At 42.3% G+C, this 144,179-nt stretch overlaps 3 protein-coding genes and 3 long non-coding RNA genes across 12 annotated transcripts in view; 3 read left to right on the top strand and 3 right to left on the bottom strand.

The window, feature by feature from the left end:
- The window catches only part of Zfp433l (zinc finger protein 433 like), a 14,505-nt gene extending 2,655 nt beyond the window's left edge, over positions 1-11,850 (top strand). The window contains exons 2-4 of the mRNA XM_087559590.1: positions 8,840-8,966; positions 9,168-9,228; positions 9,774-11,850. Coding sequence (XP_087415716.1) covers positions 8,840-8,966; positions 9,168-9,228; positions 9,774-11,301 — 1,716 coding nt within the window. The 3' untranslated portion in view covers positions 11,302-11,850. The remainder of the gene's footprint in view (positions 1-8,839; positions 8,967-9,167; positions 9,229-9,773) is intronic.
- Positions 11,851-34,399: 22,549 nt separating this feature from the next.
- Positions 34,400-38,205, bottom strand: LOC148004442 (uncharacterized). The gene is made up of 2 exons (XR_015625047.1): positions 37,954-38,205; positions 34,400-34,722 (listed from the first exon to the last, which is right to left on the bottom strand). It is a non-coding gene; the product is annotated as an uncharacterized LOC148004442 (long non-coding RNA).
- Positions 38,206-41,752: 3,547 nt separating this feature from the next.
- Positions 41,753-46,137, bottom strand: LOC100360470 (hypothetical protein). Its single transcript, NR_185299.1, has 2 exons — positions 46,034-46,137; positions 41,753-42,881 (listed from the first exon to the last, which is right to left on the bottom strand). It is a non-coding gene; the product is annotated as a hypothetical protein LOC100360470 (long non-coding RNA).
- An 82-nt stretch (positions 46,138-46,219) lies between these two features.
- Positions 46,220-71,130, top strand: Zfp873 (zinc finger protein 873). 5 transcript variants are annotated; one of them, XM_087555293.1, is made up of 7 exons: positions 46,220-46,341; positions 58,200-58,272; positions 58,922-59,102; positions 60,196-60,395; positions 68,050-68,176; positions 68,384-68,444; positions 68,984-71,130. In XM_087555293.1, exons 3-7 carry the CDS (start codon positions 59,051-59,053, stop codon positions 70,854-70,856), a joined length of 2,313 nt encoding a protein of 770 aa, XP_087411419.1. In that variant the 5' UTR covers positions 46,220-46,341; positions 58,200-58,272; positions 58,922-59,050; the 3' UTR covers positions 70,857-71,130.
- A 2,908-nt stretch (positions 71,131-74,038) lies between these two features.
- LOC102551804 (uncharacterized) lies at positions 74,039-99,172 on the bottom strand. The gene is made up of 4 exons (XR_015625048.1): positions 98,889-99,172; positions 92,030-92,183; positions 74,496-74,660; positions 74,039-74,386 (listed from the first exon to the last, which is right to left on the bottom strand). It is a non-coding gene; the product is annotated as an uncharacterized LOC102551804 (long non-coding RNA).
- Positions 98,848-136,449, top strand: Znf624l (zinc finger protein 624 like). Of its 3 annotated transcripts, none has more exon segments than NM_001408870.1 (4): positions 98,848-98,969; positions 133,011-133,137; positions 133,340-133,400; positions 133,955-136,449. In NM_001408870.1, coding segments are annotated over 4 exon segments (2,250 nt in total). In that variant the 5' UTR covers positions 98,848-98,966; the 3' UTR covers positions 136,014-136,449.
- Positions 136,450-144,179: the final 7,730 nt, after the last annotated feature.

Genomic DNA, 144,179 nt, shown 5'->3' with positions numbered 1-144,179 from the left:
ATTCTCTGTCAAGGGGTGCCACGCCTTCCTGACTTAGTATTGAAACCCAGCATGCCCCTAGTCACATACTTCCTCTATGGCCACACTTCCTCCAAGAAGGCCACACCTCCTTATCCTTCTCAAGCAGTGTCACTCCCTGATGACCAAGCCATCAAACACAGGGACCTGTGGGGTCATTCTCATTCAGACCACTGCAGGGTCACTTTTATAATTTCATTTTTGAACATTGATCAGTGCTCTAATCTCTATTTTCTTCTGTTCTCCAATATTATGTTACATTATTAGTATAATTGATATATAATAGCATATATAACATATAATATATAATATATAATTAGTATATATTATTATATTAGTTATTATGAACTAAATTCAATTTTCCTTAAGTGGTTATTCATTCATTTATTTTTAGAACAATGTGTCATGTAGGTGTCTTAGTTTTTCTGTTGCTGTGATGAAACATCATGACCAAAGATCAATTTGGGGAGGAAAAGGTTCATTTGGTTTACACTTCCACAGCACTGTTTAGTATTGAAGGACGGGAACTCAAACAGGGAAAGAACCTGGAGGCAGGAGCTGGTGCAGAGGCCAAGGAAGGTGCTGCTTACTGGCTTGCTTCCCTGTGGTTTGCTCAGCCTGCTTCTTATAGAACCCAGGAGCACCAACCCAGGGATGCACTCTACTCCCAGTGTCTGGGCCCTCCCCATTAATCACTAATTAAAAAAAATGCCTTACAGGTCTGACTACAACCCAGTCTTCTAGAGGCTTTTTCTGAGTTGAGGTTAGACATGTATCTTTAAGTCGTCTGAATAGACGTTAGGTAAGGAGAGACATATTTTCAAGCCAGTGATTCTTGGTGTTTTAATCCTGGAACTCTTTAACATAATTCTTCTTTTATGTTGTTGTGACCGCCACCTTAAAATTAGCATATGACGGTCTGGCAACCCTAGGGGACCCATGCAGAAAGGTCTTTAGAGTCTCAAAGGGTTTCAACCCATAGGTCGAGAAACTGTTTTCTTTATCAGACCACCTAAGGTCATTGCTCTGTTGCCTCATATCAGGAGTTTTCTGGTCTGGTGTTTAGCTTTGGTATTTATTAGTCTTATTTAGCTATCCATCAAGATCATATATTGATAAGGTCATTACAATAAAGTATCTGATGAACCTTAAATTATCCCATAGTCTTTTTTTTTTTTTTTTTTGGTTCCTTTTTTCAGAGCTGGGGACCGAACCCAGGGCCTTGCGCTTCCTAGGCAAGCGCTCTACCACTGAGCTAAATCCCCAACCCCTATTATCCCATAGTCTTATAAATCCAAACATTTGCTGTTTTTAAACTGTTCAGCTTTTAATTTTTTTTGTAAAATTCCTAAACGTTCTTTAAAGAAGTTTAAAATTTCTCAATTGTGTGTTTTGCAGTATTGGAAAAGTACCTGTTTGAAGAGTGAAGTCATAGAGCACAATCATTTTTAGAAGGCAAAACCAGGATTTAACAGTGTAAACATTTCAGTGTTTCCAAAATCAATTCCAAATGGGTGTAACTTTTATGTTATAAAATTTGGTTTCCAGAAAGATTTTTTTTTTGTACATGAATGTATGGAGGTGCAGTTTTAGTACTTTCATTTGCACACACACACACACCCTTGGTTTTTAAAGACAGGATAGAAATTATAAAAATCAATTTAAAAGTATCTTTGGAGACATGTTTTTTTTTTGTTTTGTTTTTTTTTTTGTTAGCTCATGCCATATGTTGCTGCCCAGAATGGCTCCAATCCTGAGTTATGAGTTTTAAGTTAACTTTTTGACACAGATGTTACAGATTTTTAACCATACCTGGTACTTTATAAGTCAATAATCTATAAGCAAGAAAGACATGTAGAACATTGTATACTCATTCATTTAATTTTATGTACATTGGTGATTTGACTGCATATATGTCTATATAATGGGTGTCAGATCCCCTGGAACAGGTGCCATAGCCAATTGTGAGCTGCCATGTGGCTGCTGGGAATTCAACTCAGGACCTCTGGAAGAACAAACAGCCAGTGCTCTTAACGGCCGAGCCATCTCTCCAGTTCTTACTCATACATTTAAGACTAATCAGAAACAAACATGTAGTGGCCACATACATTATACATTTGAAACAGACAGACAAAACTTCCTCCCGCTGCAGTTTCAAGAGAAGAGGACCTTGCTACCTGCTGAGTCCAGTTCTCATGGGCACAGTGGTTCTGTGACTAGCCACTGAATTCCTGCTGTAGAAAGTCGAGGTGCAGGTGCCTTTTAAAGAGTAGCTTGTCCAGATCAGGTGACCTAGGCTTTATTGCCTGGTTCCGCTTCCACTCTCAGGTATCTAGGCCGTGTCATACAGATGCCTGGGGTGACAGGAATGGTGCTTATGCAGCAGGAGTGTATTTGCAGGGTCGTGCCAGCTTGAGTGCAGGGGGGAAAAGCTGTGGAGAGAGTCTCAGTGAAGCAGCTCTCCCTTATTGGTCGTAACGAGGGCTGTATGGCCCTGGGGAGGTGGGTAGTTTTCAGGGTGAGTGTACATCATTGGCTGGAGCTAAGGTGCTGGGAACACTCCTAGCCTGAAGAGGAATTCCAGGTGCTTGCTGGACGTGTCCTCAAAGGGAGAGAGGAAGCTAAACCTGCGCTTTGGCCACCAGGCTACCTGGCTACCTCAAGGGTGGCAGAGGTTGGGGTTGTAGAGTCTCTGTGCACTAGAACATGCAGACTCACAGGGTGGAGGGAACAAACAGTCCTCCCCCTGGTGGGCTCAGGACAAGATTTCAGGGTTTGCACACATCACAACCTCACTCTTGCTCCAGACCAACTCCCCAGGTTGTACAGCTTTCTGGTCTCACAGTGGCTCAAGGGGATGAGAAGGTGAAAAAGAACAGCCTTCTGTGAGTAGAGTATGATGTCACTGGAGGCCATGGTGAGGTCCTGGCCTGTGCAGGCCATGGCTGGGTCAGAGGGCTCGTAGCAGCAGGGATCCGTGTAGATGTCCGTGGCCTGTATTACTGCCAAAAGCCAGGCAGACGTCCCTGGTCTGTGCCGTGGCTTGGAACCATGTTGATATCTGAGGACTGTGCAGAGCTGGCTCTACTCCACACTGGCTTCAGCACTTGGCAGAGCTGGCCCTGCCCCAGCTGTAGCACATGGGACAGTCAGTCCTGCACCTTGACCAGGCATGCAGTACACCTGGCCCAGGCGGTGGGGTCATGGGCAAGCTGACCACGGGTGCATGAGCATGGGAGAGCTGGCCCTGCTCCTCCTTGTTGATTGAAGGGAGAGATGCCCTCCCCCTTCCTCAACTGTTGCCACCCATCAGACAGGCAAGCTGGCCTTGCCCCTCAGTGGCTGCAGCACTGCGGCCTATGCCTTGCCTAGCCCTGGTGGCATGGGTGTAGGTGAACTGGTAGTGTGACCAACTTAGCTATCACTCAGGTCCATATTCCAGGGCTATGAGTTAAGTCAGTCCAACATCTACTTCATCTGTGAACTGCTGGGGCACATAAATAGGCTTCACTTGCAGATCTAAAGTTCCAGGATTTCCATGACACAGAACAGCAGGATATCTGAGAGGAATTCTGGTGAGGTAGCAGAAGCCAGAGGACTCCAACCAGATCAATGACTCATTGCAAAGAGCATTGGCCACTAACCTGTGGACAGACGCTTATACTGTGTGACACACTGTGCTATATAACAGCTTCGTAACAAGATCTTTTTCTGGGGTGGAGGGAGTTAAAAGGGCCTGAGACAGGGGCAGGTAGGTGAGTGATATTGGGGTGCATGATGTGAAATTCACAAAAAAAAAGTGGCTATGGGGCAGTTTCTTAATTAGTGATTGATGGGGAAGGGCCCAGCCCAATGTGGGTTGTGTCACCAATGGGTTGTTGGTCCTGTGTTCTGTACAAAGGCAGACTGAGCAAGCCTTGGGGAACCACCCAGAAAGCAGCAACCTTCTATAGCCTCTGCCTCAGCTTCTGGCTCCAGATTCTTGCCCGGCTTGGATTTCTGCTCTAACTTTTTGATGATGAACTGTGTCTTAGTTAGGGTTGTACTGCTGTGAACAGATACCATGACCAAGGCAACTCTTACAAACATAACATTAAACTGGGGCTGGCTTACAGGTTCAGAGGTTCAGTCCATTATCATCAAAGTGGGAACATGGCAGCATCCAGGCAGGCATGGTGCAGGAGGAGCTACATCTTCATCTGAAGGTTGCTAACAGAATACTCACTTCCAGGCAGCTAGAATGAGGGTCTAAAGCCCATACCCACAGTGACACATCTATTCAAACAAGATCACACCTCGTAATAATGCCACTCCCTGCCAAGCATATACAAACCATCACATTCTACTCCTTGGTCCCATAGGCTTGTCCAAACACACATGTCTAGGGGGCCATACCAAGCCATATCATAATAAAAAGTACATTTAGTCCAAATTCCACAATCTTCATAGTCTATAGCAGTCTCAACAATGTTAAATGTCCAGAGTTCAAAGTTTCTTCTAAGATTTATCGAATCACTCAACTGTAATTCCTAAGGCAAGACAGGAAGCCAGCTGGGCAAACTCCAAACTCTGCGTCTCCATGTCTGATGTCAAGTGGTCTTCAGATCTCCAGCTCCTTTCTCATCTTTGTTGACTGCAACAAACTTCTTTCTCCTGGGCTGGTTCCCTCCCTCTTAGCAGCTTTCCTCAGCAGACAGCCCATGGCTCTGGCATCTCAAACGTTTATCTTGGGGACTCCAAGACAACTTCAACCTTCTAGTTTCTTGTTCCAATGTCTGGGATCCACACATGATCTTCTGGGCTCCTCTAAAGGGGTGGCATCACTTCTCTAACTCTGCCCTCTGCAGCACTCTAAGCTCAGGTTGATCCATTCCACTGCTGCCGCTATTCTTGATGGTCATCCCATGGTACTGGCATTTCTAATATGCTGGGGTCTTCCACTGCAGCCTCTCATAGGCTGGCTTCATGATGCCAAGTCTCAAATCCTTTGCATGCTCCTTCAGTCCTGGGCCATCAACTGCAACTGAGGCTGCACCTTCACCAATGACCTTTCATGGCCTCTCACAGTACCAAGCCTCCACTGCTCTTCATGACCCCTTCACGCCTTCAAAACCAGTACCACCTGGGTGACCCTGGGCAAGTACAGCTGCAGCATGAGGTACAACCTTGGCTGTCTCTGGAACACAGCTTCTTTGTGCTCTCAGAAAACACTTCCCAGAAGATTTCCTCAGTGAGCTTTTCTTAATCACCAATAGTTTCTTAGCTCCAGCTAGCCAGCATCAATTGTCCCAATAGTCCCTTCTAGTTTTCACTAGAAGCCAGAGCCATATGGCCAAAACTGTGAGCTCTGCTGCTTGCTGGGGCTGGAACATGGCTTCCTTGTTTATCACCAGCTTTCTGTTTTCCAACACCTTCACTGCCTAAGTTTGGCTGTCCTGGAACTTGCTCTATAGATTGACTTTGAACTCAGAAATCTGTAGGCCTGTCTCCTAAGCACTGGGATTAAAGGTGTGGGGCACCAAGCCAGGATTTAAGTTTTCTTCACTTAGACCCTGCACTGTCCCAGGCGAGCCTTGGACTCAGATATCTGCTTGGCTTTATCTCCTGGGATTAAAGGGTTGTACCACCATGCCTGGATCTAAACTTAGCTGGGTAGGATCTTGCCCCAAAGCCCCACTCTGCTCACCTGCTATCTCCTAGAGCACAGGATGAGGCTCCATTTTTCACTTCCTGGTATGCCTTTAATTCTTGAACCATATATTTTTTATTTTTCCTTTCTAAACTTGCTACACTTGTTTAAAATCCTCTTCATGCAATTTAACCAGAGAACAAAGTCTATGATGGGCATTTCTGAGACTTACTTTGTCAGTGCAATAATTCGAGTCTCTTCACTTTCGCCTCAGGTGGACTCTTCAGACAAGGGCAAAAAGTAGTCACATTCTTCACCAAAATACCACATCAAGGCAGGAACGTGAAAGCATTCAGGCAGGCTTGGTGCAGGAGGAGCTGAGAGTTCTACATTTTCATCTGAAGCATGCTAACAGAATACTGACCTCCAGCTCACACCTACAGTGACACACCTACTCTAACGGGGTCACACCTTTTAATAGTGCTTCTCCCTGGGCCAAGCATATACAAACCATCATAAACTGTTCTATGAAAATGTGAGTAAAACAAATCCTCTTCTCCCTTACCCCTCCAATTGCAATCGGGGATTAGGTACTCACAGTTTAAGGGCTATAAGGTGCAGAATACACAAAAACATCTTAAATAGTTTAGACGGAAACAATATTGGAATGTTCTTTTTCCATACCTTGTTTATGTCAGACCAACTAAGAAATGAATATAAAACCGCAGGTTCCTAGGATATACTAGTATAAACATAAGAATGGGTACCACAGGTGGAACCGAGGCATCACGAGTGTCTTAGGGAAAAACAGGCATGGAGATTACCAGTGGGGGTGGGAGTGTAAGGTGAGGCATGAGACCCAGCCTCACCTGTATCTGCAGCCTCCAGCTGTCCTAGCTGCTCACTGGCAGTGGTTCATTAGCACCTGCAGCCTAGTTTGGTTCCCCTGGGGTGTGTGCTGACCAAGGTTGGCTCTCTAGGCTGATGCAAACTCATGAGTCTTCTAAGTCTAAGCAGTGTAGATCATTCACAGCTTCCTTTGATAACGGGATAGCTAGGTGTTTGTTGGAGGTTCATGGCTAATAGAATTTCCCACTTGGAAGCTAGTATATACATTAGGTAATTCAATGTGTAAAAATAAAGCAAACACACAGCATGGAAGTCTGATATCTCCTTAGTGTAATGGAGTGACACCAGGAAATTTATGAGTGTTGACCATTTGGTTTATGCCATGTGGTTGCAATATCCTATAAATCACATGGCATTTACCCTTTCTGTGAAATCATGGTGAAGAAGAGAAGTTGCAGAGAAAAAAAGCCAATTAAACTCTTTGAAACTGAGACCCAGAGATGCAAGATTTTGCCAAATCTTCCCTTGGCCCAGTCCGTCCGTCCTCCCTCCCTCCCTCCCTCCCTCCCTCCCTCCCTTCCTTCCTTCCTTCCTTCCTTCCTTCCTTCCTTCCTTCCTTCCTTTTACTTCGTTGGAAAGTGTGTATTCTGTGCCATTTTTGTATTGGGAAACCATAGTTTGTTGTTTGATTTTATAAGATATCACAGTCAAGATCTTGCCTAGAGTGTCAGAAACATCTTTGGACATTGCAACAATGTTGGGACTATTCTGTAATATGGGGATCTTTGAAGTGAAACTAAAATGTTTTGCATAATGGGATGACTGGGATGGGCTCTGCACAGGAGCTTGTCATGGCCTGTGTTGAAATGTGGTGGGTTGAATGAAAACTCGTCCAGGTAGGATGGTGTATGTGAGCATTTGCCTCATGGTTGTGGCTGTCACTGGAGTGCTTACGGAACCTTTAGGAGGAGGATCCTTTCTGGAGGAAGTTAGTCTCTGGGGAAGGGCTTTCAGTGCTTATTCCTCGCCACAGTTCGTCTTCTTTTACGTCTTCTGTTGGTTCAAACTGAGCCCCATGCTTCCTTCTCATACACCCACACCATCTCCACCATTACACACCCCATCCCTGGAAAGTGCAGTATAAAACAGAAGCAGCTGCTTCTCCTCAATAAGCGGATTTTCTAGCCTTATATTGTTATTTTATATTTTGGTTGATGGATTAGGTTTTATACCTGTCGAGCAGTTGCTCTTGTGCTAGACTTGACTCACATCTTTACTTTGGAACTGCGGCAGAGGGTGCTGTTTATCAGCAGGATGGCGCGCATGCATGGCATTAATGCTGAGACTGCAGAATGGTTGCATTGCAGTTCAACAGTCTTGCTACCTTTGTGTATATCTTTGATCTTTAATAAATGTTCATGAGTCTTTTTGTATATGTATGTATATATCATATACATATGTTCATATATACATGTATATAGATGTGAACCACTTGTGTGCTGATGTTCCCTGAAGCGAGAGGAGAGCATTGGATTCTCTTGATCTGGGTTAAGAATGGCTGGGAACCTCCAAGCGAGTGTTAGGATTCGAGTCAGGTTCCCTGCAAAAGCAGCATGTGCTCTTAACTGCTGACCCATCTTTCTAACTTATGGTTTTTGGTTTTGATTTTGGATCAATATTTACTTGGCAATATTTTTGAAAACTCCCGATCTCTAGTCCCTTACTAAAAATGCTTTCTTTGTAGGAATGTCATGTTCCCCTTATGATTTAAACTGGGCCACTAAGTTTTATGAAGACTACTATTGAGCTGAAGTGAATTTTAACTCTTTGCAGGAATTTTGATTGAGCCCCTGAGTGCTTTCTATCTTGTTCTTTTTGTTGCTGTTTGTTTTGAGGGTCTCATGAAGTAGCAGAGGTTGTCATGGAAATCACTACTTAGACTAAGGTGGCCTAGAAATTAGATTCACTCCTCTTTGCCTCCTGAGGTCTGGGGTTAAAGGTGTGTATCACCACATCCATCTTCTTCATCTTTTATTGAAGTTAGTAATTTTGATACAATTTTGCTAAAGTATATTCTGTTGATCAGTTTGAGTGTCTCTCTGTATTGTCAGTTAGTGGTCATTTCTTCTGCAATGCCGTATGGAGTTCCGTGGTCCTGAAAATGAGAGGTGTGATCCTCATTTTCTGTTTACTTGTAACAACTTGCTGAATGCATTTGAAATTCTGTGATAGGCAATAAATGTGCAGAGCACCCAGAACTATGTAAATATTCTCAGCGAGACGTAAATTTACAATACAGTGAGTCTCACCATTTCTATTATGTGCATGTGTGGGATATTTTAGGATGCAGTGACCTATGAGGATGTGCATGTGAACTTCAGTCATGAAGAGTGGGCTTTGCTGGATCCTTCCCAGAAGAGTCTCTATAGAGATGTGATGTTGGAAACCTACTGGAACCTCACTGTTATTGGTAAGAATATTAGTTTTCCTTCACTTTCTAAACAAGGGGACAAGTATTTCTTGGTTATTGATGCACTTCTGTGTTTTCTATTGTGACAGAGGAAGGATGTGTGAATAATCAGACATGATTCTCAGGTTTACCAAAGATACGAACTTAAATTTTGCATACTATCCAATAATATATCATAAATTTTCTGGTACTATATTTTAGGTTACAAATTGGAAGATCACAATGTTGAAGAATACTGTCAGAGGTATAGAAGACATAGAAGGTAAATTTCATGTGCAAGCTGATATAATTGCATCACTGAAGAAAATTTAATTTACCTTTAAGTTTTAAAGAAAAGCAACAGTGTAAATGAGTACAGCATTATGTATTTTGATGATTAATAAATTCCCATAAAACCATGTACTTGAATTTCAGGTAGCTGAGCTGTATTTATAAGGTATTCTTCTTAGAAACAGGATAAGGAAACAATGTTTAACAAATGACACTATTTAGACATAACTCTGAGAGAACCATGTTGTAGAATTGTCAATCTATTTAGTTTCATCTCATTCAAGTATCATAAAAAGCATGCACATGGGTTAGGGGATTACTGTATGTCTATGACTTTATAAGCAAACAGTTCATAGTAAAGCTAGTGTTACTTATATACTTCTAGTGGCTTTCCAAAGTTTAGTGAGAGGAACAGTTTATGGGAGGCAAGAAGGTTGCCGTTGTGGAGAAACCTTAGCACACATCTATGGGGAACAAGAACTTAAATTGAGTGACTGCAGTGTGAAAACCTTTTGTTTGTTATTTCTTCTTTAATAGGTATAACATCTGTCATTGTGGATACAAGCCTTGTGAGCATAGGGGGTATGGAAAGAACCAATATATCTTTGCTTGTAACAATTTTCTTCAAATATATGATAGAATCCAAACTGAAGAGAAACCATATGGATGTAATCAATGCAGTAAAGCTTTTGCAAATTTCCGTAGTCTTCGAAAACATGAACAAAACCATACTAGAGAAAAACCTTATGAGTGTAGTCAATGCAGTAAAGCCTTTCCGAGTCGCAGTTCTCTTCAAATACATGAAAGAACTCATACGGGAGAGAAACCCTATGACTGTAATGAATGTGGTAAAGCCTTTTCAACTCGAAGTCATCTTCAAATACACAAAAGAACTCATACAGGAGAGAAACCATATGATTGCAATGAATGTGGTAAAGCATTTGCACGTAGCAGCAATCTTCAAATACACAAGAGAAGTCATACAGGAGAGAAACCCTATGATTGCAATGAATGTGGTAAAGCCTTTGCATGTCGCAGTCATCTTCAAATACACAAAAGAACTCATACGGGAGAGAAACCTTATGATTGTGATGAATGTGGTAAAGCCTTTGCAACTCGCAGTCATCTTCAAATACATGAAAGAACTCACACTGGAGAGAAACCTTATAAATGTAATCAATGCGGTAAAGCCTTTATAGGTCGCAGTCATCTTCAAATACATAAAAGAGTGCACACTGGAGAGAAACCTTATGAGTGTAATCAGTGTGGTAAAGCTTTTGCATATAATAGTGATCTTCACCGACATGAAATAATTCATACGGGAGAGAAACCCTATGGATGTAATCAGTGTGGTAAAGCCTTTGCAAGTCGTAGTAGTCTTCGAAATCATGAGGAACATCATACTCTTGAAAAACCGTATGAATGCACTCTATGTGGTAAAGCCTTTGCATTTTGCAGTAATCTTTATATCCATGCGAGATGTCATACTGGAGAGAAACCTTATGTATGTACTCAGTGTGGTAAAGCCTTTGCACGTCGCAGTCACCTTCATATACATGAAAGGATTCATGCTGGAGAGAAACCTTATGAGTGTAATCAATGTGGAAAAGCTTTTCTACTTCGCAGTAGTCTTCAAATACATGAAAGAACTCATACTGGAGAGAAACCTTATGTATGTAATCAGTGCGGTAAAGCCTTTGCACGTCAGAGTCTTCTTCAAATACATGAAAGAAGTCACACTGGAGAGAAACCTTATGCGTGTAATCAGTGCAGTAAGGCCTTTGTATGTCGTAGTAGTCTTCAAATGCATGAAAGAACTCATACTGGAGAGAAACCTTATGAATGTAATCAGTGTGGCAAAGCCTTCACACGTCGCAGTCTTCTCCAGAAACATGAAAGAAGTCATAGTGGAGAGAAACCTTATGAGTGTAATCAGTGTGGTAAAGCCTTTGCAAGTCGTAGTAGTCTTCGAAATCATGAAAAACATCATACTATTGAGAAACCTAATGAATATAATCAGTGTGCTAAAGCGTTTACATCTCTCCTGCCATCTTCAAATATATGAAAGAAACCACACTGGAAAGAATTTCTGAGTGTAGTCAATGTAGAAAATCCTTTACAAGTCACAGTTACCTTCAAATACACAAAAGAAATCACAGTGGAGAGAAACTGTATGAATGTACTCAGTGTGGTAAAGACTGCATATTGGAATAGTCTTCATAATTACAGAATAGGTCATACTAGAGAATCCCCATGAATGTAACTGATGCAGTAAAGCTTTGTCACATTAGTGTAATCTTCAGTTCATCACAGAACTCACACTGGAGAGAAACCCTATGATGAAATCAATGGGATAATGCCTCTATATCTTAGAGTCTTCTTTAAAGGCATGAAAGAATTCCTATGGAGAGCAACACCATGAATCTAATACATGCAGTAAGGGCTTGTACAACAGGCATATTTTTCCTACTGAGTCATCTCACTGGTGCTTATGTAAGATTAATAGAAACATTTTATCCTTAAAATCCTTTTCAGATTGTAAACAAATTGTCACCCAAGTGTAGAAGAACACAGAAAAACTTGAATAATAAAACATACTTTCAAGAGAAAATGATATTTATACTGCCATCCACTTTTATGGATTATCTTATTTTATTCTGAGGAACAAATACTTGTTCTTAACACCTTATCAGAACCACAAATTAGTCCAGAGAATTTCCTCAGTGGGTGAAGGTAGCTGCAATTAAGCCTGATGACCTGAGTTCATCACCTGGGAGACCCACAGTACTTATGGGAGTTTGTTTTCCTCTCTGCTTCCTATGTGTACTACTGTTTCTAGTGTGTACCATTGTATATGAAGCTAGTGGTCTCCAACATCAAAAGGCCTGGTGATTCTGTTGTGGGAAATTTTGTCATTTGCAAAGACAGTGTGATCAAGCTGCTAAAAAGGTCTCAGATCTCAAAATGTCTGGTGCATTAGTTATGAGAAATACTGTACTTTGTTCAGAAAGCATTTGTTCAGGGTCAAAGCATCTCTAAGGGTAATGGTTTTTTGTTAATATAAACCAGAAAAACAGCCTAGGCGTCCAGATGTGTGCAGGCAATGTGGCAGGGTTGACATTGGACCACTGAGTGTTAGTCCAGCAGAGATAACTAAGGCAATTTTCTTAGCACTGAGAAATGGCTTTGGATACCTGGTCCTAGGCCTTGCAGCCCAAAAGTACAAGGTGTGTGTCTCTAGTAAGCCATGAAATTACAATCAGGCAGAACATCCTCAATTAATATTGCGAATCTAATGCATGCTACTGCAAATAGTGGTGCTCTAGACTTGGCCATATATAAACATTTTATTCTGTCCCCCAAAATTCAAGGTTACAAAATATCTATAGGGTTTATGGTCCTTTACCTGCTAGGACAGTAGGAGTGATTTTGGAAAGGAGTAGAATGACTTTCCAAAGATTCATTGTGTATCCAGGAATTATAGATGAAGAATTCAAAGAGGAAATTAACATTATGGCCTATGTAAAAAATGAGATGCATTGTAATGCAGGTGATAGGATCGCTCAGCTGCTTCTGTTTTCCTACATCAAAGCCAAAACTGCTGCAGTAGAAAGAACAGGAGGGGTTGGGAGTACTGGAAACTATATGCTCTGGTGAACAGTGGTTTATGATGACAGGTCAAAATTAAAATAGCAGGTAAATGGTATTGAAATAGGTTTGGTGGGTACAGGGGCAGGGTAACTATTATTTCACAAAGGTCTTGGAATTCAGAGTGGCCACTTCTAAAAGTTTACACAGAGTTTCTGGGAATTGGGAAGTTATTAAAAATGAAGTGTGAGATGGGTTAAATGTGTGGGACCAGCAGGTCAAATAGGAATGTTAAGACCTTATGTAGCTGACATACCCATATACTTATGGTGAGTGGCTCTTTTACAACATTTGGGAACTCAGTATAATATTCCTGTATTTCCTGAGACCACCCACAATGAAATGGTAGCTGCTCCTGAGGAAAGTATTAATATATATATATCATGAAAAACAACCCCAGGCTGTGTCAGTTGTCTAAACCCACATCACCACAAGGATACAGTTTCCATTTGTAAGCGAGGCCACTGCTGAAATTATATCAGTGACCCTACCCTTAAAGTGGTTGGCTGACAAGGCTGTGTTGGTAGATAAGTGACCCTTAATTAAAGAAAAATTACAGGCACTAGAGTAGCTGGTACAAGAGCAGCTCAGATTTCAACATAGAGACTACCAGCACATGGAATCCCCTTGTATTTGTTGTGAAAAAGAAATCAGGAAAATGGAGGATGTTGACAGATTTAAGAGCAGTGAAGAGAATAATTCAACCAATGGACCCATTACAGCCTAGAATTCTTTTAACTTCTTTATTACCTAAGCCATGTCCTATGATACTAATTGATTTAAGAGAGTGCTTTCTTTTCATCTCCTTGCAAGAGCAGGATAAGGAAAGTTTTGCTTTCACAGGGCCTACATAAAATAATACTGGTCCAGTAAGATGGTGTCAGTGAATGTTCTTCCATGAAGAATTTGAAAAAGTCTAACTTCATGTCAGTATTTTGTGCTACAACTGTTAGAAATAATTTGTAAGCAATTTCCTCAATTCATCATTTATCATTAAATGTATTATTATTATTATTATTATTATTATTATTATTAATTTTTGGCCAATTCTGATACAGATACTTGAGAGTAAATGTTTAAGGAGCAAAAAGAATTCTGCCATGCCTGTTTTACAGATTGCTCCTGAAAAATTACAGAGAGGAGATTCTGTTAACTATTTGGGTTATGAAATAAGCCAACAGAAAATTCAACCACAAAAGTTACAAATCAGAGCAATCAGTTGCAAACTCTTTTTTTTTTTTTTTTTGCCAGTAAACTTCATTGTATTATAGTAAAGAATGGAATTTCCTTCTAGGTGAAGACATGTCCCTGCTTCCTCCTGTAAGAGTTGGGTAGGTCAATGACCTAAGAGCCCACTCTTAGAAAGATGGTTCCCATTAAGACAACACAGATTTTCTTCCCATAATTCTCACTGTCTAGCACAGGGCCTACCTACAGGCTGCCGTAAAATTGGATGGGTCCATCTGTGTTTCTGAGTTTTTTTTTTTTGTTTGTTTGTTTCTTTTTTTTTTTTAATTTATTTAATACTTAATAATAATTCTTTGGTTTCCGGGCAAACATCCCCCTCCCCCCTCCCCTTCCTTATGGGTGTTCCCCTCCCAAACCTCCCCCCATTGCCGCCCTCCCCCCAACAGTCTAGTTCACTGGGGGTTCAGTCTTAGCAGGACCCAGGGCTTCCCCTTCCACTGGTGCTCTTACTAGGATATTCATTGCTACCTATGAGGTCAGAGTCCAGGGTCAGTCCATGTATAGTCTTTAGGTAGTGGCTTAGTCCCTGGAAGTTCTGGTTGCTTGGGATTGTTGTACATATGGGGTCTCGAGCCCCTTCAAGCTCTTCCAGTTCTTTCTCTGATTCCTTCAACGGGGGTCCTGTTCTCAGTTCAGTGGTTTGCTGCTGGCATTCGCCTCTGTATTTGCTGTATTCTGGCTGTGTCTCTCAGGAGCGATCTACATCCGGCTCCTGTCGGCCTGCACTTCTTTGCTTCATCCATCTTGTCTAATTGGGTGGCTGTATATGTATGGGCCACATGTGGGGCAGGCTCTGAATGGGTGTTCCTTCAGTCTCTGTTTTAATCTTTGCCTCTCTCTTCCCTGCCAAGGGTATTCTTGTTCCCCTTTTAGAGAAGGAGTGAAGCATTCACATTTTGATCATCCGTCTTGAGTTTCATTTGTTCTAGGCATCTAGGGTAATTCAAGCATTTGGGCTAATAGCCACTTATCAGTGAGTGCATACCATGTATGTCTTTCTGTGATTGGGTTACCACACTAAGGATGATATTTTCCAGTTCCAACCATTAGCCTACGAATTTCATAAAGCCGTTGTTTTTGATAGCTGAGTAATATTCCATTGTGTAGATGTACCACATTTTCTGTATCCATTCCTCTGTTGAAGGGCATCTGGGTTCTTTCCAGCTTCTGGCTATTATAAATAAGGCTGCGATGAACATAGTGGAGCACGTGTCTTTTTTATATGTTGGGGCATCTTTTGGGTATATGCCCAAGAGAGGTATAGCTGTATCCTCAGGCAGTTCAATGTCCAATTTTCTGAGGAACCTCCAGACTGATTTCCAGAATGGTTGTACCAGTCTGCAATCCCACCAACAATGGAGGAGTGTTCCTCTTTCTCCGCATCCTCGCCAGCATCTGCTGTCACCTGAGTTTTTGATCTTAGCCATTCTCACTGGTGTGAGGTGAAATCTCAGGGTTGTTTTGATTTGCATTTCCCTTATGACTAAAGATGTTGAACATTTCTTTAGGTGTTTCTCAGCCATTCGGCATTCCTCAGCTGTGAATTATTTGTTTAGCTCTGAACCCCATTTTTTAATAGGGTTATTTGTCTCCCTGCGGTCTAACTTCTTGAGTTCTTTGTATATTTTGGATATAAGGCCTCTATCTGTTGTAGGATTGGTAAAGATCTTTTCCCAATCTGTTGGTTGCCGATTTGTCCTAACCACAGTGTCCTTTGATTACAGAAGCTTTGCAGTTTTATGAGATCCCATTTGTCGATTCTTGATCTTAGAGCATAAGCCATTGGTGTTTTGTTCAGGAAATTTTTTCCAGTGCCCATGTGTTCCAGATGCTTCCCTAGTTTTTCTTCTATTAGTTTGAGTGTATCAGGTTTGATGTGGAGGTCCTTGATCCACTTGGACTTAAGCTTTGTACAGGGTGATAAGCATGGATCAATCTGCATTCTTCTACATGTTGACCTCCAGTTGAACCAGCACCATTTGCTGAAAATGCTATCTTTTTTCCATTGGATGGTTTTGGCTCCTTTGTCAAAAATCAAGTGACCATAGGTGTGTGGGTTCATTTCTGGGTCTTCAATTCTATTCCATTGGTCTATCTGTCTGTCTCTGTACCAATACCATGCAGTTTTTATCACCATTGCTCTGTAATACTGCTTGGGTTCAGGGATAGTGATTCCCCCTGAAGTCCTTTTATTGTTGAGGATAGTTTTAGCTATCCTGGGTTTTTTGTTATTCCAGATGAATTTGCAAATTGTTCTGTCTAACTCTTTGAAGAATTGGATTGGTACTTTGATGGGGATTGCATTGAATCTGTAGATCGCTTTTGGTAAAATGGCCATTTTTACTATATTAATCCTGCCAATCCATGAGCATGGGAGATCTTTCCATCTTCTGAGGTCTTCTTCAATTTCTTTCTTCAGTGTCTTGAAGTTCTTATTGTACAGATCTTTTACTTGCTTGGTTAAAGTCACACCAAGGTACTTTATATTATTTGGGTCTATTATGAAGGGTGTCATTTCCCTAATTTCTTTCTCGGCTTGTTTCTCTTTTGTGTAGAGGAAGGCTACTGATTTATTTGAGTTAATTTTATACCCAGCCACTTTGCTGAAGTTGTTTATCAGCTTTAGTAGTTCTCTGGTGGAACTTTTGGGATCACTTAAATAAACTATCATATCATCTGCAAATAGTGATATTTTGACTTCTTCTTTTCCGATCTGTATCCCCTTGACCTCCTTTTGTTGTCTGATTGCTCTGGCTAGAACTTCAAGAACTATATTGAATAAGTAGGGAGAGAGTGGGCAGCCTTGTCTAGTCCCTGATTTTAGTGGGATTGCTTCAAGTTTCTCTCTATTTAGTTTAATGTTAGCTACTGGTTTGCTGTATATAGCTTTTACTATGTTTAGGTATGGGCCTTGAATTCCTATTCTTTCCAGGACTTTTATCATGAAGGGGTGTTGAATTTTGTCAAATGCTTTCTCAGCATCTAATGAAATGATCATGTGGTTCTGTTCTTTCAGTTTGTTTATATAATGGATCACGTTGATGATTTTCTGTATATTAAATCATCCCTGCATGCCTGGGATGAAGCCTACTTGATCATGGTGGATGATTGTTTTGATGTGCTCTTGGATTCAGGTTGCCAGAATTTTATTGAGTATTTTTGCGTCGATATTCATAAGGGAAATTGGTCTGAAGTTCTCTTTCTTTGTTGGGTCTTTGTGTGGTTTAGGTATAAGAGTAATTGTGGCTTCATAGAAGGAGTTCTGGAGTGATCCATCTGTTTCAATTTTGTGGAATAGTTTGGATAATATTGGTATGAGGTCTTCTATGAAGGTTTGATAGAATTCTGCACTAAACCCGTCTGGACCTGGGCTCTTTTTGGTTGGGAGACCTTTAATGACTGCTTCTATTTCCTTAGGAGTTATGGGGTTGTTTAACTGGTTTATCTGTTCCTGATTTAACTTCGGTACCTGGTATTTGTCTAGGAAATTGTCCATTTCCTGTAGATTTTCAAGTTTTGTTGAATATAGGCTTTTATAGTAAGATCTGATTTTTTGAATTTCCTCTGAATCTGTAGTTATGTCTCCCTTTTCATTTCTGATTTTGTTAATTTGGACACACTCTCTGGATCCTCTCGTTAGTCTGGCTAAGGGTTTATCTATCTTGTTGATTTTCTCAAAGAACCAACTTTTGGTTCTGTTGATTCTTTCTATGGTCCTTTTTGTTTCTACTTGGTTGATTTCAGCTCTGAGTTTGATTATTTCCTGCCTTCTACTCCTCCTGGGTGTATTTGCTTCTTTTTGCTCTAGAGCTTTTAGGTGTGCTGTCAAGCTGCTGACATATGCTCTTTCCTGTTTCTTTCTGCAGGCACACAGCGCTATGAGTTTTCCTCTTAGCACAGCTTTCGTTGTGTCCCATAAGTTTGGGTATGTTGTGCCTTCATTTTCATTAAATTCTAAAAAGTTTTTAATTTCTTTCTTTATTTCTTCCTTGACCAGGTTATCATTGAGTAGAGCATTGTTCAATTTCCACGTATATGTGGGCATTCTTCCCTTATTGTTATTGAAGACCAGTTTTAGGCCGTGGTGGTCTGATAGCACGCATGGGATTATTTCTATCTTTCTGTACCTGTTGAGGCCCGTTTTTTGACCAACTATATGGTCAATTTTGGAGAAAGTACCATGAGGAGCTGAGAAGAAGGTATATCCTTTTGCTTTAGGATAGAATGTTCTATAAATATCCGTTAAGTCCATTTGGCTCATGACTTCTCTTAGTCTGTCTACATCTCTGTTTAATTTCTGTTTCCATGATCTGTCCATTGATGAGAGTGGGGTGTTGAAATCTCCCACTATTATTGTGTGAGGTGCAATGTGTGTTTTGAGCTTTAGTAAGTTTTCTTTTACGTATGTAGGTGCCCTTGTATTTGGGGCATAGATATTTAGGATTGAGAGTTCATCTTGGTGGATTTTTCCTTTGATGAATATGAAGTGTCCTTCCTTATCTTTTTTGATGACTTTTAGTTGAAAATTGATTTTATTTGATATTAGAATGGCTACTCCAGCTTGCTTCTTCTGACCATTTGCTTGGAAAGTTGTTTTCCAGCCTTTCACTCTGAGGTAGTGTCTGTCTTTGTCTCTGAGGTGTGTTTCCTGTAGGCAGCAGAATGCAGGGTCCTCGTTGCGTATCCAGTTTGTTAATCTGTGTCTTTTTATTGGGGAGTTGAGTCCATTGATGTTGAGAGATATTAAGGAGTAGTGGTTATTGCTTCCTGTTATATTCATATTTGGATGTGAGGTTATGTTTGTGTGCTTTTCTTCTCTTTGTTTTGTTGCCAAGACGATTAGTTTCTTGCTTCTTCTAGGGTATAGCTTGCCTCCTTATGTTGGGCTTTACCCTTTATTATCCTTTGTAGTGCTGGATTTGTAGAAAGATATTGTGTAAATTTGGTTTTGTCATGGAATATCTTGGTTTCTCCATCTATGTTAATTGAGAGTTTTGCAGGATACAGTAACCTGGGCTGGCATTTGTGTTCTCTTAGTGTCTGTATGACATCTGTCCAGGATCTTCTGGCCTTCATAGTTTCTGGCGAAAAGTCTGGTGTGATTCTGATACGTCTGCCTTTATATGTTACTTGACCTTTTTCCCTTACTGCTTTTAATATTCTTTCTTTATTTTGTGTTTGGTGTTTTGACTATTATGTGACGGGAGGTGTTTCTTTTCTGGTCCAATCTATTTGGAGTTCTGTAGGCTTCTTGTATGCCTCTGGGTATCTCTTTTTTTAGGTTAGGGAAGTTTTCTTCTATGATTTTGTTGAAGATATTTACTGGTCCTTTGAGCTGGGAGCCTTCACTCTCTTCTATACCTATTATCCTTAGGTTTGATCTTCTCATTGAGTCCTGGATTTCCTGTATGTTTTGGACCAGTAGCTTTTTCTGCTTTACATTATCTTTGACAGTTGAGTCAATGATTTCTATGGTATCTTCTGCTCCCGAGATTCTCTCTTCCATCTCTTGTATTCTGTTGGTGAAGCTTGTATCTACAGCTCCTTGTCTCTTCTTTTGATTTTCTATATCCAGGGTTGTTTCCACGTGTTCTTTCTTGATTGCTTCTATTTCCATTTTTAATTCCTTCAACTGTTTGATTGTGTTTTCCTGGAATTCTTTCTGGGATTTTTGTGTCTCTTCTCTATGGGTTTCTACTTGTTTATTTATGTTTTCCTGGAATTCTTTCAGGCATTTTTGCGATTCCTCTCTGCAGGCTTCTACTTGTTCTCTAAGGGAGTTCTTCACGTCTTTCTTGAAGTCCTCCAGCATCATGATCAAACATGATTTTGAAACTAGATCTTGCTTTTCGGGTGTGTTTGGATATTCCATGTTTATTTTGGTGGGAGAATTGGGCTCCGATGATGCCATGTAGTCTTGGTTTCTGTTGCTTGGGTTCCTGCGCTTGCCTCTCGCCATCAGATTATCTCTAGTGTTACTTTGTTCTGCTATTTCTGACAGTGGCTAGACTGTCCTATAAGCCTGTGTGTCAGGAGTGCTGTAGACCTGTTTTCCTGTTTTCTTTCAGCCAGTTATGGGGACAGAGTGTTCTGCTTTCGGGCGTGTAGTTTTTCCTCTCTACAGGTCTTCAGCTGTTCCTGTGGGCCTGTGTCTTGAGTTCACCAGGCAGGTCACTTGCAGCAGAAAAGTTGGTCTTACCTGTGGTCCCGAGGCTCAAGTTTGCTCGAGGGGTGCTGCCCACGAGCTCTCTGCGGCCAACCAGGAAGATCTGCGCCGCCCTTTCCGGGAGCTTCCGTGCACTAGGGTTCCAGATGGCGTTTGGTGTTTTCCTCTGGCATCCGAGATGTGTGTGCAGAGTGCAGTCTCTTCTGGTTTCCCAGGCTTGTCTGCCTCTCTGAAGGTTTAGCTCTCCCTCCCACGGGATTTGGATGCAGAGAACTGTTTATCCGGTCTGTTTCCTTCAGGTTCCGGCGGTATCTCAGGCGCAGGGGTCCTGCCGCTCCTGGGCCCTCCCCTGTGGTTCCGAGGCTCAAGTTTGCTCGTGGGGTACTGCCTAAGTCCTCTCCGCGGCGGCAGCAACCGGGAAGATCTGCGCTGCTCTTTCCGGGAGCCTCCGTGCACCAGGGTTCCAGATGGTGTTTTCAGTTGCAAACTCTTAATGATTTTCAAAAATTAGTGGTAGATACTATTTGGCTATGACCTATACCATTGGATTAACTACTCAAGAGTTAATCCAATTTGTTTCATATTGTTAAGTAAATTAAATTTGTTAAGTAATTTATTTATTTTTCCATCTTTATTAACTTGAGTATTTCTTATTTACATTTCAACTGTTATTCCCCTTCCCGGTTTCTGGGCCAACATCCCCCTATCCCCTCCCCCTCCCCTTCTACATGGGCTTCCCCTTCCCATGCTCCCCACATTACCACCGTCCCTCCAACAATCACGTTCATTAGCTGTTCAGTCTGGGCAGAACCAAGGGCTTCCCCTTCCACTGGTGCTCTTACTAGGCTATCATTGCTACGTATGCAGTAGGAGTCCAGGTTCAGTCCATGTATAGTCTCTGGGTAGTGGCTTAGTCCCTGGAAGCTCTGGTTGGTTGGCATTGTTGTTCATATGGGGTCTCAAGCCCCTTCAAGCTCTTTCAGTCCTTTCTCTGATTCCTTCAACGGGGGTCCGGTTCTCAGTTCTGTGGTTTAATGGCATTCGCCTATGTATTTGCTGTATTCTGGCAGTGTCTCTCAGGAGAGATCTACATCCGGTTCCTGTCAGCCTACACTTATTTGCTTCATTCATCTTATCTAGTTTGGTAGCTGTATATGTATGGGCCACATGTGGGGCAGGCTCTGAATGGGTGTTCCTTCTGCCTCTGTTCTAAATATTGCCTCCTTATTCCCTGCCAAGGGTATTCTTGTTCTCCTTTTAAAGAAGGAGTGAAGCATTCGCATTTTGGTCATCCTTCTTGAGTTTCATGTGTTCTGTGCATCTAGGGTAATTACAGCATTTCGGCTAATATCCACTTATCAAAGAGTACATACCATGTGTGTTTTTCTGTGATTGGGTTACCTCAGTCAGGATGATATTTTCCAGTTCCATCCATTTGCCTATGAATTTCATAAAGTCGTTGTTTTTGATAGTTGAGTAATATTCCATTGTGTAGATGTACCACATTTTCTGTATCCATTCCTCTGTTGAAGGGCATCTGGGTTCTTTCTAGCTTCTGGCTATTATAAATAAGGCTGCTATGAACATAGTGGAGCATGTGTCTTTGTTATATGTTGGGGCATCTTTTGGGTATATGCCCAAGAGAGGTATAGCTGGATCCTCAGGTAGTTCAATGTCCAATTTTCTGAGGAACCTCCAGACTGATTTCCAGAATGGTTGTACCAGTCTGCAATCCCACCAACAATGGAGGAGTGTTCATCTTGCTCCACATCCTCGCCAGCATCTGCTGTCACCTGAGTTTTTGATCTGAGCCATTCTCACTGGTGTGAGGTGAAATCTCAGGGTTGTTTTGATTTGCATTTCCCTTATGACTAAAGATGTTGAACATTTCTTTAGGTGTTTCTCAGCCATTCGGCATTCCTCAGCTGTGAATTCTCTGTTTAGCTCTGAACCCCATTTTTTACTAGGGTTATTGGTATCCCTGCAGTCTAACGTTTTGAGTTCTTTGTATATTTTGGATATAAGCCCTCTATCTGTTGTAGGATTGGTAAAGATCTTTTCCCAATCTGTTGGTTGTTGTTTTGTCCTAACCACAGTGTCCTTTGCCTTACAGAAGCTTTGCAGTTTTATGAGATCCCATTTGTCGATTCTTGATCTTAGAGTATAAGCCATTGGTGTTTTGTCCTGGAAATTTTCTCCACTGCCCATGTGTTTGAGATTCTTCCCTACTTTTTCTTCTATTAGTTTGAGTGTATCTGGTTTGATGTGGAGGTCCTTGATTCACTTGGACTTAAGCTTTGTACAGGGTGATAAGCATGGATCAATCTGCATTCTTCTACATGCTGACCTCCAGTTGAACCAGCACAATTTGTTGAAAATGCTGTCTTTTTTCCATTGGATGGTTTTGGCTCCTTTGTCAAAAATCAAGTTACCATAGGTGTGTGGGTTCATTTCTGGGTCTTCAATTCTATTCCACTGGTCTATCAGTTCGTCTCTGTACCAATACCATGCAGTTTTTATCACCATTGCTCTGTAATACTGCTTGAGTTCAGGGATAGTGATTCCCCCGGAAGTCCTTTTATTGTTGAGGATAGTTTAAGCTTTCCTGGGTTTTTTGTCATTCCAGATGAACTTGCAAATTGTTCTCTCTGAAGAACTGGATTGGTATTTTGATGGGGGATTGCCTTGAATCTGTAGATCGCTTTTGGTAAAATGGCCATTTTTACTATATTAGTCCTGCCAATCCATGAGCATGGGAGATCTTTCCATCTTCTGAGATCTTCAATTTCTTTCTTCAGAGGCTTGAAGTTCTTATCATACAGATCTTTCACTTGCTTGGTTAAAGTCACATCAAGCTATTTTATATTATTTGTGACTATTATGAAGGGTGTCGTTTCCCTAATTTCTTTCTCAGCTGCTTTCTCTTTTGTGTAGAGGAAGGCTATTGATTTATTTGAGTTAATTTTATACCTAGCCATTTTGCTGAAGGTATTTATCAGGTTTAGTAGTTTTCTGGTGCAACTTTTCGGATCACTTAAATATACTATCATATCATCTGCAAATAGTGATATTTTGACTTCTTCTTTTCCGATCTGTATCCCCTTGACCTCCTTTTGTTGTCTGATTGCTCTGGCTAGAACTTCAAGAACTATATTGAATAAGTAGGGAGAGAGTGGGCAGCCTTGTCTAGTCCCTGATTTTAGTGGGATTGCTTCAAGTTTCTCTCCATTTAGTTTAACGTTAGCTACTGGTTTGCTGTATATTGCTTTTACTATGTTTAGGTATGGGCCTTGAATTCCTATTCTTTCCAGGACTTTTATCATGAAGGGGTGTTGAATTTTGTCAAATGCTTTCTCAGCATCTAATGAAATGATCATGTGGTTTTTATCTTTCCGTTTGTTTATATAGTGGATGACATTGATGGTTTTCTCTATATTGAACCATCCCTGCATGCTTGGGATGAAGCCTACTTGATCATGGCGGAGGATTGTTTTGATGTGCTCTTGGATTCTGTTTGCCAGAATTTTGTTGAGTATTTTTGCATCGATATTCATAAGGGGAATTGGTCTGAGTTCTCTTTCTTTGTTGGGTCTTTGTGTGGTTTAGGTATAAGAGTAATTGTGGCTTCATAGAAGGAATTCGGTAGTGCTCCATCTGTTTCAATTTCGTGGAATAGTTTGGATAGTATTGGTATGAGGTCTTCTATGAAGGTCTGATAGAATTCTGCACTGAACCCATCTGGACCTAGGCTCTTTTTAGTTGGGAGACCTTTAATGACTGCTTCTATTTCTTTAGAAGTTATGGGGTTGTTTAAATGGTTTATCTGTTCCTGATTTAACTTCAGTATCTGATATCTGTCTAGGAAATTGTCCATTTCCTGCAGATTTTCAAGTTTTGTTGAATATAGGCTTTTGTAGTAAGATCTGATGATTTTTTGAATTTCCTCTGATTCTGTAGTTATGTCTCCTTTTTCATTTCTGACTTTGTTAATTTGTACACATTCTGTGTCCTCGAGTTAGTCTGGCTAAGGGTTTATCTATCTTGTTGATTTTCTCAAAGAACCAACTTTAGGTTCTGTTGATTCTTTTTATGGTCCTTTTTGTTTCTACTTGGTTGATTTCAGCTCTGAGTTTGATTATTTCCTACCTTCTACTCCTCTTGGCTGTATTTGCTTCTTTTTATTCTAGAGCTTTTAGGTGTGCTGTCAAGCTGCTGATATATGCTGTCTCCTGTTTCTTTCTGCAGGCACCCAGAGCTATGAGTTTTCCTCTTAGCACAGCTTTCATTGTGTCCCATAAGTTTGGGTATGTTGTACCTTCATTTTCATTAAATTCTAAGAAGTGTTTAATTACTTTCTTTATTTCAGGTTATCGTTGAGTAGAGCATTGTTCAATTTCCATTTATATGTGGGCGTTCTTCCCTTATTGTTGTTGAAGACCAGCTTTAGCCTGTGGTGGTCTGATAGGGTGCATGGGATTATTTCTGTCTTTCTGTATCTGTTGAGGCCTGTTTTATGACCAATTATATGGTCAGTTTTGGAGAAAGTACCATGAGGTGGTGAGAAGAAGGTATATCCTTTTGTTTTAAGCCAGAATGTTCTACAAATATCTGTTAAGTCCATTTGGTTCATGACTTCTCTTAGTCTATGTCTCTGTTTAATTTCTGTTTCCATGATCTGTCCATTGATGAGTGGGGTGTTGAAATCTACTATTATTGTGTGAGTTGCAATGTGTGCTTTGAGCTTTAGTAAGGTTTCTTTTATGTATGTAGGTGCCCTTGTATTTGGAGCATAGATATTTAGGATTGAGAGTTCATCTTGGTGGATTTTTCCTTTGATGAATATGAAGTGTCCTTTCTTATCTTTTTTGATGACTTTCAGTTGAAAATTGATTTTATTCAATATTGGAATGGCTACTCCAGCTTGCTTCTTCAGACCATTTGCTTTTAAAGTTGTTTTCCAGCCTTTCACTCTGAGGTAGTGTCTGTCTTTGTCTCTGAGGTGTGTTTCCTGTAGGCAGCAGAATGCAGGGTCCTCATTGCATATCCAGTTATCTGTGTCTTTTTATTGGGGAGTTGAGTCCATTGATGTTGAGAGATATTAAGGAATAGTGATTATTGCTTCCTGTTATATTCGTATTTGGATGTGAGATTATGTTTGTGTGCTTTTCTTCTCTTTGTTTTGTTGTCAAGACGATTAGTTTCTTGCTTTTTCTAGGGTGTATCTTGCCTCCTTATGTTGGGGTTTACTATTTATTATCCTTTGTAGCGCTGGATTTGTAGAAAGATATTGTGTAAATTTGGCTTTTGTCATGGAATATCTTGGTTTCTCCATCTATGCTAATTCAGAGTTTTGCTTGATACACTAACCTGGGCTGGCATTTGTGTTCTCTTAGGATCTGTATGACATCTGTCCAGGATCTTCTGGCTTTTATAGTCTCTGGTGAGACGTCCGGTGTGATTCTGCTAGGTCTGCGTTTATATGTTACTTGACCTTTTTCCCTTACTGCTTTTCATATTCTTTGTTTTGTGCATGTGGTGTTTTGACTATTATGTGACAGGAGGATTTTCTTTTCTGGTCCAATCTATTTGGAGTTCTGTAGGCTTCTTGTATGTTTATGGGCATCTCTTTCTTTAGGTTAGGGAAATATCTTTTGTTGAAGATATTTACTGGTCCTTTGAGTTGTGAGTCTTCACTCTCTTCTATACCTATTATCCTTAGGTTTGATCTTCTCATGGAGTCTTGGATTTCCTGTATGTTTTGGACCAGTAGCTTTTTCCGTTTTACATTATCTTTGACAAGTGTGTTGATGATTTCTATGGAATCTTCTGCTCCTGAGGTTCTCTCTTCTATCTCTTATATTCTGTTGGTGATTCTTGTATCTATGGCTACTTGTCTCTTCCTTTGGTTTTCTATATTCAGGGTTGTCTCCCATTGTGCTTTCTTCATTGCTTCCATTTCCATTTTTAATTCCTTCAACTGTTTGTGTTTTCTTGGAATTCTTTAAGGGATTTTTGTGATTCCTCTCTATAGGCTTCTACTTGTTTATGTTTTCCTCCGTTTCTCTAAGGGATTTCTTTATGTCTTTATTGAAGTCCTCCATCATCATGATCAAATGTGATTTTAAATCTCGATCTTGCTTTTCTGGTGTGTTTGGATATTGAGTGTTTGCTTTGGTGGGAGAATTGGGCTCCGATGATGCCATGTAGTCTTGGTTTCTGCGCTTGCCTCTCGCCATCAGATTGTCTCTGGTGTTATCTTGTTCTGCTATTTCTGACAGTGGCTAGATTTTCCTATAGGCCTTTGTGTCAGGAGTGCTGTAGACCTGTTTTCCTGTCCTCTTTCAGCCAGTTATGGGAACAGAGTGTTCTGATTTCAGGCGTGTAGTCTTTCCTGTCTGTCTTTCCTGGTCTTCAGCTGTTCCTGTGGGCGCTGAGTCCTGAGTCCACCTGGCAGGTCACTTGGAGCAGAAAAGTTGGTCTTACCTGTGGTCCCGTGGCTGAAGTGGCTCCTGGGGGGCTGCTTTTGAGCTCTCCGTGAGGGCGGCAACCAGGAGGGCCTGTGCCACCTTTCCCCGGGGCCCCTGTGCACCAGGGTCCCAGATGGCGTTTGGTGTTTTCCTCTGGAGTCAGAAATGTGGGCAGAGTGTAGTCTCTTCTGGCTTCCCAGGCATGTCTGCCCCTCTGAAGGTTTAGCTCTCCCTCCCACAGGATTTGGGAGCAGGGAGTTTTTGATCGGGTCCCTTCAGATCCGGGTGGTATCTGGACCGCAGGGGACCTGCTGCTTGGGTGCCCCTATCATCTGGTTCCCAGAGGCCGTATACAGTTTCCTCTTGGGCCAGGGATGTGGGCAGGGGTGGGCAGTATTGGTGGTCTCTCCCGCTCTGCAGTCTCAGGAGTGCCCACCTGTCCGGGTGGTGAGCTCTCTCTCCCATGGGGTTTGGGAGCAGGGAGCTGTGGGCTGGGATCAGCAAGGTTTGGGCTCCAGCTAAAAACTGGAAGTGTCCAGTCCCAGAGGAATTTTGCCTCTGTGTGTCCTGAGTCCACCAGGCAGGTCGCTTGGAGCAGAAAAGTTGGTCTTACCTGTGGTCCCATGGCTGAAGTGGTTCCTGGGCTCTCCGTGAGGGTGGCAACCACGAGGGCCTGTACCGCCTTTTCCCCAAGTAATTTATTTTAAACTTTACAGTATAACTGGTTTTATTATATTAATTATACAGTTTTTTGATATATTGGTATATTTGCATATTGAATGAACAATTAACTAATTGTATAATTAATATAATGATTTAGACTTAAAACAGGCCAAAAAGATTGACAACCACAGCAGAGAGACTTAACTGGGAGAACAGAGACTGCAATGTGTGTGTGTAGAGCACGGCCTTGATGGTTTTTGGTTCTTTTGCCTTCAACGCATTCTTCTACTGGGCTCATCATGCAAAGTCCATAACGAAGGGCTTTAGTGAGGGAGTATGGAGCATAGTCTGAGAGAACACTGAAAAGGAAGATGAACTAGGCTGGAAGGTCCACATTCAATTCCGGGTCACCTGACCATTAATTTGGACTGTTTTCAAAATACTTAAGAAAAATAAGGAGGATATTAATATTAAATTCTTGATGGAATCAAAGCTTGGTAATCAAACCTTAAAATTGGTTATAGAGGAAAAAATAGAAAATAAAAGAATATTTTCCCTGTTGAAGTAAAATTGAGAGTACAGTGCCACCAACTCCCGTCCTGGTGACAGTCCCTGAGCTCCTTTACGGTGGCTTCCTTTAGACGCTTATCCACCGTTGCCTGAAAATCCCCCTGAATCGGGGAAAGGACGTGATCATCAGTCTATTCTATTCTTAAGTTCTCACCATTTCTCGATGAAGACTCAGTCTATATGCAAGCTAACTTTCCAATGCAGGGAAGCCAGGGCACACACGGAAGAGGAATTTGTTTATTAATTCCTTCCCTGCCTCATGTACATTGTAGTTCAAGTAAATTTCAGCAAAATTAAAATGTTTAACTCCTAATTATGCACTAACCAATCTATTTAAAACTCTGGATAGAATTATCTTGAGAAGCAAGGGAAGAGCTAAAGCTATTTAATTCAGACCACAAGAGGTATTTCTGTGTCATTTGGATCCTAGATTGCCTTTAACCTCACTTATTTTACCCACTATAATGTCTCCTACAGGTTATAACACAATACAGTAAACCTTGGGAATGGATTTATTAATACCATAAGGGTTAGAAACTATAACCTGCTTTCCTTAGTCTTCATGCTTAGTTAGCAAAGTGGATGGCCTGATGGCAGCAATTCCATGGGCGATACTTGCTTCTCTCAGACAGGAGCACCATCACCCCTCCACTAATGTCAACAGACTTCTGTTGCCACTTCCCTTTAAGGAAGCATGGCAATTGTCAGGAACATCCCATTCGTGCTTCCTTACACTGTCACAGTCATATAGTTGGCATTAACCTGAGAGGTAAGAATACTAACGAGTTATGGCGGCTGGATGTCATTCACCTGGTCTTGTGCCACAGATGTCATCCCTGTACATTTTCATTAATATTTCTATATTCCTCTGGGTGGTTTTCAGTCCTTAGAGTGGCTCTTCTGTGTGTTCTCTTACACAAACCTCGGCTGTTTTATTTTATGTGAGTCGCTGTCTCAGACACCAGAAGAGGGCATCAAATCTCATCACAGATGGTTGTGAGCCACCATGTGGTTGCTGGGAATTGAACTTAGGACTTCTGGAAGAGCAGTCAGTGCTCTTAGCCACTGAGCCATCTCTCCAGCCCATCCTTGTACATTTTCATTAATAAATTTCCATATTCCTCTCAGTGGTTTCTCAGTCCTTAGAGTGTCTATGCTGTGTGTTCTCTTATACAAACTTTGGCTGTTGTGGGCTGTCTACTTCTATCAAACAGATGATGAACCAGCCTAGAGTAGTAAAAAGTTGAAGGAGCTCTTTGAGGAGTGGAATATTGATCCTATCACAGACATTCCTATCTTCATAGCCAGAGTTTACACTTTCTACTTTATTTATTTTTACACAGGATATTACACTGTAGACTAAACTGGCCTGAATTCACAGTATACCTCTGACTGTGCTGGAACTCATGGAATCCTCCTGCCTCAGCATTCCAAGTGTTGAGATTGCATGAGTGAGCCATTTCCTTAAAAGCCACAGGACTAATAGCCTGAGGGAGGACCACTTTTAGGTGTTATAATTTATGTATTTCCAAAGCAGACCCCAAAATGTCAGTGACAAATTTGTTATGAACCCCTACTTGGCCGAGTGTGGTACAATAACATTGTGTGAGGAACAGAGAGAGTGTGCAGACAGCCATCAAGTCTAAAATGAAAGAATTCAGGAGCTGTATTTTAAGCTCAGTTTGTAGCCTGCTTGCCTAGGATGCTGAGAACCCTGGTTTCCATTGTTAGCACAGCAAATGCCAGGTTTGCTGGTCTGCTCCTGTCGTCCAGCACTCAGGAGGCATGGGCCAGGGGTGGGGGTGGGGAGGCTCAGGAATTTGAGGTCATCCTTGACCACATTGCTGAGTCTGAGGCCACCCTGGGTTATACCAGATCCTGTCTCAGAACAGAGTAAGAAGAAAATCCAGTTGGAAGAGAAAGACTGGAAATCTTTTCCCACCAGGACTCCATGCAACAAACCGCACATTTAAGAAAAGTGCAGGGTAAATGGGACTCAGCAGGTTTTCTGTAAGTAACCTACAAAGGCCAGGAGCTAGAGGAAGATGGCTCACACGGGAAAGCACACATTGTACCAAGCATGAAGCTGTGAGTTCAACATTGTGTCTCATGTATCCTGGCCTGGTCCCATATCTCTTTCCCTTTGTGCCAATAACTCTGTGTCCAACTATGAAGGGCAAGGGGCTCCCAAGGAAAGGAAGCCTCCCCCCCAGCTTCTGGCAAACACACCATTATCCCCCCAAGAGATAGGGGTAGCCTAGGGTCAAGTGGGACTGTACCTCACAGTCAGGATGGCGTAGTTCTAGAGACCTCACCTAACGTAGTGTCCTCTTTTCGGGAGGGGACAGGACAATTTGGATGCTTGTGACCTGTGAGGTCATCCTGTGTCTGAGACAAGAGAAAGAGTAGCTTTTGTAGATTATCAGGGGCCTGAAACAACATGAGGAATGGAGGACAAGGGAGGTTAGGAAGCTTCAGGTCCTGCAATCGTTCCTGCCCCAGTCCACGGCCTTGGTGAGAGGCCCTTGTCTACATGGCAGTGGCATGGCATCTCTGTGGCTGTCACAGAAGCTGTCATGGTGCTTCATTTTTCCAGCTTCATGAGGAACTGCCCCTCAAGAGTTGTCCATGGTGGTGACACCTTTCCTGCCTCAGCTTACTGCCTTCATGAAACACCACTGTGAGAACTGGCCCACGGGAGCTGTCCACAGTGGGCTGGCCCACGGGAGCTGTCCACAGTGGGCTGGCCCACAGGAGCTGTCCACAGTGGGCTGGCCGATGGGAGCTGTCCACAATGGGCTGGCCCACGGGAGCTGTCCACAGTGGGCTGGCCCACAGGAGCTGTCCACAGTGGGCTGGCCCATGGGAGCTGTCCACAGTAGCAGCACCTCCTCTCCAGCTTTCCTCTGCCTGCCCCCCAGCAGCCCCACAGAGATGACCTCAACAAAAGCCAGAAGGATTTCCCACCTTCTCATTGGCAGTATGCTGGGAAAAGGGTTGAAATAACCCCACAAATCCCTGATCATGAAAACCTACCAATCCCTGAACTTTCCACAAAACCCCACCCATCCCTGAGCTCTTCAAGCTCAGGACTTGAAATCCCCCCAATCCCCAATCCAGAAACCTCTCCTGAAAAGCCCTGCCCTTTGTCTAATTCCATGCTTCCCACTCTTGGGAGCAAAGGGCAGCCATCCCTGGATTCATCATCCACTTTTCAGGAAAATAAAGAAGCAACAAAGAGGAGAAGTGAAGGAGGAGCGGGGCTGAGGCCCTCCCCTGGGAGCTGCAATGCTTCTACTGAGGCGGCTTCCTCAGAGCTGTGTGATTCCTGAGCTCCCATGTGTCAGGATGCCTTTCTACTGGGATACCTTTTCCCTTCAGAGCTGTATTTATTGTTCCTGGGCTTCTAAGCTCCAGGATACCCTCCCATCACAGCAGAAACACTTAGAACTATGCCTTCTGGACCTATGAATTGTAATTTTATATAGCACTTTCTTTAATCTGTTGAGGTCTGGTCTTGGTGTTTATTGGAATGCCAAGTGTGGACCCCAAGACCTAGAGTCTACACATAGCCCCAGTGGCCCAGCCCCCAAGTTATTTCTGATTGGTAAATAAAGGTGCCAATAGCAGGACTAAAGAGACGTATGTGGGGTTTAAATGTCCCTGGGCTTGGGGTCAGAGAAGAGCCATGAGGAGAAGAAGGTGCCTGAGGAAGAAAGAGAAGCCGCCATGGGTTAGGTGAGCCATAAAGTCGTGGCCCTGAGGGCTGGCCAATTGGTGTTAAGAACAGCCTGGATGGGGGCTGGGGATTTAGCTCAGTGGTAGAGCGCTTGTCTAGGAAGCGCAAGGCCCTGGGTTCGGTCCCCAGCTCCGAAAAAAAGAACCAAAAAAAAAAAAAAAAAAAAAAAAAAAAGAACAGCCTGGATGAAACACTGTAAGCATTAAGTAATGATTCAGGGTTATCAGTACAAAAGTAGATTCTAATAACAGAGGGCAAGAATCTGCCTAGCTCTTGTGCTGTTTAAGGCTTATTATAAATATAAAGGTTGTTTGTGTCTTTTTCCTGGAAATGAAATGGTCAAAGGCAGGGTAGAAACCCTGAGTTGGGGTTATAAAAGGCTTTTTTCCTTAGGTATAAATTGAATGTAATTATAATTATGTAAATTATAAGGTATAATAGATATTTATAGTGTCTAGTTTATTTGGCAATTTAGATAAAGTATTTTATTATCTACCTTAATGAGTTTATGATTTTATATCTTAATTGTTTTTTATTTTAACTTGTATTATCACCTGCAAATTATCTTTTTAAATCTAGAATTTTTTAATGTTAAATAATTTTTTAATTATGAGATTATAGTCTTTAATCTCATCAGAGATTTGAGAAGGAAATACATATTTGATTATGTAAGAAGTGTAACAGCATAGTTTTTAAAATTTAAATAATTGGCAAAGACAGTTGACTGGACAGCCCTCAATATTTCTTTTTTTTTTTTTTTTTTTTTTGGTTCTTTTTTTCGGAGCTGGGGACCGAACCCAGGGCCTTGTGCTTCCTAGGTAAGCGCTCTACCACTGAGCTAAATCCCCAGCCCCAGCTAAATCCCCAGCCCCTCAATATTTCTGATAATATTGGAGTATCTATGTTCAGTCTTCTGGCCCAGAACATCTGGCAGACCTTGAGTGAAGCAGGTGGTATGAAGAATTACTTGTCCTGTCTTGGCAGAGCTCAGTAGCAGTTTATCTTGTGTTTGTTTATCCCTCTTGGACAGCAGTCTGTGTTCAGATGGAATCAGGGGATTTCTCCCCCAGTGGCTACTTCATAACTGAAGTAACTCCATATAGAGGTATTGATGCTCATCACCTTCTTAAAGATGTCAATACTATCATAAGCAACGGGGTTCTTCAGCCTGGTCTCCATGGGAACACTGGACTGCTTAACCTAGCACATATGTTGTTCTGCAAGTAGACTTACATAGTAAATAGAAGGGAATTTAAACAATATTAAATATAGGGAAGGATATTAATTATAATATAATATAAAATATAAAAATAGATTGGACAAATGTGCCTTACGTTACTGTGAAATCCCATTACTTATAGCTCCTAGTGTTGGTATCAAGAACTGCTTTCACCTCCAGCGGTGATGTCACCTGTGCATCTGTTACCATGGCAATGGCCATACATTCCCAGCATACCTTTGGTTAAGTTCCCACCTTCACCTGAGAGCAGTTAAGTCACATTTCAAATAAAAGGCCGACCTTTCCTCTTCTCTTTCTTCTCTTTTCTCTCTCCCTCTCTTACCTACTCCGCCTTGTCTCCGCCATCCCAACAAACCTCCTCTACTTGAGACCGTGTTGGCCTGGTGTGGTTTGTCTGGATGCGATCCATGATTTCCATCCCAAAATTGGTGACCAGTACGGGGAATAGACCTCTCCCTGCCTGTGCCTGGACTGGTGCCATGTGCTCACTACCGCCAAAGCGGCGTGCAGCAGCCCTTCCCTTCCTGCTGAGCGCTGCCACTCGAATTCAATCCAGGCAGCGCTGTTCAACCACCACCACCTGCTGGCTGCCGCAGGACTCCGACTTCCACCTCGTGAGTTGCTGCTGCAGCTGTGCAGGACACACAGACTTCTACATGAGCTGCTGCCTGCCGTGGTCCACCACATGGTGCTCGCTCTTGCTACGTGGGTCACGTAGTCAGACAGGCCCTCACCAACCATATGGTTTCACGTTTCCTGCTACCAGACCGCTAAAATCCTTGCACAAACACCTGCAGATTGGTAGTTTTTTTCCCTCTGGTTGGCAAGGAGAACCTCTGATTTCCCAAGTAGGGCCTGATTACCCAGCCTTTATGGGTAGGGCGTTGGTCTTCCACAGCCAAGGGCCAAGATAAGACTTCGACCACTGGGCGAATATTCCCCTGGAAGCCGTTCCCTGCCCCCCTCCCCTCTGGGCTCTTGCAGCCGATTAGAAATTCCCAGGCCTGGGAAGGAACACTTTCTGGTGGGTCAGGGACTCCCCGTATATAGCCTCTGGGAGTCTAAGTGACGACTCAGACGCCTGGCCTGGCAGAGTGCTGTTACTGTATTTCTCACGGGGACACCAGTATGAATAATTCAGTAACTCCCTAATGGGTAACTCGTTGTCTTCGAACATGTCTTCTGGAAAATTTCAAATCTCTGAAATGAACGCCCCACTTCAGGGCATCAAAACTGATACACCTTTTCAATGAGGTGTGGACTCAGTACCTACTGGACAATGGCTCCAAATGGCCACTTAATGGCACAGTAGATTCTATAGTCTTACGGGATCTTCATACATACTGCCAGTGGTCTGGTAAATGCAAAGAGGTCCTCTATGCATTTATGTATGTTTGCTCTCTAAAGCAGACTGGGTTCCCATACCTCTAACTCATCCGCCTTTATTAAAGAGTTTCAGCACATTGCTCAGTCTTACAGCTGTGATGTAATATGGTCCTTACTAATAATCTACTTCCTGAGGGACGCCGCTGAGTTTGGGAGCAGGAGAGAACACATGCAGACGAGATCCATCAAACAGATGGATCATACCCAATCGGGTCTGAGGCAGCACCTGACCAAGATCTGGATGGAGTTAGAATCCCACCTGTGATGTTTTAGCCAGAGGTAGACTCATGACCTGTCTCCTGGCCGTCTTTACAGACAGTCTTAAAACCAGTGAATTTTGAAAAACTCCAAGAAGTCACCTAGGAAAAACAGGAAAACCCATCTCAATTTTTAGACCGCCTCACAAAGGCTCTATTGCAATACACTAATCTGGACCCTGAAAACCCAGAAGATAAGCAACTTCTGATGACCTATTTCTTTCCCCAGAGGTACCCCGACATAAAAGACAAACTTAAAAAGTTAGAGGGGGGGGGCCCTAACTTCACAGGCAGAAGTTTTGGTGCTGGCCTTCAAAGTGCACCATGGAAGGGATGAGAAGGCTGGCAGACAAAATACCATATGCTGGCAAAGGCTGTCCTACCATCCCTAGCTATCACCCCATTCTCCTGGTCTTCTAAGGCTAAGAAACCATCAGGCTCCTGCTACAAATGTGGTCAACAAGGTCATTGGGCAAGGGCTTGCCCTAACGTCCACAAGCCAAATGGGCCATGTCCTTGGTGCCATAAAGAGGGACATTGGGCTGTTGATTGCCCTCGTGTTTCACAGGACAGAGGGACATCACTCCCAGATAACCCTCCAACTGATCTCCTAGGCTTGGCTATGGATGACTAACGGGGCCTGAGCTCCCTTGACCCAACCACTGCCATACCAGCAGGGAGCTCTGAGTAGCCATCATGGTATGTGGGCAGCCCATCTCCTTCCTCTTGGACACTGAGGCCACCTACTCAGTCCTAATGGAGTTTGGGGACCCACTTCTCTCCTGTTCCCCTATTGTCAGGGTAGGAGGACAACATTTCTTTCCTCACCAAACCCTACCACTTAGTTGCATTTTTAGGGGTGTACCTCTCACCCATTCCTTTTTGGTAGTGCCAACATGTCCTGTCCCCTTATTGGGAAGTGATCTTCTAGCTAAGTTGGGAGCCTCTATTTCCTTAGCTCCCCCCATTCACCTAAACCCAAGTTTGATGGCTTGCATATGCTTGGCCCAGGGAGTGGCACTATTAGGAGGTGTGGCCTTGTTAGAGGAAGTGTGTCACTGTGGGGGTGGGCTTGGAGACCCTCCTCCTAGCTGCCTGAGGATGCTCAGACTGTTCCTCTGTAGAACTCAGCTCCTCCTGCACCGTGCCTGCCTGGGGGCAGCGACGTTTCCATGCTCCTGCCTTGATGATAATGGGCTGAACCTCTGAACCTGTAAGCAGCCCCAGTTAAATGCTGTCCTTCATAAAACTTACATAGGTCATGGTGTCTGTTCTCAGCAATAAGACCCTACCTAAGACACCAAGCTCACCAGCAGCCCCTCTGCTCCTTCTTCTAACCAGTCAACCGACTAACACAGACATGTTGCTTCCTTTACCAGCTTCTCCGGTAGCCCCCCAAGTCTGGGAGTCCAGAACCCCTCTGTTGCTAAACAAACAGTCTTTCCAAATAGGATCAGGAAACTGTTCCATGGCCAGATGCCAGGAACCGTTCCAAATTGCTGTCATCCTGTACCAGTTATACTATCTAAATATTATGATCTCTTTACTTTCTCTTTGATCAGACAAAAGACAATTGTAAAAAATGGCCAGACAAGAGGGCTGGAGAGATGGCTCAGTGGTTAAGAGCACTGACTGCTCTTCCAGAGGTCCAGAGTTCAATTCCCAGCAACCACATGGTGGCTCACAACCATCTGTAATGGGATCTGATGCCCTCTTCTGGTGCGTCTGAGGACAGCTACAGTAAACTCATACATGATAAATAAATAAATCTTTAAAAAGATGGCCAGACAAATATGGGGGGCTGATTATACTGGCCTTGTCCTTCTATCAACAATGCAAGACTTTTTTTTTCTACATACAAGACTCATGGAATCCCAGGTGGGAGATAGGAGTTCTTGGTGAGCTCTACCATAAAGAAAAAAAAAAATCAACCTGGAGGGCTGGAGAGATAGCTCAGCGGTTAGGAGCACTGACTTCTCTTCCAGAGGTCCTGAGTTCAATTCCCAGCAACCACATGGTGGCACACGACCATCTGTAATGGGATCTGATGCCCTCTTCTGGTGTGTGAAGACAGCTATAGTGTACTCATATACATAAAAATAATCTTAAAAAAAATCAAGCTGGGTCCTCACTAACTAAGTACTATCCACATTCAGAGAAAATATGTCTCAATTGCCCAACCTCTAGATATCGGAAATGTAGGAAAAGTAATCAAACACTCCTCCGAGGTCCTTACCTCTTTGACATCCCCCTCATAAATGGCACTAACTCATCATTTCACCTTTTGCTTTAGACCTTGATCTGGGCATACCAACTCCTTAATGTCACCTGACCTGGCCACTTTAAAGATTGCTGGCTATGTGTACCCCCAGGAACTAACTCACAACTGCCACTTTTGACTCCATGCCTTTTCTCTCTCCCTCTTTTTGGCATGGCAAACTGTTTTAAGACATCTGGGGCACATTCTATAGGAACGCTAGGCTCCCTATGCTGTAATAGAACCACTACCCTTGACACCCCATCTCTGTCACAATGCCCTGCTGTCCAAAACACGTTATCATCGCCTGCCTGCCAGCTGGTCAGGAGTTTGCACGTTGGTGCTCCTTCTCCCTGAACGAGGGGTAATCCAGGGAAACCAGCCCCTGCCAATCCCAGTTGTAGATATGATAGCTGCCCAGCATAAGAGGGCAGCTCGGGTCGTGCCACACTTGGTCACTGCGGGAATAGCCATAGGCACTGGCACTGGGATTGTAGGGATAACTACTTCATGACCTAATATAATGAGTTCACTTAGAAGATTAACAACGGTTTTCAAAAAAATCTGACACCATGCTGACAATCCAGAAACAGATTGATTCTTCAGCTGCAGTGGTGCTTCAGAACCTATGGGGGCTGGATGTCCTGACAGCTAAGGAAGGTGGTCATTGCCTGCTCCTCCAAGAAGAATGCTGTTTCTACATCAACCAGTTCTGTTATAGTGAGAAATAAAATACAAGAGCTACAACCAGACATACAGAATTCCAAGGAACAGCAGGCCTTTAGTTCCTGAACTTTCAAAAACCCTATGTGGAAGTGGATACTCCCTTTCATAACACCCTTTCTAGTCATTTTTTCTGGTGTTATTATTCACTCCCTGCCTCATTAATCTTGTCTCTACATTCGTTCAACAACAGATACTGAAAAATTGTAACCAAACTATTTTGTCTTTTTTTTTTTTTTTTTTCCGGAGCTGAGGACCGAATCCAGGGCCTTGCGCTTGCTAGGCAAGCGCTCTACCACTGAGCTAAATCCCCAACCCCCCAAACTATTAATCAATTCCTGTTACAGGATTACCAACTGCCGTCCATGGAGGAGCCTGATGTGAACGTCCACCAAGTAGAACCCGATTGTGAAAGTCAGCTGTATCCGGAAACTGACGACACCCCAAGACAGCAGGAAGAAGTCTAAGAGACATGGCACCCCATTCCCCTTTTACCATCAGCTTCCCTCTCTCCTTTTCTTTCTTTTTATGATAAGAAAAAGGGAGGTATGTTGGTATCGCGAACTGCTTTCACCTCCAGCAGTGACATCACACGCTCATCTGTTGCCATGGCAATGGCCATACATTCCCAGCGTGCCTTTGGCTCAGCTCCCACCTTCACCTGGAAGCAGTTAAGTCACATTTAAAATAAAAGGCAGACCTTTCCTGACCCCTTCCTCTTCTCTTTTTCTCTCTTCTCTTTTCTATTTTCTCTCTCTCCCTCTCTTAAACCTCCCTTGTCTCTGCCACCCCAATAAACCTCTTCGCTTGAGACCGTGTTGGCCTGGTGTGGTTCGTCTGGACACGAGCTGCGGTTTCCATCCCAACACCTAGGACCACGTGGCTCATCGTCCTCTCCTTCACTTACCATCTTCTCTCTCCCATCTCCTGACTCCTCCCACCCCCATCCCCTCTCTAAAACTTTCAGCTCTGCCTTCCTTTTCCACTGCCCAATCACAGGCTCTAGCTCTATCAGACTAATAAAGAGGTCACCTGACTGCACCTGAATACGGGCACTCTTGAGGGAGCAGAACATACAAACAGCAATCCACAACAGGAATTTCAGCTAAGGTCATCCCTATTGGGTCCTGGGAGCCTCCTACATCCATGGTATCTGGGACTTTGTAGTTGTTTCCCCCCTTCCCCACACTGCTGCATATTTTTGTTTCATTGTCCTGGCCCTCTGAGCTTCTCTCCTGTCTACCACCATACCTGATCCTGCTCCCTTTTTTCCCCTCCCCCCTCCCACCCAAGTCCCTCTCTCCCTCTGCGTCCCGTGATTATTTTGTTCCCTCTTCTAAGTGGGATTGAAGCTTCCACACTTGGGCCTTCCCTCTTGTTCAGCTTCATATGGTCTATCATATTAAGTTGGACAATGGGTATTCTGAACTTTTTGGCTAAACACCATCTATTGGGGTCTGGGTTACCCCACTCAGGACATTTTTCTAGTTCCATCTACTTGCCTGCAAAATTTGTGATGTCCTTATTTTTAATAGCTGACTAGTATTACATTGTGTAAGTGTATACATTTTCTGTATATATTCTTTGGTTGAGGGACATCAGGTTTGTTTCTAGCTTCTGGCTATTGTAAATAAGGCTGCTATGAACATAGTGGAGTATGTGTCCTTGTTATATGTTGGAGCATCTTTTGGGTATATGCCCAGTAGTAGTATAAATGGGTCTTCAAGTAGAACTATTTTTGATTTTCTGAGGAATCACCAGATTGTCTTCCAGAACGGTTGTACCAGTTTTCAATCTCACCAGCAATGGAGGAGTGTTCCTCTTTCTCCCCATCTTCGCCAGCATCTGCTGTCACGTGAGTTTTTGACTTTAGTCATTTTTACTGGTGTGATGTGGAATCTCAGGGTTGTTTTGATTTGCATTTCCCTGATAACTGAGGATGTTAAACATTTTTTTAGGTACTTCTCAGTCGTTTGAGATTCCTCAGGTAAGTTCTGTACCCCATTTTTAATTGGGTTATTTGATTTTCTGGAGTCTAACTTTTTGAGTTCGTAGTATATTTTAGAAATTACCCTCTATCAGATGTAGGGCTAGTAAGGATCTTTTCTCAATCTGCAGACTACCATTTTGCTCTATTGGCAGTGTTTCATGAGGTCCCATTTTTGAATTGTTGATCTTAGAGCCTGAGCCATCAGTGTTCTGGTCAGGAAAATTTCTCATGTGCCAATGTTTTCAAGGCTCTTTCCCACTTTCTCTTCTATTAGAGTCAGTGTATCTGGTTTTATGTGGAGGTCCTTGATCCACTTGGACTTGAGCTTTGTACAAGGAGATAAATATGGATCAGTCTGCATTCTACATGCAGTCTGCCAGATAGCCCAGCAGCGTTTGTTGACGATGTTTTCTTTTTCCCACTGTATGGCTTTGGCCTTCTTATCAAAAAACTGTCAAAACTATTTTAGCTTACCTGGTTTAACATTGGTACATGGTGTCTGTCTTGAAAGTTGTCCATTTCACCTAGATTTTCCAGTTTTGTCGAGTATAGGCTTTTGCAGTAGGATCTGATGATTTTTTTTGAATTTCCTCAGTGTCTGTTGTTATGTCTCCCTTTTCATTTCTGACTTTGTCAATTTGGGTACTGTCTCTGTGCTCTTTAGTTTGGGTAGCATGAATAAAGCTGTTATGAACGTAGTGGAGCATGTGTCCCTGTGGTATGGTGGACCATCTTTTGGGTATATGTTCTGGAGATGTATAGCTTGTTCTTTAGGTAGAACTATTTCCAATTTTCTGAAAACCACTAGATTGATTTCCAGAGGTGTTGTATGTTGCTGGAATTATCAACCCCAATAAACCCATATAAAAACACAATCTAGTTATAATTATAAGCTATAAGCCTACTGGGCAGATTTTTACACTATTCTAACTTATTCCCCAGTTATAAGACCTCTCACTACTTGCAGTTTCTCCTGGCCACGTGGTTCTACTCCATCATGGCTTCCTCCTCCTCCTCTTCTGTTTTCTCTCCTTCCCTACTTGTGCTCTTTTCCTCTCTACCTACCTCCACTCATTAAAAAAAACAAAAAAACAAAAAAACCCCTGTCAACCTTTGCCTTCCACTGCCAATCATAGGCTCTAGCCTTTATGACCAGTTAAAATGGGGCGAATGTTCACATGAGATCACCTGGGTTCATGATCTACTGCTTGTTGTGGTCAACCCCTCTTGAGGAAGCAGAATTAACATCAGAATACAAACAGCACAGGACAGTCCACTACATTTCTCGCTTTTTGTTCACTTAAAAAGCTCCTTTTCTCCAAAACAAATTGAACACAACTGTAACAATTATGCAAATTATAAGGTATGATATACACTCAACATCCAGTTCATCATATTTGTAAATTTAGATGAAGTATTCTATCATCTATACTAACTTAAAGAAGTTACAATTCTGTGCCTGAATTATGTTGATTTTACCTGTATTACCATCTGAGATCCATCCTTTCAAATCTGTAACATCTTTAATGCTAAACAACATGTTCAGTTATGGGACTATAACCTGTTTTCAACCCCATCAGAGATCTAAAGAATTAAATATTACCTGAATATGTAGGAGGTAGAAGCCATACCTTCCAAAACTATACAATTTGTAGAAAAAGCTGCCTGGAGAGTCCCCTAAGCAAGTAGGACATTGTCGCACAATTTCCTCGGATTGTTGCCGAGTGATAGAGAAGCCTTCCTGTAAACATTTACTGTTAACATGGCGTTTTTAAAAATGGAATTCTGAAGCCTCTAGTATACTTCCTGTCAATAGCTGATCAATTTCATTGTTACCTTGTGCCAGAAGGCCTGGCAGACCAGTATTGGATCTTAACTGTTTAATATCCAGTGCATGACTCATATCCTGATCATTTGTTGTAGCTGAATAAAAAGTGATGTCAATTCAGAATCATCCTGAGTAAGCTCAGCAGTCTCTAGGTGTGAAACAACCCCTTCTTCATATTGAGAGTCAGTTACTAGACTCTTGAAAATCTGTTTTGCGTAGTGACAGCTTTTCCTATTTAAGGTCCTATCAGATGAATGAGGTCTAACATCAACTGCATATTCCAAACTTCTTGAATGTATACACTCAACCTCACAGGGCAAAAAGACCAGTAAACTTAAAAAAAATTATTTATTCAGTTTACATCCCAATGTCAATCGCCATCTCCTCCTGGTACCTCCTTACACAGATCCTTCCCCTATTCCTCTCTCCCCTTTGTTTCCCTCCATGGCACATCAAGATCCTGTAGGACTGGTTGTATCCTCTTTTACTAACATCAGACAGGCAGCCCAGTTAGGAGAACACCCAACAGAGTTGGGTCTTCTGAGCTTCATTGTCTGTCCACAGCTCCTCTTGCCTTCCCAAGAAGTTCTGAGGACATCAGGGTCAACCAGCCAACACCAGGGAAAACCAGATGCCTGAAGGACAGAGCAAAAACATAACCAACAAGATCCAGGGCACCATGGCACCACCAGAGCCCAGCTATCCTGCTACAGAGCCCTGGATATCCAAATGAAACTGAAGCACAAGAAGATAATCTTCAATCCGGTCTTACAAAATTGAATAAATCCATTAAAGAAATCAGGAAGACATTTGAACAGATAGAGGCATTAAAAGATTAAGCAAATAAATACAACCAAACAGGTGAAGGCTATGAAAAAACAATGTCTGAATCCTAAAAGTGGAAACAGAAGCAGTAAAGAACAGAAACTGAGGCAATCCTGGAGATGGGAAACCTAGGAAAGAGGACAGGAAGTACAGACGTAAGAATACCAGAGACTGAATACGGAACCCTAGGGACAGAAGAGATGAGAGAAGAAATTGATACATCAGTCAAGCAAAATGAAAAATGTAAACAGTTTATGACACAAAACGTGGGAAATTTGGGACACTCTGAAAAGATCAAACCTGAGAATAATAGGAATCAAAGGAGAAGATTCCCAGATCAAGGGCCCAGAAAACATTTCAACACAATCATAGAAGAATGAGATAGCTGTAAATGGACAAGAGAGTAACAGAATATCAGTAAAGTTTTAATGGCTGCGAGTTAGGGAGGGTTTGCCTCCCTTCAGGACAATCTTCCAATACGCCCTTTAAACATTTTCTTGATGCTGGTTGTGGGTGGGGAACACTTTTCATCCCAGAGGTTATGAGGCATAGTCTGGTAGATTTCTGTGAGTTTCAGGCCCTCTTCTTCCTCCACAGTGAGCTCTAGGGTATCGAGAGATGCACAGAGAACCCCTTTCCTGAAGAAGAAGGGAGAAAGAAAGACAAAATGGAGAAAGTTTGAGATAAGCATTTCCTGGACCCTCTTCTCCAATTTTACAACCCATCAATCTCTGCAACAGTCTTCAATCCAGATCGAAGTAGGTCAGGATACAACTCGGACTAAACCCCCACATAGAGATGGCTTTCTGTAAGTTAGGTGGCCTGGGTTAGAAAGAGTAAATTATAGTTCAGCAGACACCATCTAGGATTAAGTACTCACTCCCAGGTTAGGACACAGAAAACAGAGAACATATAAATTAACCGAGAAGGAAACTATTTTACAATGTACCTTCTTCATACCTTGTTTATGTCAAAAGCCACTAAATAAATGGAAATAAACACATGAGTTCCAAAAATATTCATAGGAAGAGATATGGAGACCAAGGGTGGAGCAGAGACTGAAGGAAGGACTATTCAGAGCCTACCCCACCTAGCGATCCAGCCCATATACATACAGCCACCAAACCCAAACACTACTGCTGATGCTAAGAAGTGCATGCTGACAGGAGCCTGATATGGATGGAGGTCTCCTGAGAAGCTCAGCTAGAGCATGACAAATACATAGGTGAATGCTCACAGCCAACCACTGAACTGAGAATGGTGTCCCCATTGAAGGAGTTAGAGAAAGGATTGAAGGAGCTGAAGGGGTTTGCAACACCATAAGAACAACAATACCAACCAACCAGAGCTCCCAGGGACTAAACCACCATTCAAAGAATACACATGGACAGACCCACTGCTCCAGAGGCATATGTAGCAGAGGATGGCCTTGTTCGGCACCAAAGGGAGGAGAAGCCCTTGGTCCTTCCCCCAGTGTAGGGACATGTCAGAGCAGGAAGGCGGGTAGGGGTGAGTGGTTGGGTGGGGGAAAGGGGATAACATTTGAAATGTAAATAAAAAAACTAATAATAAATATTAAAAAATTAAAAAGAAAATAAAAATATGTAACAGGTACTTAACATTCTGTTTTTGAGATTAAAGAAAAGCATGGGTTCCTAGGGCATTCTTGGGCATAAACAGGAACGGACTTCAAAGGGTGAACAGAGGAGTTACAAATCTATTAAGAACACACAGGTATGGAGAGGACCAATGTAGGGCAGGGGCATGATGTGAGGCATTAAGACCCAGCTTTGCCTCTGTCTGCAGCCTTCAGCTCTCATCGCTGCTCACCGGTGGCAGCTTATGCAGCACCCAGCAGTCTATTCTTTTGGTTTCCTTTGGGTCTGTTCTTTCTCAGGGTTGGTTCTTTAGGCTGTGGCATACTCACCAGAGCCTTCAAATCTAGCCATTGTGGAGGGTTGGGACTTTATTAATACCTGGATATCCGTTGGAAGCACAGGACTCCAAAAATTTGCATAATTTCTGACAATGTTCATTTTCTGGTATTATATTAGGGGCTATTTGCCAATGGGAAGACCACAATATTGAAGCACATCAAGAAGGTCTAGAAGCACGGAAGGTGATTTTGCTGTGCAGACTGATGCTCATGGACCTCTGAAGAGACTGTAAGATACCATGACTTTTAAGGAAAAGCTACAGTGTAAATAAGCACAGCTTTGTGACGCTTATTAAATTCTCATAATGCCACATGCCCCAATGCCAGGTACCTGGCAATGCTTAGAGGGAATTTCTCTAAGAAACAAGACAAGGAAAGAGTGCCTTAACAGATGTCATCATTTTAATCACGAGAACCATGCTGTAGAATCGTCAATGCATTTAGTTCCACACCATTCAGTTATCGTAAAAGGCATAAACATCGATGAGCGTGTGCCTTCATTAGGGCTCTATTGCTATGAAAAATCACCATGACCATGGAAAGTCTTACAAAGGAAACTAGTTGGGTCTGGCTTACATTTTCAGAGGTTCGGTCCATTATCATCACGGTGGAAAGCATGGCAGTGAGCAGGCAGACAAGGCATTGAAGGAGCCAGGAGTTGTACATTTTGATCTGACTGCACTGAGGACAGGGCAGGCTGTCTTCCCTAGGCAGCCATGAGGAGGCTCTATTCCACACAGGATGGAGCTTAAGCATAGGAACCTCAATACCCACCCCTCAAGTGGCACATATCTTCCAAGAAGACCATACCTACTCCAATATTGACACTCCTCTGAGTCATGCCAATTCCCACGGGCCAAGCACATTCAAACCGCCACATTCCATTTACCTGGCTCCCATAACCTTGCTTAAACACCCAAGTCTATAAGGGCTATCGTAGCCATAGCACAATGCAAAATAAAATTAGTTCAACTTCCAGAGTCCCCATAGTATATCACAGTCACAACAATGTCTAAAGTCCAAAGTTCAATCTCTTCTGAGATGCATGCAATCTCTTAACTGTAATCACCCGTAAAACCCAAATCATAAAGGAAATCATATACTTCCAACACCACAGAATGCACATTACCATTCTAATGTGGTGAGGAAAGACGGAACCAAAGCTAGACCAAAAATCATCTGGGGAAACTCTAAACTCAGCATCTTCATGTCTCATCTCTAACTCCTTTCAGCTTTGGTGACTGAAACACAACTCTTTCTCTTGGGCAGATCCCACTTCCTATTAGCTCTCCGAGGCAGGTATTCTATGGCTCTGGCATCTCTAACATCTTGGGGTCTCCAAGGAACTTCAACTTTGAGATCTACACATTATCTTCTGGGCTTCCCAAAAGGGCTTGGGTCACATCTCCAGCTCTGCCCTCTGTAGCACTCTAGGCTCTGGAGGACTCCACTCCACAGCTACTGCTGTTCTTGGTGATCATCCCACGTATTGAGGATCTCCAGTATACTCTGGTCTTATGATCCAACCAGGTTCCACCAATAGCCTTTCATAGGCAGACCAAGAGATCAGGAGTATAAAGGGTCGATGAAAAAATAAAAATACATCCCCATCCCTAGCTAATTTAAACGGTTGGATTTTTAAAGGGAAGGGCCACTGTGGGAAGCAGGGCTGTACAAGTTCAGGGTAGGGGCAGGGCATCCCAGCCAACCAACCCTGTAAACAGTTGGGACTGAGGGACGCAACGGGAGGTTGGCAGACAGCCTCTGCTTTGATAAAATAGCCGCCTCGGGTTTTTATCCCTGGATGTACGACCTAACACTTTGTGCCCATGAGAAAGAAGGTGAAGTACCTACTCTGTGACTTTGCAGTCCAGGCACAAGTTCAGCTGCAATGCCAATCTCCACAGGTCTGGGAAAGTTCTGTGCCTGGAGTGGGCAACAAGGTTGGAAACCACTGTGCTACGTCACAGTCATCCAGGCTTCATTATCCAATCAGAGCCGGGACTCGGACTGCCAGTCAGGACGGAGGCGGACACTTCCGTCCTAGGATGCTGCAGGTTTGGCTGTGAGTCTGAGGGAGGCTCTCGTGGTTCCGCGCGCAGCTCTTTCAACGGCTGCTGGGAGCTGTGAGGAGAGCGGGCGAGCTCGGAATCCGCGCAATGGTGAGCGGGGCCGCCGTTCACACGCGGGGCGGAGCCGCGGGAGCCCGAGTGGGGTTGTCTCGGGCTGCGGGAACCTGCGGCGCCCTGCGTGATCCCTTTGTTCACCTTGTGGTCCCTGCACTTCCCAGACGGAACCCGGACCTCTCAATGATTTGGTTCCCCTGACTGCGCTTGCGTACAACGTGGGAAGCGGGACCTGGTGTCCGCAAACTGCAGTACAACAGTCAGCGCAAGCGCATGCGTGGATTTCACGTCAGGGACGGCAGATTTTCTGACTGGCAGAGCTCTAATTTCTCTGGTGTCTTCTACAAGTTCTTCCCCTGGCACTTGACATTGAGGTGTAGGATCCGTCTGCAGTTAACTCTGCGCAGGTGTAAAATCTGCCTTATTAACACATTCGCATGTAGATGCCAGACTTACTGGGTTACCTACATTAACTGTGTGTCTGTTTCAGAGTGCTCTCTCATGTTCTGCTGATCTCTTTATTGTTTCTCAGCAGCACAGTCTTTGTTGCAGGTGTAGGAGAGTTTTGAAATCAGATGGTGTCACTGTGGTGTCTGTTCAGTCTTGTGTTGTTCATGTTGTCATTCATGATGACCTTTTGTCATCGGTTGTCTGTTGTTCTTTGTAGTAATCGTTAGACTCTTTTTTTTTTTTTTTGGACGTTTGTTGAATCTATAGCTTAGATTGTGTCCTGAAATAATACTGAGACTTCTTGTCTACAATCTTGGAATTCCTCTCCTTTGATTGAGTTCCTTGCTTCTTTTAAGTACAATGTTACAGATTTGGCTACAGATATTTGTCTCATTTCTGTGTATTTCTGACCACTTTATCCATGGTGACTGACGTATAAGAGATATGGAGGTCCGTGTTTCCTGTACAGGAGTGATTTGCTTCTGTGCATGTGTGTTCATCACTTGCTTTTTGGCACCCGTAGAAGACCAGAGAGGCCATTAGATGCCCTCCACCAGGATCGTTGGTGCTGGGAACCAAACCCAGGTCTTTGACTAGAGCAGAAGTCTTAACTGCAGAGCTTAAACTTGACAGACTTTCACAGTTTTACATGTGAGTGTGCCCATTCACGGGCTGAAAACCGTGTGTTTAGGTGGTTGAGGTTTGGTTAAAAGTCTTGTGTTTGGGAGTCTGGGAGGTGTCTCAGAGGTGAGATTGGTCAGGTGTGCTTGGGGTTAATGACTGATACAATAGCACCCATCCCACAGTGTTTGGTGCCACTGTGGCCACCGTCAACATCATTTGTACTTTTGTGGCTAGGAACAGTCGCTGAGGACCAGCCTCAGTTGTTTGGGGGTTCCTGAGAATGGAAGGATTGGATCAGCATGAAGTCAAGAGTCTCAGGCAACGATGCAGGCTCAAGCTGATGGGTGACTCATAGTCATTCAGAAGCTGAGCTCAGGGACAGCCTTCAGGTTTGTCTCTTTTTCTCTAAGCTCACCTCACGCTTTTATTTGTTACACACTTCCTTGTTATGCAATAATACATAACCAAAAGCCATTACTTTCCGCAAGCATATTAGTTTTCCTGAGAAATCCCGTGTAACTATGCCACCAGGAAGCATGGTGCGCACACAAACACAGTTCAGTGTCTGCTAAGGTGAGTTATACGTTAACTTTTAACTCTCAGAAAAGCCTCCAAGTCACAAGCGATGCGGCTACAACATTAGCATGAAAAAGAAAGGCTAAACAGTCAGGATAATGTTTATATTTTTAACTTGTCTGAAATTTGTACCATCTCTTCGTTAAGCTCATCCAAATATCTACTTCTATAATATTTTTCAATTTTTCTCCATATGCAATATTCATTCCTCTTGCAACTTCCTCCAGGCTCCTTTCCAATCCCAAATCCCATCTCTTATAACTTGTACCCTAATTTCCTAGGGCAGATGATGTCAGGGGGTCAAGTCAGTATGTCCCAGTCTTTCCAGGAAGGTCAGCTCCCTAATCCAGTAGATCCATTTATTTTTTTTCCCCTATCCTGTCCCTTGTATTTTCTAGAACATCCCTATCCATAGTGACCTAGGCCCATTTTTCCGTTTCCTTGGGGTCTTCAATTCTATTAATGACTAAAACTTCAGGATTTTCAAGAACATTTTCTGCTTCAAATACTTCCTGGTGCAACTTAATCATCATGAGTTGGTTTCCCGGAGAACGGTTAAGGCAGGGCTTCCACACCCAGAACCCCGTGTCCCGTTATGCCTGGGTTGACTGTTTGAATGGCCAGGATTGAGTAATTTGTTCTTATAGACATCAGAGCCATTTCCTTCTCTAGTAATGTCCTCGATCCCTTTCCCAGAAATTTTTACAAAGGTATTTGGGTTCAAATGTGGTATAGAAAAAGACAAAACCATGAAACCATGTCGTCCATCTGTGTACGGGAAAGCCAGAGATTCATTGCGTACATTGATGTGCTCCCAAAGCTGGAACTGTATCATGCAGCCATGTGACATCTGACAATCAGCACGCTTCCGGGAGTAGATCAATAGGGAAGGAGCTGCCTAGATCTCTGGAAATTCCTCAGCTCCCCCACAACATTAGAGTTTGAACTTAATTTCATCTTATGACCAAAATGGAGTCTGAAAACAAAACGGCAGTACTTAGAAGCCTCATTTGTTTGTTCCTAACTGCCATTTCCCCCCCTGCCCCCACACCCCATCTTGGTTCTTTTTTTTTTTTTTTCGGAGCTGGGGACCGAACCCAGGGCCTTGCGCTTCCTAGGTAAGCGCTCTACCACTGAGCTAAATCCCCAGCCCCTTACACCCCATCTTTTTACCCGTTTCCAGTCTTTGATTTTCTGTTTCAGAGTAGAGGCGTTAATATTGGATCCTCGGGAAGATGAGCTTAACTGTGCACAAACCATGTCTTAATAATACAAGGAGCTAAGAGTAAGATAAAACGTGACAACGTTAGGGATTCTGTAAGACTAATGAGGAACATAGGACAGGGACTAGATGAGTAGAGATTCAAACCACTTAGAGCTTTCTCTTTTCTTCTTCTCTATCAAGGAATTTGTTTTCTTCTAGCCAGCATGTTTTTAATAACCCCAGAGTGGTTAGCATGAAAACAACAGATTTCCCCTAGGGTCATGCGAAGGCCTTCTTTAAAACAGAGCAGGTGTAGCCCACCTGTAGTCTGGAGATTTGCTTTGACTGTCCCCCTGGTTTTCAAGAAAGACAACGTAGGAATCTAGGTAGTTTTCTAGTTTTATCAGAGGTCCCATCGGTTTTGAAGAACCAGAACAATTAATTTCTGAATAACGAACTTTATCCCTGGGTTTTTATTTGTCTGTTATGCCTGAAGCCCCCACATCAACTCTGTGTCTTATCTTAAATGGTGGGAGAGAGTCCCAAATGCCTGAGAGGGCTTGTGGTAGGGTTCTGTGCCCTTAGACTACACAAGAGAAGTTTTATCCCATCTGGATTTCTCTGTGTTCTTCCCTTTTGGGGCCCAGATCTAGCCTAGCATCCTCAATGATCACTAGTGGGCCAGGTGGACTTCCTTTTTGTCTGGCAAGCATTACTCCCCCCTTCCCCCATCCTTTCTTCAGCCTCTGTTATTTCTCCTTGGTGGTACAAAGGTCTATTTTAAATTTGGGTCTTATCTTTGTAGAGCCCTTGGGGTCTGGCTGAATGGTTCATTTTGGTCTAGTATCTGCCTTGGGTTTTCTGTCTGGGACTGGCTTTAGGTGAGTATGATGTACCCAGGGGAAAATGCTGTTGACTTTGAGAGTGGTGGGAATGGTACAATGTGGGACCTTTCCACTGGACAGTCAAGAGTGTCTTTTTGATGTATGTGATCTGCATGAGGTCTCCAGGTAGTGAGGCTTCATTGGTGGGAGGTTATGCAGATGACAGACCAGCAGATACAGTGTGTCCTGAGTCCTCTGTAATGCCTGTACTGACTGGTAGGGCAAAAATAGATGACTTTAGCCGTCAAGGCAGATGTCATGTTTGCACAGAAGGGGGCTCTTCCGAACATTATTTTGTAGGGGGTCAGACCTCCTTGGTAAGGAGTATTCCTAATCTGGAGAAGGACAAAGGGAAGGAATGCCTTCCAGTCCCACCAAGTTTCCCCAAAGGGAATTTATTTTTAACTTGGTGGTTTTAGGTTGATGAGGGGGCAGGGCTGATGTACTCTCTTCTGTAATCCTTCTCCCTGAAGTTGAGGTGTCTGCTGTCAGGACCAAGGAGTCAAATCTAGGCAATTGGGCATTTTCCAAAGGGATAAGGAACAGCTGTATTAGCTGCACTATTTTTTTCTTCTTTTTTCTTTTTTTCGGAGCTGGGGACCGAACCCAGGGCCTTGCGCTTGCTAGGCAAGCGCTCTACCACTGAGCTAAATCCCCAACCCCTAGCTGCACTATTTTATATCAGCTTTCAGCAAGTCCAGAACTGCAGGCTGCAGATGCTCCCTGTTTGGTGTCTTTCAACCAAGTGCAAATCTGCTGAGAGAAATGTAGACTAGGGACAGAAGTTAAAATGTCCTGTAATTGGGAAAGGGGACCATGGTGGTATGAATAGGTATAACCCCCCATAGACTCATGTTTTTGACTGCTTGGCCCATGAGGAGTGGCACTATTAGGAGGTGTGGCCTTGTGGGAATAGATTGACCTTGTTGGAGGAAGCGTGTCATGTGTAGGCAGGCTTTGAGGTCCCCTGTGCTCAAGCTCTGCTCAGTGTGGAATCACTGTGTCCTCCTGCTGCCTGCGGAACAGAGTTCTCCTTGCTCCCTGAGGCTCAGCTGTAGCACCCTGTGCTGCACCTCCAGCAGCAAGACCATTATCTGAAACCATTATCCTTCTTAATGGAATGTCCTTTCTAAGAGTTCCTTTATTCATAGTCTCATCAGAGCAGTAAAAACCTAACTAGGAAGTTGCTACCAGGGACTGGGGTATTGCTGTGATAGGCCTGACATGTTTTTGTTTGAGAGATGTAGGCTTGGAATTTTTGATTAGAAAAGCAGTGGGATGCTTTAAGTTGGACTTAATATTAGTAGAAGCATAGAAGACAGTGGTGTTAAGCATGATTTCAGCTCTGGGTGACTGGCTCAAGTGGTTTCAGAAGGGAGGGATTTTAATATGTTTCTTATACATTCTTCTTGTGATATGTTGGTGAAGACTGTGGCTGCTTTTTGCCTGTCTGAAGAGTCTGCCTGAGGCTAAGGTGAAGAGATTTAGAGTAATTACTTTGGCAAAGGAAATCTCAAAAAGCCTAGTGTAGACTCTGTCCTGTGATTCACTCTTAGTAAGAGAACATTTGCAAAGGACAATATGAACAAGGACAGATACAAAATGAATGGTTCAAGGATTAAAGCGGCACCAGGAAGTGGAATGGAGCTAAGTCCTGTGTTCAAGCAGATAAAGAGAGTGAAGATATTAAATGGAATTAAGGGAGTGATGACCTCAGGCATGATCAAACCTAGCTAAGCTTATTGTTTATGCCTTTGTTGTTGTCTAAGGCACAGTTAGATCAGGTTAGGCATTGTTATGACCTGGTCATTGTTTTCATTTAGACATACCGAAATACGATTGTGTGTCATGTTAACAGGGGATAGTTAAGATGGCTGTTTTCAGTTGTTAATGTGACTATATACAGTGTGACCATCCAGAAATGGAGGCTATATCAGTGTTTTAGGGTTTACTGCTGTGGACAGACACCATGACCAAGGCAACTCTTATAAGGACAACATTTGATTGGGACTGACAGATTCAGAGGTTCAGTGCATTATCATCAAGGCTGGAACATGGCGGCATCCAGGCAGGCATGGTGCAGGAGTACCTGAGAGTTCTACATCTTCATCTGAAGGCTAAGAGAAGACTGGCTTCCAGGCAGCTGATCTGAGGGTCTTAAAGCTGGTGCCCACAGTGACACACCTACTCCAACAAGGCCACACCTCCAAATAGTGCCACTTCCTGGGCCAAGCATATACAAATCATCACAACCAGTGGTCCAGATATTGATCAAGAAAGATTTCATGCCTTGATCCAGATCTGGAGTTTGAAAAATAGAGGTTTTTGATCAGGATTTTGAGATGGGCTGGCACTGTTTTGATTCAGATCCACACAAGCCTTTAATCCAGATCTTAAGATACAGTGGCTATGCTTATAAAGATCTATTAAGAAAAACTGAGGTCCAGTAATTGTAGTACACATCTTTAATCCCAGCACTCAGGAGACAGAGGCACGGAGATCTCTGAGTTCAAGGCAGCCTGGTCTACAGAGCAAGTTTCAGGTAAAGAAAAGCTTAGGTCCAGGTGTGGCACTATGTGCATTTAATCCTAGCCCTCAAGGGGACAAAGGCATATAGATTTCTGAGTTCAAGTTCAGCCTAGTCTGTAGTGAAAGTTCTAAGACTGCCAAGGTTAAGCAGTGAAGGAAATCATGGAAAAACAGAAAGCCAGTAAAGATGTAATTGAATGAAGTGGTCATGTTCCAGAACCAGCAAGCAGCAGAACTTGGCTGCTTTGGCCATGTGCCTCTGGCTTTTGAGACAAGAATAGGAGTTACACAGAAGTTCTCTGCCGTGCTTCAACAAGTGAAGATCAGCGAGGAGGCAAGACCAGTGAAGCATTACATGGCTAGCAATGCAAGTGCTTGTCACTGTCTTTTGGGTTCTAATTATACTCTTTCCAAACATCACGTGTCCTCTCCAGGGACTTGCTTCAGCAAAATAACACGAATCTACATCACATGACACAACTAGAATTTTCACTTCAAGAATGACACTTTTAGGAAGTGTGACCTTCTTGGAGAAGATGTGGTTTTGTTGAAGGAGGTGTGTCACTGTGGAGATGGGTTTTGAGGTCTCCTTTGCTCAGACTCTGCCCAGTGTGGAGTGTCTCTGTTTCCTTGCTGCCTGAGGATCAAATAGAGAACTCTACTGTGCCTCCATCACCAAGTCTGCCTGCAAATTGCCATGCTTTTATGCAATTTGCTTTCGTCATGTTGTGTCTTCACAGCAGTAAAACCCTAGTTAAGATATAGGGAAATCCCAAGATTAGGGGAAAATTGAATTTACACGAATAGACAGATGTAGAAATATAGACTGCATTTACATTGAGTCCCTTTAACATGTGACAGGTGGGTCCAAGCCTTATGACTTCTTTGATTCCCCAAAGCTTACATGAATTTTTAGTTACAAGAGGAGATGTATTAGCATTACCATTGTTTGATATCAACCTGATAGAAAAAGTGTTAACAGGCGTCTGTAAGACAGCAGGAGTAGGGCTGGAGAGATGGCTCAGCGGTTAAGAGCACCCGACTACTCTTCCAGAGGTCCTGAGTTCAATTCCCAGCAACCACATGGTGGCTCACAACCATCTGTAAAGAGATCCGATGCCCTCTTCTGGTGTGTCTGAGGACAGCTACAGTGTACTTGTATATAATAAATGAATAAATCTTTAAAAAAAAAAAGACAGCAGGAGTAGACTCATGTCTTTGGGTCTTGGTAAAAACTATACCTTTAGATTAAAAAGGCATGAGTGTTTTTTAGAGAGCCAGATATATAGATTGGAGAGAGTCTGATGGAAAACATCTTTAAGTTATATCTAGAAGACTGAAAATCCTGAGCTTGTGACTGAGTAATAAGGAGTCCGTGCTCCATCAAATCTTGAACTTCTGAAATCTCAGAGTAATAACAGCACAGAAGGGAAAGAAATCTGAAACATTTTTTTTTTGTTCTTTTTTTCGGAGCTGGGGACCGAACCCAGGGCCTTGCGCTTCCTAGGTAAGCGCTCTACCACTGAGCTAAATCCCCAGCCCCTGAAACATTTTTTTTTTATTTCTGTACATTTTAAATCATTTTTGAGGTCCTTAAAACTTATTTAAATTTTTTATTCTTAGACCTTGAATCTTTTTTTCTTTTAATCATCTATCAGAAACATAAGTGGTTACTTTTGAGACAGTCATTGTTAAAGTATGTTCTTTTGGTGAAAGTTATACCTGAAACCTGTTTAGCACATGGGAGAGCCAGCCCCACACCTCGTCTGGACAGCATAGTAGAGGCTGGCCCTTCTGGGCACTTGGACAAGCTAGCTCCGAGGGCATGAGTGTGGGAGAGCTGACCTCACCCCTCATTTGCTATGTGGTGTATGGGTGATGGAGAGATGCCCGACCCCTCTCAGCCCTTGTCACTTGTGCGTGGCAGATGTGTTGGATCTGTACCTCACTGGGGAGGGCTGGCCCTGTGCCTGGCCTGAGTAGCACAGTAAGTCTAGCCCTGGTGCGGGTGTGGGTCATCCGGCCTAGAGTGCAGAGAGTGGGAGGTTTAGCCTTGATCGCTGCCTGCTGTGTCGTTGGGTTGTCTTGTGGGGAAGTGTTGCAGACCTTGCCTTGGTGGTAGTTAATGTGGGAGAGTTGGTGGTCTGACCAACTCAGCTGTCACCCAGACACGGATCTGGGGCTCTGAGTTCGCTGACCTTCGCTGACCTCAACATCTACCTCATCTATGACCTGCTGGAGGTCATGGAGGGGCCTCTGTTGCAGATCCAAAGCTGCAGAATCTCCATGACACAGGGCAATTCCAAGGGGAATCCTGGTGAGTATCCAGTGTTTATAGCACAGCAGTAGCCAGAGGCCTCAGACCAGACCAATTGTAGTGAACATTTGCAGGTAAATTGTGTGGACAGAAGAGTATATTGTGTGACACACTGTGACACAGTATAGCTTTCACAACCAGATTTTTATCTTTTGGGAGAAAATTGCAGGGGCAGAGGGATGAAATGAAGAGATAGGCAGATGTTGGTTCAAACTGAGCCCCATGCTTCTTTCTCGTGCACCCACACCATCTCCACCATTCTAGACTCCATCCCTGAGAAGTGCAGTATAAAACAGAAGCAGCTGCTTTTCCTTGTTAAACTATTGTTTTTGTCTTGTATTTTTTATTTTCATATTTTTGTCTGATGGAATTAGGTTTTTGTGCATGTCAAGCATTACTCCCTTTTTTATCAATAAATCAAATTATTTAAAAGAATATGTTATAGTTAATTACAGTAAATGACTTTACCAAACAGTCTTAGAGTGGTAAAGCTCTAGAGCAGGGACTGAGGAAACACTGGAACCTGGGTGGTCTCTGCATTTTCTCTCCACATTATGTAAATTGCAAAAAAAATGCAAGATACTGCAGTGAAAATGCAAATAGTTTTTCTCAAATAAACTAATGAGAGATAGGGTTTTAAATTGGCTAAAAATAAATTAGCTCAAAACTCAGCGACAGGATCTGACTCAGGAAGATAGGTTGTTAAAAATACAGGAGAACTGGTACAGACTCTATCGTGAGTAAATGAGTAATGGGTTCTGGACTGCCCCTATGATGTTTGTTTAAGCCCCATTTTGCCCTCCAGCCATTTCATCCTGCAGAGAGCATTCTGGCAGATGCAGATGCTTTCATCAACTCTGACAAACATTTACCTTGACAGGATGAGAGTTAACAATGAGGACCCGACCCTTCTCCTGATTTAGTAGCTCTGTTCCAGGAACCAGAGGACTATAAAACCTTTTGGCGTCCCCTTATCTCCTGGAGCTATAAAACAACTGGACAATCCTGTAACTTGTCCCCCCATCTCCCCACAGCCTCTTCCTTTAAAAGGCCCTTCTCCCAGCTACTTGGGGTTGACACCACTGTCCCCTGCGTGAGATACGTGTTGATCCAGAGATCTCTGTAATAAACCCCACCTTTTGCGTATTACATTCAAGATTGGTCCCTTGTGTGTCTGGGGTCCGAGACTTCTCGATATTTGAGGGAGGGTCTCCCTACAGAGATCTTTCACTAAGAGTGTGCATGGCCTGGGAAAACTGAAGCCCAGCTCACCAGCTTAGAGGGAGGGGCACCGTACCAAGTTGTCATCTTGTCAGCAGCTGGCCAAGTGCTGCTACCAGGACCCACCCTCTTCAGTCTCCTTCCCAGAGCCCAGTTTCTGTGCACCCTCAGTTACTGCTGAGACAGAAGCTGCCATTTTCCAGGTAAAGGAGGCCTGGCAGATATGCAGAGGGTTAGCATAACAAAAACCCAAGGTGGAGGACTAAAGAAGTATTCTCCTGAGAGAGGGGATTTTAGAGTAGTTTAAAACTATAGCAGCAGAGTCTGACTCATGAGCACAAGCAGTTAAAAATGCAGGAGGGCAGGCTGACTCATTAACCCTAGGCCCCAGGGCTCCGGATTTCCCCTGACTTGTCCTCTGGGACTACAACGTAGCGGAAGGTAGGGAACGACTGTCCATATACCGACGGGCTCTAGTGGCAGTTCTCAGGGGGGCCGCAAGGAGGCCCACCAATTTGGCGAAGGTAAGAGAAGTCATGCAGGGAGCAACTGAGCCTCCCTCAGTGTTTCTAGGGAGGCTCATGGAGGCTTACTGGAGATATACCCCTTTTGACCCTATGTCAGAGGTACAACGAGCCTCTGTAATTATGGCCTTCATTGGACAGTCAGTATCTGATATTAGGAAGAAACTACAACGCATTGAGGAACTGCAAGATTATACCATCAGGGATGTAGTAAAAGAGGCTGAGAAAGTTTATCATAAGAGGGAGACCGGGGAAGAGAAGCAAGAAAGAGAAAAGAAATAGAGAACTGAGGGTGAGGAAAGAAAAGAAAGAAGACTGACGAGGATACTGGCCGCAGTAGTAGGAGAAGGAAGGCGTCAGGGAACAGGCAGGCTCAGACAGACAGGGAACCTGGGCGACAACAGAAGGCAGGGGCCAAGGAGACCCAGAGAAGATAACCACACCTAGAAAAAAACCAGTGTGCCTACTACAAGGAAAAGGGCCATTGGGCCTGAGAGTGCCCCAACAAGAAAGAAACAAAGGTGATGTCTTTAAAAGATGATGAAAATTAGGGGAGACAGGGCTCAGTCCCCCTCCCTGAGCCTAGGGTAACTCTAAGAGTGGAGGGGACCCCCATAGATTTCCTTGTTGACACAGGAGCAGAATACTCGGTACTCAATAAACCTTTGGGAAAGATGAGAGATAAAAAGACATTGCTGATCGGGGTGACAGGGCAGAAACAATATCCTTGGACTTCTTCCCGGACTGAAGATATCGGGAGAAATCAAGTATCCCACTCATTTTTAGTAATTCCAGAGTGTCCTATGCCCTTACTAGACATGCTAACCAAGCTAAAGGCCCAAATAACATTTGCCCCCTCCGGACCAGAGTTGTCCTGGGGGACTGAGGCACCCCAAACCTTAGTGATGTCTCTGCAGTTAGAGGAAGAATATCGGCTTCACCAAGAGATAAAAGAAGCCCCCGGAAGAATTACGAGATTGGCTGATTCAGTTTCCTCAGGCCTGGGGGAATGGGGATGGCCAGACGGGCCCCTCCTATAGTAATTGAACTCAAGTCTGGAGCCACACTCATTGGGGTCTGACAGTACCCCATGAACAAAGAGGCAAGAGAGGGCATACGCCCCCACATCGAAAGCCTGTTGCGACAGGGAATCTTAGTCCCTTGCAAGTCTTCATGGAACACCCCCTTAATGCCAGTGAAAAAGCCAGGGACCAACGATTATCACCCAGTCCAGGACCTTAGAGAAGTCAATAAACGAGTACAAGACATCCACCCTACGGTGCCTAACCCCTACAACTTGCTCAGTACACTGCTGCCTAAACGAACTTGGTACACAGTCCTAGACCTCAAAGAGGCTTTCTTCTGTCTGAGGTTGCACCCGAACAGCCAATCCCTGTTTGCTTTTGAATGGCGAGACCCTGAAATCGGAAAAACTGGACAGCTCATGTGGACAAGATTGCCCCAGGGGTTCAAGAACTCCCTCACCCTATTTGATGAAGCGCTACATCAGGACTTTGCCCCTTTCTGAGCTAATAATCCCCAGGTGACTCTCCTTCAATATGTAGATGACCTCCTGCTGACTGCAGAGACCCTCGAGGAGTGCAAGCTCGGGACTCAGAAAATCCTGGCCGAATTTAGGTGAGTTGGGGTTTCTGCCAAAAAGGCACAATTGTGCCAGACTGAAGTAAAGTATCTGGGATATACCCTGAGAGACGGGCAACGATGGCTCACAGAAGCCAGAAATGAACAGTGACACAGATCCCAACCCCAACCACCCCTCGCCAGGTTAGAGAATTTCTGGGGACCGCGGGATTTTGCAGACTTTGGATTCCTGGGTTTGCCACCCTGGCAGCCCCATTATACCCTCTGAAAAAAGAAAGAGGGGAGTTCATTTGGACCAGGGAACACCAGTTGGCTTTTGAGACCCTCAAAAAGGCACTGCTACAAGCCCCTGCCCTGGCGTTGCCTGATCTGAATAAACCTTTCATCTTGTACATTGATGAATGGAAGGGGGTTGCCAGAGGGGTCCTCACCCAAGCTTTAGGACCCTGGAATCGCCCTGTGGCTTATCTGTCAAAGAAACTTGATCCTGAGGCCAGTGGATGGCCTTCCTGCCTGCGAGCAATTGCAGCTACGGCGGTGCTGGTGAAAGATGCTGATAAGCTAAATTTGGTCCAGAGTGTGACAGTAGTGGCCCCCCATACCCTCGAGAGCATTATTAGACAACCACCAGATCGTTGGATGACCAATGCCCGGATGCCCCACTACCAGAGCTTTTTGCTGACAGAACGGGTAACTTTCGCTTCATCCACCATCCTTAACCCTTGCTACCCGAGGCTGGCGAAATCCCAGTACATCAATGTGAAGAGATATTGACTGAGGAAACAGGAACCCGGTCAGACTTAACTGACCGATCATGGCCTGGGGTGCAACCTGGTTCACAGATGGAAGCAGCTTCGTGGTAGAAGGTAAGCGAAGAGCTGGGGCAGCAGTGGTGGACGGAAAATCTGTCATTGGGGCCAGCAGTTTACCAGAAGGAACGTCGGCCCAAAAAGCAGAGCTTATTGCCTTGACTCAAGCTCTAAGGCTGGCAGAGGGGAAGGCTATCAATATATATACCGATAGCCGGTATGTGTTTGCTACAGCTCATGTCCACGGGGCAATTTATAGACAGTGGGGACTACTAACACCAGCGGGCAAAGACATTAAGAACAAAGAAGAGATTCTCAGCCTGTTAGAGGCTATCCATTTGTCCCGCAAAGTGGCAATTGTTCATTTCTCCGGACATCAGAAGGGGACTGGCCCCATCGAGAGAGGGAACCAGATAGCTGACCAAACGGCCAAAGAGGCGGCACAAGGGCCGATGACTCTAGTGGCTAGAGTTGTGCCCCAACAGGCGGAGGAGATTCCTGAGAAAAGATCCTCACAGAAGAAGAGGGGTTGGAATACCTGACTAATATACACCACTACTGGTCAAAAAGTCCCCTTATTACGTCCCTAAACTGCAGAAAACAGCAGAGGATCTAGTAAAAAACTGCTGGGCTTGTGCCCTCACTCATGCCGGGACCAGTAAACACTATGCAGGAAAGTGCTTGTGGGGTGATCGACCAGGAACTTATTGGGAGGTCGATTTCACTGAAGTCAAACCAGCCCGGTACGGTAATAAATACCTTTTAGTTTTCATAGACACCTTCTTGGGGTGGGTCGAGGCATTCCCCACCAAGAAGGAAACAGCAAATGTAGTGGTCAAGAAGATTCTTGGACTGGCCAGACAATTGGGGATAAATTGGAAATTACATTGTACTTACACCCCAGAGCTCAGGACTAGTAGAAAGAATGAATAGAACTATAAAAGAGACCTTAACTAAATTGACCTTAGAGACCGGCGGGGGTGATGGGACAGCCCTTCTCTCCCTTGCCTTGTTCCGGTACGGGACACGCCTGGACCGTTAGGACTGACACCTTTTGAGATACTGTTTAATACACCGCCGCCCCTGTTCGAAACCCTAAAAAGTGTGGCACATCCTGATGACAGTTTTGTGCCTTCTACCCTTCTTTTAGCCCATTTGAAAGCTCTAGAGGCGGTCAGGCAAGAGATTTGGGAACAGCTGAAAGACACTTATGCCGCTGGGGACCCCTCTGTTCCTCATCATTTTGAGGTTGGAGACGCCATCTTGGTACGGAGACACCGAGCTGGAAACCTCGAGCCGCGGTGGAAAGGACCCTACTTGGTACTGTTAATAACTCCAACTGCCATCAAGGTAGAAGGAATCCCCACTTGGCTCCTCGCTTCACATGTAAAAAGGGCTCCTCCTGAGGCTAGCCAAATGAGTGGATCTTGGAAAAGACTCATAATCCTTTTCTTTTTTCTTTCTCTCTCTCTCTCTCTCTCTCTCTCTCTCTCTCTCTCTCTCTCTCTCTCTCTTTCTCTTTCTCTCTTTCTTTTTCGGAGCTGGGGACCGAACCCAGGGCCTTGAGCTTGCTAGGCAAGTGCTTTACCACTGAGCTAAATCCGCAACCCCCTCATAATCCTTTTAAGACATGACTGTGAATCAGGACAGCAACCCCCATCTGCCGATACAACAGATTTGGGAGCTGATCAATGAGGAGGGGAACACTGTCTGGTCGATCACTGCAGTACACCCTCCATGGACCTGGTGGCCAGACTTAATGCCAGATATTTGTAAATTGGGGGCCAGATCGCTCACCTGGGATCTCCCCGACCATACTGATCTTTCCAAACCACCAGTGAAAGGCAATGTGTCCTGGGTGGAATAGGAAGTACGTTTGGGTGCTCGGGGCAGTTCTACCGAGCTAACCTCCAGTCTTCAGAATTCTGTTTGCCCTGGTCAGGGCCACAGTTGGAAGCTTCAACACAAATGCAGAGGGGCCTCTGATTTTTATTGTGCTGCATGGGGTTTTGCGACTACTGGTGAGGCTTATTGGAACCCTACCTCCACTTGGGATTTGATTACGGTAAAAAGGAACAGCAGCTATGACAAGGCAAACCAGGGGGAGAGAGATAGTTCTAAATACCCTGAAAATGGGTGTGCCCATGGCAACAGCCCCGAAGGGGCTTGTAAAGGCAGATACTGCAATCCCATAGTCAAAAGGTTCACTGACATGGGAAATGAGACCGGAACTGGCTTAGAGGAAACAACTGGGAACTGCGAGTAGATGCTGCCGGAAAAGACCCTGGACTTATCTTTAGAATTAAGTTGACCTTAACAAGTCTTCCTCCAGTGCCCGTAGGACCTAACAGAGTTCTTCCAGAATAAGGCCCACCTACCAGACCCCTAGTACACCCCCTACCTATGTTGGCGACTGCCACCCCTTTCGATCCCATTACTTCTCTGAATTCTCTAACTTCCTTTCCCCCTCCCGAACCCTCGACAGGCCAATGACTACTTAATTTGGTTATTGGAGCTTTTCATGCTTTAAATGATACAAGTCCAGCCACTACTGAATCCCGTTGGCTGTGTTTAACGATAGCGCCCCCATACTATGAGGGGATTGCTATGAATGGTATTTTCAATAATACTACTTCCCATCACTCATGCTCCCGGGGAACTGAAAAGAAACTAACTTTGACCGAAGTATCTGGATTGGGACTCTGTTTGGGAACCCCACCAGCCTCCCATAAGCATTTGTGTAACCGAACAGTAATTAGTTCTAGGACAGCTGCCACTCATTATCTGGTACCAGGACCCAATCGGTGGTGGGCATGCAGTACCGGACTCACCCCTTGTGTGTCCACGAGTGTATTTTGGCCAACTATAGATTTCTGTGTGTTAATACAACTGATCCCCAGAATTTACTATCATGCTGTTGATAATTTTGAAGATGAATTCGACCTTATACCTAAAAGATACAAACGGGAGCCTGTGTCCCTTTCTCTAGCTATATTACTAGGAGCAGGCATTGCCGCTGAAATAGGGACAGGAGCTGCTGCATTGGTCACTGGACAACAGGGCCTTAACGCTCTCAGTACTGCCATTAATGAAGATTTAGAGATACTAGAGAAATCCATCACCAATTTAGAAAAATCTTTGACTCCTTGTCCGAAGTGGTGCTTCAGAATAGGAGGGGATTAGATTTATTGTTCCTAAAGGATGGAGGGCTGTGTGCTGCCCTCAAAGAAGAGTGTTGCTTTTAGGCTGATCATACCGGAGTGGTAAGAGACTCCATTCAGAGGCTCAGAGAAAGACTAGATAAAAGGCAGAAAGATAGAGATGCTCAACAAGCTTGGTTCGAGTCATGGTTTACCCGGTCTCCCTGGAGACCATGGTTTACCTTACTCTCTGCTCTAGCTGGACCATTACTGATAATTTGCTTGGTTTTGATTTTTGGCCGGTGTGTGGCAAATAGATTGATTGCTTTTGTTAAAGATTGGGTGGGTGCTGTTCAATTGATGGTACTGAGACAACAGTACCGGTCAGTCCGAGATTCTGATAGAGCCGAATACGAGTCTTTTTGCCTAGAGTGAGATGCTACTAAACGTTGAAAACAAAATTCTAAGATTAGAATTACTCAGTGAAAGAAGAAGGGAATGAGAGAGTGGATTTTAGAGTAGTTTAAAACTTACAGCAGCAGAGTCTGACTCATGAGCACAAGCAACACAAGCAGTTAAAAATGCAGGAGGGCAGGCTGACTCATTAACCCTAGGCCCCAGGGCTCGGGATGGGCTGGGGAAAGAAGGAGATATTCCAGGGACCGGCAGGCCATTAAAGATAGTGAGGATACACAATGGCAAACATGGCAAATTCTTGAGAAAGACATTCACCAGACATGTTCAAGTGAGTAATGAGCCCAGACCCCTGCCCCCGATCTTATGATGTTTGCTTAAAGCCCCCACTGTGTCCCGCAGATAATGTTCCAGGAAACCAAAGTTGGAGTTTAACCAGATATTTGGTCAACTCAGATAAACATCCACCCTAGAGAACAAGAACCAAGGACTGTTCCCAGGAGATTAAGTCTGACCTTTCCCCCAGATCTGCTTCCTGCTTTCGCAATAAGATGATCGTGTTGCCGCGCTAGGGACCCCGCTCTCTCCAACCTCTGCCTATATAAATCCTAAGCTTCTGAGCTTCGGGGTCGACTTCTCTGTCTCCTGCGTGAGACACGTGTTGGCCCGGAGCACTCCGCCAAATTAAACTGCCTCATGTGTTTACAGCAAGACTGTTGTCTGTGTCTTTGGGTGCGTGCTGTCTTGAGACTTGAGCAAGGGGGGCTCCCTTTGGGGGTCTTTCACTACCAGCTCAGTTCACAGATGTTAAGTTCACAGGAGCTTACTTATTAGTAATATTTCACCTAGGAGTTTGGGATATTAATGACTGTTTTTCCTTTTTCTCTTCTTTTGTGTTAATGCTTACTGTCTAACATGGGCATGGAAAGGCTAAGAGGCTAAGGGGAAGGGGAAGGGACAAAGAAAGGCTGTGGCCGTATCCTGCTGCTGTGACTTGACATCTAGAAAATATTCCAAAGGGGTGGGGGGAGTTACTGGGGAGAATATGGCTTTCCAGTGGGACTGGAGCAGCACAGTTGACTGACTGACAGCCTGACTCAACCTCCCATCCAGAACTACAGCCCAGAGGACTCTGAATATTCACCACCTGGCTTAGTCTTCCTCTTTTACAAAAGAGAGAGTTCAGATCTAAGGATGCTGCTTTGCCTAAAATCACAGATAAAAGAAGCAAGAGAAATCTCAGATGACTTCCAGAGCCCAGTGGTTTTTCTACTATAGCAAGAACACAAACGTTGGTGTGACTGACTTCTTGATTTTCTGATTTTCTTTGAGCATAAGTAGCTAAAGTCTTCTAAATTCTGCTCCAGTACTAATTGATGCCTACAAGCAACAGTAGCAAAAAATTTCCTCCAGAAGACCATTCCTTCCAGGAAGTTTAAAGTTCACAATGCTGATGGCTGTGATAACATGCCCCTTTCTTTTAGAGTCACAGGCACAGTTTGGGAAGTCGATTTCACGAGTCTTTAACATTTTGAGGTGCATGACCATCTTCCTTTGTTCACATTCCTTTTGTAACTGGTAAGACTTTCCCTCTTCTCCTCTGCTTTAATGTAACCATCTGTAGACTGTTGTCTCTCACTCGGACAGTTCCATTGTTCTGTCCAGCAATACTGCTCTCAGCTCTACATCAGACACACCATTGTAGCTGTCATCCTGCATGATGTCTCTCTCACCAGTGACTTGGATTGAACACCTTTTCTAGATACTCTCCAACCCCCTCTGCCCCCACATCAGGCATCTAATTGTAATATGCTACAGTAGCATAGTAACTTAGATAAGTAAACTTTTTATTCTGATAATGAGAATGGCCATTTTCCTGGAAGTCAAGAAAATGTAAAGTTGGCACACTCTCTTTTTAGATTTTGGTGCAGTATGGCAACCTCCTGGTACTGCTTAGAAAACAGCTGTGTAGTCATAAAATGATTGTGCCAAGGAGTGGTCACTGGGTTATCAGCCTCGGAAAGAGGTATAGACAACATTGTCAATATCAATTCCTCCTTGTCTGCTCAAATCAGGTCCACTACCTGCTTGTGTGTCACCTCCTAACATCCACACCATCTCCTTCCTTTAGTCCAGAATGCTACACATTGCTCGATTCAGGAAAGCATGTGGAAAAGATGGCAAGGAACTTCAGGATGTGGTCCTCTTGTGCACATCATCCTGGTCAGCTGCTCCCACTCCCCCTGGGCAGCATGACACCCACATGCACTTACTCTTGGCACAAGCACTTGTATTGACCTTTACTCACATCTAGAGTTTTGAACTTTTGCAGAAGGTTTTATTTTTTAAACGAATGGTGTGCATTCTTGACCTTAATACTGAGTCTTCACAACCATTGGACTGCAGTTGTTTAACATTCTCTGTATCTCTATGTGTCAGGAGCTATAACAGGACAAGATAATAACTAGCAGGTGATCATTCTGAGATGGCCAGGCTCGCATTATTATATAATCTGCAACCTCTTCACCCTTATTAAGCAAGGCTGCAAGGGATTAATTTTAGGAACGATTCCTGCTATTAAAATGCTTTTCCTGTTATTATTAAACACATGTAACCATCATTAAGTAATAGCACACCCCCTTGGAGCAGATCTCTGCAGATCTACAAAGATATACTGTCTTGTAGTGATGCTATATAGACAAATAGATGATTTCTTAAGTCTTAATGATCCTATAAAAATTCCTAAAATTATATCAGTGATTATTAAGCTCTTTTATAGTGGGACCACTATTAAGTCCTTTTCTGATAGTCAAAACTGCAATGAGAACTCTGCCAGTCTCCCAAGTGTCACCAGTTAGTTGCTTTTAGATAGTAATTAGACTTTCTCCTACTCAGCACATTCGAAGAGGTTGTAAAACAATTAACCAAAGGTCATAAAAAGGGAACTAATGATTTATTATAGGTGCAGAGGATAAAATATTGACTGGGTTTATCTATACAAAACTTCACTAATAACTTAGTTATGGCTTTAAACCTTCATTGAACCTGTGGAGCTGTGACAGGTGATGGATGCTTAGCCAGATAACTCCTCCTAATGGATATGCAGGTAAACATTCTCTGTTGTAAACTTCTATTTTAATTTATGACTTGATTTTTTTGTGTGAACTTGTGATGAACTTTGTAACATGTGATCATGTATTCTGAAAGATGTTGAGGACAAAGAGAAGAGTGAGAACTGAGCTGAGCAGACCTGAGCTGAGAAGAACCGAGCTGAGAGAGGAACCGAGATGAGGAGAAGCTTTTAGACAGAACTGAACTCCAGAAGAACTCAGAAGTATAGGCATAGCATTGGGAGAAAAGGCATTGAGAGTAAGGGCATTATTGGAACATCAGAGCAGGAAGAGAGAGCAAGATTAGAAGGGAGAATGCAGAGTTCAGTAACTTAGAGACTATAGGTAACATAAAACACTAAGAGCAGTGTGCACAATGCAGAGGGAAAGAGGAAAAAAGAAGCTGCTGCAGAGGGAGCAGAAGGAGCAGGCAGGCCTCTCCTTACCACGAGACAGAGCAGGTCCTTTCTTAATGACAAGGCAGGCTTAGCCTCAGTAAAAGGAACAAGCTTTTTTTTTTTTTTCTTACAAACTTGGGTTTAATTCTTGTAGCATTAAAAGGGTAGAAACTTTTTCTTTCTCTATGTAATAAAGATTGGAGCTCCTTTTTCAAAGATTTATTTATTTATTATATATGAATACACTGGTGTAGCTTAAGACAGCTACACCAGAAGAGGGCATCAGATCACACTAAAGATGGTTGTGAGCCACCATGTGGTTGCTGGGGCTTGAACTCAGGACCTCTGGAAGAGCAGTCAGTACTCTTAACCACTGAGCCATCTCTCCAGCCCTGGAGTTCCTTTTTCATCCAGAGTGGGTTCTTTCTGCACTGGTGCTTGGTGTTTTGTTCCATATGCATATGTAAGTATGGATGTGTGTGTAAGTATGTAATTGTGAGAATGTATGCAAGTGTGTGTGTAAGAAATGTAATTGTGAGAATGCATGTAAACTGGGCCCTGAGTGGAAATGTATAAATGCACATTCATCAATCGGTATATGAATCTATGTAAGTTTATGCATATTTGCCTATGTAAAAGTTTTTCCTTCTTCAAGCACTATGCTATTCACTTCTCTTGGTGAAATATAAGTTTATTGCTCCAGACTTCCCCCTAGCATGACAAGCAAGAGTCATAGGGACAAAAAGGAAAAGGCTCTAGCAATGAATCCTTTACTTTATCTCCTGCTGTTTTAGGATGAGGTGCTAAGTGTCAGAAACTGCAGTTTCTGGCCTCAGAGGAACACAGAAGTCAGGTGGGCACAGTAGCATAGCATAGTAACTTAGCCATAGATAAGTAAACTTTTTATTGTTATACAGCAACCCTAAATATCTTGTAAGACAAAGTCTTACCCTCCACCAATGCTCTTCCCCTTTCACTGCTTCAACAAGAAAGAAGACCCCTGCCAGGGCTGGCCCCCAACATTTATGTATGCTTTTGCTTTTTAAAAAAAAATGTGTATGAGTCTTTTGTATATACACATATGGTGGGTCGCAAATACATGCACACAAATACATGAATGTGTATCACTTTTGTGTGCCTGGTGTTCACTGAAGTCAGAAGAGAACATTGGATCTTGTTGACCTGGAGTTAAGAATGGTTGGGAGCCTCCAAATGAGTGTTGGGGATTGATGTCCCCATTTGATCTTAAGTTGACCTATTTTTCCTAGGTTCCTTTCTTTGCTGTTGTTTCTGGTTTTGATTTTGGATTTGCTAATATTTTTGAGACGTCTTTGATCTGTCAGTAACTTATTACAAATGCATTCCTAAGTAGAAATATTGTATTCCCCCTATGCTTTGAACTGGGACCCTCCAGTTTTCTGATAAGTTAGCCCCATACTGTAGTAAATTTTAACTGTTTGGAGGAAGTTCAAGTGAGCTGTTGCGCTTTCTATCCTTTGTTTGCTTTTTGAGACAGGATTTCACTGATTTCTCTGGCTGTCGTGGAAACAGTACACAAAGTAGGCTGGCTCGGCAGTCACTGTGTTGGCTATTCCTGCCTCTTGAGGTCTGCATTAAAGGTGGCCATCCTTTCTTGAAGTTAGGGATTTTGATACAATTTTGCTATCGTATATAGCGGTGATCTGCTTGAGTGTCTCTCTGTATTGTCTGTTAGTAGTCATTTCTCTTGCAATGCCATATGGAATTCAGTGGGCCCAGAAATGAGAGGTGTGATCCTCCTTTTCTGTTTACTTGTAAAATGACTTGCTGACTGCATTTGAATGTCTGTGATATGGAATAGATATGTGGAGCACCCAGAATTATGTAAATATATTCTCAGTGAAATGTACATTTATAATACAGTCTTACTATTTCTATTATATGCTTATATGGGGCATTTTAGGCTGCAGTGACCTATGAGGATGTGCATGTGAACTTCACTCATGAAGAGTGGGCTTTGCTGGATCCTTCCCAGAAGAGTCTCTACAAAGATGTGATGCTAGAAACGTGCAGGAACCTCACTGCTATAGGTAAGAATGTGAGTTTTCCTTCACTTTCTAAACAAGGGGTCAAGTGTTTCTTGGTTATTGGTGCACTTCTTTTATTTCTACTGTGAAAGAGGAAGAGTGTGGTAAATATAAATACTCAGACATGATTCTCAGGTTCATCAGAGATACTAACTTAAAATTTGCGCATTATCCAATAATATATCATAAATTTTCTGGTACTTATTTTAGGGTATGGATTGGAAGACCATAATATTGAAGAACACTATCAAAATTCTGGAAGACATTGGAGGTAATTTTTATGTGCAAGCTAATATAAATGTATCACTATAGAAATTTTAATGTACCTTGAAGTTTTAATGAAAATCAACAGTGTGAATAAACACAGCTTTAAGTATACTTATAATTAGTGAATTCTCAAAAGACCATGTACTTGAATTTCAGGTAGCTGACCTGTGTTTGCAAAGCATTCTTCTAAAGAAAAACACAAATAATATCTTAAAACATGACACCATTTTAGTCCTGAGAGCCATATTGTAGAACTGTCAATCCATTTAGTTTCATCCTATTTGAGTATCATAAAAAGCATTGATTAGGGGACCAGTGTATGCCTTTTTAAAAGCAAACAGTTCATAGTAAAGCTATTGCCATTCTATACTTAGAGTGACTTTCCAGAGTTTAGTGAGAGCAACAACTTATGGGAAACAAGAAGGTTGATGTCCTGGTTGGTGTCCTATACACCCCTATAGCACATGTCCGTGGGGGAGAAAAAGTTCACTTTTGTGAATGCAGTGTAAAAAATCTTTTGTTTGTTATTTTTTTCTTTAATAGGTATAACATCCGTCATTGTGGATACAAGCCCTGTGAGAATAAGGGCCATGGAAAGAAGCAATGTACCTTTGCATGTAACAATTTTCTTCAAACATATGAAAGAGTCTATACAGAAGAGAAACCCTATAAGTGTAATCAATACAGTAAAGCCTTTTTAAATTTTCATAGTCTTCCACAACATGCAAAAAATCATCCTAGAGAAAAACCATATGAATGTGGTAAAGCTTTTGTAAGTCCCAGTTGTCTTCAAATACATCAGAGAACACATATGGGCCAGAAAACCTACAATTGCAGAGAATGTAGTTCTCCTCAAATACACAAAAGAATTCATACTGGAGAGAAACATTATGAATGTTCCAAGAGTGGTAAAGCCTTTGAAAATGCTGATTATCTTCAAAATCATGATAAACATCATACTCTTGAGAAACTCTTTGAGTGTAGTCAATGTGGAAAAGCCTTTGCTAGTCGAAGTTATCTTCCAATACACCAACGAGTTCATACTGGAGAGAAACCATATGAATGTACTCAATGTGGTAAAGCCTTTACAAGTCGCAGTTATCTCAAAATACATAAAAGCATTCATACTGGAGAGAAACCGTATGAATGTAATCAATGTAGCAAAGCCTTTGCAAATTTCTATAGTCTTCGACAACATGAAAAATATCATACTAGAGAAAAACCTTATGAATGTAGTCATTGTAGTAAAGCCTTTCCAAGTCCCAGTTCTCTTCAAGTACATGAACGAACTCACACTGGTGAGAAACCCTATGAATGCAATGAATGTGGTAAAGCATTTATAAGTCACAGTTCTCTTCAGATACACAGAAGAGTCCATACTGGAGAGAAACCATATGAATGTACTCTATGTGGAAAAGCCTTTGTAAATAGAAGTTATCTTGAAGTACACAAAAGAATTCACAGTGGAGAAAAACCATATGAATGTAATCAGTGCAGTAAAGCCTTTGCAAATTTCCGTAGTCTTCGACAACATGAAAAGAATCATACTAGAGAAAAACCCTATGAGTGTAGTCAATGCAGTAAAGCCTTTGTAAGTCCTTGTCATCTTCAAATACACCAAAGAACTCATACAGGAGAGAAACCCTATGATTGCAGTGAATGTGGTAAAGCATTTACACGTCTCAGTAATCTTCAAGTACACAAAAGAACTCATACAGGACAGAAACCCTATTGTTGCAGTGAATGTGGTAAAGCATTTCCATGTCTCAGTAATCTTCAAATACATGAAAGAACTCACACTGGAGAGAAACCCTATGAATGTAATCAGTGTGGTAAAGCCTTTGCAAGTCGTGCTAGTCTTCAGTACCATGAGAAACATCATACTGGAGATAAACCATATGGATGTAATCAGTGTGGTAAAGCCTTTGTAAGTCCCAGTCATCTTCAAATACACCAAAGAACTCACACTGGTGAGAAACCCTATGAATGTAATCAGTGTGGTAAAGCCTTTGCACGTCGTAGTAATCTTCAAATACACAAAAGAACTCACACTGGTGAGAAACCCTATGAATGTAATCAGTGTGGTAAAGCCTTTGCAAGTCGTGCTAGTCTTCAGTACCATGAAAAACATCATACTGGAGAGAAACCATATGGATGTAATCAGTGTGGTAAAGGCTTTGCACTTCGCAGTCTTCTTCAAGTACATGAAAGAACTCATACTGGAGAGAAACCACATGAATGTACTCAGTGCGGTAAAGCCTTTGTAAGTCGTAGTTATCTTCAAATACACAAAAGAGCTCATGCAGGAGAAAAACTCTATGAATGTATTCAATGTGGAAAAGCCTTTGTATATCTCACTAGTCTTTGTAGTCACAGAAAGTTTTGTGCTGGAGAGAAATCCTATGGCAGTACTTGATATAAAGTTGGACCACTGAGTAACAAGGCAACAGACCTGCTTCTGGACCTATGCATTGTAATCTTGTAGCACATTGTTTACTCTCCTTAGAGTTAGTAGTTGCATCCCTATTAGGGTTGAATATATGTCCATCCCAGGCCATTTATGTGGCCATTCTTCTATGGTTGTAGCAGAGACATCTGTTCTAGAGCCAATTAATCTTGTAATGGTTTTCCTCTTCCATTTAAATACATGAATGTTTTATGATTCTCCTTCAATAAAGTGCTTAAAGTTACAATTTTATCTATATTATCAAATTCTCCATCATGAATGAAGCACTGCTGGAAACCTTTTCTGGCATCCAGCTAACTGAGGAAGGCAGTGGAGTATGGCATCAGCGATTGGGGCAATTTAACTCTTTCTTGCTATTCTGAAGCTAAAATCTGCAGGTGTCTGGCAATTTAACTGTTTCTCTCTCTGGGGCCAGAAACTTCTGGCACTAGGGGAATAAGGAAAACAAAAAACCAACTTAGTTAATTGGGCCCTTTTCTCCCTGACTCAGGGCTGCTTGTTGGCCAGGTGAGTATCTCAGAATTTGATAACTCTCCATGAGCCAGAAAGAAAAGGAAAGAAAGGAAGAAATAAATCACAGAGACACATGTACACTGGGTGAAGCAGAAAAGAAATGCACCAACCTTTATTGTTTCAGTTTTTATTATTATTATTATTATTATTATTATTATTATTATTATTTTATTAGATTTCTTTCTTTCTACAGTACACTGTAGCTGTCTTCAGACACAGAAGAGGGCATCAGATCTCATTACAGATGGTTGTGAGTCACCACGTGGTTGCTGGGATTTGAACCCAGGACCTCTGGAAGAGCAGTCAGTGCTCTTAACCTCTGAGCCATCTCTCTAGCCCTTGTTTGAGCTTTTTATAGTTTTTTGTACAAATGGTTCTCTAAGGAAAAGTTACTTCACAGAAAAAATGTTACACAAAAGGGGAGTTGCAGGATGTTGACAGTAAGTTCAAAGCATTTTATAAGCTCATAAGTTCAAACAACAGTTTCACATGGCCTTGCTTTATCATACTGCACACCTGTGGCTTCATCCTTGAATATGACCTGGAATGAATGTTGTTCCTTAATTACAAATCTGTCTCAAGCCTATTTCAATTCATAGTGCACTTTAGAATATCTCATTGCATTCCTTATTATGCAGCCTTTATTCAACTACTTTATGAAGAGGGGGCACATTTTATTCTTGATTCTAACTTTATTCATTTTTTTTGGCAAAATAATTAAAACCATCTCCTTAAACATTCTTCCTAAAATTATTTGAATCAAACTAGGAATTCTATGAAGTCATTAATTCTTCTAAACAACATTAATTCATGAAAATTCATCTTCATGTTGACCTGCAGGAAATTTGCCCATTAGGGTGGACTGATGGCCAGGAATCATTAGGCTATGTAATCCTGGCAGGAAAGACATGTCCGCAGCAAGAAACAATACTGGCATGAATTTTCTCAGGACTCTGCGTCACAGTCATGCAAGATGGTGGGCCATCTTAACACAACTCATTTTCTTGCCATAGCCTTTCCTAGATGGCTTCAGTCAAAGTGATTCACGAAGAATGATGCTGTAGACTCAAACTGTATGCAATAGCAAAGAACATTTATTCTGTAGAACCAGCATGCAGGGGTCTACCATACATCAGGATGGAAGGTAGAGGTGTGGCTTTTCAGGGTCAATTAAAAGCCTGTTAGGGTAGAAGTGGGCGATATACTTTTCTTTCCCTTGATTGTTTGGCTCTATCTCCAGGGGTATAGCTGCTTTTGTAATTGGTTATAGCTCCGGCAGATTTGGAGGACCTTTGCTGATTAACTATATTTGGCTCAAGTTAGGTGGTAGGGCAGCTTCTGACAGCTCCTGATGGGCTGCCCATGAGGGATATTTTTTTCCTGGACTTTTCCATTTTGGGAAAACAGAAATTTAGGCCTAGTCTCCCAAACTGACAGTTTGCAGTATTTCATGGTGTTAGCTTGACTCTGGCTAACTCAGTCCTCTCAAAAGCACTTTTTCCATGACAGCAATTTCACTGCCTAATCATTGTTTATATGACTTCTGTATGAACTTTGATTCCTTTCATGGGTAAACTACTGTGACTAAATAAAAGTCCCACTATTCCTGCTAGGAGAAGTCCACAATTTCTTGTGTGTAACTAACAGGTACATTGAAGAGGGGAAACGGCAGTATCTTTAGAGCAAGAAATGTCAACAACAGCACTCTGTGTGTGTGAGTGTGTGTGTGTGTGTGTGTGTGTGTGTGTGTGTGTGTATACCAGCTTATAATAAAGAATAGATGGATTACAATATGAAGCTAGCACAGATATTAGTGCTTTGGGATTTAACACTTTAATTTCTGTGGATGGCCTTAATCCATTTCTCAGCTCTTGGTTGATATTGATATAGTTGCTAGACCAGCATAGCTGTCCTTATATTTAGATTGCCCAGTGTTTTCTTGGATTTAAGGCATAAACCATGAACTCTTTGAAGTATTTATTTGTTATAAGGGCAATTTATATAGTTTAAGTGACCAGGTTGGTGGCAATTGTAATATTTTGCAGGCACATGTCTTTGAACAGTACAGATTTCTAAAGCAGATAATTTTGTTCTGTGTTTTAGGTCTCCATTTTTCTATATAATTTAGAAAGTCCATAACATTTCTTATTTTTCTGTGAGGCCTGATTAATCCTTGGCATCTGCACTGGTGGTATGGTTTGTATATGCTTGGCCAAGGGAATGGCACTATTAGAAGGTATGGCTCTGTTGGAGTAGTTGTGTCACCGTGGATGTGGGCTTTAAGACACTCATCCTAGTTGTCTGTATGCCAGTATTATTCTAGCAGCCTTCAGATGAAGAAGTAGAATTCTCAGCTGTGCCTGCACCCTGTCTGGATGCCACCATGTTCCTGCCTTGATGATAATGGACTGAACCTCTGAACCTGTAAGCCAGCCCCAATTAAATGTCCTTATAAGAGTGGCCTTGGTCATGGTGTCTGTTCACAGCAGTGAAACCCTAACCTAGACAAACATCAAAATTCAGCTGTTTTAATAATAACTTGAATTTGATCCCATTTTACTTATTTCTCAATAGCATTTTTGAGCCTCACAATGGAATCAGCATAAAGCTCAGATGAACCTTGTTTAATTTTTATAGAAGTAGAACTAGTGTCAGGTTGGCAGGACATGTTAGGAGAATGTGGGTAGAAAGTTTTAAGAACATTGTAATGTGATCTTGAAAGTTCTTGGAAATTGGTTATGTAAAACCCATGCAACACATGCTTTCCTGTACCTATTTGTTTCAGTGCTGAAAATATAAATAAAATATGTCCTCTCTGAGAGAAGACAGTGTGATCAGCACATCCCTGTGAGTGTCTCCATTCTTCCTTCTTCAACTGTACCCCTCCTCAAGATCTGAACTCAGTAGAGCTGGACTCCAGTATCAGATGCTGTATCAGTTTTATCCAGGCAGCCTTGGATATGCCCCTAAAATGTGGGAACATAGTAGGAGCTTTATTATACAACTGATAATCTATGGGTACCTATCACAACTTCCTGTCGGCATTTCATACAGGGCATTTCCAGGATTACCTACCCCTTAGTCCTAGTTGTCCATTTTTTTTTCATGAGCTTTGTTTGCAAGCCACATTTAGCATCGAAGAGATTGGGAAGGGCTGACAACCATTTGAACAAAATGTTGTACAAGAATCATATGGCAGCCACTGTGTGTCATTGCTCCAAACAGAGAGTTATGAGAATGCTAGATCATAGGAAGCAAAAAAAAATCTTTTAAAAATCTTTCATTATATCCATATCTAATCCCTAATAAACATTTTAATTTGCTAAAATTGTATAGGAAATATCAAAACGCCTGGGAAGAATTGATAAACAATTCCTCTTTTCTGCCATGGCACATGCTTCAGTGTCATTTTCAGGCAATAGAGACATAGTTAAAGGAGGATTGAGTAAGGGCACTCAGGCCCATCAATTGGTACAGTTGTCATTTGTGTCATTTTTACCTTTAATCTTGCCTAAATGGGGGTAATCTCTCTTCCTTCTTGAACCAATTTAAAAATTTGAAAATTCTTTTTCCATTCCTCTGCTTCCTCTCCCCAACCTTCATCAGACCTTAGACACCTTTGTCCACCTACCTTCCCTGCTTTCTGAGAACCCTGGGGCAAGCCAAGCTGCCCTGAGCAGTCTCCTATCCCAGGGAACCTCCACTCTTCTGCAATGTCTCCACCCACCTTCATTGGACCTGAGGCTTCTGAATCATAGAGACCTGCACGTCTGGAACCATACAGCCCAAGATAACCATCAGAGGCCTTCCACACCAGTACCATCTTGGTTCTCCTCCTTCCCAATACTACAACAAGAACATCCAGTCATCAAAACCAGATGGCTAAAGGCCCTGGAAAGAACACAATCAACAAAAGCCAGGGAAATATGACACCTCCAAAGCAAAGCTACCCAACTACAGCAAGCCCTGAATATCCTAATAACCGAAACACAGGAAAATGACCTTAAATCCAATCTTGTAAAAACGATAGAGACCTTTAAAGAGGAAATAAATAAATCCCTGAAATACAGAAATATACAATCAAACAGAGGTCTTTCAGGATGAAACAAATCCCTTAAAATCATACAGGAAAGTAAAATTTAACAGGTGAAGGAAATACATAAAACTGTGTAAGACCTGAAAGGGGAAATAGAAGCAACAAAGAAAATACAAACAGAGGAAATCCTGGAGTTTGAAAACATAGGGAAGAGAACTGTACCAACAGCTGCTAGGATCACCAACAGAATACAGGACATAGAAGAGAGAATCTCAGGTATAGAAGATGTACAAGAAATTGATAAATTAGTCAAAATGTTAAATAAAAAAATCCTGACACAAAACATCCAGCTAAAACCTTGGATACCGTGACAAGACCTAACCTAAGAATAATATAAATAAAAGAAGGTGAAGAGTCTCAGGTCCAAGACCCAGAAAAAATTCTCAAAAAGGAAAAAAACATAGAAGGAAATTTTCCCAACCTAAAGAAAGAGATGCCTATAAACATAGGAGAAACTTAAAGAACACCAATTAGACTGGACCAGAAACAAAAAACTTCCTACCACATAATAAAACAAAACATACAGAACAAGGAAAGGATATTAAAAGAGGCTTGGGGAAAAGCTCAGGTAACATACAAAGGCAGGCCTATCAGAATTATACCCGGCTTCTCAACAGAGAATCTAAAAGCTAGAAGAGCCTGGTCAGATATCTTGCAACCTCTAAAAAAAATCCACAATTGCCAACATAGACCACTATACCCAGTACAAGTCTCAATCACCATAGATAGAGAAAACAAGGTATTTTAAGATAGGCAAGTTCAAACAGTATTCATAAATCCAGCCCCACAGAAAATACTAGAAGGAAAACTACAATCCAAGGATGTTTAGTATATCCAAGCAAACACAAGCAATATGTATTTCCAAACCAGCAAATACAAGGAAAGTACACACAAGTATACACACACACACACCACTAACATCACCACCACCACCACCATCACCACCACCACCACCACCACCACCACCACCACAAAAATGAAATAACAATCACTAGTAATATCTCTCAGCATCAGTGGACTCAATTCCCCAAATAAAGACACAGGCTAAGAGAATGGATGCAAAAACAGGACCCACCATTCTGCTACATGCTAGAAACACATCTCAGGAGTAAAGACAGCCATCAAATCAGAGTAAAGGGCTGGAAAAATTTTTTTCCAGCAAGCAGACCCAAGAACTAAGCTGGAGTAGCTTTTCTAATGTCTAATAAAATAGACTTTCAACCAAAATTAATTATAAGAGACAGGGAAGGACACTTCATACCCATCAACAGAAAAGTCTACCAAGATGATATCTCAGTTCTGTACATCTATACTCCAAACATAAGGGTACCTACATTTGTAAAAGAAACATTGCTATAGCTTAAATCCCACATTGAACCCCACACATAAAAAGAGGGAGACGTCAAAACGCCACTCTCACTAATTAACAGGTCATCTAGACAAAGATTAAAGACTAAAACAGAGAAATAACAGACATTATTAATCAAACGTACCTAATAGACATCTATAGAATATCTTACCCAAACATATAAGAATATACCTTCTCATCACCTCACAGAACCTCCAAAATTGACCATATAATTGGTCACAATGCAAGCCTCAACAGATACAACAAAGTCGATACATTGTATTTTATCAGACCAACATAGATTAAAGTGCTACCTCAACAACAGAAATCAGAAAGCCTATACCCTCATGGAAATTGAACAACTCTTTACTAAGTGATATCTTGGTCAGGGAAGAAATAAAGAAATTAAAGATGTTCTAGAGTTCAATGAAAATCAAGGCACAACATACCAAATTTATGGAATACAAAGAAAGCAGTGCTAAGAGGAAATTCCATAGCATTAAGTTGCCTCCATAAAGAAATTTGAAAGTCCTCATATCAACCATTTAAAAGTACACCCAAAAAATCTAGAAAAAAAGGAGCAAGCACACCAAAGTGGAGTAGAAAGCAGGGAATGATTAAAATCATGGCTGAAATAAATCAGAAACAAAGAAAATAACACAAGGAATCAAGGAAACCAAGAGCTGGGTTTTTGACAAAATCAAAAAGATAGACAAACCCTTAGCCAAACTAATCAAGAGACACAGAGACAGTATCCAAATAAATAAAATAAGCAATGAAAAGGAAGATTTAACAACAGACACTGAGAAAGTTCAAAGAATCATTAGGTCTTACTTCAAAAGCCCACACTCCACAAAACTGGAAAATCTCAATGAAATGGATGATTTCTAGACATCATTTACTATGTGCTATGTTACTAAATTAAATCAAGATCAGGTAAACTATATTAACAGCCCCATAACACCTAAAGAAATAGACACCATCATTAGAAGTCTCCCAAACACTCTAGCTGGGGCCTGAACCTCGCTGATCCCGGCCCACAGCTCCCTGCTCCCAAACCCCATGGGAGAGAGAGGTCACCGCCAGGCACTCCTGAGACTGCAGGGCAGGAGAGACTGCCAGCACTGCCCACCCCTGCCCACATCCCTGGCCCAAGAGGAAACTATATAGGGCCTCTGGGAACAGGAAGAACGCTGCAGTCCAGACACTGCCTGGATCTGAAGGGACCTGGTCAAACAGCTCCCCGCACCCAAATTCTGTGGGAGGGAGAGCTAGACCTTCAGAGGGGCAGACACACCTGGGAAGCCAGAGGAGACTACTCTCTGTTCACATTTCTGAATCTAGAGGAAAACACTTAGCACCATCTGGGCCCTCTGTGCACAGGTTCCCGAGGGAAGGCGGGGCAGGTCCTTCTGGTTGCTGCCCTCACGGAGAGCTGCAACCTGGCTCTGAGAAGTGACTCCAGGCCTGAGACCAGAGGTAAGACCAACTTTTCTGCTCCAAGTGACCTGCCTGGTGGACTCAGGACTCACACCCACAGGAACACCTGAAGACCAGTAGACAGGACACTCTGTTCCAATAACTGGCTGAAAGAGAACAGGAAAACAGGTCTACAGCATTCCTGACACACAGGCCTAAAGAACGTTCTAACCACTGTCAGAAATAGCAGAACAAGGTAACACCAGAGACAACGTGATGGCAAGAGGCAAGCACTGGAACCCAAGCAACAGAAACCAAGACTACATGGCATTATCAGAGTCCAACTCTCCCACCAAAGCAAACACTCAATATCCAAACACACCAGAAAAGCAAGATCGAGATTTAAAATCACATTTGATCATGATGATGGAGGACTTCAAGAAATACATAAAGAACTCCCTTAGAGAAATGCAGGAAAACAAATAAACAAGCAGAAGCCTATAGAGAGGAAATGCAAAAAGCCCTGAAAGAATTCCAGGAAAACACAAACAGGTGAAGGAATTAAAAATGGAAATAGAAGCAATAAAGAAAGCATGAAGGTAGACAACCCTGGATATAGAAAACCAAAGGAAGAGACAAGGAGCTGTAGATACAAGCATCACAATAAAATGCAAGAGATAGAAGAGATAATCTCAGGAGCAGAAGGTTCCATAGAAATCATCGACACAACTGTCAAAGATAATGTAAAACGGAAAAAGATACTGGCCCAAAACAAACAGGAAATCCAGGACACAATGAGAAGATCAAACCTAAGGATAATAGGTATAGAAGAGAGTGAAGACTCACAACTCAAAGGACCAGTAAGTATCTTCAACAAAATCATAGCAAAAAACTTGCCTAACTTAATGAAAGAGATGCTCATAAACATACAAGAAGCCTACAGAACTGCAAATAGATTGGACCAGAAAAGAAACTCCTCCCTTCACATAATAGTCAAAACACCAAATGCACAAAACAAAGAAAGAATATTAAAAGCAGTAAGGGAAAAAGGTCAAGTAACAATATAAAGGCAGACCTATCAGAATTACACCAGACTTGTCACCAGAGACTATGAAAGCCAGAAGATCCTGGACAGATGTCATACAGACCCTAAGAGAACACAAATGGCAGCCCAGGTTACTGTGTCCAGCAAAACTCTCAATTAACATAGATGGAGAAACCAAGATATTCCATGACAAAACCAAATTTACACAATATCTTTCTACAAACACAACCCTACAAAGGATAATAAATGGTAAAGCCAAACCCAAGGAGGCAAGCTACACCCTAGAATAAGCAAGAAACTAATCGTGTTGCAACAAAACAAAGAGAAGACAAGCACAAACATAATCTCACATCCAAACACTAATATAACAGGATGCAACAATCACTATTCCTTAATATTTTTCAACATCAATGGAGTCAATTCCCCATAAAAAGACACAGATTAACAAGGTGGATATGCAATGAGGAACCAACATTTTGCTGCCTACAGGAAACACACCTCAGAGAAAGACAGACACGAACTCAGAGTAAAAGTCTGGAAAACAACTTTCCAAGCAAATGGCCTGAAGAAGCAAGCTGGAGTAGCCATTCTAATATCGAATAAAATCGATTTTCAACCAAAAGTAACCACAATAGATAAAGAAGGATGCTTCATATTCATCAAAGGAAAAATCCACCAAGATGAACTCTCAATCCTAAATATCTATGCTCTAAATACAAGGGCACCTACATACATAAAAGAAACCTTACTAGAGCTCAAAGCACACATTGCACCTCCCACAATAATAGTAGGAGAATTCAACACCCCACTCTCATCAATGGACAGATCATGGAAATAGAAATTAAACAGAGAAATAGACTAAGAGAAGTCATGAACCAAATGGATTTCACAGATATTTATAGAAGATTCTATCCTAAAATAAAAGGATATACCTTTATTTAACCACCTCACGGTACTTTGTCCAAAATTGACCATATAATCGGTCATAAAACAGGCCTCAACAGATACAGAAAGATAGAAATAATCCCATGCATCCTATCAGACCACCATGGGCTAAAGCTGGTCTTCAATAACAATAAGGAGAGAATGCCCACATATGCATGGAAGTTGAATAATGCTCTACTCAATGATAACCTGGTCAAGGAAGAAATAAAGAAAGAAATGAAAGACTTCTTAGAATTTAATGAAAATGAAGGTGCAACATACCCAAACTTGAAATTGAAGAAGATCTCAAAATATGGAAAGATCTCCCATGCTCATAGATTGGCAGGATTAACATAGTAAAAATGACCATTTTACCAAAAGCAATCTACAGATTTAATGCAATCCCCATCAAAATTCCAACCCAATTCTTCATAGAGTTAGCCAGAACAATTTGAGAATTCATCTGTAATAACAAAAACCCAGGATAGCTAAAACTATCCTCAACAATAAAAGGACTTCTGGGGGAATCACTATCCCTGAACTCAAGCAGTATTACAGAGCAATAGTGATAAAAACTGCATGGTATTGGTACAGAGACAGACAGATAGAACAGTGGAATAGAATTGAAGACCCAGAAATGAACCCACACCCCTATGGTCACTTGATTTTTGACAAAGGAGCCAAAACCATCCAATGGAAAAAAGATAGCATTTTCAGCAAATGGTGCTGGTTCAACTGGAGGTCAGCATGCAGAAGAATGAAGAACTATCCATTCTTATCACCCTGTACAAAGCTTAAGTCCAAGTGGATCAAGGACCTCCACATCAAACCAGATATACTCAAACTAATAGAAGGAAAAGTGGGTAGCATCTCGAACACATGGGCACTGGAGAAAATTTCCTGAACAAAACACCAATGGCTTATGCTCTAAGATCAAGAATCGACAAATGGGATCTCATAAAACTGCAAAGCTTCTGTAAGGCAAAGGACACTGTTGTTAGGACAAAACGGCAACCAACAGATTGGGAAAAGATCATTACCAATCCTACAACTGATAGAGGGCTTATATCCAAAATATACAAAGAACTCACAAAGTTAGACTGCAGGGAGACAAATAACCCTAGTAAAAAATGGGTTCAGAGCTAAATAAAGAATTCACAGCTGAGGAATGCCAAATGGCTGAGAAACACCTAAAGAAATGTTCAACATCTTTAGTCATGAGGGAAATGCAAATCAAAACAACCCTGAGATTTCACCTCACACCAGTGAGAATGGCTAAGATAAAAAACTCAGGTGACAGCAGATCCTGGCGAGAGCAGATCCTGGTGAGGATGTGGAGAAAGTGGAACTCTCCTCCATTGTTGGTGGGATTGCAGACTGGTACAACCATTCTGGAAATCAGTCTGGAGGTCCCTCAGAAAATTGGACATTGAACTACCTGAGGACCCAGCTATACTTCTCTTGCGCATATACCCCAAAAATATCCCAACATATAACAAAGACACATGGTCCACTATGTTCATCGCAGCCTTATTTATAATAGCCAGAAGCTGGAAAGAACCCAGATGCCCTTCAACAGAGGAATGTATAGAGAAAATGTGGTATATCTACACAATGGAATACTACTCAGCTATTCCATTGAGTTTATGAAAACAATGAGTTTATGAAATTCATGGGCAAATGGATGGAACTGGAGAATATCATCCTGAGTGAGGTAACCCAATCACAGAAAAACACACATGGTATGTACTCTTTGATAAGTGGATATTAGCCCAAATGCTCGAATTACCCTAGATGTACAGAACACATGAAACTCCAGAAGCATGACCAATATGCGAATGCTGCTCTCCTTCTTTAAAAGGGGAACAAGAATACCCCTGGGAGGGAATAGGGAGGCAAAGTTTAGAACAGAGGCTGAAGGAACACCCATTCAGAGCCTGCCCCTCATGTGGCCCATATATATATAGCCACCAAAGTAGATATGATGGATGAAGCAAAGAAGTGCAGGCTGACAGGAACTGAATGTAGATCTCTCCTGAGAGACACAGCCAGAATATGGCAAATACATAGGCGAATGCCAGCAGCACACTATTGAACTGAGAATGGGACCCCTGTTGAAGGAATCAGAGAAAGGACTGAAAGAGCTTGAAGGGGCTTGAGACCCCATAAGAACAACAATGCCAGCCAACCAGAGCTTCCAGACACTACGCCCCTACCCAAAGACTATACATGGACTGACCCTGGACTCCAACTGCATAGGTAGCAATGAATAGCGTAGTAAGGGCAACAGTGGAAGGGGAAACCCTTGGTCTTGCCAAGACTGAACCCCCAGTGAATGTGATTGTTGGGGGGAGGTTTTAATGGGGGGAGGATTGGGAGGGGAACACCCATATAGAAGGGGAGTTGGAGGGGTTATGGAGATGTTGGCCTGGAAACCAGGAAAGGGAATAGCAATTGAAATGTAAATAAGAAATACCCAATTTAATAAAAAATGGGGAAAAAAGTCTCCCAAACAATAGTCCCATGATAGATAGTTTTAGTGCAGAATTCTAGCAGATTTTCAAAGCAGAATCAATGCCAACACTTCCCTAACTATCCCACAAAATACAAACAGAAGAAACACTGCTAAACTCACTCTATGAGGCCATAGTCACCCTGATAACTAAGCCAGACAAAGACTCAAGAAAGAAAGAGACCTTCAGACCGATTGCTCTTATGAACATTGATGCAAAAGTACTCAATAAAATACTTGCAAACTGAAAAAGCCTTTGATTAAAATCTAATGCCCCCTTCATCTTGGAGGTTTTAGAGAGATCAGGGATACAAGGCACATACCTATACAAGGCACATAACAGAAGAAAGGAAAAGCAATCTGAAACACTTTTTTTTTTTTTTTTAGAAAATCGAAAATAAAACGTTTCATCTGTGTCCAGAGCTGGGGCTCTCCACATATATATGGAAACTGAACAATGCTCTACTCAGTGATAACTTGGCCAAGGAAAAAAATAAAGAAATTAAACACCTTTTAGAATGCAATGAAAATGAAGGCACAACATACTCAAATTCATGGGATACAAAGAAAGCAGTGCTATGAGGAAAACTCATAGGTCTGAGAGCCTCCAAAAAGAAACTGGAAAAATCATACACTAGCAGCTTGGCAACACAAAAAGAACGAAATTCATCCCAGAGGAGTACGTGGTAGGACGTAAATGGACTCAAAGCTAAAATCATCCAAGTAGAAACAAAAAGAACTATACAAAGAATCAACAAAACAGGAGCTGGTTCTTTGAGAGAATCAACAGATATATAAACTTTGAGCCATACTAACCAGAAAGCACAGAGACAGTATCCAAATTATCAATAACAGAAATGAAAAGGGAGACATAACAGAAACTGAGAAAATTAAAAAAAAATATCAGATCCTATTTCAAAACCCTATACTCAACAAAACTGGAAAAATCTGGATGAAGTGGACATTTTCTAGACAGAGACCATGTACCAAAATTAATTCAGGATCAGATAAACCATTTAAATAGTCCCATAACCCCTAAAAAGTAGAAGCAGTCATTAAAAGTCTCCCAAACAAAAAATGCCCAGAACCAGATGGATTTAGTGCAGAATTCTATTAGACCTTCAATGAAGACCTAATTCCAATATTCTTCAAACTATTCCACAAAATAAAAACAGAAGGAACACTACCCAATTTGTTTTGTGAAGCCACAATTACTTATACTTAAAACTCACAAAGACCCTATAAAGAAAGAGCACTTCAGACCAATTTCTCTCATGAATATTGATGCAAAAATACTCAATAAAGGGGTTGGGGATTTAGCTCAGTGGTAGAGCGCTTGCCTAGGAAGCTCAAGGCCCTGGGTTCGGTCCCCAGCTCAGAAAAAAAGAATAAAAAAAAAAACAATAAAATTCTTGCAAACTGAATCCAAGAACACATCAAAATGATCATTCACCATGGTCAAGTAGGCTTCATCCCAGGGATTCAAAGATGGTTCAATATACAGAAATCCACCAACATAATTCACTTTATAAACAAACACTATATAAACAAACTCAAGGCCCAAACACCACATGATCATTACATTAGATGTTGAGAAAACATTTGACAAAATTCAATAACCACTCATGATAAAAGTCTTGGAAAGATCAGGAATTCAAGGCCCATACCTAAACATAGTAAAAACAATATACAGCAAACCAGTAGCCAACATCAAATTAAATGGAGAGAAACTTGAAGCAATTGCACTAAAATCAGGGACTGATCAAGGCTGCCCAATCTCTCCTTACCTCTTCAATATAGTACTTGAAATCCTAGCCAGAGCAATTAGACAACAAAAAGAGGTCAAATGGATACAGATTGGAAAGGAAGAAGTCAAAATATCACTATATACAGATGATATGATGGCATATGCAAATGACCCCAAAAATTCCACCAGAGAACTCCTACAGCTGATAAACAACTTTAGCAAAGTGGCTGGATATAATATTAACTCAAACAAATCTGTAGCCTTCCTCTACTCAAAGGATAAAGAAGCTGAGAAAGAAATTAGTTAAACGACATCTTTCACAATAGCTACAAATAATATAAAATACCTTGGTGTGACTCTAACCAAGCAAGTGAAATATCTGTATGACAAGAACTTCAGGTCTCTGAAGAAAAAAATCAAAGATCTCAGAGATGGAAAGATCTCCCATGCTCATGGATTGTCAGGATTAATATAGTAAAAATGGTCATCTTGCCAAAAGCAATCTACAGTTTGAATGCAATCCCCATTAAAATTTCAGATAAAGTCGTCATAGAGTTAGAAAGAGCAATTTGCAAATTCATTTGCAACAACCAAAAACCCAGCATAGCAAAAACTATTCTCAATAATAAAAGAACTTCTGGGGGAATCACCATCCCTGACCTTAAGCTGTATCTCAGAGCAATCATGATAAAAACTGCATGGTATTGGTATAGAGACAGGCACGTAGATCAATGGAATAGAATTGAAGACCCAGAAATGAATTCACATGTAGGATGATGCCACACAGGTAAGGTACAAGATAGAATGAGGCCTGTCATTGGATGAGAAGGAAGGATGGCTGGGAGAAAAGTTTTAGAGAGAGGAGGAGACTAGAGTGAAGGAGAAGGAGCGGAGAGAACATGGAGGCTGATGTTAAGATTCCTCTCTGCACATTTACCGGTTGTTATGAATATTCTTAAGGGATGGATGTATACAGGGAATTGTATGTCGAGGTGGACAATTATATCTTATCAATTTGTTGTAAGTTAATTGTGTGGATGTATGTACATTGAGCATTTAACACATGGATCTGGTTGTTGGGTTCCAGTTTGTTGAGTAATGATTTCACTGGGTGTTGGGAGTGTGAACAGAGTTTGTGACAGGAAGCCCTGCTAGTCTATAGAATGCTTGGGGCTAGCATGGTATGGGGCCACATGGCCTGCAGAATGCTATGTGAGTCTCGGGTGTGGTAGCAACTGCCCAGGGGACAGTGTGTGAAAGAGGAAACAGAAACAGCTAGAGCACGAGGATCCTCAGGAGTGGGAACTTGCAGGAACCAGGACAAGTGTCATTTTTTATAATTTTACAGCAATACCTGCACATTTATGGTCACTTGATCTTTGACAAAGGAACTAAAACTATACAATGGAAAAATGAAAGCATTTTCAACATATTGTGCTGGTTCAACTGGAGGTCAACATGTAGAAGAATGCAAATTGACCCATTCTTATCTGCTTGTACAAAGCTTAAGTCCAAGTGGATCAAAGACCTTCACATAAAACCAGATACACTGAAACTAATAGAAGAGAAAGTGGGGAAGAGTCTCAAACACATGGGCACTGGGGAAATTTTCCTGAAAGAACACCAATGGCTTATGCTCTAAGATCAAGAATTGATAAATGGGATCTCATAAAATTGCAAAGTTTATATAAGGTAAAGGATACTGTTATTAGGACAAAATGACAGCCAACAGATTGGGAAAAGATCTTTACCAATCCTACAACAGATAGAGTGCTGATATCCAATATATACAAAGAACTCAAGAAGTTAGACTCACAGAATCAAATAACCCTATTAAAAATGGGGTATGGAGCTAAACAAAGACTTCTGAACTGAGGAATACTGAATGGCTGAGAAGCACCTAAAGAAATGTCCAACATCCTTAGTCACCAGGGAAATGCAAATCAAAACAACCCTGAGATTCCACCTCCCACCACTCAGAAAGGCTAAGTTAAAACTCAGGTGACAGCAGATGCTGGCGAGAATGTGGAGAAAGATGCACACTCCTCCACTGTTGGTGGGATTGTAAGCTGGTACAACCACTCTGGAAATCAGTCTGGCAGTTTTTCAGAAAATTGGACATAGTCCTACCTGAGGACCCATCTATACCACTCCTGGGCATTTACCCAAAAGGTGCTCCAATATACAAAAAAGATCCTTGCTTTACTATATTCATGGCAGCCTTATTTATAATAGCCAGAAGCTAGAAAGAACCCAGATGCCCTTCAACAGAGGAATGGATACAGAAAATGTGGTACATCTACACAATGGAATATTACTCAGCTATCAAGAACAATGACTTCATGAAATTCATAGGCAAATGGAATGAACTAGAAAATATCATCTTGAGTGAGGTAACCCAATCACAGAAAAACACACATGGTATGTACTCACTAATAAGTAGATATTAGCTGAAAAGCTTGAATTACCTAAGAAAAAATTCACAAATCATATGAAGCTCAAGAAGAAGGAAGAGCAAAATGTGGATTCGTCAAACATTCTTAGAAGGGAGAACAAAATACTCACATGAGGAAATACAGGGACAAAGAGTGGAGTGGGAACTGAAGAAAAGGTCATCCAAAGACTGCCCTACCTGGGGATCCATCCCATATGCAGCAACAAAACCCAGTCACTATTGCTGGGTGTGCCAACAAGTGTTTGCTGACAGGAGCTCAATATGGATGTGTCTTGAGGGGCTCAGTCACAGCCCTACTGAAACAGATGAGGATGACTGCAGGTAACCATTGGACTGAACAAGGGAACCCAAATTGAGGAGTTAGAGAAAAGATTGAAGGAGCTGAAGGGGTTTGCAACCTCATAGGTAGAACAACAATATCAATCAACCAGACCCTACCAGCGTTCCTAGGGACTAAACCACCAACCAATGAGTTTACATGGAGGGACCTATGACTCCAGCCACATATGTAGCAGAGGATGTTATTGTCCAGCATCGATAGGTGCAAAAGCCCTTGGTCTTGTGAAGGCTCGCTTCCCCAGTGTAGGGGAGTGCCAGAGTGTTGAGATGGGAGTGCGTGTGTGGGAGTGGAAGCATCCTCATAGAAGCAGTGGGAGGGAGAAGGGGGTATGAGAGAGAATGGAAATGTAAATACATAAAATATCCAAGAAAAAAGTTTAATTTCAGAATCCAAATTCATCATTTATAAATACACTAAAGCGTAGTCCAGGCAAATTGAGACTGAGCCTACATACAGTATTTCAACAAAACATTTTTTCCTAAAAGGTCAAGGCAAATGAGTGATTTATTTCACCCATAATATTTAACTGATTTGAAATGAGAAAATGAAAAAAAAACTTTTTTAAAGGCATTACAAGCAAAACCTTTTGAGTCTGGCAAAGAATCTGATAGCTGATACTTCATTTTGATATCCTCGGGATTCTATAATGTCCCAGTGATTGTTGACTCTTCCCTATCATAAAAATAAAATCCAAATACCTAAGGCTTTTGTCATGACTGCAATAAACAAGTGGTTTCCCTGTTAACAAGCTACCTCCTCAAAGTAGTCTGGTCAAACTGGGAGGGGGTCAGTGCATACTTCTTATGGGATAGCTTTATTGTATAGAGATGCAAACATAAATCAGAGGCCTGGAGATTTGATCGGCTATCTGTCGTAAACGTGTCATATTATGCACTGGTGAAGTCTGAAGCATGACTTTAAAACTTGGATCCAATTTCAAGGAGCTCATGAGAAGTGGAATATCTGAGTTAACTGACCATGTAAAACCTGAATGGAAACGCCGGACATGGGAACGTTCTCATGACCATCTAGCCATGTGACTGACACTCCATGATATGCCCAAGTTCAGTTTTGTTTTCAAACGCCTGGTTCTGTCACAGTAAACAGTTTCCAGAATATTTTACATACTCTTGGAGCCTGTGGTTAATAATTGCTCAGTCAAGATGGCTTACCGTCCACCTCTTACTTACAGGTCATTTGACAGCCACAAAAGGTGTTTTGTTGCAATTAAAATAATATTTAATTAAAATACAGCATGTGATTTATGGCTTTTACTGAATAAAAACCTTACACAATAAAATCGTTTACATCTTCCTTCAACTCTAGTAAAATGGATTACTAGCACCTTAAAAAAAACTTTATAGTTTTAAACCTGATCATCCTATTTCATAATTGCCAAGATTTTGCTTCTGGTGGGCTTCTGAAAACGCACCTCGACACCTGGCCTGACGGAGGAGTAAGGCACCTGTGGATATTATGGTGAGAACTGGCAGGTAGCCCCAGATGCCTGGTCTGGTGTCCTATATGGCCCTGCCAGGTGAGTCAGCCCTGGTACAACAGCTAGCGCTCTGAAGCACCTCTCCTTCCAGTCTGCTGGCTCCATCTCTTGAGTTCAATACTGAAGCACATTAAGGGGAGATTCGCTTTTTAAAAGATGAGCTTTTCAAAATGCTTCATCATGAGCCTGGGCTGGCCAAAGCGGCCAGCCTCCATGGCTGTGCTGAACAGCTTTTCTGAGGGGACTGTACTTGGCAGACAGCCCAGAAATCGCACTGCCACGGTGGGTAGCCCAGGCCAGGATGACCGCTTCAGGTTCCAGTATGTAAGTGGGTCATAGCTGTGCTCCAGCACCTCTTCCTCCAGATATGCAAACACCATGTCTCCAGGTAGCTTCTCTCTCTGATCTCTCTCTATTGGTGCGAGTGACCACAGGCTTTCCTCTGTGCCAGTGTCTTTAAGTGGGGACCCTGAGTAACAGCCATTGGAGGTGGCTGTGTTCTCTGAGGTAGAATTCAGTATTTCTAGCTCCCTGATTAAGTCTTGCCTGTACTGCTCTGCCTCCACCTCGAACAGGGAAACTCATAGTTAGGGTTCAGCAGTGTGACAAAGATGTACCTGAGGTCATTGAGGGTGGCAGACAGGCGGCTTGCCCTGGCTTCCTTCAGGGACTTAAGCATTGTGTCAATACCCACTGTCTCCCCAAATAGCATCTCAGCTTTTCTGCTGAGGATGTGGATCACTGGGATGACTTGGCTCAGGGTAGACACGTGGGCACTCATCTCTCGGCTTGCAGCATCGGATGGTCTCAGCACATGGCATACAGACTGCATGACCTCCCACTGGTCACAGCTGATCAGTTCTCTGAAGTTACGCTCAATGGATAACTCGTTGACTGCCCTTTTCTGCTAAATTCAAGCATGTGGAATGATGTGCTCCATTTGGATGGTACATCCTGGATCAACTGGTGCTGGGGCAGCTTGTACTCTTTCTGCAGTTCTGCTAACTTCTCTCTTGCTCTGGGTGACTGATGGACCCGCTCACATAGCTTCCGGGCAATACTCAGTAAGTTCTGCACCATCCTCTGGCTCTTGATGGCCTCGCTCACAATCAGATTCACTGTGTGACTGAAGCACTGTACACTTGAGTGTTCACCCTCACTCAGCATCTTCCCTATGCTTGGATTGTCAGTGACAGTGATGCCAATCTGAAGACCAATGGAAGTCACCCAGACTTCCCACCAACACTCCAGCTGCTTCTGAATGCTGTTTCCACTGTAGTCACAGTCGATCTGTGACACATCTAAAAGAACTGAGCAATGGTGGTCCTCACAATGTGGTCGGACAGTGGGTGTGAAGGTGACCCAGTGAGCTGTAAGGGTCAGGTGTTCACGAGTCTGGCTACTCATTAGTATTACGGAGGTGAAATGGACCACGCCGCTCTCAGCTTCCTTCAGATGTGACATAATTATCTGTTTCACATTGTCATACATACCTGGGATGGCTGTTCTAGAGAAGTAGGAAGGGGAGGGTAAAGAGTTCTGATGTTTCAAGTATTCAAGCAGCCTGTTAAAGCCAAGGTTGTCTACAAGGGAGTATGACTGAAGGTCAAGTGCAATCATTTCAGCTATGAGACATGATTTTTTTTTTTTTGGCAACTGAATGAGTCATAGAACTTCTCTGTGAAGTCACGCAAAGAGGAAGCCCCTGAGAGCTCCATGCCCAGAGGCCTCCGGATGCCTGGAGAATGGGGCAGAGTGGCCTCTGAGACATCATTCTTGAGTACATGGCCATGGAACCGCTGCAGGTGTCTCAGGAGATAGCTGGTGCCCAGGTTGGTGGGCTTCTCGCCCCTGCTGACAGTCCGGCCACAGTGCAGGCACACCACCTTTGTTGAGTCTGCTGAACAAATAGAGAAGTGATTCCACAGCTTTGAGGTCTTCTTGCTATTAGTAGGAAACATACCTTGATGGTTTTTTCTGATCGCTGCTGGCAAGTCAGTTAACTTGGAGGAGCTTTCTGCAGAAGTTAAGGTGGCATATGGAGAGTTTGCCAAACTTGTACCCAGAAAGTCCTTCTGGTTCCCAACAACTTCAGGGTGGCGTCTGTACAGGTGTCGCATCAAACAACTGGTGCCAACATCCCCCTTCTTCCCCAGACTAATGACGCAGTTACAGTACTGGCACACTGCTTTGAGACTGTTCATGGGGGCCAGGGAAAAGTGATGCCAGACTTCTGACTTCAGTCTTCTCATCACCTTCTTATTTGATGGAAGACCATGCCTGATTCAGACCTTGGATTTACTGCGTCTGCTGGCTGCTTCCCTGGAGAGGACACTACCTCCCCAAAGTCATCAGAGGATAACAACATGGACACATTTTCCCGGGACACATCCCCAGGATTAGTGTGTGATGACAGGGTCTCAGGAAGCCTGTCTGGGATGAGGAGGCAGAAGGGGACTCTTTGACTTATTTGCCTGAAGACAATAGTGCAGAGTTGAGATCCCCTTCTGGGGGCAGCAGGGCAGGCAGCAGGGTCGGAGACATGGGGTGCAATGAAGGGATGCCTGTGCTGGCCCTGTTCTGCAGTACAATGGACCGATGTGCTCTCCACATGTGCCTGATAAGGCAGCTGGTGCCCAGGTCCTTCCTGTTTTTCCCTCTCCTGAACTCATTCATACAGTAGACACAGACAGCCTTAGAGCTATCAAGGGTGACAAGTAGAAGTGCTTCCAGATGGCCGACCTCCTCCTGGACCCAGATGTGCTCTTGGGAAGGGAAATGTTTCTGTCTGCTATGGTTTCTGAAGTGTCATCATAATGGAGCAGGGAGAGGTTGGGGGAGGAGCCTGCCAAAGCCTCTTCTCTGTTATACTTTTCGGTGATAGATACATCAGAGGACACCTCTTCAGAAGAGACTACAGTCACAGACTCTTCCACTATTTGGTCAGGGGATGGGATCTTGGCAGCCATTTTCTGGACAAGTCTGACAGGTGAGAGCACAGTGCTGAGGTCTCCCACATCTGCAGGCTGTGGTGGAAGCAGAGGAGAGGGAGAGGAAAAGGAGGACCCTGATGATAGATTTCTATTTAATAAATCCTTTAGTCATTTTTACCTTTATCACTGTCCCCTGCTGTTGGAGCAGAGGTACTATCTGATCTGTTAGCTGTAATGTGGAACTCGAGGTTCCCACGGCACGACCCTTTTACTTACTGTGAACTAAACTTACCTTCGGTTTATTGCTGTGCCACTCACCCAATAAGTTCCTTTCACTTCGCAGGCTGGCTTCCTGAAACAATCCTGTCAGCACTTCCTCACTTTCCCTATCTTGATGGGACCTTGACAGCACTCAGCTGCCACAGTATCAAGAACTGGGCATAGGCCTGGGGGATTTAACAGAAGACACTCTGGTCAGTCATGCTATGACAATGTCAAAGCTTTACTGAGGTTCACAGTATATATACACCAAGTCCACGGGTGGAAAAACCCTGGAAGCACAACGGAAAAACAAGTTTTTGTTCTCAGGATAAAAACAGAAGCTGACCCAACGGTGTTTACAGCTCATTGGCCAAACAGAAAAGGCCAAGATGTTCTGTTTTTAAAAACAAAAGTTTCAACATGCATCAGCAAGGCTCAGCAGGGGACAGACACTGAGGGAGCCCAGGAGGGTCCCACAGTGTATAAGCGAGTGCTCCAAGATCTCCATGACACAGAACAACAACTGAATATCTGAGAGGAGTCCCAGTGAGGATCCAGTATTGATAGTGTAGATGAAGCCACAGAGCTCACTGCAGTGAACATTTGCAAGCAAATTGTGTGGACTAATGGTAGGTATATTGTGTGACGAACTCTGACATGGTACAGCTTCTACAAAGACAGTTCCTCTTCTTTTTGGGAAAAGTTTTAAGAACAGAGAAAAGAAATGAAAAGATGGGCAGATGAGTGGGACTGCGGTGCATGATGTGAAGTTCATATAGTAAGAGGGAGCTCTGGGATATTTTCTTAGTCATTGACTGATGGGGGAGTGTCTATCCCAATGTGGGTTATAAGAAAGCAGACTGAGCAACAATCCAGTAAGAAACACCTCCATGGTCCCTGACCAGCTTCTTCTCCCTCTATGTTTCTGCTTAAGTTTCTGCTCCCACTGACTTTGATGATGAACTGTTGTAGAAAACTGTGAATGAAACAAAATCTTTTCTACTCACTTTGCTAAATATGCAATGTTTGTTTAAATGTTCACTCATAGTTCAAAGAGTATAGGATCCACAGTACAGAAAACATCTAAAATAGTCGAGAAGGAAACAATGTCAGAACGCTCTTTTTCCATAGCTTGTATATGTCAGAACAACTCAAACATAAAAATAAAAGTACAGGCTCTTAGGTATGGTTGGGCAGACACAAGAATGGATATCAACAGAGCAATCACAACAGTCTTAGGGAAAAACAGGCAGGGAGACTTCCAGTTGGGGCACAGGCATGGTATGAGGCAGTAACACCCGGCTTCACTTGTATCTGCAGCCTCCTGCTGTCATAGCTCGTCAGTAACAGCAGATTGCTTAGTCCCCAGAAATCTGTGCTTTGCTGATCTGTTTGATGTCTCTCTGTATTGTCTGTTAGTACTCATTTCTCTGGCAATGCCATACGGAATTCAGTGGGCCCAGAAATGAGAGATGTGATCCTCCCTTTCTGTTTCCTTCTAAAATGATTTTTGAAATTCTGTGATATGGAGAAAGTGTATGAAGCAATCAGCATTCTGGAAATACGTTCTCAATGTAATGTACATTTACAATACTGTCAGTCTCAGCGTTTTTATTATGTACATGAATGGGATATTTTAGGCTGCAGTGACCTATGAGGATGTGCGTGTGAACTTCATCAGTGTGGTAAGGCCTTTGCAAGCCGCAGTTGTCTTCAAATACACAAAAGAGTTCATACTAGAGTGAAACCGTAAGAATGTACTCAGTGTGGTAAAGCCTTTGTACGTCACAGTAGTCTTCAAATGCATGAAAGAATTCATATTGGAGAGAAATCCTATGGATGTACTCAGTGTGGTAAAGCCTTTGTGTATCACACTAGTCTTTGTAATCACAAAAAATCTCACACTGGAGAGAAATCCTATGGATGTAATTGATGCAATAAAAGTTTGGCTCCTCAGTATAATCTTGAACCACATCACAGACTGAATATTTGAGAAAAGCCCAATATATAATCAGTGTCATAATACCCCTACATGTGATAGTCTTCTTCAACATCATGAAAGCATTCCTACTAGAAATAACCAGTCCAATAAGTGCACTAAAGTCTTGTACACCAAGCACATTTTCCCACTGAGCCATCTTCTGGTGTTTATAGAAGATTAGCAGAACTATTTCACCCTTAAAACATTGTCTTGTTTTCTTATTATAAATAAATTGTCATCCAAGAATAGAACAGCACAGTAATTTGAATAATAAAACCTATTTGCAAATGACAGTTATCATCTGCCATCCATTGTTATGGGTTATGTTATCTTATTCCCAGGAATAAATACTCATTCTTAACACTTTCCAAGAAACCCGAATGAATGGAAGAGAATTGCACTTAAGAAAATATTAAGGAAGATAAAAAGGATATTAGTCATGAGGAAAGGGTAACACATCCTTGAATGAATCAAAACTCAACAATTAAACATTGAAATTTGTTAAAAATGCAAAAAAATTTCTGTGTTAAAGCAAATCAAAAGTAAAAAAGTGCCACCAGCTAATGTGTAGGTGACCCCCTCGGCTTCCTTACTGTAATTTATTTTATAATTTATTTATTTTTACACTCCAGACTTTATTCCTTTCCCAGTCCACCCTCCAACTGTTCCCCATCCCATACCTCCTCCTTGCTGTCCCCCACTCAGTCTCCACAAGGATGTCCCCACCCCACCCACCCCCTAGACCTCTAAACTCAATGGGGTCTCAAGTCTCCTGAGGGTTAGGTGTATCTTTTCTGACTGAACCCAGACTCTGGAGTCCTCTGCTGTTTATGTGTTGGGGACCTCATATCAGCTGGTGTATGCTGCCTGGTTGGTGATCCAGTGTTTGAGAGATCTCAGCAGTCCAGGTTAATTGAGACTGCTGGTCCTCCTACAGGGTTGCCCTCCTCTTTAGTTTCCTCCAGCTTTTCCCTAATTCAACCAGAGGGGTCAGCAGCTTCTGTCCATTGGTTGGGTGCACATATCTGCATCTGACTCTTTCAGCTGCTTGTTGGGTCTTTCAGAGGGCAGCCATTATAGTTCCCTTTTTGTGAGTGCCACATAGTCTCAGTAATGGTGTCAGGTGTTGGGGCCTCCTCTTGAGCTGGAACCCACTTTGAGCTTGTTGCTGGACCTTCTTTTCCTCATGCTCTTCTCCATGTCCATCCCTGAAGTTCTTTCATACAGGAAGACTTATGGGTCAGAGTTTTGACTGTGGGATAGCAACCCCATCCCTCACTTGATGCCCTGTCTTTCTGCTGGAGGTGGACTCAACAAGTTCCCTCTCCCACTGTAGGGCATTTCATCTAGGGTCCCCCGCTTTCAGTCTTGAGAGTCTTTCACCTCCCAGGTCACTGTTATATTCTGGTTCTTTTAGATACAGATCCTCCAATACCTGAAATCTCCCTGCAGCATGGGTTATGGAATTTTGTCATGAATCTAAGTTTAAATCCCAGCTGTTTCCTGATGAAGACTTAGGAGAGCCTATGAAAAAGCTCTGTTTATAACCTATGCAAGCTAGGGGACACATGGAAGATTAATTTTTTTTATGATTCCCTTCCCTGTCTCATGAGCTGCACTTTGCATTTCAAGTAAATTTCAATAAACTAAAATATTCAACACTTACGTGGGCATTTAGCAATCTATTTAAAACTCTAGAAGGACAGTTGGCATTGAGCAGTCCCCAATTCATCTAAAATGCAAGGAAAGAGCTATTGAGTTCAGACTAAAAGGCAGTGCTGTATCGTGTGGATCCTAACCTGCCTTTAAAATTACATAATTTACCCTCTACACTGTCTTCTACAGGTCTATACAACACAAGACAATAAAACTCTTGAGTGAATTTATTTCCAAGGTTCAGAATACAGGGCTGCTCTCCTCAGTCTCCTTGCTGAGTTAGTAAATCATGGGACGATCTGATGCCTGCAATTAGATGCATGCCATACTTGCTGCAGTCTGTTACCCCTAATTAACAATGTGTTTTAAAGAGCATTAAAAAGTGTATAGATTTTCAGATTTTGTTTGTACATTATCATAGAAGATTAGGGAACCATTTCTGCAGGTAGCAAGTTGTGGGATCCCCTTGTATGCACTGAATTTTTTTTTTTTTTACTACAAAAGTTGTCCCGCATTCTCCCATTCCACAGGCAGAAGTTGTGGCTCCATCTCTAATCTAGATGTTCTAAATTATGGATTTCCATAACCGACCTCAGAGTATCATTGACAAAATTAGTTATGATCCTCCTCTTGGCCTAGTGTGGTATAATAACATTGTGTGAGTAACACAGGGGCTGTGCAGAGAGAGGCGTCAAGTCTAAGGCAAGTCTTACCCCTTCCTCAGCCAGGGGTAAGATCAGTTTGTAGGTTATTTGCCTAGGAAGCCGAGAACCTGGCAAAAACAAAACAAAACAAAACAAAACAGCATCAGGAGAAAGGAAGCCAACCCTGTGATCTCGTTAAGACTACGTAGCTTTCTGCATGTGAGGGTGTGGGGTTTTCAGGCTTCCTGAGAAGACCAGAGGAGAAGCCTTGTTGGTAAATGGAGTTCTACATTTTGTGCTTATGTCAAGAGCTGTCCAGACAACAGTAGATTCCAACTTTAGTAAGTAAGGTTTCCCCACAGTCAGCTACCTGACACTGAGATATGGTAGCATGAGAATTTGATAAGCAGCATAGGCTGCGCTTACTTACACTCTTGCTTTTCCTCAAAACTCGAGGGTTTATTAAACTTCCTTTAGATGTACACGAGCACCAGCTTGCATGTAAAGTTACCTTCCATGTCTTCTGGACCTGGGTCCTTCAATATCATGGGCTTCCCCTTTGGAGCCTCAACTGTAGTGCCAGAAAGTGTACATTATTGAAAAGTATGCAGATTTTCTCATCTGTGTGCCTCTAACAAATACCCAGTTACCAAAACTTCCAGCCCACGACGTTGGTTAGATTTGCGGACTCGGGTGAATTTGCATCAGCCTAGAGAGCCAACCCTGGGAAAGCACATCCAGGAGAACCAAAAGGATGGATTGCTGGTGCTAGACAGGCTGCTGCCAGTGAGCAGCCATGAGAGCGTGAGGCCCCAGATACGGGTGAGGCTGGGTCTGAAATGCCTCACGCCAGGCCTCCGCCCCACCCCCGGTGATCTCCATGCCTAAGATGAAAGAGGACCAGTTAAAAGTGGGAAAAAGTGGTGGCCAAAAGATCTCTGGGACGTTCGCCTTACACAGTTGCAGGCTATTCTAATGTTGCCAGAGGGAGTAAGAGGAAGAATATTTTTCTTTCCGCCCTCTCAGGTCAGTGAGATCCCAGCAGTCTGTGGGCCATCGTGACACTATCCAGCTAATTAGAAACATTATTAATGTACGATGATGCTCAATGCAGGCTTCAGAGGAAGCCATACTCCGTCAAGTAAGGCCTTTAATTTACCCTCACACTGACGGACAAGTGGTAGAAAAAGGTTAGAGGCGCCTATCAAGTTCTTGTCACTTCTGAGCACCAGTTGCACAAGTGGCCCAAAAATCACTTTTGGGCACCTGCATGAACTTCAGCACTAAGCAGGAACGATGAACCAGAGACTAAAAGAATTCCTAACAGCCAAGGACCCTGTTCCACAGACACTACAAGTCTTCGAGAGATGTTGCCTAGACAAATGCATCTTACTAATATTTTTATATTGATTAAAAGATGTTGCCCAGATGAAAGATGTCAGAATTTGGCCCACTCTAGAGCCTGCCTACAGCCAAGGAAGGCCAATCAGTATTGTTTTGAAGTACACATGAAATTGTGGCTAAATCTCTTATCTCCCTGTTGGGAGGTCACTTTGGAGACCATACTTATTGGTGGTATAGACCTCATTCATTTAACCTTTTGATGTCCAGCTCCTGATTGGAGGCATGGTAGGCCAGTGCCACCAGGTAAGTCTGGGAAAGTGTTCTTGCTTGGCTAAGAATGTGCATCTGAAAGGTGCGAGGAAACCTTATTGAAATTGCTAATGCTATCACCAATCTGTTGGCTTAATTTCCACCTGAATGTGTGAGATACTATTTCAGCTGTGAGGCAGGGGGATCACTTCAGTACACATTGAGCAACCAGCTGTGTGTGCTAGAGCCCCTATGAATTAAAAAAAAAACAAACAAACTAAGAAATCAGAAAAAGAAGGACTTGACTGGTTCTCGGTTTTGGCCCCAGATGAATGAATAAAAGAACAAAGGAAAGAACGTTGACTGTTCCTAAGTATGGTGGAAGAGAAAGCTTTTGTTAATAAACGGGAGAACAGCGCGAGAGCCAGGTAGGAGAATCCAGGGTGGAAATGATGCTGAGGCATGTGACAAGAGGAGAGAGGGGACAGAGAGGTAGATCAAGAGGTCAGGGATATAAAGGGTAGATGAAAAAAGCTCTCCACTTCCCCCAAGGTAACTAAATGTTTGTATTATATAGGAGCAGGCGTCTGGGGGAAGGGTAGCTAAGCTCCTAGTCTGGAGAAGTTCAGGATAGGGGCCAGGTATGCAGGCCAACACTGTAACAGGTAGGGACTGAGATGCAGAGAGAAACTGGCAGACAGCAGTTTTAATAGATAGGGGCCGCATTTATTTGTCCCTGGGTTTGAGACCTAACACTATCTGCCCAGGAAGAAGAAGGGGAACTGTCTATTGAGTACAGGAAAAGTGCAGGGGCGACTTTGCTGTTCAGGAGCAAGTTCTACTGCAAATCCAGTCTTAAGATCTATGCCAGCTCTGGTCCTGCAGTGGAAGCCAACATGGGAAACAGTGTCTCTTAGGGACGCTGTTTCTGTCACTCAGGCCTCAGTAGCCAATCAGGACTTCGAGACAGGCCCTCTAGTCATAATGGGGCGAGCACTTCCTGTCCGTCATATTACCTGCTGAATCTGAGGAAAGCAGTTTTGACCATCAACTAGGAGCTGTGAGGAGAGCGGGGCAAACTAGGAATCCGCGCCATGGTGAGCGGGGCTACCGTCCCCATGCGGGGCGGAGCCGCGGGGTTCCGCGTAGGGTTGTCCCGGGTTGCGGGAACCGGTGGCGACACTCAGTGACCATTGTGATTTCATTTGTTCACCTGAGGTTCCTGAGTTCCCTTAACCTCCCAGGCAGAAGCGGGACCTCTCAATGCGACAGTTTCCTTGGCTGCGCCTGCGCATAGTATGGGAAGCAAGAAGTGGTGGTCGGATACGTTCATCCTTCATCCTGCGCGCATGCGCGACTTTTGTTGTTGGTGAAGAGGGATTTGCTTACTAGCACAGCAAATTCTTTAGTGTCTTCTAGAAGTTCTTCCCATGGCCCTTGACATTGAGGTGTAGGATCCGTCTGCAGTTAACTCTGCGCAGGTGTAAAGTCTGCGTTATTAACACAGTCGCATGTAGATGCCGCGGGGGTCCAGTCACGTGTGTCAGGAAGGCCAGCCTCACTGTTTCCTGGCTCAAGTTGGCGAAATTGACCCAATATTAATTATGATTTTGTTCTGAGTGCTCTCATGTTCTGCTCATCTCTATTCTTTCTCAACAGCACAGTCTTATTGCAGGTGTAGGGGAGTTTTGAAGTCAGATGAGTCACTGTGCTGTCTGTTCAGTCTTGTGTTGCTCATGTTTTCGTTCATGATGACCTTTTGTCATCGGTTTTCTGTTGTTCTTTGCAGAAATCGTTAGACTCTTTATTGGATGTTTTGGAATCTATAGCTGAGATTGTGTACTGAAATAATACTGAGACTTGTCTAGAGTCATAGGATTTCTCTCCTTTAATCAAGTTCTTTGAGTCTTTTAATTACGAAATTATAGTTTTGGCTACAGATATTTGTAATATTGTCGCTCATATGCCTTATGGCTCTTTTATCCATGGTGACATATAAGAGATACGGGGATCTTTATTTTTAATTTACTAAATTAATTTCATGTGCATGAGTGTTTTGCTTTCCTGTATAGCTGTTCATCACTTGGGTGTTTGGTGCCCAGAGAAGACCAAAGAGGCCATTAGATGCCCTCCACCAGGATCTGGTGATAGTTTTATGTCATCACATTGGTGCTGGGAGCCAAACCCCAGTCTTCTAGAGCAGAAGCCTTAACTGCTGAGCCATCTCTCCTGTCTTAAACTTGACAGGCTTTCACAATTTTACATGTGAGTGTGCCCATTCACAGGCTGAAAACTGAGTGTTAAGGTGATTGAGTTTCGGTTAAAAAGTCTTGTTCTGGGGAGTCGGGAGATGTCTCAGAGGTACTGGTGAGATTGGGTCAGCCTGATACAAGCTAGAGTCAGACCGGCCTGTGGGCAAATGTGTAGAGTATTCTCGGGATTAATGATTGATACAGAGTGCCCATCCCACTGTGTTTTGTGCTGCCAAGGGCAGGGACTTCGGAGTTGTATAAGAAGGCAGTCTCACCCAGCCATGAGAACAGGGCAGTTTCTTAGTCAGAGTTCCCATTGTTGTGACGGTCCCATACGGTGACCAACAGCATCACTAATAAAATTATTCAGATAGGGCTCACTTCCAGTTTCAGAGGTTTAATCCATTATTGCCACAGCATGGAGTATACACAGCAGACATGGTGCTGGAGAGGTAAGCGGCGACTTCTAAGTCCAGATCAGCAGGCAGTAGTTATACAGACACTGGGTCTGGTTTGAGCATTTGAAACTCCAAAGCCTTTTCAGACTTTCTCCAGCAAGGCCTACTCCACCAAGGGTAAAGGTCCTAGTACTTGTCAAGTAACACCACTTCCTAATGGCCAAGCCCTGAAATCTATGAGCCTTTGGGTAACATTCTTACTCAAAACCACCATAAGCAGTAAGCAGCATTTACCAAGTTTACAGCATATGTGGGATGCAGAAGTCTATCATTTCTGGTTATACAATTTAGCAAAGTCTTGTAGCTGCCTCGTGCTGCAGACTTCTTATCATGTAGAGATTTTTCTTTACTAATCTCTAACTGTGTGGTGTGGCTTCACATTAATTCCAGAACAGCTTCACCTCCAGGCTTTCAGGAAAAGATGTTTACAACAAGGTCTCTTATGTTGACTCTGGTTGCCTTCTTCCCACTGTGTAGCCATACAGGTCTTCTGAGCCAACCTCCTCAATTCTTGGGTTAAAGGTTTGTGGCACCACACAGTTCTAAAAATAATCCATTTGATTTACGTAGTGGTCTGTTCATGTCAATAGCAGGAATAGGACTTGCATGTGGAGCATGGCTTCTTTATTGACACCAGAAAAAAAAAGGAAGGAAAAGCTTACTGTGTATGCTGCAGGTCAAAACAGGCTAGGCAAGAGCTGGACTACAGGCTTTTAACAGTAGGGGTCTCCATTATCCTGATGTGGTAGGAGAGTGTCTTTCTGTGTACTTTCCCAGCATGCATTAGTTTATAGCTTTTGAATTAAGACAGCCAAATTGGTAGATGTAGAATTTGGGGAAGTTATCTTGGGCCAATGAAATTTTCAATTGGCCAGCTCTCCCGTGGGTAAGTGCAAATCTGGTTGGCTTGCTTCAGTTTGGTGATGGAGGACAGACATGGGGCATTTGTCTTTGACTTGTGTATCAGTATACAACCCTCAGCAGTTCACATTTTACATAGGGCAGTTCATACACTGTCTTCCTAATGTCATTTTCTCTACCAGGAAAGAACTTACATTGTTTTAAAGTCAATATACCTAAATAGTTTTTAAAAGTTATTTATATCTCCTTTAAAAGACTCGTTTTTTTTTTGCTTGGGACATAGTGTGGTGGTTTAGACCCCAAAGACTCTTGTGTTTGAATGCTTGCCTCACAGGGAGTGGACGCTATTAGGAGGTGTGGCCTTGTTGGAGGAAGTGCATTGCTGTGGAGGTGGGCTTTGAGGTCTCCTATGTGCTCAACTCCAGCCAGTGTGACACAGTCCCTTTCTTCTCCTGCCTGTGGATCAAGTTGTAGAACTCACAGCTCTCTCTCCACCGCCATGTCTACTTGGACACTGTTCTACTGCCGTGCCTCCTGTCTTGGAGAAAAAATGAACTTCCACTCTTCCCTTTAAACATTTCCCTCTGCTGCAAATTTATACTCCTTTGATCTTTGTTACATTCTACAGTTTAAATACGTTTTGAGCTTAAAAGAACTCAGGCTAAATTTCCCATTAGCGATGGCTTCGTATAAATTGAATTACAGTTTTTCTCTGCTGTGCTTAACTTTAGAGAGAGATTTCTTTCCTTTGGAATCTTTGGGTTGAACATCTGCAGATAGTGGTATTTTGACTTCTTCCTTTCCAATCTGTATCCTCTTTTTGTTGTCTAATTGCTAGAACTTCTTGAATAGGTAGGGAGAGTGTGGGCAGCCTTGTCTAGTCCCTGATTTTAGTGGGATTGCTTCAAGTTTCTCTCCATTGAGTTTGACGTTAGCTACTGGTTTGCTGTATATATGCTTTCTCAGCATCTAATGAAATGATCATGTAGTTTTTAACTTTGAGTTTGTTTATATAATGGATTACGTTGTTGATGGTTTTCCACATATTAAACCATCCCTGCATCCCTGGGATGAAGCCTACTTGATCATGGTGGATGATTGTTTTAATGTGTTCTTGGATTCAGTTTGCAAGAATTTTATTGAGTATTTTTGCATCAATATTCATAAGGAAATTGCTCTGAAGTTCTCTTTCTTTGTTGGGTCTTTGTGTGGTTTAGGTATAAGAGTAATCGTGGCTTCATAGAAGGAATTTGGTAGTGTTCTGTCTGTTTCTATTATGTGGAATAGTATGGACAGATTGGTATGAATTTTTCTATGAAGGCCTGATTGAATTCTGCACTAAACCCATCTGGTCCTGGGCTCTTTTTGGTTGGGAGACTTTTAGTAACTGTTTCTATATCTTTAGGAGTTATGGGGTTGTTTAAATGGTTTATTTGTTCCTGATTTAACTTTGGTAACTGGTATCTGTCTAGAAAATTGTCCATTTCCTCCAGATTTTCAAGTTTTGTTGAATATAGGCTTTTGTAGTACGATCTGATGATTTTTTTAATTTCTTCAGATTCTGTTGTTATGTCTCCCTTTTCATTTCTGATTTTGTTAATTTGGATACACTCTCTGTGACTTCTGGTTAGTCTGGCTAAGGGTTTATCTATCTTGTTGATTTTCTCAAAGAACCAGCTCCTGGTTTTTTTGATTCTTTGTATAGTCCTTTTTATTTCTATTTGGTTGATTTCAGCTCTGAGTTTGATTATTTCCTGCCTTCTACTGCTCTTGAGTTTATTTATTTCTTTTTGTTCTAGATCTTTTAGGTGTGCTGTCAAGGTGTTGACATATGCTCTCTCTTGTTTCTTTTTGTAGACACTCAGAGCTCTGAGTTTTCCCCTTAGTACCACTTTCATTGTGTCCCATAAGTTTGGGAATGTTGTATCTTCATTTTCATTAAATTCTAAGAAGTCTTTAATTTCTTTCTTTATTTCTTCTTTGACCAAGTAGTCATTGAGTAGAACATTGTCCAACTTCCATGTATATGTGGGCTTTCTGTCATTATTGTTGTTATTGAAGACCAGTCTTGTGCGTGGTGATCTGATAGGATGCATGGGATTATTTCTATCTTTCTGTATCTAATGAGGCCTGTTTTATGACCGGTTATGTGGTCAATTTTGGAGAAAGTACCATGAGATGGTGAGACGAAGGTATATCCTTTTGTTTTAGGATAGAATGTTCTATAAATATCTGTTAAGTCCATTTGGTTCATGAGTTCTCTTAGTCTGTCTATGTCTCTGTTTAATTTCTATTTCCATGATCTGTCCATTGATAAGAATGGGGTGTTGAAATCTCCAACTATTATTGTGTGAGATCCAATGTGTGCTTTGAGCTTTAGTAAGTTTTCTTTTATGTATGTAGGTGCCCTTGTATTTGGAGCATAGATATTTAGGATTGAGAGTTCATCTTCGTAGATTTTTCCTTTGATGAATATGAAGTGTCCTTCCTTATCTTTTTTAATGACTTTTGGTTGAAAGTCAATTTTATTTGATATTAGAATGGCAACTCCAGCTTGTTTCTTTGGGCCATTTGCTTGGAAAGTTGTTTTCCAGCCATTTACTCTGAGGTAATGTCTGTCTCTGTCTCTGAAGTGTTTCCTGCATGCAGCAGAATGCTGGGTCCTCTTTACTTATCCAGTCTCTTAAGTCTATGTCTTTTTATTGGGGAATTGAGTCCGTTGATGTTGAGAGATATTAAGGAATAGTGATTGTTGCTTCCTGTTATTTTCATTGTTAGAGGTGGAATTATGTTTGTCTCTGTTTTTTGTTTCATTGCAAGGAAATTATATTCTTGCTTTCTGTACGGTGTTGTTTCTTTCCTTGTGTTGGAGTTTTCCATCTGTTATCCTTTGTAGGGCTGGATTTGTAGAAAGATATTGTGTAAATTTGGTTTTGTCATGGAATATCTTGGTTTCTCCATCTATGTTAATTGAGAGTTTTGCTGGATACAGTAACTTGGGCTGGCATTTTTGTTCTCTTAGGGTCTGTATGACATCTGTCCAGGATCTTCTGGCTTTCATAGTCTCTAGTGAGAAGTCTGGTGTAATTCTTATAGGTCTGTCTTTATATGTCACTTGACCTTTTCCCCTTACTGCTTTTAATATTCTTTTTTTTGTTTTGTGCATTTGGTGTTTTAACTATTATGTGACGGAAGGAATTTCTTTTCTGGTCCAATCTATTTGGAATTCTGTAGGCTTCTTGTATGTTTATGGGCATCTTTTTCTTTAGGTTAGGGAAGTTTTCTTCTATAATTGTGTTGAATATATTTACTGGCCCTTTAAGTTGGGAGTCTTCATTCACTTCTATACCTGTTATCCCTAGGTTGATCTTCTCATTGTGTCCTGGATTTCCTGTATGTTTTGGCTAGAAGCTTTTTTCATTTTACATTATCTTTGACAGTTGTGTCGATGTTTTCTATGGTATCTTCTGACTCTGAGATTCTCTTTTCTATCTCTTTTATTCTGTTGGTGATGCTTGTATCTACGGCTCCTTGTCTCTTCCTTAGGTCTTCTATATCCAGGGTTGTCTCCCTTTGTGCTTTCTTTTTTGTTTCTTTTTCCATTTTCAATTCCTTCACCTGTTTGGTTGTGTTTTCCTGTAATTCTTTCAGGGATTTTTGTGTTTCCTCTCTAAGGGCTTCTACTTGTTTACTTGGTTCCTGTATTTCCTTAAGGGAGTTCTTTATGTCTTTCTTAAAGTCTTCCATCATTATCAAAAAATCTGATTTTAAATCTAAATCTTGCTTTTCTAGTGTGTTTGGATATCCAGTATTTTCTTTGGTGGGAGAAGTGGGTTCTGATGATGCCAAGTAGTCTTGGTTTCTGTTGCTTAGGTTCCTGCACTTGCCTCTATCCATTGGGTTGTCTCTGGTGTTTGCTTGTCTTGCTGTTTCTGAGAGTGACTTGACCCTGCTGTAGGCCTCTGTGTCAGCACTCCTGTAGAACTGTTTTGCTGTTTTCTTTCAGCCTTTTCTGAGAATAGGTGCTCTGATTTTAGGTGTGTTAGCACTCCTGGAGACTGTTTTTCAGCTTTAGGCAAAGGGTCCTACCCCTGATTGTTCCTAGGTCCTTGCACCCTGCGGGCACAGTTGGTACTATGTGTTTCTCTCTTGGGTCTGGACTGTTGGCAGAAGGTAGTCTCCTCTGACTTCTCAGGAGTATCCACACTTCTGAGGGTCCAGCTCTCTCCCCCATGGGATTTGGGTACAGGGAGCTGTTTGGCCAGTTCAGTTTGGTCTTGGGCGCAGACCAGAACTGTGGGTACCAGCAACTGTCTGTTCCTATATCCTTGTGTCCAGAGGCACTGTGCAGTTTCCCCTTGGACCAGGGATGAGGGCAGAGGTGTGCAGAGGTGGCAGTCTGTCCTGCGGTCTCCGAATGTCTGTACTGCTGGGTGTTCAGCTCTTTTCCCCATGGGATTTGGGTGCAGCGAACTATGGGATGGTATCAATTCCTTTATTGGCTTTTTAAGGTGGGAATCTTCATTCTGTTCTATACCTTTTATTCTTAGGTTTAGTTTTCTCATTGTGTTCTAGGTTTCTTTAATGTTTTGGGTTAGGAGCCTTTTGCTTTTTGCATTTTCTGTGACCATTGTGTCAATGTTTTCTATGGTATCTTCTGCCCCTGAAGTTCTCTCTTCTATCTCTTGTATTCTGTTGGTGATACTTGTGTCTATGACTGCTGATCTCTTTCCTAGGTTTTCTATCTCCAGGGTTGTCTCCCTTTGTGATTTCTTTATTGTTTCTATTTCCATCTTTATATCCTGGATGGTTTTGTTCAATTCTTTCACCTGTTTGTTGTGTTTTCCTGTAACTCTGTTAGGGATTTTTGTGTTTCCTCTTTAAGAGCTTCTACCTGTTTACTCGTGTTTTCCTGTATTTCTTTAAGGGAGTTATTTATGTCCTTCTTAAAGTCTTCTATCATCATCATGAGATGTGATTTTAAATTCAAATCTTGCTTTTCTGGCGTGTTGGAATAGCCAGTATTCAGTGGTTGGAGAACTATGTTCTGGTGATGTCAAGTAGTCTTGGTTTCTGTTGCTTAGGTTCTTAAGCTTGCCTTTCACCATCTGGTTATCTCTGATGTTAGTTGTTCTTGCTGTCTTTGACTGGAGTTTGTCTGTCCTGTGAGCCTGTGATCTTGCACTCTTGGCACAGATGGAGACTGAAAGGGACCTAGGCAACCTCCATGCGCTCCCAGTGGGTCTCTCTTTGGATAGTCAGTGGAGAGAAAGTGGGGTCCCACCTGTGGACTTAGGAGTGAGAGCACTCCTGGCAGACCAGCTCTCTGTGGGCAGTTTTTGGGTCTGAGAGCTGTGGGACAGCCCCAACTCTGTGCACAGGTTGCATTCTAGTCTTTTTAAAATTGCTGATGCCAGGTGAAAATCAATCCAGTGGGTTAAATTTGACTTGAATAGCCTGGGCACCATTTTAGCCATGTGACAAGTGGATCACAAGTTGTTGTTTTGTGATCTGTATGTGCTGTTCACCTTGTAAATAGATGAAGAAGTGACTACTGAGTTCAGCAATGACTTTGTAATTCAGGTGCTGTTTTAAAACAGTGTGGTGATGGGGAATTCCTTTGGCAGGTGTAGTCAAGGTGTGCCCCGGGAAACTATTCCATACATCTGATGTAAAAGAGGTTTATTGGGGGAGGATGGAAGTTTGAGTTCCTGGCGAAGGGATAGAAGCAGAAAAGTAGACACGTAGACAGGCAGGTAGATGGGAGTAGTGTCATCAGGCCAGAGAGAATGGGGCAGAGAGGGAGACAAAGGGGGCTTGAAGGGTAGAGAGACAGCTGGGTTGGCAGGCGGATCCTTCTATCATGCTGAACACACCAGATATACTTGGTGGCAGCTGAAGATGATGGTGGCAGATGATGACATAAGCCGTTGCCAAGTATCTGATAGTACGGTAGTGGGATTGCTTGTAGGCTAACAGGCCACCTTCTACCATAATGCCCATCTCTCCAGTTCTGGGACAGTTCTTTGCCTGGCTAAAGTCCAGAGCTGGGAACCATTGTGCTGTGACACTTCACAACACTCTTTTCCAAATGAAAGGTTTCCATCATTCAGGCCTCTCTAGCCAATCAGGACCTCCAGACGGACTTGCCAATCAGAGTTGGCAGAGCACTTTAGGGCCTCAATATTATAGGCTTGGCTAAGGTACTTACATAAGCTGTCTTGCTCAGTATGCTGAGCTGTAACTTGCTGACTGAAGGAGTGAAGAGTGTGGGGTGAGCCCAGAATCCTCATCATGGTTGAGTGGTGCTCCTTCACCACAAGAGTATGAGCTGGAGGAGCCTGTGTGTGGTTATCCTGTGAGGTAGATACTGGTGGCACCCAGTGAAGTCCTTTGAGTTCTGTGGAGTCCCTACATCTCCCACTCAGAGGAGAGACCTCTGAGTGACTTAGTTTAAAGGTATGTTTTATTTGCCTGTTGCATCTTGGACAGTTATTTGCTCCGTCTGTTAACCTGGAGTACTCTTGGAAGCCTCTAGGCTTAGTACAATGTGGTACCATCTAATGTAAGCTTAGAATGTTTTCAGCCTCTGAGACTTATTGTAGAATAAACTCATCCTTTCTTCTTTCTGACTTCTGTCTGTCTCTCTTATGGCTCAAACTCCTCTCCAAGCTTATTGGTTCCAACAGGCTTCTGTCAGCTTCTTTGTATTCCTCTGCTTGAGCTCAAACTAACTCTAGCAATATGTTCAGATCTTCTGGCTCCTTCTCATTCTCTGGCTTGTTTTGTCTTTACCTGTGTCTAGGTTGTTCTCTCTTCCACCTGTCTCTGTAAAACTCTCCTGGTAAAACTGCCTTCGGATTCCACACACTGTGTTGTCATGAACTCAACTCTACTGACAGGCCTTTCCAGTCACTGATTCAACAAAACTGACTGGAACCCAGAGATCTGCATGCCCCTGTGTCCTGAGTGCTGGGATCAAAGGCGTGCACCACACTCTGGACCTAAGCTGATCTTTACTTTAGATGTCCTGTAACAGGCTGTCGCTGAACTCAGAGATCTGGTTGCCTCTGTCCCAAGGTATTAAAGGTGTCTGCATTCCAGCTGGGTCACATAGAACTGGAAGGTCTTTGGATGTGACCCCTCGCCAAAGCATCTGTTTTCTGAATCTAATTTCCTCTGCACTTAGTTCCCTTGGGCACAGCTGCACAGAAACCTTGTGTGAAAACATCCTTGTTGCTGATGTCACTGTGCAATGAGCCTGCTTCAGTGTCTTTCTCTCTTGCCAGGGAAGGCAGAGGTGGTGACCGCAGAGTTTCTCCAGTGACCTCTAGGAGTTCTTCAGTGGGCACCTAACATTCAGGTGTAGAAAAGTGAAATGGAAACTTATGGTTTCTTTGGAAAGCCAGTTGTGTCAGATGGTGTTGCTGGGTCAGATACATGTAGGAATGTCTTCCTGATGCAGTCACAGGTGAGAGAGTGTTTCACTAAGGCAGACATGTGTAATAACATTCTGCTGAAGCGCACACAGGCGAAAGTATATTTTGCTAAAGTAAGCGTGTAGGACACATAGTGAAGGATTCTTGGCTAAACGACATGCATATATTGATTTGCCTGAGATCGCATTGCTGAGCTTTTCTTGTGATGATGCAATAGAGAAAAAACTACTCAAAGTCTAGTGACGTCGATCTGCTTCTCCATGCTTCCTTGGACTCAGGCCGATTGGCAGAGTGATGTCAGCTGATATAGACTCACATGGAATTTGGCTAAGACAGACTGGTGCTGAGGCAAGACCCATGCAAGGACACATGATGTTTGGAGGGAGTATAAATAGGACTCAACGCACAGTGACAGGGGTTGGGGTGGGGAGAGGGGGCAGGGCTTGCATAGCTAGCTTTTCAACACTTCTTGGTCACAAGTCTTCATCTTTTCTGATCTTCTCTTCTTTGAGAGAGGCATAGCAGAGAACTTCTCCTGATGTCCCTGCTGGCCTGAGTCACTACTGATGACTTGTAAGATTCGGTGGAGGCCTGGCTATTTCTCCTTGGTTGTGCTGCCACTGCTGACTGTGTTTGGATCTAGACACTGCGGTGTATTCGTGAAGTGTTTGCCAGTGGATACAGCTGCGGGTGCTGAGTCCTGCGAACTGAACTGCTGATTTCTTGACAACGCAGAAGAGTTTTGCTCCAAAGAACAATTTCTAAATTGTTTCCTTTTATCCTGATAACCTTTCCTTTCCACTGCCTCTGGTGTATGGTGGGCTAGAAATAGGTTAAAGCATTCAGGAATCCATATTAAAAGTAGGATTTGAAAAAATTCTAAGCTTACAGAAACTGTTTGCAGTTAATTCTCTGCTGGTCTAAATCTCTGTTATTTACTTATTTGCATGTAGATGCCATGGGTCTGGTCATGTGTGTTAGGAAAGCCAGACTCAATGGGTTTCCTGGTCTCATTTGTTAATATTTACTCTATTTTAATTTTGTGGTCTGTTGGTCTTTTTATTCTATCACAAATAGTATGTTATAGGTAGGTTTTTCCTGTTTTCTGTGGGAATAGGGGGTGGAAGGAAACAAGGGCTAATACCACGCCCTCAGAAAAGATACATACTTTAACCTGAGGAGAGAAGGTTATATATAATAACCTGAGGAGAGAAGGTTATATATAATAACCTGAGGAGAGAAGGTTATATATAATAACCTGAGGAGAGAAGGTTATATATAATAACCTGAGGAGAGAAGGTTATATATAATAACCTGAGGAGAGAAGGTTATATAAAATAACCTGAGGAGAGAAGGTTATATATAATGACCTGAGGAGAGAAGGTTATATATAATGACCCGAGGAGAGAAGGTTATATATTTGAGAGATAGAGTTTTAAATTAGCCCAAAACTCAACAACAGGATCTATCTCTGGAAGACAGATTGTTAAAAATGCAAGAGAACGGCTTTGCTTATCACCCGGTGTGAGTAACTGTTCTTTGCTCTGCCCCTGTGATGTTTATTTAAGCCCCTACTTGTGCTTTCCAGCCATTGCGTCCTGCAGAGAGCATTCCAGGAACCAGGGGGCCATAAAACCTTCTGGGTCCCCTTATCTCCTGGAGCCATAAAACAATCCTGTAACTTGTGGTGCCTTCCCTTTTGACATCCCCCCATCCCCTGGGCTCACAGCCTCTGCCTTTAAATACTCTTTCTCCCAGCCTCTCGGGGTCGACTCCTCTGTCTCCTGCGTGGGATATGTGTCAGCCTGGAGATCTCTATAATAGGTCTCCGTAATAAACCTCGCCTTTGCTTATTACATCCAAAATGGTCTCTCTGTGTCTGGGGTCCGCGATTTCCCAAGACTTGAGTAAGGGTCTCTCTGAGTGGGATCTTTCATTTGGGGGCTCGTCCGGGATCTTCGCGACCACCCCAGACTCCGAAGACCCCTTGGAGGTGAGTTGGATGTTTATCTGAGTGTTTCTGTGTGAGCGGCGCCGCATTGGTCAGTCTGTGTCTGTCTCTGTTTTGGTTCCGCCATGTGTGTATATGTGTGTGTCTTAGTACCGGTCAGTGTTAAGAGGGTAGATGTGTATTCCTGCCCTGTGCTAGGAGGGCGGACGTGTATTCCTGCCCTGTGCTAGGAGAGTGGATGGGTATCCCCACTCGGTGCAGCTGCCTTTGTGGTCCGTGAGGATCCTCTGGCTTCGGAAGGGGGGACGCCCCGGGGCCCGCAAGCTGCAGCCCTGGAAAGACGTTCCATGGGCGGAGAGCAGTCGGAAGAGCCCGGCTGTGGGCAGTCAGGAGGACCTGACTGTGGTTTTCTGGAACAAAGGAGACAGAGTGCTCCTTTTACCTAGGCGGGAGTGGACGAGGAATCCCACTCCGTCAGAGGTCGAGTTCGGCTGCCTATTTAAGTATAGGCACGGACAAGTGTGCTTGGACGTGTTAGTGTCTGTTGTCTGTATTCTGTTTCTGTGTTTGGTATCCCAGAAGCAGCTAAGGTTAAGCTGCAGTTTGGGCCAGGTACTGAAGGTACCAGGCATCTGTGGAAATTGGTTATAGGATGCTTTGTCTTGGTCTTGTTTGTCTGGTTTGTTTTCTGTGGTATTGTCGAGTGTCTTTTTGGCTTTTGTTTCGTTTTTTTTTTTTTTTTTTTTTTTTGGTTCTTTTTTTCGGAGCTGGGGACTGAACCCAGGGCCTTGCACTTCCTAGGTAAGCGCTCTAACCACTGAGCTAAATCCCCAGCCCCTTGTTTCGTTTTTAAATTTGGACTGATGACTATGTTTGAAATCTTGGACTGACGACTGTGTTTGAAATCATGTAACTGTTTGCTTTGTTCGTCAAAGAGTTTTACTTGGTTCTCTTGGTGCTTAAGTTAAAAGTTGAAAATAATTTGCTTGAGAAAAATTGTTTTCTGCCAGGAGTTTTATCTTTCTCTCTTGAGCCTCCTCCCCAAGGAGAGATGCCCCTCCCTTTACTCCCCTTGTCCAGTCTAGCCGCTGTTAACGGTTGTGTGTAAAGAACTCCAGGTTAGTGACCCTGTCTGAAGCAGACATTAACAAGAACCTTGAGGAAAAAACCGCTCTTAAATAAAAGTTTCCCCAGATAAGGCCTCCGGTATAAAACAAGTGTAGTGAAAGGAAATTTAATTTTGTGGACCCCACTCTAGTGGCGGTGTGTTGGTTGATAGCCAACGTAATGTTTTTGAAGCATAGTGTTTTATCTGTGCTTGTGCTCACAGCCCACACAGTGGTGGGGGGAGCGAAACTAGCCGCGGAGCTGCTATAGCAAACATGGAGACTTCTCAGTCTCACCCAATTTTTCTTGCTCTTCAAGAGCTGTTTAAAAGAAAAAGGCTTAAGATAAAAAGAAACACTATAGAGAGATTTCTTAGTGAATTGCTACACCTTGGTTCGCTATCTCTGGGAATCTCACGGTGGACAGCTGTGATAAGCTGGGAAAGATTAAATTTTGCTTGGGAGCAAGGAACCTTAAAGGGACAGGCTACATTAGAAATGCAACAGGAGGAACGATCTGAAAAGGCTGAGAGTGAGGCGGGGGAAGACTCTAAAGAAAACAAGAACAAGAAAGGAATTTCTGCCTTTAGTGGCCTGACCTTCAACATTTGCTCACAGAAGGAGAGCGCTCATTAAGAGAAGTTCTATAAGGAAGCCTGCCTTATCTGCTGGCCTTATTCCAAGAGAGGAGTCAGTCTCCAACATTAAATTACTTTTCTCGTTGGTCATCATTAACATGGAGAGTGCCTTTGATCCTATCCCCACAGCAGCCAGTTCCTGCCCCTGTGGTCGAAATGCCCCAGGTTGGGGGACAAAAAAAGCCCCTAAAATAGTTTCAAAAACAATCTACAACAAACTGTGAAGAACTTTGTTTTGCCAGTCAAAATTTAGAATTCAGGCTTTGGCTGTGGCCAAGGTCAGGATTAATGTTTTCTTTTCCATGGGCCTTTAGCCCACTAAGACAGTTTGGTAAAGGGCTGCTACTGAGGTCCTGAAGGTCCCAGGTGAACCCATTACAATTCTTTTGTCAGCAACTTGGCATCTAGCACTCAGGTCCTAACCATCTCTCCATTCTTTTGTTATTAGTTGTTACTAGAAGGCTAGTGTCATTTGGAGGCTGGTTCTCTTGAGAGGCAAAGCCACCAAGCTGACACTGAAGAGAGGTACTCCTTAAGAGAAAATCTAAGTCCAGAGAGACAGCCGGTAACAGATAGGCTGCCCCTCTGCTCGCCTTTCTGTTTCATAGACAAAGCTTGTGCTTATTTTTACAATGGCCTTTTTGTCCAAAAAAAAGGCCTCCTGGTTTGACTAAATGCTATTTGTCCTCTTCAGTGGACCTCTGTTCTCTAGATTCCCTTCTTGTTTTCTCACCATCCCACTTGAGATGCTTGTTAGTAACTGTTACAGGTCTTCTTTACCACCGAGGAAAGACAAAATCCTATTAAAGGCCAGAAAAAAATGTTCCAGACACGGATAGAAGGCCCTCACTTCTGCCTGTTGGCTTCAATACGCCTGAAGGTAGGGAGCGCCAGGTCTGCCGCCAGGCTCCAAGGGGCTGGAAAATGCCCCACCAATCTGGCTAAGATAAAGAAAAGATATAAAGAGAAAGTTATAAAAATTTGAAGGGTTAAGCTAAGTTGCTGAGAGAGTTAGTGTAAGCTACAGAGAAAGTAAGGTTGAACAGAGAGACTGAGAAAGAGAAAGAGAAAAGAAGGTAAAAGAACAAGAAGCTAGGAAAAAAAGAAGGTAAAAAAAAGAAGAAGCTAGAGAGCTAAAGAGAGATAAAAGACAAGAGAGAAACATATACTGGCCACCATAGTTAGGAAACCTAGGAAGACAGTACCTGACAATAGAAGAGAATTCCTGGCTAAAGATCAGTGTGCCTAATACAAAGAAAAAGGACACTGGGTCAGGGACTTCCCCAGAAAGAACAAGAGGGGCCACTGAAGAGCCTCTTGGTCCTAGAGTGCTGGCTATACACAAAGATAGAAGAGAAGCCCACCCAGTTGTTTTGTGGATACAGGGACCCAAAGCTCTGTGCTCCTATGCCCCAGTGGGCCAGTATCCAAAGACCTTGGGTACAAGGGTCTACTGGCAACAAACAATACTTATGGACTACCTGAAGAACAGTAGACCTTGGCCTGGGCCGGGTAACCCACTAGTTCATGGTCATCCCTGACTGCCCCCATCCCTTGCTCATGAGAAAGTTGCTCTCCAAAATGGCTTGCGTGGGCTGAAATGGCTGGGTGAGGTCATGTGTATACATATCTACAGACTGTGTATGTGGAGCTTAAGACCTGTCTCAGTGCACCAGTACCTGATGCTGGGAGATGTGTGGCTTAGTGCTGTTCTGCCTGGAACACATCACTCCTGCCAACCGGGCACTAACAATTATCACCCAATCCAGGACTTAAACTGTGATAGAGTGGCTGATGTTTTGCCTTTGAATAGAACGTCCCAAAAGATGGGACCACTGGTCAGCTGACATGGACTAGATTCTCCACCAGTTGGGGACAATCTAGTCACCTTGCTGCCCAATCCTGACCTGGAGCCACTGCAACACGAGTGTCAAGCACTGGCAGAAGCCCATGGGTGGAGGAAAGACCTCTGCGACTGGCTGATTGACCCCTGCTGAAAGCCGAGGCTACCTTGTCTACAGACGGGAACAGTTCTCTTCATGAAGGTCAGAGATAAGTGGGTGCTACCGTGGTGGACAACACAATGTCATCTGGAATGGCTGAACCTCAATCCCCCAGCACATCAGCGCCGCAGATGTCTTTGCCATCTCTTGGATGCCCTGATGAAGCCAGCAACTGTGAGTACTATTCATTGCCCAGGATATCAGGAGGGAAGAGATTCAGTGGCATGGGACAGTAACAAAGCAGATAAAGTGGCTCAAAAAATGGCTATACAGGAGCCTATCCTGGTTACAGGCCTACAAGAGACAGCCACTGGGAACTGGGATTGGACTAAGAGATGGCCTCACTTAGAATGTACAACAGAAGAAAAGGTCCAAATTGCTTAAACGGAAAAAAGACAATGACACACTTGAAGGAAAACTATACTCCCCAGAGAACAAACAAAAGACTTACTTTGTCAAATACAAAAAGGGACTAATTTAGGAGATAAAAAGTTTGTCCAAATAGTTAAGGTGTATATAATAGACTTTAAGATTCTAGCCAGAGAGACAGTAAAAAAATATAAGATATGTCAGTAAGTAAAAGCTTAGTAAACAAACAGGGCAAGGAGACCTAGAGAGTTTAGCGAGAAGTCGAAGTGAACATCACTGAGAAAATATGATCACAAGTATCTCCTAGTGCTTGTAGATACTTTTTTAAGAATAGATAGAAGCTTTCCTCACCAAGCAAGAGATGGCCTCTATAGTCATCAAGAAGATACTGGAAGAAATTCCCCTGGTCTGGAATGCCCAAGATAATCTGGTCAAACAACGGCCCTACTTTCATTGCCAAGGTAAGCCAGGGTGTGGCCATGTATTTAGAGGTCGATTGGAAATTACGTTATATTTACAGACCTCAAAGTTCAGGACAGGTAGAGTAAATAAATAAAACTTTAAAAGAGACCCTGACCAAATTGACCATGGAGACTGGCGCAGACTGGGTGGCACTCCTTCCCTCTTGCTCTCTTCAGAGCAAGAAATATCCCTTCCAGATTCAGCCTTACCCCCTTTGAGATCTTATATGGGGCCTCAGCTCCTCTGAGTATATTAGATGATGTTATTAAACCAACACGTCATAGTAATAATGATTTGTATGCCAGGCTAAAAGACCTACAGGTGATACAAAAGGAAATCTGCTCACAGCTGACAATAGCCTATGTCCTGGGGACCCCCCGAGACAATCAGTTCCAGGTTGGAGACTACAGCTACATACAACGACACGGAGCCCAGAGCCTCGCTGGAAAGGACTATACCTGGTGCTGCTGACCACCCTGACAGCCAAGTCTCAGCCCTCACCAGCCGCGTACTAGCTGTTGGGGCTGAGAGCTGGGACCTAGAGGGACACTCATATCTTCAAAAAGCTCCCTAGACTTACACATCAGATAAGTGGATACATCAGAGACGAGACTGAGAGGTCGCTATAATGCTCACTTGAAGAGTGTGCTTTAAAAACAAGAATTTCATGTTTGCCCTGGGTTCCATCGGGAGAGGTGTAGAGATAGGCTTAATTTCTATTACAAATGATATAACATTACATGTGTTAGTACTCCTAAGACTTCTTGGGACTGTGCCTCAGGGATCACAACCTGTATACGTTTAAAAGTTCTAAAAGACAGTCATGACCTTGGTGTGTAGGTACAGATAGTGTCCAGATTGGAATCCTGATGCTAAAAACTTAATAAGATCTTAAGGCTGAGTTTAGGTGGTACAAGGACATCTATCAGGACTCTGTTTGGGAACCCCTCCAGCCTTCCATAAACATTTATATAACCAAACAGTAATTAGTTCTAGGACAGCTGCCACTCATTATCTGATACCAGGACCCAGTCGGTGGTGATTATACTGGACTCACCTCTTGTGTGTCCACAAGTGTGTTCAGGCCAACAATAGATTTCTGCCTGTTAATACAATTAATCCCCAGGATTTACTATCATTCTGCTGATGATTTTAAAAGATAAAAGACTATATACTGCCCTCAAAAAAGGGTGTTACTTTTACCCTACTCTCTGCTCTAGCTAGACTGTTACTGATAATTTACTTGGTCTTAGTTTTTGGCTCACACGTGACAAATAGACTAATTGATTTTGTTAAACATCCAGTGAGTACTGTTCAGTTGATGGTTCTGAGACAACAGTACCAATCAATTAGGACAACTGGTAAAGCCAAATATGAGACTTGATATCAAAATTCTAAGATTAGAATTACTTAGTAGAAGAAGAGGGGAATGAGAGATAGAGTTTTAAATTAGCCCAAAACTCAGCAACAGGACCTGTCTCTGGAAGACATATTGTTAAAAATGCAAGAGAACGGGGCTGGGGATTTAGCTCAGTGGTGGAGCGCTTACCTAGGAAGCGCAAGGCCCTGGGTTCGGTCCCCAGCTCCAAAAAAAAGAACCAAAAAAAAAAAATGCAAGAGAACGACTTTGCTTATCACCGGTGTGAGTAACTGTTCTTTGCTCTGCCCCTGTGATGTTTATTTAAGCCCCTACTTGTGCTTTCCAGCCATTGCGTCCTGCAGAGAGCATTCCAGGAACCAGGGGGCCATAAAACCTTCTGGGTCCCCTTATCTCCTGGAGCCATAAAGCAATCCTGTGACTTGTGGTGCCTTCCCCTTTGACATCCTCCCATCCCCTGGGCTCACAGCCTCCTCCTTTAAATACTCTTTCTCCCAGCCTCTCGGGGTCGACACCTCTGTCTCCTGCGCGGGATACGTGTCGGCCCGGAGATCTCTGTAATAGATCTCCTAATAAACCTCGCCTTTGCTTATTACATCCAAAATGGTCTCTCTGTGTCTGGGGTCCGAGATTTCCCAAGACTTGAGTAAGGATCTCTCTGCATGGGATCTTTCAATATAATAACCCGAGGAGAGAAGGTTATATATAATAACCCGAGGAGAGAAGGTTATATATAATGACCCGAGGAGAGAAGGTTATATATAATAACCCGAGGAGAGAAGGTTATATATAATGACCCGAGGAGAGAAGGTTATGTATAATGACCCGAGGAGAGAAGGTTATGTATAATGACCCGAGGAGAGAAGGTTATATATAATAACCCGAGGAGAGAAGGTTATATATAATAACCCGAGGAGAGAAGGTTATATATAATGACCTGAGGAGAGAAGGTTATATATAATGACCCGAGGAGAGAAGGTTATATATAATAAGGAAGCCGTAACCCAGCAGAGGAGTTGTCTCTACCCTATTTGGAGGAAATACTGTCTTTCCTTTCGTCCTTTCTCTTTCTGTCTCTCCTTTTCCTCTCTGTCCCTCTTCTCTCTCTGTGCCCATTAGGCTCTTTCAGTCTTTTTCTTTTAGAGCTGTTCTACTTGGGTCACATTCCTGCAATGCTGGGTTGTATTAGCTTGACAGCCGCAGGCTCCTGGTTTTGAATGCTAGTGCACAGCTAGAACTAGCTACGTCATTAACGGATATGCCCCTGTGGGAGTAGGTGTGTCGCATTTGTTTGGGTTTGTCAGGCTTGGCTCTGTATGACAAAGGCCTCTCTGCTGCAGTCCTGGATGAAGGAAACAGGCTGTTTATCCATGGTGGATGTGAATGCTTACAACTTACTCAGGGCGAACCAGAGATTAAATACCTTTTGCAGGAAGGGATGCTTGGGAAGGGAAGCTTCTTGGCTGAACCCTCAGGGGCTATCTAGCTATTTAGTTAGCATAAAGAACTCTATGGCAACTTGACTCACTGTCGAGGCTCTCTTAGTGAGGTGTCCTGGTCACATGCTCCAGGACAGGAACCTGTTTGGGGGTAGATTGAAATACCTACCATTTTCAATTAGAATTGCTGGGGATCCTTAATCTTCTCAACCTTACCAGCTTTTCCTCTGGTGGCACAGTCCACCGTTCCACAATTCCATTTTCTTTTTATAAAGGGGAGGTGTCATTGGAGTAACTGTCTCCTTTGTTATTTGTAGTTAAAATTTTGAGTGGAGTAGTGTGTAAGCACTAAAACACAGCATAAGCCAGAGGTGTATTGAGGGGAGGGATAGTAAGAGGAGGGATTAGTGAACCAACTTCATTGTTTAGTGGATTGAAATCAAGATTAAGTTTGCACAGGACTTTTTGGTTTTGTTTTTCATGGAGTTAACATTGGTCTTAAACATCATTTGATTTATCTACAAAGACATAGCATTTTCCTGACTATCATGCAAGTTTCCACACGTTTTCTAGAATTAGGCTCTGGCAAGAGATTTCTTCTGTTGCTGGAATGACCTAAGACTGTCAGCTCTCATTGTCTGCTTGTCTGGAAAGTCTCCAATCAGATGGTGTGTTTGGACAAAGGTTGTAGAGGGAGGAGCTGATAACTAAAATCTAGCTTCCTAGTTGTGTATTTATTTATTTATTAGATATTTTTATATTTACATTTCAGATGTTATCCCTTCTGGTTTCCCATTGATAAACCCTCACCCCCTCCCCCTTCTATGAGGGTGTTCCCTGACCCATTTACCCACCCCTTCCTGCCTCCCCACTCTGATATTACCCTATACTGGGGGGTTGAGCCTTGGAAGGACCAAGGGCCTCTCCTCCCATTGGTGCCCAACAAGGCCATCCTTTGCTACATATGTAGCTGGAGCCATGGTTCTGTTCATGTGTAATCTTTGGATGGTGGTTTAGTCCCTGGAAGCTCTGGTTGGTTGATATTGTTGTTCTTATGGGGTTGCAAACCCCTTCAGTTCATTCAATCCTTTCTCTAACTCCTCCAGTGGGTACCCTGTTCTTATATCAATGGTTGGCGTCCACCTCTGTATTTGTCAGGCTCTGGCAGAGCCCCATGGAGACAGCTATATCAGGCTCCTGTCAGCATGTACTTCTTGGCATCAGCAATATTGTCTGGGTTTGGTGGCTGTATGTATATGGGCTGGATCCCCGGGTGGGGCAGGCCCTGAATGGCCTTTCCTTCAGTCTCTGCTCCAAACCTTGTCTCCATATTTCCTCCTATGAATATTTTTGTTCCCCTTCTAAGAAAGACTGATGCATCTGTACTTTGGTTATCCTCCTTCTTGAGCTTCATTTTGTCTGTGGATTATATCTTGGGTAATCTGAACTTTTGGGCTAATATCCACTTATCAGTGAGTGTATACCATGTATGTTTTTTTGTGATTGGGTTACCTCACTGAGGATATTTTCTAGTTCCATCCATTTGCCTATTGTGTAAATGTACCACATTTTCTGTATCTATTCCTCTGTTGAAGGACATCTGGGTTCTTTCCAGATTCTGGCTATATAAATAATGTTGCTATGAACATAGTAGAGCATGTGTCTTTGTTGTATGTTGGAGCATCTTTTGGGTATATACCCGAGAGTAGTATAGCTGGATCCTCAGGTAGTTCAATGTCCAGTTTTCTGAGGAATGTCCAGACTGATTTCCAGAGTAGTTGACCAGCTTGCAATTCCATCAACAATGGAGGAATGTTCCTCTTTCTCCATATCCTCCCTAGCATCTGTTGTCACCTGAGATTTTTTTTAGCCATTCTGACTGGTGTGAGGTAAAATCAGAGGGTTGTTTTGATTTGCATTTCCCTGATGACTAAGGATGTTGAACATTTCTTTAGGTGTTTCTTAGCCATTCCATATTCCTCAGTTGAGAATTCTTTGTTTCACTCTGTACCCCATCTTTTAAGAGGATCATTTGATTCTCTGGAGACTAACTTCTGGAGTTCATTGTATATATTGGATATTAGCTCTCTATTGGATGTTGTGTTGATAAAGATCTTTTCCCAATCTGTTGGTTGCCGTTTTGTCCTAATGACAGTGTCCTTTGCTTTAGAGAAGCTTTGCAGTTTCATGAGGTCCCATTTGATGATTCTTGATCTTAGAGCATAAGCCATTGGTGTTTTGTTCAGGAAGTTGTCCCCAGTGCCCATGTGTTCAAGGCTCTTCTCCACTTTTTCTTCTGTTAGTTTGAGTGTATCTGGTTTGATGTGGAGATCCTTGATCCACTTGGACTGAAGCTTTGTACAGGGTGATAAGAATGGATTGATCTGCATTCTTCTACATGCCAACTTCCAGTTGAATCACCACCATTTGTTGAAAATGCTATCTTTATTCCACTAGATGGTTTTAGCTCCTTTGTCAAAGATCAAGTGAACATAGGTGTGTGGATTCAGTTCTATTCCATTGATCTACCTGCCTGTCTCTGTTCCAATACCATATAGTTTTTATCACGGTTGTTCTGTAATATGTAGCATGAGGTCAGGAATGGTGATTCCCCCAGAAGTTCTTTTATTATTGAGAATAATTTTTGCTATTCTGAGTTTTTGGTTATTGCAAGTGAATTTGCAAATTGCTCTTTCTAACTCTAGGAAGAATTGAGTTGGAATTTTCATAGAGATTATATTCAATCTGTAGATTGCTTTTGGCAAGATGGCCATTTTACAATATTAATCCTGCCAATCCATGAGCACGGGAGATCTTTCCATCTCTGAGATTTTCTTCAATTTCTTTCTTCAGAGACTTGAAGTTCTTGTCATACAGATCTTTCACTTGCTTGGTTAGGGTCACACCAAGTTATTTTTTGTTATTTGTAACTATTGTGAAGAATGTCGTTTCCCTAATTTCTTTCTCAGCCTTTTATCCTTGGAGTAGAGGAAGGCTACTGATTTTTTTTTTTTAGTTAATTTTATATTTAGCCACTTTGCTGAAGTTGTTTATCAGCTGTAGGAGTTCTCAGGTTGAATTTTTGGGACCACTTAAGTATACGATCATATCATTTGCAAATAGTGATATTCTGACTTCTTCCTTTCCAATTTGTATCCCTTTGATCTCGTTTTGTTGTCTAATTGCTCTGGCTAGGACTTCAAGTACTATCTTGAATAAGTAGGGGAGAGTGGGCAGCCCTGTTTAGTCCCTGCTTCAAGTTTCTCTCCATTTAGTTTGATGTTGGCTACTGGTTTGCTATATATTGCTTTTACTATGTTTAGGTATGGGCATTGAATTCCTGATCCTTCTAAGATTTTCATCATGAAGGGGTGTTGAATTTTGTCAAATGTTTTCTCAGTACTTAATGAAATGATCATTTTTTTTAGTTTGTTTATACAGTGCATTATATTGATGGATTTCTGTATATTGAGCCATCGTGCATCCCTGGGATGAAGCCTACTTGATCATCATGAATGTTCCTTTTGATGTGTTTTTGGATTTGGTTTGTGAGAATATTATTTAGTATTTTTGCATCAATATTCGTAAAGGAAATTGGTCTGAAGTTCTCTTTCTTCGTAAGGTCTTTGTGTGGTTTAGGTATAAGTAATTGTGGCTTCACAGAATGAATTGGACAGTGTTCCTTCTGTTTCTATTTTGTGGAATAGTTTGAAGAATATTGGAATTAGGTCTTATTTGCTGGTCTGATAGAATTCTGCACTAAACCCATCTGGACCTGGGCTCTTTTTGGTTGGGAGACTTTTAATGACTGCTTCTATTTCTTTATGAGTTATGGGGTTGTTTAGATACTTTATCGGATTCTGATTTAACTTTGGTACCTGGTATCTGTTTAGGAAATTGTCCATTTCCTCCACATTCTCCAATTTTGTTGAATTATAGACTTTTCTATTAGGATCTGATGATTTTTTAAAAATTTTCTCAATTTCTGTTGTTATGTTTCCCTTTTCATTTCTGATTTTGTTAATTTGGATACTCTCTGTGCCCTCTGGTTAGTCTGGCTAAGGGTTTATCTATCTTTTGATTTTCTCAAAGAACCAGCTCCTGGTTTTGTTGATTCTTTTTATAGTTCTTTTTGTTTAAATTTGGTTGATTTCAGCCCTGAGTTGATTATTTCTTGATTTCTACTCCTCTTGTGTGTATTTGCTTCTTTTTGTTCTACAGCTTTCAGATGTGCTGTCAAGATGCTAGTGTTTGCTTTCTCTTGAGTTTCTTTTTGGAGGCACTCAGAGCTTTGAGTTTCCTCTTAGTACTGCTTTCAGTGTGTCCTATAAGTTTGGGTATGTTGTGCCTTCATTTTCATCAAATCCTAAAACGCCTTTAATTTCTTCCTTTATTTCTCACTTGACCAAGTTATCATTGAGTATATAGTTGTTCAGCTTTCTGTTGTTATTGTTGTTATTGAAGACCAGCCTTAGTCCGTGGTGATCTCATAGAATGCATGGGATTATTTCAGTCTCCTTGTATCTATTGCCGCCTGTTTTGTGACTGATTATATGCTCAATTTTGGAGAAAGTACCATGAGGTGCAGAGAAGAAGGTATATCCTTTTGTTTTAGGATGAAATGTTCTACAGATATTCATCAAATCCATTTGGTTCCTAGCTTCTGTGAGTTTCTCTGTCTCTCTGTGTAGTTTCTGTTTTCATGATCTGTTTTCTCTTATCATGTCCATTGATAAGAGTGGTGTGTTCCAATCTCCCACTATTATTGTGTGAGGCACAATGTGTGCTTTGAGCTTTAGTAAGGTTTCTTTTATGAATGTAGGTGCCCCAGCATTTGGAGCGTAGATATTAAAGATTGAGAGTTCATCTTGGTGGATTTTTCCTTTGATGAATATGAAGTGTCCTTCCTTAATCTTTTTTGATAACTATTGGTTGAAAGTTGATTCATTTGATATTAGAATGGCTACTCAGCTTGTTTCTTAGGACCATTTGCTTAGAAAATTGTTTTCTAGCCTTTTACTCTGAGGTAGTGTCTGTCTTTGTCACTGAGATGTGTTTCTTGTATGCAGCAAAATGCTAGGTCCTGTTTTTGTATACACTCTATTATTCTATGTCGTTCTTTTGGGAAGTCGAGTCCATTGGTGTTAAGAGAAATTAAGGAATAGTGATTGCTGTTTCCTGTTATTTATGTTTTTAGAGGTGGAATTGTGTTTGTGTGGTTGTCTTCTTTTGAGTTAGTTGAAATTAGATTACTTTCTTGCTTTTCTAAGATATACTTTTCCTCCTTGTGTTGGAGTTTTCCATTTTTTATCCTTTGTAGGACTCGATTTCCCAGAAAGATATTTTGTAAATTTGGTTTTGTCATGGAATATCTTGGTTTTTCCATCTATGGTAATTGAGAGTTTTGCTGGATACAGTAGCTTGGACTGGCATTTGTGTTCTCTTAGGGTCTGTACGATATCCGCCTAGGATCTTCTGGCCTTTGTAGTCTCTAGTGAGAATTCTGGTGTAATTCTGATAGGTCTGCCTTTGTATGTTACTTGACCATTTTCCCTTACTGCTTTTAATATTCTTTCTTTCTTTTGTGTCTTTGGTGTTTTGACTATTATGTGTTAGGAGGAATTTCTTTTCTGGTCCTATCTACTTGGAATTCTGTAGACTTCTTGTATATTTATGGGCATCTCTTTCTTTAGGTTAGCGAAGTTTCCTTCTATAATTTTGTTGAAGATATTTACTTGCCCTTTATGTTGGGAGTCTTTGCTCTCTTCTATACCTATTATCCTTAGGTTTGATCTTCTCATTGTGTCCTGGATTTCCTGGATATTTTGGCTTAGAAGCTTTTTGGTTTTCGTATTTTCTTTGACTGTTGTGTCAATGTTTTCTATGGTATCTTCTACCCCTGAGATTCTCTCTTCTATCTCTTGTATTTTGTTGGTGATGTTTGCTCTATGACTCCTGATCTCTTTCCTAGGTTTTCTATCTTCAGCGTTGTCTCCCTTTGTGATTTCTTTATTGTTTCTATTTCCAATTTTAGATCCTGAATGGTTTTATTCAATTCCTTCACCTGTTTGGTTGTGTTTTCCTGTAACCCTGTAAGGTATTTTTGTGTTTCCTCTTTAAGAGTTTCTACCTGTTTACTTGTGTTCTTTTGTATTTCTTTAAGTGAGCTATATTTATCCTTCTTAAAGTCCTTTAACATCATGAGTTGTGATATTAAATTGAAATCTTGTTTTTCTGATGTGTTGGCAGTATCTTGGGCTTGCTGTAGGGGTAGAACTGGGTTCTGATGATGCCAATTGGCCTTGGTTTTGTTGCTGAGGTTCTTGCTCTATCCTCTCACCATCTGCTTATGTTTGGTGTCAGCTGGTCTTGCTGTCTCTGACAGTGGCTTTACCCTCCTGTAAGCCTGTGTGTCAGTACTCCTAGAGACTCACTTTCTCCCAGTGGGATCTGGGTACAGAGAGCTGTGTCACAGAGTCAGCTCTGGTTGCAGGCAGAAACAGGAAGTATCCTGTCCTAGACTGCTCCTCAGTTCTTGTGTCCTGAGGTCTCCAGACAGGTTCCTCTTGGGCCAGGAATGTGAGCAGAAGTGGTGTCTCACTTGTGCTCTCAGGATTCTCTGCACTTCTGAAAATCCAGCTTTCTCCCCAAGGAATCTGGGTACAGAGAGATGTGGCACTGGGTCAGCTCTGGGTGCAGGCAGAAACCAGAAGGGCCCTAATTGGTTCTTGATTTGGTCAGTAAAGATGGCAGAAGCTAATTGCTGGTTAAAGGATAAGGTGAGATTTGCTGGCTGGACAGGAGGACAAGGGAATGCGAAGTGTTTTCTTCACTTCGCTGAGACGGACAGCAAAAAACTCCTGACATCCTGGCTATTCCTAGTTGCCCTAGCTGATTCATGTCATTTCAGTGGAGGCCTGTTGGTTTCTGCTATATCACACCATGGCTGGTGATTTGAGGTACTTGACACTACTGAACTAGACTGCTGGTATCCTGACAATGGAGAGTAAAATTGCCCCAAAGAACTACTTCTGAAGAGGTCCATATGCCTTTGGCCCCTACTTTGGGCAATGGGCTAAAAGGGAGATGGGGTGGTTGAAGCATTTGAGAACCCTTATTAAAAGTAGGTTTTAAGAAAGTCTGAGTCAAAAGCCCCCTGCATGATCTTTAACACTTAGAAGTAAAGCTTAAGCAAGGACTACAAGAATTGGTAACACCCAAGGGAGCCCACTCCACATACAGTAAGTGTAAGTCTACAGGAGATGTTTCTTAGACAAATGTACCTTTTGGTAATATTTGCTCTTGAGAAAAGAACATTGTCCAGATGTAAGCTAGACTTTGGCTTCCTCTAGCATCTGCCTACAGCCAAGGGAGACCAGTCAGTATTGTTTTAGCATAAACATGAAATGATGGGTAAATATCTCTTCTCTCCCCATTTGGAAGCCACATGGATGGGGCATCATGGTGACTTTTTGCTATTACAAGAGCTTACAAAGTGGCTGGTTTTGGAGTCATTTTCTAGAGAGTAACCTTAGAGGTACTAGGAAAACCAGGAATCTAATGGAAGGGGCCCTTGTAATCCTAGGAAGAGACCAATGAGTTTGGACATTTTAGTCCTTTTAAGACACAAGCCAAGGACACCTGACAGTTGAGATCTTTTAGAGGATCTCTGATGGGTACCCCAATACTGCCACTGAATACAAATACAACTAGAAAAACCAGATGGGCTATTTTCCCAATTCTAGTAAGGTTACCTCTTCAGAAGGGGTGGGATAAGAACCAGAGGTAGTAATTTTGTAGGTAGGTTAGGATAAAATGGCCTCAAAGAAAAGAAGCCTGTTGCTTTCTTCTTCTTCTTCTTCTTCTTCTTCTTCTTCTTCTTCTTCTTCTTCTTCTTCTTCTTCTTCTTCTTCTTCTTCTTCTTCTTCTTCTTCTTCTTCTTCTCCTTCTCCTTCTCCTCCTTCTCCTTCTCCTCCTTCTCCTTCTCCTTCTTCCTCTTCTTCTTTTTAAAGATCTATTCGTTTTATTTTTACAAGTACACTGTAGCTGTCTTCATGCACATGAGAAGAGGGCATTGGATCCCATTTACAGATGGTTGTGAGCCACCATGTGGTTGCTGGGAATTGAACTCAGAACCTCTGGAAGAGTAGTTAACGCTCTTAACCAGTGAGCCATCTCTCCAGCCCCAAGCCTGTTGCTTTCTTGACTAAAAGGCAGAAGTGTCACTTGAATCATTAGCATTTTCATTCTTACTAAAGTTTAAAGATGCAAAAGTGTTTTCAGAGTTCTGATCTCTGAAATAAGTGCGTTTACTTGCTTTAGGAAGGAGAAACAGTAAAAGTAGTGATGAAATCTTATTAAGAGTGGAAGCCCCAAGAAGAAGAGAACAGGATCTATGGCCTATGGGCAGGTTTAACATTCTAATAGAGACAAACCAATATCTAAGCCAAGAACCATTCAATGAAGCAGGATTCACCCTAAGTCATTGGCACAGGAGACAATTTCATGAACAGAACACCAATGGCTCAGACTCTAAGATCAAGAAGTAAAATATGGGACCTCAGGAAACTGCAAAGCTTCTCTAGCAGAGGACACTATCGATAGGACAAAATGGTAGCCTACAGTTTGGGAAAGGACCAACCCTACATCAGACAGAGGAGTAATACCCTGCAATAGTATCTAGGGATACTTTAGTGCCACCATGGTAGTTCTGGCAACCAAACCCAGGTCTTCTGCAAGAACAATAACTGTTCTTATCCGCTCGGCCATCACTCTTGTCTTTTTTTTTTTTTTTTCATCAGTCTTGTCTTAAGTGTGACAGATTTTCAAAATTTTACACACACACGCACACACACACACACACACACGCACACACGCACACACACAGACAAAGGCTGAAAACAGGTGTTAAGGAAATTGAAGTTTGCTTTAAAGTCAGTCTTTGGGAGTTGGGAGATGACACTGATGAATGCTGGTTGGACTTGGTGGATTCGGTCAGCCTGACACAAGCTAGAGTCAGACTGGCCTGTGGGAAATGTGTAGGGTATTTTCTTGATTAATGATTGATATCATAGTGCCCATCAGCTGTGTTTGGTGCCATCCTGGCAAGTAATCCTGACTTGTATAAGAGTGGAATCTTAGCAAGCCATGAGATCAGAGCAGTTCCTTAGTCAAAATTCTATTGCTGTGAAGAGACACCATGAACATACCATCTCTTATAAGGAAATCATATAATTAGGGCTGGCTACTATTTTCAGAAGTTTGGGCCATTATTGTCATGACGGAGAGTATGGTGGCACACAGGAAACATGGTGCTGGATTTGGAGCCATGAACTCCAAATCCAGATCCTCAGGCAGCAGGAAGAGAGACACTGGGCCTGACTTTGAAGCTGCAAAGCCCATCTCCAGTGACTTGCTTCCTACAAGGCCTTGTGTACTCCAACATGGCTAAAGGTTTATGATGGTTTATATATGCTCTGCCCAGGGAGTGCACTATTAGAAAGTGTGGCTCTGGGGGCTGGAGAGATGGCTCAGTGGTTAAGAGCACCCTACTACTCTTCCAGAGGTCCTGAGTTCACTTCCCAGCAACCACATGGTGGCTCACAACCATCTGTAAAGAGATCCGATGCCCTCTTCTGGTGTATCTGAAGACAGCTACAGTGTATTTATTTATTATAAATGAATAAATCTTTAAAAAAAAAAGAAGGTGTGGCTCTACTGGAGTAGGTGTGTCACTGTGGGTGTGGGCTTTAATACACTAGTCCTAGCTTCCTGGAGGTCAGTATTTTGCTAGAAGCCTTCAGATGAAGATGTAGAGCTCTCAGCTCCTCCTGCCTGGATGCTGCCATGTTCCTGCATTGATGATAATGGACTGAATCTCTGAACCTGTAAGCAGCCCCAATTAAATGTTGTCCTTATAAGAGTTGCCTTGGTCATGGTGTCTGTTCACAGCAGTAAAACCTTAACTAAGACAAGGTCCTAGTCTCTATTTACACAGCACTACTCTCTAATGACTGCACATTCAAATGTATGACTTTGTGAATACCATTCTTATTAAAATTTCCACAGTCAGAAAGCAGCATTTACCAAGTTGACAGCATATGTGAAATGCGTAAGCCTATAGTTTATATTTATGTCAGGGGTTTTCATTACAAAGGAGGTTCTTATGTGGCTAGTGAAAGACTTTGTGTGTACTACATACCCAGCATACATTAGTTCATACCTTGTGAATGAAGGAAAACCAAATTAGTGGGTGTGCAGTTTAGGGAAATTACCTTTTGCTAACTCGTTCACATGGGTAAGTGCAAATGTAGTTGGTTCACTTCAGTCTGGTGGTATTATTGAGACACAGTCCATTTGGCTTGGTTTCTGTAGATCATAAAACACTGAGCAGGTACTGTTTGAGGAGGAATTATGCCACTGTGGGGGCAGGCTTTATGGTCTCCTATGCCCAGGCTCTGGCCAGTGTGAAATGAATGTGCCTCCTCCTGGCTTCTTTTGCACAAGAGTCTCTTCCTTGCTTCCTGAAAATCAAGTGTAAGATTTCTCAGCTGCACCTCCAGCCTCAAGTCTGTACACAGCTTTACTTTCTGCCATGATTCTAATGGACAAAATCTCTGAAACCATCATCAGCTCCAATAAAATGTTGGCCTTTATAAGATTTGCCTTGGTCATGGTGTCTCTTCATAGCAATAAAACTGTAACTTTAAGACAATAGTACCAGGGACTGGGGTTTTGCTATGATAGGCCTGACCATCCTTTTGTTTGGAAACATGTGGATTTTGGGATTTTGGATTAAGAAAGTGAAGAAACCAGCCTAGCTGGATCCTTTTTGTGATCAGACTTCATTTTATGTCCAGCATATCCTTAGTTTGAAGTTAGTAATTGGATAAACCACAACTTGTTTCAGGAACCACCCTTGATAATGGGAAATGGCAAATGTCATGTTCAAGTTCTCTCTCTCTCTCTCTCTCTCTCTCTCTCTCTCTCTCTCTGTATCAAGTTTATGATGCTAGCTAAATTGTTATGTAGACTATGACTTCTGAAATGTTTTTCTTCTGAAATGTCAACCAGTTATGTAATTGCCAAGTTGGAAGTCACCTCACCCTGCTTAGCACCCAGATCAGCACCTTTTATACCTATCCATGGCATTGGACAGGTTGGAGAGATCTGAGCTTGAGCTTGAATAAAGACTCTTGGCTTTTGCATATGAGCTAGGAATTGGCCCTCTGGTGGTCTTTGGTGGTCTCCAGAGAGCCCAGAGTCTGGTCATAACCATAACAGTGGATGCTTTAAGTGGGGCATAATGGTCCATACAAGTAAAAGCATAGAAGACAGTGGTACTGAGGGTGATTTGAACTCTGAAGGTCTGGCTCAAGAGCTTTCAAAGGAGAAGCATTTCAGTATGTTGCTTGGACATTATTCTTGTAGTAAAGATTGTGGCTGGTCTTCACCCTTGTTTGAAGAGTCTTCCTGAGGCCAAGGTGAAGAGATTTAGAGCAATTGCATTGGCAAAGGAAATCTTACAACAGCCTAGTATAGACTCTGTCCTGTTGTTCACTTTTATTAAGAAACCATTTTGCAAAGGAGGAAGATGAGGAAGGACAGATACAAAATGTATGGTTCAAGGAATAAAGCGGCACCAGGAAGTGCAATGGAGCTAAATCCTGAGTTAAAGCAGTTAGATTGAAGATATTAAATGGAATTAAGGGAATGATGACCTCAGACAAGATCCTTCCCAACAAAGCTTACTTTTTATCAATTGTGGTTTTAGGCCATAGTTATATCAGATCTGGCATTATTATGAACTAGTTATTTTTTCATTTGGACATAATGAGATATGAGTGTGTGTCAGTTTGACAAATGATGAGTTATGATGTCTTTTCTCTTTTCTCAATTTGACTGTGTCTGGAATGAACTACACTCCACAAGTGGTGGGCACACAAGTGATCCAGATCTCCAGGCAAGAGGATAACATGTTTTGATCATATCTTGAGTCTGAAATATATAGACTTTTGATCTGGATCTTGAGATGTGATGACACATTCTTTTGGTCCAGATCAAAACAAGCCTGCCTTTAATACAGATCTTGAAGTATAGTGGTTATGCTTATAATGATCTAGGAAAGTAAAAATGGGTCTGGGTCTGCTGGTACAGGGCTTTAATCTCAATGCTCAGGAAACAGAGGAAAGGAGATCTCGGAATTCCAGGCCAGCCCAGTGTACACAGTAATTCTTAGATGAAGAAAGGCTTAGGTCCATATATGGAGTCAGTGGTATGCAGATGTCTTGACTTGAAGGCCAGCCTGGTCTACAGAGCATGGTCCAGGTAAAGAAAAGCTCAGGTCTAGGCATCTTGTTAAGTACACTTAAACGAAGCAATCAGGAGACAGAGCCATGCGCCTCTTTCAGTTCAAGGACAGCCTGGATTCCAGAGCATATTCCAGGTCATCCAAGCTTGGGCAGTGAAGGCAATCATGGAAAACGGAAAGCTGGTGAAGATGTAATTGAACGAGGGGGCCATGTTCCAGCCTCAGCAAGCAGCAGAACTTGGCCACTTAGGCCACATGGCTTTGGCTTTGGAGCCTCAAATAGATGTGGTTACAGAATCTTCCCTTCCTGCCTAAGGAAAGCCTGGAGGCTAGATATATAGTGTGGGTCTGTCTTAGTTAGGGTTTCTATCGCTGTGAAGAGACACCATTCCAAGGAAACTCTTATAAAGAAGAACATTTAACTGGGCCTGGCTTGTGGGTTCAAAGGTTCAGTTTGAAATCAATCAGGAGAATATTGTCATCCCCAGGCAGCTAGAAGGGAGCTCTCAAATCCCACTCCCACAGTTGCACACTTCCTCCAACAAGGCCACACCTACGACATGAAGGCCACACCTCCAATAGTGCCACTCTCTGGGCCCAGCATATTCAAACTACCCCATTCTACTGTGTCGCCCCATAGGCTTGTTTAGATGTGAGTTTATAGAGGCCATACCTAAACATAGCATCATGTAAAATACATTTCGTCGAACTTTGAAAGTCCCCATAGCTGATAGCAGTCTCAGCAATGTTAAAAGTACAAAGTTCAAAGTCTCTTCTGAGATTCATCCAATCACTTAACTGTAATCCCCTATAAAGTCAAAATCAAAAGGCAGATAACATACCTTAAACATCACAGGATATAAATACCATTCCAAAATGTCACAGTGAGGAAATACTAGGAGAAACAAGATGAAAACCACCTTGGGAAGCTCCAAACTGCATCTCCAAGTCTGTTATCAATGTGTTCGTCAGATTTCAAACTCCTTTCACTTGGTTGACTGTAGCACAATTCTCCTTGTCTGATTACCCTCCTGTTAGCAGCTTTCCTCAGCAGATACCCACGGCTCTGGCATCTTGAACATCATGGACTCACAAAGGCAGCTTCAACATTACAGCTTCTTGCTCGAATATTTGGGATCCACACATCTTTTGGGCTCCTCCAAAGGGCTGGCATCACTTCTCCAGCTCTGCTCTCTGTAGGACTCTAGGCTCTGGTTGAGTCTACTCCACTGCTGCTGTTGTTCTTGGTGATCATCCCATGGTACTGGCATTGCCAATACACTGGAGTCTTCTGCTGCAACTAGGCTTTACCAGTAAGCCTCTCACAGGCTCTCTTCATGGCACCAATCCTCAACTTTTTTCACCTGACTCCTTCAGTCCTGGACCATCAACTGCAACTAAGGCTGCACTGCACCTTCACCAATGTCCTTCCCTGGCCCATCATACTACCAGGCCTTAGCTGTTCCTCATGACCCCTTTATACCGTCAAAACCAGTACCACCTGGGGTTGGGATGCATGGTGTGAAATTCACAGAGAATGAAAAGTGTCCCTGGGGTATTTTCTTAGTTATTGATTGATGAGAGGGTGTCCAGCCCAATTTGGGTTGTGGTGGTCCTGGCTTGTATAAGAAAGCAGACTCAGCAAAACACGAGCAATAAGTCAGGAAGAAGCACTTCCATGGTCTCTGCCTCAGCTTCTTCTGTCTCTATGTTTCTGCTTAAGTTTCTGCTCTCCCTGTTTTTGATGATGAACTGTTGTAGAAAACTGTGAATGAGACAAAATCTTTTCTACTCACTTTGCTAAATATGCAATGTTTGTTTAAATGCTCACTCATATTTCAGAGAGCATAGGATCCAGCATACAGAAAACATCTAAAAATATCGAAAAGGAAACAATGCCAGAATATTCCTTTTCCATGGTTTGTATATTTCAAAAGAACTCAAACATGTATATGTCAGAACAACTCAAACATAAAAATAAAAGTACAGGCTCTTAGGTATGGTTGGGCAGACACAAGAATGGACATCACAGGTGGAACAGAGCAATCACAACAGTCTTAGGGAAAAACAGGCGGGGAGACTTCCAGTTGGGGCACAGGCATGATATGAGGCAGTAACACCCGGCTTCACTTGTATCTGCAGCCTCCTGCAGTCATAGCTCATCAGTAACAGCAGATTGCTTATTTCCCAGAAATCTATTCTTCATTGATCTGCTTGAGTGTCTCTTGGTATTATGTGTTAGTAGTCATAACTCTTACAATGCCATATGGAATTCAGTGGGCCCGTAAATGAGATGTGTGATCCTCCTTTTCTGTTTCCTTCTTAAAACACTTGGAGACTGCATTTGAATGTCTGTGATATGGAATAGATGTGTGGAGCACCCAGAATTATGTAAGTATCGTCTCAGTGAAATGAGCATTTACAGTGCAGGCAGTCTCACCATTTTCATGATGTATGTATGGGCTATTTTAGGATGCAGTGACCTATGAGGATTTGCGTGTGAACTTCTCTCCAGAAGAGTGGGCTTTGCTGGATCCTTCTCAGAAGAGTCTCTACAAAGACGTGATGCTGGAAACGTGCAGGAACCTCACTGCTATAGGTAAGAATGTGAGTTTTCCTTCACTTTCTAAGCAAGGGGTCTAGTTTTTCTTGGTTATTGGTATACTTTTGTAATCTCTATTGTCAAAGAGGAAGAATGTAGTAAATAATCAGTCATGCTTCTCAGATTCACCAGAGATTTTAAGTTAAAATTTGCACAGTATCAAATAATATATTATACATTTTCTGGTACTATATTTTAGGCTACAAGTGGGAAGTTCACAATATTGAAGAACGTTATCAAAGTTCTGGAAGACGTAGAAGGTAATTTTCATGTGGAAGCTGATATAAATGCATCACTGAAGAAAATTTAATGTGCCCCGAAGTTTTAAAGAAAAGCAACAGAGGGAATAAGCGCAGGTTTAAGTACACTGATGAGCACTCAACTCTCAGAAGACCGTGCCCGTTCATTTCAGGGGGTTGAGCTATGTTTGTAAGGGATTCTTCTAAGAAAAAAGACAGCCAACAATAACTTAGCACTTTACACTCTTTTAGTCATAGCCCCATGACAGCCGTGTTGTGGAACTGTCAATCTATTTAGTTTCATCCCATTCAAGTATCCTTAAAAGCATGCACATTGATTCGGGATCCAGTGAGTGTCCAATACCTTTTATAAGCAAACAGTCCATAGTAAAGCTAGTGTCACTCTGTCCTTACCGTGACTTTCCAAAGTTTAGTGAGAGGAACAGTTTATGGGAAGCAAGGAGATTGTTGTCATGGAGAAGCCTTAATCCCTATGTCTGTGGGGGAGAAAAATTTCACAGATGTGACTGCAGTATAAAATTCTTTTTTTTTTTTTTTTATTTCCCTTTTAATAGGTGTAACATTTGTCACTCTGGATCCCAGCCTTGTGAGTGTAAGGGATATGGAAAGAGGCAATGTACCTTTGCAAGTAACAGTGTTCTTCAAAAAGATGAAAGATTCCACACTGAAGGGAAACCCTGTGAGTGTAATCTGTGCAGTAAACCCTTTCCAACTCTTAGTAGTCTTCAACAACATGATAGAAGTCATCCTAGGAAAAAACTCTGTGAATGTAATCACTGTGGTAAAACTTTTCCAAGTCGCAGTTCTCTTCGAGTACATGAAAGAACTCATACAGGAGAGAAACCCTATGACTGTAATGAATGTGGTAAAGCCTTTTCAACTCGCAGTCATCTTCAAATACACCAAAGAACTCATACTGGAGAGAAACCTTATGATTGCGGTGAATGTGGTAAAGCCTTTGCAAGTAAAGGTAATCTTCAAGTACACCAAAGAACTCACACAGGGGAGAAACCGTATTGCTGCAGTGAATGTGGCAAAGCATTTGCTACTCACAATAATCTTCAAATACATGAAATAATTCACACTGGAGAAAAACCCTATGGATGTAGTGAATGTGGTAGAGCCTTTGCATACAGCAGAGCTCTTAAAGCACATGAAAAAACTCACACTGGAGAGAAACCCTATGAGTGTCACCAATGCAGCAAAGCCTTTGCAGGTCGTGCTAGTCTTCGAAATCATCAAAAACATCATACTGGAGAGAAGCTCTTTGTATGTACACAATGTGGTAAAGCCTTCATAAGTCAGAGTGTTCTTCAGAGGCACGAAGGAACTCACACTGGTGAGAAGCCGTATGAATGTAGTCAGTGTGGTAAGGCCTTTGCACTCCTCAGTTATCTTCAAATACACAAAAGAACTCATACTGGTGAGAAACCATATAAATGTGATCAGTGTGGTAAAGCCTTTACAAGTCATGCTAATCTTCAAAATCATGAAAAACATCACACTGGAGAGAAACCCTATGGATGTAATCAATGTGGTAAAGCCTTTGTATGTACTAGCAGTCTTCAAATACATGAAAGAAGTCATACTGGGGAGAAACCCTATGAATGTAATCAGTGTGGTAAAGCCTTTACAAGTCGCAGTTATCTTCAAATACATGAAAGAATTCATACCGGAGAGAAACCCTATGGATGCAAGCGATGTGGTAAAGTCTTTGCGTATAGTAGTAGTCTTCAAATACATGAAAGAAGTCACACTGGAGAAAAACTTTATAAATGTACTCAGTGTGGTAAAGCTTTTGCAAGTCGCAGTTATCTTCAAATACACAAAAGAGTTCACACTGGAGAGAAACCCTATGAATGTAGTCATTGTGGTGAAGCCTTTGCAAGTCGTGCGAGTCTTCAGAATCATGAAAAACATCATACTGGAGAGAAACCTTATGAATGCAAGCAATGCGGTAAGATCTTTGCCCGTCGCAGTAATCTTCAAGTACACGAAAGAATTCATACTGGAGAAAAACCTCATGCATGTCAGCAATGTGGTAAGGCCTTTGTCTTAAAGCGAGATCTTCAAATACATGAAAGAACTCACACTGGAGAGAAACCGTATAGATGTAAGCAATGTGATAAGGCCTTTGTATGTAGTAGCAGTCTTAAAATACATGAAAGACGTCACACTGGAGAGAAACCTTGTGAATGTAATCACTGTGGTAAAGCCTTTTCAAGTCACAGTTATCTTCAAGTACACAAAAGAGTTCATACTGGAGAGAAACCATATGAATGTAATCTTTGTGGTAAAGCCTTTGTAAGTCACAGTTATCTCCAAGTACACAAAAGGGCTCATACTGGACAGAACCCAAATAAATGTAATCAATGTGGTAAAGCCTTTGTAAGTCACAGTTACCTTCAAATACATAAAAGACTTCATACTGGAGAGAAACCCTATGGATGTAATCAATGTGGTAAAGCCTTTACATATAACCGAGATCTTCATAGGCATGAAATAATTCACACTGGAGAAAAACCTTATGGATGTAATCAGTGTGGTAAAGCCTTTGCAAGCCGCAGTTATCTTCAAATACACAGAAGAGTTCATACTGGAGTGAAACCATAAGAATGTACTCAGTGTGGTAAAGCCTTTGCGTATCACACTAGTCTTTGTAATCACAAAAAATCTCACACTGGACAGCATCCTATGGATGCAATTGATGCAATGAAAGTTTGGCTCATCAGTATAATCTTGAAACACATCACAGACTGAATATTTGAGAAAAGTTCAAGATATAATCAGTGTCATAATACCCTTACATGTCATCGTCTTCTTCGAAGTCATGAAAGCGTTCCTACTGGAAATAACCAGTCCAATAAGTGCACTAAAGCCTTGTACACCAAGCACATTTTCCCACTGAGCCATCTTCTGGTGTTTATAGAAGATTAGCAGAACTATTTCACCCTTAAACAATTGTCTTGTTTTCTTATTATAAATAAATTGTCACCCAAGAATAGAACAGCACAGTAATTTGAATAATAAAACCTATTTGCAAATGACAGTTATCATCTGCCATCCATTTTACGGGTTATGTTAGTTTATTCTGAAGATTAAATATTTATTCTTAACACTTTCTAAGAAACACAAATGAATGGCAGATTATTTTCTCTCGTTTAAGGAGGTTGTTGCTAAGCCTGATGATCTGAGTTTATTCTGTGAGAGACAAACATGCCAATTTTCTCTGATTAGTATAAGTTTTATCTATGTCTTATGCATACCTATACAGCACCACATACATAAATATTTTTGAAACTTAAAGGACTAGTGAGTTCACTCAACAGTTGAAGATACTTGCTGCAGAACTTGACTGCGTGGGTTAAACATACACAGAGGAAATAGGAATAGACATGTGTAAGTTGGCTTCTGGCTGACACATGCACACCCTAGCACAGGTGTATGCACCCAGGTAAAAATTATCGAACATGAAATTAAGAAAACAAAATAGCCACAGCACATTGAGAACACAAATGATTTACCAGTTGTAATTTATACAATGTTGTATTCCAAGGGGTGCTTCAGTCATCAGAGAATGAAGGTTTGTGCATAAATCTTATGTAATCCTTTCAGTCTGTGACTCACAGATAGGTCATTGTCAAAACGCCTCAGTTGGGTGTAGAGGTACTTGCACTTGGGAGATGGAGGCAGATGGGTTTCCCTGAGCCAGGCTAGACTACACGTGAGTTCCAGGATGGCATGGTTATATATAGAGACAGACTCTCTCTCTCTCTCTCTCTCTCTCTCTCTCTCTCTCTCTCTCTTCTCTCTCTCTCTCTACACACACACACACACACACACACACACACACACACACACACACACACACACATCCCTAAAGCCAAACAACCATATCCTTTCATGGATCTTTTCCTAGTATAATCTGAACTCATCTCTGGTCAACTAAATCTTTTGTTGTCTTCACTCTCGTTGAAAGAATTGCTAAAAAACGACACTGAAAAGCAATAGCAGAGTCTATTCACAGAAGGATATGTATCCATTCAGTTCTTCAGTGGTCATTTATCAGGGACCCTGTGATAGACGACCAAGGGAATGATGGGGGTCTCTCCATTTCCTGCATTATAGTTGCATATTTGTGGTCTGGAATGTTGACACAGTAGTACTTCCTAGCAGCCACATCAGATAGCCTCTAATTCCTGGTATAGTTCTGATACATTCTTCTGGCTTTCTTGGGCAGAACGTTGTAAAGACACACACACACACACACACACACACACACACACACACACACACACGACTCTGTACTTTTAAAATGTATATATAAATGTAAAAACATGTTATATTTTATGTTTTTATATATGCGTTATTTTTATATATGTTTATATATATTATATTTTTAGGAAATTAAGATAATTTATGTGTGTTATTGAGAAACAGTCCTGGAATGGAGTTACATGAGAATTCTGAGTGCTTGTGAAAACACCCTTAGAAAACTAGAGAAGATTCTAAGGACCGTAGTTTCTTCAAATCACAGCTTTGTTCTTGGAATGCTCTACTGAGATGTAGCAGATAGAGTGAGATTACTCCTTACTGCTTGTAGTTATTCATTTACAAGTTTATAGGAGGCTGTATATGCTTCTTTAGGGAAACATGTTTGTCACATGTTTGTTTTCTTCATTGTATACAGCTTTGTTCATGAGAACTTTACTCAGGTGACATTTCTTTCTATTCTTTTTTTTTTTTTTTTTTTTTTTCAGAGCTGGGGACCGAACCCAGGGCCTTGCGCTTGCTAGGCAAGCGCTCTACCACTGAGCCAAATCCCCAACCCCTCAGGTGACATTTCTTAATCTTCATAGTATAAATTGCCTTTGAGTCTGTATGAAATTGGCTGTTGCATGAGACTTCAGCATAGCTCTCCTATTGGCTCAGTTCTTCCAGGTTACCCCACGTCTAGACCACTGAGAAGAGTCGAACTGGGGCCAAATGTTAGCCATGAGGGACGTGAGTGAGAGTGATGGGGAGAAGCCTGGGAAGGCTTTGCCTCTTTTCATGCTCGTGCATTAGTTTTGAAAGAAAGAAGCAGTGTGTACATTAAGATGAGCTCTATTAGAGTTCTTGCAAGTCATTTATGATTTTAATCCCTAGTTTTCATGAGAAGGACTTTAGATGAAGAAATATGGGAAACAGTCTGAAAGAACATTGATAAGCTAGGGGAGAAGATTCCTGTTCAGTTTTGGGTCCTGGGCCATTAATTTGGACCATTTTCAAAATACTTAGAGAAGATAAAATGGATATTAATCATAAGGAAGCAGTAACAAATTTTTGAATGAATCAAAACTGGATAATTAAACCTTAAAATTGGTTAAGGATGTGGGGGGAGGGAGGGAAAGAGAGGGGAAGGGAGAGAGGGAGTGAGGGAGTGAGAGAGGGGTGGGGAGAGAGGAATACTGTTCAGGTAACAACTTTCTTACTGTAGTTCCTTTTAGATACGGATCCTTCAGTGTCTGAAATCTCCCTGAAACACAGGTTATGGAACTGTTTCATCAACCTAATTTTAAATTCTGACTGGTTCCTGATGAGGACTTAGGAAAGCTTATGAAAAAGCTAACTTTACAATCTAGGTAATCTAAGTGACACATGAAAGAGAAATTTATTAATTCCTTCCCTGCTTCATGGACTACACTTTGCATTTCAAATAAGGGTAGCAAAATCCAAATATGTCACCCCCAATAAGTCATTAACCAATCTATTCCAAACTCTAGAAGTCTAGACAGCACTGAACAATCTTCACAAAGTCTCTCAAGAGGCAATCTCAGCTATTCAGACTAAAAGACATTTGTAGATTATCGTAGAAGACTAGAGAACCATTTCCCAGGTACCAAGATGTGGAATTGCCTTGTATGAACTAGGCCTTTACACTCCTAACCCTAGATTGTCCCACAACCTGGACAGCAGTGAAACCAACAGCTTGTCCTGGACCTGGGCAGCATTCCAGCTTTTTGTCCACACTCCAAAACTATACCCCAATGTCAGCAAGAATTTGTTGTGGGTGATTATGGCATCCCTTATTCATTTATAATCAACAAAGGGCTGGGATGTTTGGTTTCAGACCTGGGACATGGGATTGAGGTTAATATTTTACATACCAAAGCAGACCTGACCTCCCAGCATCCCTCAGTCCCTACCTGGCATACCTTGCCCCCAACCTTGAACTTTTTTAGGGGCCAAGGTACCCCTCCCCCAGAGTCTCTTCCCTATGTAATCCAGACATTTTGGCCCCTTCTTTCTTCTCTGTGTGATGCACACCTTTTCTTTCTTTCTCCCTCTCCCCCATGGCAACTCCCCTGATGTCAATCCTTGGGGCCAGTGTACTTGCTGGCCTAGTGCAGCTTCCTAAAAAACCTGCCTTTAATCTAATCTGACCCGTCCAGCGGGTTCAATTATTCAGGGTTCCGAAGAGGCGTTACCTGAGGATCAAGGGGGAGAGAAAAGAAGGAGACCAAGCAAGGTTCTGTTGTCAAGGTCTCGTTTATTGGGGTGAGTGTTACAGCTTATAAGGCATTCAGATAGGGGGGCACACCTTTGTGAAACACAAGGGAGGGAGGGGCGAGGGTATCCAGGCAGTGATAGCAGGAAGCAAAGAGGTCAGGGGGTAGACGAAGAGGTCAGGCAGTGGAGACATCTAGTGTTTGCTCAGGAGACATCTGGTATTTGCTCGGGCTGAAGCATTCCGTGATTGTTATCTTCCTGTGCCGTAAATTCATGGGAGAGGCTTTTGTCCAACAATCTCAAGACTTTATGGCAGTCATCTTAGGGCTGAGTCTCTGTAACCATACAGCCCAGAGTCCAGTCTTATCTACATAAACACAGCATTCCTCTTTTAAGCCCACACAAAGTCCTCCTTGTTGTAGGCAGAGAAAATCAAGCCCTCTTCTATTTTGTAGTATTACTTCTGAAAGGGAGGCAACAGAATCTTTTAAATTGGCTAAGCCCTCTCTCAGTTCAGCTAGGTCCTGGTCAATTGCAGCACTGAGTAAATGATAGTGTTGTTGATTTTGTTGGGAAGTCACAAGAGAAACGATGCCTGTGCCTGTCCCTGTTGTCCCTAACCCCAAGAGGACTGTGAGAGTGATGGCCGATATAGGCTCTCTCTTTTTTCGATGGGGTGCACCAGGGTTTCTATCCCAAAAATCCAAGATATCTTGTGGCTCATGAATGCTGAGTCTGGGGAGTAATTGTACTAATACGCAATAATCACGCTGCTGCAAGAACTCAGATATTATTACATAGGTAGTCAGCCCTGATGAACATGCCAGATAGGTATGGTTTGTGGCAAGCAGGTACTCATGATGTTTGTTAACAACAAAGGTATGGGTGCATATTTCTAACAGCTGATGAGGAGGGAGCATATGTTCTCCCAAAATACAACTTCCCACCCTGGATACCTCAGTGAGGGTAAATCCTAAAAAGTCTCCATATAGGACATTGGATCATTGGTATATATAAATTCTCCAAAAAGGGCAATGCCTTTATAAAATGGAGGGGAGGCAGAAAAGCACATCCAACATTCCACATATTTGGAGGAATTATTTATCTGCTCTTGGAGAAGTAAAGCTGAGGCGGATGCATTAAGGATGGAAAGTATGACTCTGGAGGATGGCATGGGGCCTGGAGGAATCGGTTGGCTGAAAGACAGTAGTACTCACGAGGGAATCTTGTGGGGCCTGTGTGGCCACCGGGTTTTTGGGCTCTGAGCCCTTTTTAGGCAGAGAGGGGACTGAGTTTTTGGGCCCTGAGCCATTTTTAGGCGGAGAGGGAACAAAATTATGAAGAACAGGGTTTGGTCCAATAGAGGCCTGGTATCTAAATGGCAGGGTTTTTTGTAACTGTATTTTAAAGAGGAGGCATTTATGTTTGAATGTAGGTGTGTAGGCACATAGGCCCCACTTGGCTCCTCTAGTATTTTCCCAATTAAACTTCCTTCCATGTTCTGTGAAAGTTACCTGTAAGGTATTACACCAAGAGCTACATTGTGGGAAAAGAGTGGCAGATTTTCCTGAATAGGGGTTACCTTGCCATTTGGCATATGTTTTGCCTTGTGGTGGATTAAATCTTTTAAGTAATATAAGATCCCAAGAGGAAGAGGGGTTCTAATAGGTGTCACCCGTGGTTTCACAGCTCCAGGAGTCACAAAAATATTTATTGTGATAACCACATTTCCTTCCTAAGGATCGGTCTCTGTGGCTTCCTGGGCAGGCATAGACAGGTGTAACTGCCAGGAAGGATCGGGCCCACATATTTTGACATTCAGGGTCGATGTTATAGCCTTCTATATTGTTGACTGGTTTTTGTCGTGGCATGTAGTCATGGGGGGTACCCCAAGCCTCTCCGGCTCCTAGGGCCAATTGACATAAACCCATGAATAGGGGATCCCAACTAGGGGAACCCCCCAGAGTAGAAGAAGTATTGACTATATCACCAGCCTAATTTTTGATTACCCATGTATAATTGTAAGTCTGGTAGGGTGCTCCGATGATCCTTAGTGGAAGGGAGAGGATGCACACCATAATCCAGTAGCAGGTCATCATCTGAAAGGAAAAATAGATTGTTCTCAGGCACCACCCTGGAATTTGTTATAATGCTTCATCAATCTTGGAATTTGTTTGAAATTTATTGTAAAGCCTTATTAATCTTTCAGGAAGTCATCTGGCTCCCTCTTCTTTAGAATTATAAACATAGGTGGACCCTTTTCCCCAAACTATCACGGGGTCAGGACCTTGCCGTTGTCCAGTTAGGGGGTCCTTCCAAAGAACATGAGCGTGATCCATCTTGGTTGAGGGGTGTCATAAACTCTCAGAGTGTTCCTTGGCGTCCAAATTTTAAAATTGAAATAAAAAGAGCATTATTTAGCATACAGGGATAACTCCCCTTTTTATTCATTAAGATATTGTTAAAATATATAATTTGATTTTTATACCAAATTATTGTCTCCAGCATTATTGTTTTGGTGATATAAAGAATGAGATTTTTTGACTAATTGTTCCTATGTAAGGCCTATAATCTGTCTGGTATCATTGTCCTCCCTTGCTAAGGAGTCCAGGCAATTCAGTTTGAGTTCTTAAATGGCCTATAAAGGAACAGTACTTAGTGCTCTTAACCACTAAGCCATCTCTCCACCAGCTTTATTTACCTAAACATAAGCATTAATTAGAAATGCCAAATCCTGTAAACACGGTCCAGATTTAGCCTTACTTAGAAATCCCTGAGTTGGCAGGGTGAGGCTGGGATTTGAGAGTAAGCAAATGGAGTCTTCCTCTTTCTGTGAGGGTGTGTTATCAACTCCATTACCATTTCTAAAGAGCTGGGTGTGAGTCTATGGTTTTGTTTAGTTGTCTGAGGCAGACCACTGAAAGGACAGTGAGTTGTCAGACATTCACACTGAAATCATCACTCACTGATTTCATGTAGAAAACTTGCCTCCGATAAAGCACTAAGTAATTGTAAAATTTGAGGGTTAGTAGTATCTAAAAAAAAAGGAAAACTTTTAATCAATTGTAAACCATAAGCCACACATTGGCTATCAGTATATGAATTGAAAGCTTGATTTTTTTTTCTTTTTAACATTTTAAAAACAGTGGCTACAGCACGTAATTTAATAATCTGTGCTGAAACAGGGGAAACTCAAGAGAATAAACAAGTGGTCCAATCACATATGTAGCATTTTTATTAGATGAACCACCTATAAATACAGTAAGCGCATTTTCTATGGGTTGTATGTACAAATTTACAGTAAATACAAAAGCATGCAAAGAGTAAAAGTATCAATTTTGCCTGAAAGATTTGTATATGTAATAGGCCAAATATCAGTATTTGTAATAACCAATTTAATTGCTGTTTGGAATAAGATATGTTTTACCAGGTTTCTTTTTAATATACTTTCAAGACTCTAGCCTACAATTCTGTATTAACACAACTGAAGCTTTATCTCCAATAAGGATAACAAACAAAGGCCCAAGTCCTCTGGTAAGGTGAGGTACTTAGCCAATTAACATATCCTTAGAAGCTTAAAATTAGTTTCAAATATTCTTTTCTGGAGTAGTGCAACAGCTACTCCCCAAATATTAAAGCTCATTTTGAGAGCAAAGGTTTGTAGTAAAAATTTCCATATACACTGAAAGATTTAAAGTTTTAACTTCTTACATTGAAGAAGTGACAAAATTACATAATATAAGGCTATTAGCCATTTTTTGGTAAAATTTTTAATGATATCACTTCATGGGCTCTGTAAAATTATAAGCAAGCTCACAAAATGAAAACTCCTCACAATCGCCAGGACGTAAACAAACTGCATAAAAACAATCCTCTAAATCTATCTTGAAATGGCAGTTGGAGTAAACAAATAGGCTCTAATGCTCTCATAAGTTCTAAAACCTCATCAATCCTTTGTAAATCCTGTAACAATCTCTACCTGTTTGATTTTTTCTTAATTACAAATAAGTTTGAGTTAGTCAATGTAACACTGGCAATCCTTAGTCACAATCCTTAAGTTCTTGTAACACCAGAGCACAACCACAACTTTGGAAAGCAAAACTCAACTTCCAACAAACAATCTAGTCTCCAAAATCTAGTCTCCAAGACACCGAGTCTATCCTTCATGCTACAAAGTTTGACTGCCAATTCCTACATATGAACGCACGATGGTGTGGTCTCCCAATACCTAAACAAAGAGACATTGCCCTAAATTCTTTTAGAAACCTGGTTTCTAGGATAAGAGTT

This window comes from Rattus norvegicus, chromosome 7, assembly GCF_021556685.1.
Source record: "Rattus norvegicus strain SHRSP/BbbUtx chromosome 7, alternate assembly SHRSP_T2T, whole genome shotgun sequence".
Classification (NCBI taxonomy): domain Eukaryota; kingdom Metazoa; phylum Chordata; class Mammalia; order Rodentia; family Muridae; genus Rattus; species Rattus norvegicus.
This window is presented reverse-complemented; position numbering and strand designations above follow the sequence as displayed.

What these genes read in the sequence shown, in the direction of transcription:
- Znf624l (XM_087555269.1), top strand. Translation starts at nt 114,617, where the DNA reads ATGAAGGTCAGAGATAAGTGGGTGCTACCGTGGTGGACAACACAATGT. An exon ending in CCCTGATGAAGCCAGCAACT is followed by an intron (nt 114,755 to 133,010) that starts GTGAGTACTATT and finishes GGGCTATTTTAG; the next exon opens with GATGCAGTGACCTATGAGGA. An exon ending in AGTTCTGGAAGACGTAGAAG is followed by an intron (nt 133,401 to 133,954) that starts GTAATTTTCATG and finishes CCCTTTTAATAG; the next exon opens with GTGTAACATTTGTCACTCTG.
- Zfp873 (XM_087555293.1), top strand. Translation starts at nt 59,051, where the DNA reads ATGGCCTGGGGTGCAACCTGGTTCACAGATGGAAGCAGCTTCGTGGTA. An exon ending in AAGCAGCTTCGTGGTAGAAG is followed by an intron (nt 59,103 to 60,195) that starts GTAAGCGAAGAG and finishes CCCTTCTTTTAG; the next exon opens with CCCATTTGAAAGCTCTAGAG. An exon ending in AATTCTGGAAGACATTGGAG is followed by an intron (nt 68,445 to 68,983) that starts GTAATTTTTATG and finishes TTTCTTTAATAG; the next exon opens with GTATAACATCCGTCATTGTG.